The 124,123-nt window shown below is 36.6% G+C and overlaps 1 protein-coding gene across 11 annotated transcripts; it reads right to left on the bottom strand.

The window, feature by feature from the left end:
• Positions 1-15,246: 15,246 nt before the first annotated feature.
• Positions 15,247-101,673, bottom strand: MIA2 (MIA SH3 domain ER export factor 2). Of its 11 annotated transcripts, XM_080809094.1 has the most exons (30): positions 101,369-101,673; positions 98,781-98,914; positions 95,974-96,060; positions 91,752-92,979; positions 83,623-83,826; positions 83,416-83,516; positions 81,173-81,229; positions 74,522-74,647; positions 72,617-72,638; positions 72,433-72,521; positions 64,812-64,883; positions 61,115-61,225; positions 60,033-60,104; positions 59,066-59,170; positions 54,442-54,564; positions 52,283-52,388; positions 49,810-49,856; positions 48,945-49,035; positions 46,702-46,840; positions 42,562-42,663; positions 41,526-41,586; positions 40,973-41,008; positions 36,927-36,994; positions 35,053-35,135; positions 33,258-33,386; positions 29,503-29,661; positions 21,382-21,504; positions 17,986-18,044; positions 16,928-17,162; positions 15,247-15,859 (listed from the first exon to the last, which is right to left on the bottom strand). In XM_080809094.1, the coding sequence occupies exons 1-30, from the start codon at positions 101,481-101,483 to the stop codon at positions 15,693-15,695; spliced, it is 4,251 nt and encodes a 1,416-aa protein (XP_080665220.1). In that variant the 5' UTR covers positions 101,484-101,673; the 3' UTR covers positions 15,247-15,692. The 11 variants fall into 11 exon arrangements, with proteins under 11 accessions (XP_080665220.1, XP_080665223.1, XP_080665228.1 ...); XM_080809097.1 differs by lacking the exon at positions 81,173-81,229; XM_080809098.1 differs by lacking the exon at positions 33,258-33,386 and having other exon boundaries at positions 15,254-15,859.
• Positions 101,674-124,123: the final 22,450 nt, after the last annotated feature.

Here is a 124,123-nt window from a genome sequence, read left to right as displayed (position 1 = left end):
GTTTATATGTATTTTACAAATGGTTTTACCATCTTATATTAAAATGACCTTTTGACAGGTGTGCACTGTTTTGTCTCCAGTGAGCACATACCATGAGGATTTTATATGTACATCAGTAGTGTGAATCCACTGGCACAGTGTGTGTAAATGCCAGATGTGGTGAGATTTTATCTTATAAATGTGATCAGATAAAATAAATCCTGACAGAAACTGTAAGGAAACCAGCTGAATGTTTGACCTGATGACTGATGTTGTATGGTTTATGTTAAATGTATATTCTTTTAATCAATGAATAAAGCATTAAAAAGTGACCATTGTAATATATTTTATTGTATACAAAGCATGAAAACTTTTAGTGTTAAACTGTAATAATCCTTTATAATCTTGTTAGCTTCTATTTTAGTCTGGTGCAGCAAAGCTTAAATTTGGGAATATTTCATAAAAAGTCCTAGGTTAGGGGCACCTGGGTGGTACAGTCAGTTAAGCATCTGACTCTTGATTTCGGCTGAGGTCATAATCTCACGGTCATGGGATCGAACCCCGAGTTGGGCTCCATGCTCGGTAGGGAGTCAGCTTGAGATTCTCTCTCCCTCTCCCTATGCCCCTCCTCCCCCTGTTCACTCACTTTCTCTCTCTCTCAAATAAATAATTTTTTTTCAAAAAAGTCTCAGTTTAAATAGTTTGAAGGGTTTTAATTTTTTTTAGCTAACTTTGGCAAAATACAAGCTTAAAAGCAATAGACTGGTTATCACAAAACTCAAGTGTATTACGCATTTAGAACATTATTGATATAGTAAAACATAATTTATAGGCTATAAGAACTTTCTACAATTCCTATACTGGATGCAAAAATACTTTAGTATGCCAGTATTAAATAGTTCATAAACTCCTATACTGCTTTAGTTTGGCTTTGTAATCTCTATTCTTGGTTGTTGAGACAAACAGCTATCAGTTATAAGATAGAAAATGGCTCTTTTCCTTCATCTGTCTTTCCCTAATCATTGCAGACACTGACTCTTCTTCCAGATACTGCCTCCTCACCTTGGAATAATCTGGTATTCATAAGCTTCCTTGTTTCCTAGGCATATCTAACTCTTTTGGGTGAATCAACATGTTTATTATGTAAAATACAAAAATAGTACCCAAAATTTATGAAAAAAGAAAGCCTATTAATATATGTGAATAGTATACAAATGGCGGTTGGTATAGTAAAGCACTAAACTGGGAGGCTCAGCATCTGTTACACTCTAAGCTCTGACTCTAATGCTACAGAGCTTTAGCATTAGAGTCATCTGTAAAATGAGGGATTGGACTTGATTATCTAAAACTCTACTTTAGATTCAGTTTCCTCATCTGTAAAATGAGGGATTGGACTTGATTATCTAAAACTCTGATTCTTCCCTAAAAGTTTTAAGGCCTAACAGCTCAGAGACATACATAAGATCATCTTTGAAGAAATGTATTAAATAAAACATTTTCAAAACATAGCTCACTAAACTATATGAGATTTACATAGCTAAAACTGCTTTCCCATTTCCCCCACCACCCTAGGAATAAAGAAGATAGGGAGTCAGTGGGGTGGGTCTTGGGAAGGACAGACAGTGTGCTTATGGCTAAACACAGATTCAGAAACTAACTTGGTAGGGCCTTACGGCATGCATCAGATGGGATCTTTATGAAGCCAGTAACATAAAGTGATCCTAATGGAGTAACACACAAGCAGGGATGAATAATACACAACCATCAAACTACATCATCTATATCAAGGCTTCCCAACCTTTTCCATCCCCTGACATACACCGAAAAAATTGTACAGCACACTGGTATAAACTGGAAAAAAACTGTGCAGGGAGAAAGATCATTGTTTTGTTTATTACATAATTGATGAGACAAAATGCAGAGAATTGGGGGAAATACTAAATTTATATAGAACTTCCAAATAAAATCTTGTCAGTTTTAACTGATAACCTCCTCAAATTTTTAACATTGCCACCAATGAGAAACACGCCACAAATAGGTGATAATTTTTAAATTTTTTCACAGCCATTCAAAAATTTATGCTGCTAAAATTATACTTAAGAAGTCTTAAAAAAAAAAAAAGTTTAACAGCTCTAGAGCCGCCTGGGTGGTTTTTGTTGGTAAAGTGTCTGACTTCAGCTCAGGTCATGATATCAGGGTCCTGGGATCAAGTCCCATGTCGGGCTCCCTGCTCAGTGGGGAGCCTGCTTCTCCCTCTGCATCTGTCTCTCCCTTTGCTTGTGCTCTTTTTTTTAAGTCTTAAAAAAAAGGTAACATCTCTGAACAAAATGGTAAATGTAATGTTGAGATTTCTTATAATGTGAATTAATTTCAAATTCAAGTGATTTTTCATTAAGGTATTTCAAAATCATGATGAAGCTCCCACACATAACCCTGCTGCTAGTTTACCCACCACTCAGAACACACATCAGTCACCAACAGACAAAAATACCTGATTTCTGTGAAAGTAGTTAGAAGCCTACAGGGTGCCCTCCTCCTGCCCCTCAGGTCCAAGCACCTCAGAGCCAACCAGCTACATCTGGAGATTCACACCTGGGCTTTCTACCTGCTCCTTGGACACCTGGGACATACTTCTCTAACAGCTTCATAGACATTCCTTGCCTGTGATGGACAATGGAGTGTCTGCCTCTCACAGGTGAGTAGTGAGTGCCCATAGATGCTGTGTGTGTGCAAGGCACAGGGTCAGACCAGGGTCAGACCAGTGTCCACTCTATCTGTGCTCCAAGAAGAAAATGAAAGCATCAGGAGGCACCCAGCCAGGGCTCCTAGCCACCCCAGATTTTATTTGTTGGAGAGAAAGAGAGCATAAGCAGAGGGAGCAGCAGGTAGAGGGAGAGGGAGAAGTGGACTCCCCGCTCACCAGATGCGGGACTCCATCCCAGGACCCTGGGATCATGACCTGAGCCAAAGGCAGATGCTTAACCAATAGAGCCACCCAGGTATCCCTGTAATTTTTTTATTTTAGAAAGTTGTGTTCCAATTTTTTCCTCCTACGTTTAGTTTTTATTCATGATAAATATGTAACTGATCAAAGATATGTCATTGGTCATACCCTGCATCAACAGGAAAATACATTATCTTCAGAACATCTGTATACTCTAATGGAACATTTAATATATTTTAGAAAGGTTTTCACAAAAGTTGGTTAAAAGAAGTCTGTGTTTAAAAGAATGGACTTTAGGGGTGCCTGGGTGGCCCACCCATTTGAGGGTCCAACTCTTAGTTTCAGCTCAGGTCATTATCTCAGGGTATTGAGATTGAGCCCCGCATCAGGCTCCACTTTCAATGCAGAGTCTGCTTGAGATTCTCTCCCTCCCTCTTCCTCTGCCCCTCCCCACCATGCTCTCTCTCTCTCTCTCAAATAAAAATAAAAAAGAATGAGCTTTAATCAGAAACATCCACTTCAGTGAAATTTTCTGAGAAAACACTAAATAAATTAGCTAGGACATACTATGATTGGCATGTGCTAAATTGTGTCCCAACCATTATTTTAATCATTTCACTAGAAAGTACTCTATTTAATCCTCACAGCAACTGTGTAGTACGTATCACCCCCATTTCACATATGAGGAAATGGAGGCACAGAAAGATTAAGAATCTTGTCTAAGATCATAAAACTAGTCAATGGCAGAGCAAAATTTAAACCTAGGTGAAGGGACCCCAATATTATACAACTCCTACCACTCTTAAATACTACAACTATACTATTATTTGACAGATAATGCAGTTTTCAACTTAGTTTTTCAAATATATAGACATCGAATTTTAAAGTCCATACTCTCCATGTATCAGTATTCTTGCTATATTTCTTGAATTGCGTTTACTGCTCTTGGTATATTTCAGCAAGTGTGTGTGTATCACCAATTCTGTTGAATCACAAAGCAACAGAATAATTCATGCAGGAGGTATAGGATAATTTATGTCTAGCACATACAAAGTGTGTGGTGTGTATGTGTGAAAAGACATTGAAAATGTAAATGCACTATGTAGTCTGTGTATAATTTTTATTTCACTCTTCTTTTTAAATAGAATAATTGTACAGTTAATATACAGTTAGCCTTCCTACTAACAAGAGACAGGTAAGATCACTACAAAATTAAAGCATTCACTACCTTGTAATTCTAATTATTTGTGGAAGCTAAGAACTTTACTTACCTGGGAATATGAATATATATATATTCACATATATATATATATATAAATATACACACACACACATGTTATCTTAGCTATCTATGTTTGTGAATCAAAAAAGGTAGGAAATTTTTTAAAGGCTAGTTGTAGGTTTTTTGTTTACATGTTATTAGTTGCAGACTCAATCATGTTTTCTACTGAATTAGTAAAATCAACAGACTATTTTGATATCTTACAGTTGAAGGGATCATCAAATTAACAGACCCAAATTTTTCTAATTTCTTCAGATTAATGTTGTTAAAATGTCCATACTACCCAGTGATCTACAGACCCAATGCAATTCCTAATCAAAATTCCAATGACATTTTCCATAGAAATAGAAAAAAAATCCTAAAATTTCTATGGAACCACAAAAGACTCCAAATGGCCAAAGGGAACTTGAGAAAGAACAAAGCTGGAAGCATCACACTTCCTGACTTCAAACTATTTTACCAAGCTATAGTAATCAAATTAGTATAGTATTGGCATACAAATAAACAACATATTCCAATGGAATAGAGAACCCAGAAATAAACAAATTCATATATGGCCTATTAATTTTCCTCAAAAGTACCAAGAATATACAGTGGAGAAAGGACAGTCTCTTCAACAAATGGTGCTGGGAAAACTGGATGTTACCATGCAAATGAGGAAAACTGGGCCTCTATCTTGTACCATAGATAAAAATCAACTCGAAAATGGACTAACAACTTGAACATAATACACTTGAAATTATAAAACTCCTACAAGAAAACAAAGTGGGGTAAGTTCCTTGACACCGGTCCTGCAGTATTTTAGATTTGACACCAAAGCAAAGGCAACAAAAGTAAAAATAAACAAGAAAAACTACATCAGACTAAAAAGCTTGTGCACAACAAAGGAAACCATTAACAAAATGAAAAGACAACTTAAGGAATGAGAGAAAATATTTGCAAACCAGCAATCTAATAAGGGGTTAATATTCAAAATATATAAGGAACTCATACAACTCACTAGCAGAAAAACAAATAACCCAATTAAAAAATGGGCAGAAGATCTGCATAGACATTTCTCCAAAGAAGACATGTAAGTGGCTAATAGATAAATGAAAAGATCCTCAACATCACTAATCATCAGGGAAATGCAAATCAAAACCACAATGAGATATTACCTCACATCTGTTATCCATTATCAAAAAATAGGTAACAAATGCTGGTGAAGATACAGGTAATAGGGAACTTTGTACACTGCTGGTGGGAATGTAAACTGGTAGAATCACTATGGAAAAATAACATAGAAGTTCCTCAAAATATTAAAAGCAGAACTGCTATATGATCTAGCAACCCCACATCAAGAGTTTGTTTTTCTAATGACTTTTCCATTTCTAGACATTTTATTTGATTCTCTACAATTACATCTTGGCCCTTTTTATACTCTTCTTTCTTTGTAAAGGCTTTTATTCATTCTTTTCTCTCTCATGTTATTTTGAAATATACCATAAAATCACATTCAGATTATTCTTTTGCTCATTTATTTGGATTGCTAATTTTCCTGTTGTGTCTATTGGTTTTCCCTCAGGGGCACACGCATTTTTTATTGTGAGCTCAATTTGGGTAGAAAGTACAGGCCTGCACAAGTCACGGACAGTGGAAGTAACCCTACAGTGCGGCTTTTGTCAAGTCTTCTGAAGATTTTATATGCAGTCTGTAGTGCTCCTTTAAGAGTCCTAGCTTTTGTAGGAGTCTCTATACCCAATTAGACATTGAAACATTAGTCCTTAGGATTTATATCCGGTCCACTCTATCAGTGCAAGCCTTTCTCAGGTTTTAAAATCCCATTCTCCCCCTCCCCCTGCCGCCACACACACAGATATTTCCCCTTTCTATACTCTAAGATCTCTCTTCCTAACTAAACACACCCTCAAATCATTTAATATTTACTAAGCTGATAACTGCCTACAGGCACATTTAGTGAATGACATCCAGAACAGAACAAAGTTATCCAAAAACTGCTTAGTCTAATTTGGATACTGGATGTCTTTTATATAAATCCTCAATTTATTCTAGTAACCTCATCATAATATTATGCTGCATACATACATGCTACATTCACTTAAAATTGATGGATCCTTGACATAGGAACTAATGTCAAGACAATTTCTGACATCTAAAGATGTTTCACATTTATCCTGCATGAATTTTAGTTTTTTTACATTTTTCACACAAAGGTGAGTCAGTACTATACAGCAAGTTAGAAACCTTAAAAATAAAAACAAAGATAAACAAACAAACAAACAAAAACCCCTAGCTTTCTAAGAAAAGAGGGGTAAGACTGTTCTTGTGTGTGACAGACCCTATTATTTCTGCCTATCCAGCAATCCATACAGAATACTTTTTTTTTTTAAGATTTTATTTATTTGACAGAGATCACAAGTAGGCAGAGAGGCAGGCAGAGAGAGAGAGGAAGGGAAGCAGGCTCCCCACTGAGCAGAGAGCCCGATGTGGGACTCGATCCCAGGACCCTGAGATCGTGACCTGAGCCGAAGGCAGAGGATTTAACCCACTGAGCCACCCAGGCGCCCCCATACAGAATACTTCTAATAGAAAATTTATTCCTTGTAATTCAGATGGAAATTATCCCACCCAAACACAGGCCAAGAGCTCCTGATCCTATGCTCCAGCCACAATGGACTGGTTTGGAAATTGGATTTACTCTAAGCCAGAAAAGTAAGAGCCATCTGTAGGAATCTTGCTGGAAATTTGAAAATAAGGGCTCTTTCCCTTTCTAAGATTTTAAACACTAAATATACCACCCATGTAAATCTAAGATGCCGCAACTACATGGACAGATAATATATCTGGGAATGAAACTGACAGAGAAAAATGGAGCTAAGAGATTAGAAGAGAAAGACCACGTTTTGATCATATAATTAAAGCCACTGGATATAACTCTGAAATTCCTAGTTACACAAACCAGTATTATTCCACTGATTTTCTCAAACTGGGTTCAGCTGCTTTTCTGTCTTGCAAGCAAGAAACATAATACAATGTAGTAAGCTTAACTGCTCTTTATAGACAGTTATCAAAGAGTTCCCACATTCCACACACACACACAAAAATCCCTTTTGTAGCACTTCTATCAAATTTTTTACAGTAGCTACTACCTGGGGGGAAAAATAGATTAGTTTGCAAAGGTTATAAGGCTAGATGCTTTTTTAAATAGATACATGGTAAACCATGTACCATACCCATAGAAGCAGAATAATTATCAACTATACTCACAAAATTCTTTTGTAGCATCTCCCCATGTCTATGAATTGTCTGGCTTTAAAAAAGAAGTCTATTTTGTTTTCAACTAACCTGCTTCCAAAGAATGTGATTTCCTTTCCTCTTAATAACCTTCTGTCCCCGGTCCCAAATTCTGGCCCCAGAATATATTTTAGGAATATAGCCCTAAAAAATTACCCTAAATCTAGAGGGGGAATGTGTATGTACAAAGCTATACTATCATACATAATTCTTTAAAAATTCTAAAAAAAATAAATATGTAAGAACAGCTTAAGCATTCAGCAAGAAAAGAACAATCAGGTAAATTATATTCACAAAAGGGAAGGTAAAATCATGAAAAATGAAGTTTACAGGGGCACCTGGGTGGCTCAGTCAAGTAGCATCTGACTCTTGGTTTTGGCGCAGGTCATGATCTCAGAGTCATGAGATCGAGCCCCACATTAGGCTCCACACTGGGTGTGGAGCCTGCTTAATATTCTCTCTCCACCTCTCCCTTGGCCCCTCCCTACCCTCTCTCAAAAAAAAAAAAAAAAAGTTTCTATCATTTATATTAGGAGATTACACTTAATATAAAATTAAAGACACACATAATTACACTAATACAAAAGATATGCGAAGGATAAAAAGCCTAAAGGAAGCACAACCTAAATGCAAAAAGTGATTTATGTTTCTATGGTGACCCTGGATTTTCTTCAGCTTTTGAGATTTTCTAACTTTTCTTATAGGACCGTGTATTATTTCTATTTAAAAAAATCAGAATACCAGGGGCGCCTGGGTGGCTCAGTGGGTTAAAGCCTCTGCCTTTGGCTCAGGTCATGATCCCAGGGTCCTGGGATCGAGCCCCGCATGGGGCTCTCTGCTCAGCGGGGAGCCTGCTTCCCTTCCTCTCTCTCTGCCTGCCTCTCTGCCTACTTGTGATCTCTGTCTGTCAAATAAATAAATTTAAAAAAAAAAAAATCAGAATACCAAAGTGGAGGGAAAAGTTATCCAACCAAGACCAAGAAGTATTCTTTCTTGAAATATCCAAGCCTACTGCCTATCAGTCCAAAATAATGCTCAGGTCATAATCTTGAAGACTGCCCTCCTCCTTTAACTACCCTTTCAAGTGGTGACAACAGCAATAACAGAAAACTTCAGCTTCCAGGTGGCAGACTAAGCAGATGCTGGCCACCTGCCCCCAAGGCCCCACTGAGATAAACATAAAGAAGAGCCAAGAGAAGTAAACCCCATAAGGCTGAAAAGAATAAAAAAGGACATCGACAAATGAAGTTTCAAAATTTTCTGGGGGACAGAAGAACAGACTGGATTAGGTTGGAGGATAAAAGAAGTCGAGAAAGCTATGGCCTACAATCTGTTTTAGGAACTGGGAGTCAGCAGGCCTGGTAACAGTCTGAAACTTGGCTCAGAGCCACTTAGTATATCGTGTACAGAACTGAGGTGTGAGTGTGAAAATAGGGAGACTACTTGAAGAACTGTAAGCAGAACAGCTCAAAGTTGGTGCCATCATTCCCCTGCCACAACCCCAAGCACAAGGCAGTGAGACTGGTTCTGCCTCCAGCTAAAATACTGGAGAGATATTCCCTAAAGAAATTAAACTGTTTGGAAAAAGCAAAACTCCTAGCGTGAATGGTGGTATCCTAGATGAAGCCCTTCTCATTCTGGCATCGGCAAGGCCGACACCCAATCAGCCGGCATCCTACGGGTCATCCTAAGACAAAGCCTGTCAGTCACAGATTCTGTCTCAGTCCCCACCCTCCATCTCTCACCACCTGCGCGCGCCCCCCCAACACACACACACACACACATACACACACACACACCCCTATCTCCCAGGAAGAAACCAAACAAGAAAACTATCCTTGTTACACAGAAAAAGGTATAAGCTAGAATCAGCTAACCAATTCATCTTCATTAAACATGAACAACTCAAGGTTGACCAAACATGTAAGGAAAGAAAGCCCAAGTTAATAATTATTAATCCTAGAGAAAACAGGTAGTTCAGAAAAACACTTTTAGAAACCACTAATTGGCTATGGAGAAATTAAAAATATTAGATCTTTACAAAAAAGAATAGGATCTATGAAAAAAGAATAAAATACAATAAAAAATCCTCTCAAAGATTAATGACTGCTGAAAACAAAAACATTAAAGTGTCAGTTAATTGTTTGCCTTCGGCTCAGGTCACGATCCCAGAGTACTGGGATCGTGTCTTGCATTGGGCTCCCTGCTCAGTGGGAATTCTGCTTCTCCCTCTGCCTGCTGTTTCCCCTGCTTGTGCTCCCACACACACTCTCTCTCTCTTGCTCTCTGACAAATAAGTAAGTAAAATCTTAAAAAAATACGAAAGAAAAAGTCGATAAGGAATTTACCAAAGATTAAAAAAAAAAAAAAAATTCCCAGAGTTTAGGACGCCATAGTTTAAGCGCCTAATACGATATGGTACCCCAGTCATATCCCACCTTCAAGAGAGAGGATGCTGATCAGGGAAATACAAATCAAAACCACAATGAGATACAACCTCACACCAGTCAGAATGGCTAAAATTAAGTAAGGAAATGACAGATGCTGGCGAGGATGCGGAGAAAGGGGAACGCTCCTACACTGCTGGTGGGAATGCAAGCTGGTGCAACCACTCTGGAAAACAGCATGGAGGCTCCTCAAAAAGTTGAAAATAGAGCTACCCTACGACCCAGCAATTGCACTACTGGGTATTTACCCTAAAGAGACAAATGTAGTGATCCGAAGGGGCACATGCACCCGAATGTTTATAGCAGCAATGTCCACAATAGCCAAACTAGGGAGAGAACCTAGATGTCCATCAACAGATGAATGGATAAAGAAGATGTGATATAGGGGTGCCTGGGTGGCTCAGTGGGTTAAAGCCTCTGCCATCGGCTCAGGACATGATCCCAGGGTCCTGGGATTGAGCCCCACATCAGGCTCTCTGCTCAGCGGGAAGCCTGCTTCTCTTCCTCTCTCTCTCTCTGCCTGCCTCTCTGCCTACTTGTGATCTCTGTCTGTCAAATAAATAAATCAAATCTTTAAAAAAAAAAAACTTAAGGGACGCCTGAGTGGCTCAGTTGGTTAAGCAGCTGCCTTCGGCTCAGGTCATGATCCCAGTGTCCTGAGATTGAGTCCCACATCAGGCTCCTTGCTTGGCGGGGAGCCTGCTTCTCCCTCTGCCTCTGCCTGTGCTTGCTCTCTCTCTCTCTGACAAATAAATAAATAAAATCTTTAAAAAAAAAAAAACTTTAAAAAAAAGATGCGATATATATATATATGTGTGTGTGTATATATATATGTGTGTGTGTGTGTGTGTATATATATATATACATATATATATATATGTATATATATATATAAAATGGAATTCTATGCAGCCATCAAAAGAAATGAAATTTTGCCATTTGCGACGATGTGGATGGAACCAGAGAGTATTATGCTGAGGGAAACAGTCAATCAGAGAAAGACAATTATCAAATGATCTCCCTGATATGAGGAATTTGAGAGGCAACGTGGGGGGTTTGGAAAAAATGAAACAAGACTGGTTGGGAGGGAGACAAACCATAAGAGACTCTTAATGTCACAAAACAAACTGAGGGTTGCCGGGGGTAGGTGGGTAGGGATAGGGTGGCTGGGTTATGGACATTGGGGAGGGTATGTGCTATGGCAAGTGCTGTGAAGTAAGTCTGACGATTCACAGACCTGTACCTCTGGGGCTAATAATACATTATATGTTTATAAAAAATTAAAAACTTAAAAAAAGAGAGAGAGAGAGAGGATGCCGAGTATAGTCAGCTGCCAGCCTCTAGCTGCTGCACCTTTAGCATTCATGCCAAGTCCAGGTTCTCCCTGGGGGTGCTCCCAGCCAAGGACAGAACATGGAAGGGTACTAGAGCAGAGCCGTTCCCACCCAACGAGAGACTCCTCTCACAGGCAATCTCTGCCCCGGGGAATGCCATGGCTCCAGCTCAGGCTTTCCTGGAGCTGTACCGTAATCAGAGGCTCTGCCTACCCAACTCTTCCTTCCTTCCCTCCCTCCTATTCACAGATGTCAATCTGTACCTCAGTCTGAAGATTCTCTCTACTTACTTTCGAACTCTCTCCCCTTAATCCTTCATAGGTGTTCTCCCTTAATAAATCTCTTCAATATCTACTTCCATCTTGGAATCTGCTTCTTAGAGGACCTGGACTAACCAAAAATGAATGAAAAAGTCTCACATGTAGCTACATCTAAATACGATTTTTAGAACACCAATGATAAAAGAAAAAAGCCCTAAAAATTTTTATAGGAAAAAATCAGGTTACCAACAAAGAGAACAGAATCAAATTCCCCTCAGACATCTCATCAGCAACAATAGATATTAAAAAACAATATATTGGGGGCACCTGGGTGGCTCAGTGGGTTAAAGCCTCTGCCTTCAGCTCAGGTCATGATCCCAGGGTCCTGGGATCAAGCCCCACATTGGGCTCTCTGCTCATCCGCAAGCCTGCTTCCTCCTCTCTCTCTGCCTGCCTCTTTGCCTACTTGTGATCTCTGTCTGTCAAATAAATAAATAAAATCTTTAAAAAAACAATACATTGGCATTAATTAATTGTATTAAATTGATATTAAAAGCACAACGTATTCAAAATTCTGACCTAGAATTTCATACCCATATAAACTAATACCAAAAAAGGGCATGGGGATGCCTGGGTGGCTCAGCTGGTTAAGTGTCCAACTCTTAAACTCAGCTCAGGTCTTGATCTCGCAGTTGTAAATTCAAGCCCCACACTGGGCTCCATGCTCGGCATGAGACCACTTTAAATCAAGGGGGTGGGAGAGTAAAGGATTGGGATTTTAGGCATGGGGAGGATTCAGATTTTACATTCCCTAAATCCTTAAGGAAATAACTTGAGAGTGAACACCAGTAAAACAAGACTTGAATTTAAAAAAACAAAAACAAAAAAACCCCAGCAAGATAGAAGCTCTATGAAACAACAGAGTAATCCCAAGAAATCAGCAAAAGTGCAGGCTCTGTTCATTGGGCTAGAAACCAGCCAGTCAGTTTGCAACGGGAATACAAAGGACTCCAAGACTAAAGTGTTTAAAAGAAAAAATAAATAACAATATATCCAATAGAAAAGACATGAAGATTTTTTTCTTTTTAGGTAAGACATGATAATGGCAAATAATATTGGGGGGGAGAGAAGTCACATTAGAAAAGTGGGAGGGAGAACTGTATACTTGGCCTAAGTATAAAGTTAAGCAAAATGTGTTATTATTTTAGGCTATTAGTGGTAGGGGAAAGAGAGTGAGCTTAAAAAAAAAAAGATCATTGATGGATCTTGATATTTAAGAATATTCTCTTTAGGGGCATCTGGATGGCTCAGTTGGTTAAGTGTCTACCTTCAGCTCAGATCATGATCCCGGGCTCCTGGGATAGAGACCCAGGTCAGACTCCCTGCTCAGTTGGGAGTCACTTCTCCCTCTGCCCCTCCCCCTGCTCATGCTCTCTCACTCCCTTTCTCTCTCTCAAATAAATTTTAAAAATCTTTAAAAAAAAAAAATCTCTTTAGAGTGATGCAGAAATTATGATACTGGGATTCACAGAGAAGGATATGTAAATTTACTATATAATTTGGCTTGATAGCAAAAATATTTAAATAACAATAACAGTACAAATGCGCCTTATTGATTTTGAACTTTAGTTCAACTATGGACCAAGTATAGAAGATAGTTACACTTGTAGGCATAATATTATTATTAGCAACCTTGAAAACATGATGTATAGCCAAGAGAAAATAGGATTTTGGCCAGAGTAGGGGAAGAGGGGACAGGAATAAGGGCGGAAAATTTTTTTTAAGATTTTTTTTTTTTTTTTTTTTTTTTTTTTGGTCAGAGAGAAAGAGAGGTGGGCAGAGGGAGAAACAGGCTCCCTGCTGAGCAAGGAGCCTGATGCAAGACTCAATCCCAGGATGCTGGGATCATGATCTGAGCCGAAGGCAGACACTTAACCAACTGAGACACCCAGACTTCCCAAGGAAAAAATATCAACAAAGGTTTAAATATATAAAAATTACAAAGATAACAAGAGCAAACATAACGTGGTTAAGTATCAAACATGAGGAAAGGAAAATGAGGATGGCAATAGTGTGTGTTAAGTCCTAATTTTTCATCTCAAAGAATCAACACACAAACTGATAAATTTAATCAATCAAGTTGATAAATCAAGGATTAGAGGTATAAGCATACCTTCTAAAATTCTAAAATCTTATCAGAATTAAAGAAAAAGAGTTAAAAGAGAAACTAACTAGAAAGCATCACTGGAAATAAATAAATGTACAAAATTTGTTATTCATCCTAAAATGCTATGATTTGATTTATTCCCACTTGGTTATAGTTCTTTATTAAAAAAAAAATTTTGTAAGCTAAGTATGTTCATTTACTCTGGAATCCCAAAGTATTTCAAACTATTCAGCCCATATCAAGTCTTTCTGTCTTCTGCTGTGCTCTCATTGACTGTTATCCTTGCTTCCTCTCTGATTCTGGCTTCTCACTTTATTACCGCTCTCTCTGAGGTTCAATTTGCCTTCACCACTCTCCTGTCTTCTGTCTTAAGTCAAAACAGGTCTCCTTCATCCTGGGGCAAAGAAAAGTTTCACTTGACTGGAATACTCTCCATCACTGTTCTGTTTCTCTTCTTTCACTTTCCAAATTTCCAACTTTAAAAAAGCAATCTATTTCCCCTAAAACCTGGCTTCTAAACACTAAGTATAATGATGATTTTACAGTTCGCAATCTACATAGTACCTTATCCAAGCAATTCACTTCATGAAGTCCTTCTGTTCAACCTTCTCTCCTAAGGCGAGGTAAGACTGGAGAAGGAGTAAGAATACGTCACAAGAAGTGTTCCAGAGAACATCTGCAGAAATGCTGGCAGGAAGCATTCCAGTTACAGTGCATGACTGCTTTGTTCAAGAATGTTTCATCTTCTGTCTTTTGGCACAGAGGACAAATTCCAAGTAAACAACTAAAAACAACCAACTTCTCAACAGACGTATTCTAAGACTTATTAGTTACACTTAATTATCTTTCCTTTCATAATCATATTAATGTGTGAGAAGACTAATAATAATAGAATACAAGCCTGAGGAAACAGACAAAGGTGGTTAAGGAAACGTTCTAAAGATATTGAGTCCAAATACAATATTCCTATAGCAAATTTCAACATTCCCCACTAAAAACAGTAAATATCTTGCAAATTAAGAGAAAAGCAAGCCAGATAGAAAACTGTCCAAAAGCTAGTGAATGAACTAAGAAGATCCAAACTCTGAAAAATTACCATTTAGACAATATCCTAGTTTTCTTTAAAATATAAATCAATTAAAATATAATCAATATTGACTTTTAAGAGTGTATTAATTTGGGATGCCTGGATGGCTCAGTTGGTTAAATAGCTGCCTTCAGCTCAGGTCATGATCCCAGCTTCCTGGGATGGAGTCCCACATCAGGCTCCTTGCTCAGCAGAGAGCCTGCTTCTCCCTCTGCCTCTGCCTGCCACTCTGCCTGTGCTCACTCTCTCTCTCTCTCTGACAAATAAATAAATAAAATCTTTAAAAAAAAAAAAAAGAAGAGTGTATTAATTTGTTGCTTTTGGCCATTCATGTCTACTTGCAAGAAAGAGAGCACAACCTTGGTAAGATAATCAAATGGGAAAAATCCATATAAAGCATTAGTTTTGAGCCTCAAAGCTATTGAGAAAAGTAAAAAACTAACTAATGGAGTCATATTTATGGAAAACTAGCTGATTTTATTATTATTATCAATACCAAACAAGCCTTTAAATCAATTAAAATTTATTTAATTAAGCATAAAGTTACCTTCACATTTGTCTACAACCATAGTAAATACAGTTCTTGGCAAAAAGTCCTTTTGAGTTTAAAACATCCCCAACTGCAAGATGACATATATAAAACTCCCATTGTTTATGTGATAGTGGATTTGTTAATCAAATTAAAATAATTATACTATCTAGAATAAAATAAAATGGAAATAATTTACTCATAAGATTCATATTTAAATCATCTTTATTTACAAAATACTATCCTGAGAGTTTTAATTCCATTAAGCTCTATGTGAGCAAAAGTATAATAGGTTAAGTAACAGCCGTTACTTAAACTGAAAATAAGAGAGAAGTCAAAATTACTTTTGAAGAGAGATCAAAAATATGGTTAAGTTTCTTGCTGTGGTGCTGGATGTTCAGTAGTAGGCTCATTTGAAGGTGGAGTCAACCCTGATGGGAACTCACTTCTACTTTCAGCATGTGGGGGTGTGGGAAAAAATCCAGCTCTTGGGGGAAGATAATGAGGAAAAGCTCTCGGTGGATAGACATTTCTCACTGTTCAAAGAGATTGGTAAAAGACATTTTTTAACTTTAAGTACCTGTACTTCAGTTGTATTAAATGATTAGCTTATAACTTACAATACCTATCTTTATATTCAAAAATTGACCCCAGAGTAATTACTTGATCTAACAAATGAATTTTTACAACATTGAGTAAAGGCATACTCTCTTCAATTGCACATGATTGAAGGGAACATCATTAACTTCAGCCACAATTTTTGTCCTATGAAAACCTAACATCTTAACACTTTTCAAAACTTATTATTCCAAAATACATAATAAAGCTTGATTAAAAATTTTCATGTCATATAATTTTCACCAGACTTAAAATTCTGACTAGTAATTTCCAATTCTAATTTCATACTATCCTAAAACATTTACAGTTAAAAGACTATCTTGAATTTCGCCCAAATTCATCTTAATTCACCTTAAACCTTAAAATAGAGGAGAAATGAGAGAAGAAATACCATGTCAGGCATATACTAGCCTTCTGCCTAGTGTTTGGTTTAACTATTTATTCTATAGAAACCTAGAGTTCTAAATGGCAATGTATAGATATAAAAGCAAAAAACTGTTTTTTTTCTTATGTAAGCCTATGAAAGAATTTCAATAAATTCAACAATTAGTCTAAACATGATGAACATATTTTAGGTTTTAAATAAGTAGGACTGCATAGGAACTACTTATGAAAAAAACTTTTAAAAATAATTTAGCCAGTAATTTTAATGCTAAAATATAAGCTGTAATTATTTTTACTAATTGATGCAGTAACCACTTTCTAATCAAATAAGATACGAATAATTTTAGTCTTAATTTAAGACTGTTGCAAAAAACCAATGATTTTTCCGATTACTGAAATACAGAAATAATTCCATATCATTAGGATGAATCATGTGGAAGCCTCATTACAGTCTACAAATGACTGGCTGCCTTTCCAATTTGGAAAAGTAATGGTATACTCACAGTGAGAAAAACTTACTATATGAGTAAGAAGCAGAATTATATCTTTGATTTACTCTATAAAACACACACTAAGTTTAAAAAAAAAAAAAAAAAACGTACTTGCAAATGGAGGTGGCAGTGGGCCAGCAAAATCCCTTGGTGGAAAATAATCTCGAGGAGCTCCATACATGCTTCCTGGAGAAGGTGGAGGAAAAGGAGGACCTCTTCTCATGAACGGACCCCTTGGATCCATTGGAAATAATGGAGCCCCGAATGGAGCAAGAGGTGAAGGAAGAAAGCCAGGGCCCGTTGCTTCACTTTTGGCGGGGAGAGATGAATCAGGCACATTTAAATTCTGTAACAAATCGACATACAGTGGTCACTAAAAAAACAGCAAAATTTGCAATAATCTTCCTGAAAAATCTTAGGTTTAGAAGAAAGAAGTCTATAATAATCTTAATAGTTTCTTCTGAAAGATTCTGTGTTCCACATCAGATGGATTTTTGCGATCACAAATATTAACTGAAAAGAAAGTAATACTCTGGCTAAAGATAAAACACAAGAGTAGTCCAAGAGTACCAAAACATATATTCTTTTATCAAGTACATACTGAAAAACAGATGTTTATGTTTGTATTTTTTTTTAAAGATTTTATTTATTTATTTGAGAGAGAGAAGGTGAGAGAGAACATGAGAGGGGAGAAGGTCAGAGGGAGAAGCAGACTCCCCGTGGAGCAGGGAGCCCAAATCGGGACTTGATTCCAGGACTCCAAGATCATGACCTGAGCCCAAGGCAGTTGCTTAACCAACTGAGCCACCCAGGCGCCCTATGCTTGTATTTTCAACATACAAAAAGTGACCAAAAGCAAAAATTATAAAGGTATTAACAAAAAAATACTTTAAAATATTCAAATAAAAATTGAAGGGGGAAATCCAAATTCCTGTTTAACTTTAGTAAACTAACTCAAGCCTTTAGTCTATAAGTTGTACTGTATCACCATAGTGTAAAATCCAGAAAAGAAACAGCTATAATGCTATATAGGGAGTATATATATTTGTCAAAATGGGAGAAGCAGCTTTATATCAAGAACTAGATAGCCAGCTAAATTTCTCTTCTAATAAACCAAGAGTCTGGAAAGCTCCTGAACACATGGATAAAATTCCACTTTCAATACTCACACCAAGGTCGTCTTTGTTATCATTTCTACTGGATTCCATTTCTGAAGACATTGGCCCATCTAAACATAAAAATTAAACCATGAAAAATACATGACTGATCACCCCATTCCTACCATATCTCCCAATCACAAGGGATTGTTGATATTTTCTCATTCTCCCATTAGTACACAAACCAGCCCGATACCAGCATCCTGCATTGGGGCCACAGGAACAGCTTTAGGTCACTGGAAACTGTGGCACAATCAAAGTTCTGCAAAGGCAGGTGGCAGGAATTCTGTGGCTTGTTCCTAGGCAACCCTGATGCAAGCGCATCATTAGGAGACTTCTGGAAAGTGGCATCCCTCTCCCTTTTCCTTCTTTCCTTCCTTTCTTTTTGCCCTCCCTCCATTCTTCCTTCCTTTTCCTCTTTCCTTCCTACTTTCCTAATTCTTCCATCAGGTAACATAGACTAGCATTTGAATTTAGCTACTGTTCAAAATAAATGTTCCTGGACTTTGTTTTCACCAAGAACTGCCCAGTCCATGAGAAGGTAAATTCAAACAACCCTCTCTCTGACCACAACACTTATCCTCGCCTAGCCTTCTCATTTAGTTATTCTCACTACACCTGTTCCTGTCACTGAAGCTTCCAGTCCTCTGGTCTCCCTCCATTTTCTTCAGTTTCCTCCTCTCTTCATTTCCACCCCTAATCAACTAGACTTCTAAGTCCATCACTTCATCCAATCATCGATGTCCTTACCCAGTTGGCAATATTACGACATGTATGTGACAATATTCTAGCTCTATATTAATCCAACTCTCCACTTCCACTCTACCTATACCTGCAACTCAGCACCTCTGCAGGTGAAACAAATCACAGATTTTTGTAGACAGAGCCCAGTCCAAGCGAATGGATTTCCAGCCATACTTGCAGCTGCTCAATGACTAATCGTTCTGCATCTTCCAAACCACATTTCTCCTGAGCAATTTTAAATCTCCATTCTCTTCAAACCTACTACACCAGTCACTTAGAAACTCCCTTAACTTTCTGTAATCAAACAAATAAATGTATCAGCAACCAAATTCCTATGATTTTTCCTCCTCTTATCATGGAGAAGGCTCCTTCTAGACGATCTATGACCCTGGTTCTGTGCTCTGAATCTCTCCCCTTCCTCTCTGTTGCCTCCCTCTTCCTTTTCTGCTGGACCCATTCTATCAGCAAGTCTCTTCCAACTACTACTTAAAAATGAGACAGAAAAAGAAAATTCCCCTACAGCTACCCCTCTCTTCTGTAATCAATACTTGTTCTATATATATTGTTCGGAATTCCTCTCATTTTGTCCTCATTTTACTGCAATCTATTTGCAACATCCACTACTCCACCGAAATTATTTTCCCCAACATCAAAAAAAAATCTTTTTTTGCTAAACTAAAAGACACTTTTAGTCCTTATTTTATTTCTCTCAATTATTGACCACTCTCTCTCTCTAAATCCTCTCAGCCTTCAATTTTTGTGATGGTACCCTTCTCTCTCTATGTTCCCTTGCTAGCCACTCCTTCACTACCTCTGTCTATCCTTAAATGATGGTCTCCATGGAGTTCCACCTAAGCCCCATTCTCCTTTCATTCTCCCTTTGAGAAATCCCATCCACTCCTACACATTTAATTTGATGTATACCAACTAATGACTTCCAGATGTGTGATTCAGATTGTTATTTCCCCTACTAGGACTTCAAAGCTTGAACTGCCTCTTTGAATATTCATGCAGGTTTATCACAGGTGCTGCTAATTTTGTACGTTCAAAATGTAACTTATAATCTTTCCTGTCAAATTTGCTCCTGTTCCTTGTTCTTTGTCTCAGAACGATGAATGGCCCAGATGCCATAGCCAGGAATCTAGGCATCAGCCAAGACTCCTTCTTCCCCCACACTCCCACATGCTTTCAATCCTAAATCCTCCCAATTCTTTTTTCTCTATGTCTGCTTACATCTATGTATCCCTATCCCCTCTGCTAAATCACTACCCTCTTATTGACGCAGATTTCTGTCAGACTCCTACAAAGTTACCGTGCCTCCAATCTTAACTGCTCCCTCCAATCTATTCACCATAATGCAACCACAGTAATTTCTCTAAAATGCAGATCTGATTATTTCTATAATGTGTTCCCATGACCCTGTGAACAAGGTCCAAGTTTTGAACAGGTTTGCAAAGCCCTGAGAACTCTATGTACTGCTTAACCTTTTCACTACTTGTTTCAATACTCCCTGACTCACACTCCATGTTGCAGCCATAATTTATTAGGACTTTGTAAGTCTTAATCTTTAAAGATGCTATTCTCTTCTTCTAGAACATTATTGCCTGACGGATATATAAGAAAGATATATGTATTTCTTTCTCCACATTTAATTATTAGCTTCTTATAGGCAGAAACTATACCTTATTATAATTATATTCTCTGCCATGTCACGTAGGACGCCTTCTAAACAGTAGACACTTAAAAATTATCTAATTGGATAATTAGATACCAACAACAAAAAAGGACATGTAAGAAATGTTAAATAGCATTAGTTTAAAAATAGACAATCAATCACATATACACTGTCACTCCATAAAGTCTGAATTAATGGGGGAAAACAATGTCAAAATCCAAAATCCAAAGTTTAGAAAGAAATTATTTAATTAAAACTAATTATAATTAATCTAGGCCATAAATCTCCTTCTCTGCTTACTATTCAAAAAAGACCCCTTTTCTAAAATAATAAATATTTCAGCCAGATAATGCCTAACCCCCCTTGCAATATATACCCTGTCCTGAAGAAACCTTTTACCAATAAATTTATTTTAAGTTTCTATTTGCTTTTAATCTTTTTAATGTTACACTCTTCTGACTAATACACTGGATATATATATTTCCCAATTTTAGAGGGTTGCTGTGGTGGTTTAAGGAAAAGAGTGCCTGACAAATAGTAGGTTGCTCAATAAATGTTAGTTAAATCTATCTTCATATATAATGTCTAAATAAGGTACTTGATTAAAGCAATAACAAAGCAAATTATTTTTCTTGTGGATTTTCACATGTCCATTCACACTAGCTTAACTTCCCTGATTACCAAGTAGGATAGATGTAAGTGGACTGGGAAAATTTTAAAAATTAATCTTGGAATAGAGTAAAATCGGGCATCATAGCTAAATATAGTAAACCCATTACAATAATGCCCAAATCAACCATTAACACATATGCACATGCCATGGATACATACAATATAACAAGAAACATAAAACTAGAAAGTTTCAGGAAAGATTTTGGCATCAAGAGCTACCAAAGATGTCCAGTTATTAGTCCTTTTTTTCAGCTTCCAATTCTTTCATGTGCCACCATTATTAAAAAAATATACACGTACATGGAAGTATTTCTTACCCACTTTATCCAAAGACGGCATATTAACACTTCTGAGTTCTGCTGGCCCAGATAGTCTGCCAGAATTAGAATAAAATCTGTCTTGCCTTTGTGGAGGAAGAGCTGGATCAGGATATGGTTGGCCTAGAAAACAAGTTTGTAAAATATTTTCATTAGTATAAAAATAAATCAAGTTTATTTAAGTTTAATAGACAGAGTATAGACATTTCTCTTGCTTCCTAAAAAACTGAACCATATTCTTGGTAGACAATAGTAAATAATTTGAGGAAATAGTAAAGAAAGAAAAAAAGGAATATGTTGTAAGTGTATCAGGAAATTTAGCAAAACAGACACTGATAAAAGAAATAGTTAACAAAGCAGATATCATTCGGAGGTCATCAATGATCAAATTTTCAGTAACTTCAGTATTTTGGCAGTTAGCACCCCTCCAAAACTAAAGGGGAAGATCTTTCGTGCAACAGATGAACAGAAGGTTCACAATGCTCGGATTAAGGACAACTGGATAGACACAAATCTGGGCACAGACTATGACTCAGGTGCTTCTGCAACCACCCTTCATTGTCCCCAGGGGTCACTTACAATGACAAAATTGTCATTCCTGGGTACTTGTAGAACTCATCATTCTTGAAAAAAATAAAGGTAGTCTATCTCATCTTTGACAGGTGATGGCAGATTTTGACAGATTAGTTATGCATATGCTCAACTCCAAAAATAAGAGGAAAGTCAAAGCGGGTGAACTGTGTGGCTCTTTCTTATCCATAGAAATATGGAAAAACCGCTGCAAACTGCTTTCCATGACCGTCCTAAGCAGTGGTTCATAATGTGAACGCCACACAATGTTGGATATGTCATTCCTCATCTGACTCAGCCAGATGGGACCTTACTGACACACCTCTCCCACACAAAGCCAAGGAAACCACTCAGCATCAACCAGAGTTAATGGAAAGAATTATATTTAATGAGCTCCCAAGGGCCCAGGGATGTGAATCAGGAAAGAAAGATCTGGGTGGATAGCCTCAGGCTCATTTCCTCCCTCTTTCAGAATCTTAGCAAAAAACTGTCTCAATGGGTCTGAATTATTAGCCCAATTAAAGGAAGACCAATACCAATGACTGAGATCTAAACTAAGTTTTCCCTTTCTACTTCAAACATGGGATTAATTAAATGGCAGAGCTGGGCAAGTGGATAAAACGGGGAAGCCTGAAAACTTCCCAACTCTTTCCTAAGCAAGTCTCAAGATACCATACTATATCATTATTTTGCTTCTAAAATACATCCCCACAATATCAGCAACCTCAGAAATACAAAATCAAAAAGAAATAAAAAATTTTGCTACAAGCTTGCTATTTTATAAATCATATACCCATGGTGCCCTCCACTGGCCAAAATAATTTATTCCTGAAATCTACCAGGGCTTAATGTATACATGGCACTACTGATAAAAAGTTGATTTTGATACAGTCCACACTTTATACTCTAATAGTGACAGAAATAAATACAATGTGGCCAATGCCTTACTAAAGAGGTATACAAATTATGAGTGGTGGCCTACTAAATTCTGACTGGAGGAATCAGAAATCGTGGTGTTATGGAGGACGTAAAGCTCGCCCTGAGAGAAAAGGAAGGATGAACAAGTAAACAAGGGTATTCTGGTCAAACTCAGATACACACACCACATATGATGTAACAAGATAAAGCTATGTGGAAGGCACAGGACCAATGAGACTGAAATACAGAAAATAAAGACAAATGGTTCCTTGTTTGCTTGCTTTCATACCTTTGTTTTCTACCATCCTTATAAGAGAAGACATGATTAAAAAGAAAGAATGGAAAAGATCGGGGGGAAAAAATGAATAAAGGCTGCAAATAAGTATACACAGCATTCTGAGGCAGTTTCATAAACTAAGAATTAGAATAAAACCCAAAATGCCTGGGTTAAACAAAAATATTCTTTATCTCTTTTCATTCCATAACAAATCTTGGACTGTAATAGTTCCCTGAGTACCTATTTTAATAATTCTGGATTCTATCACACAACAGAAACAAAAGAGAATTATAAAGATGGATAAAGAATTAGAATTTTTTAGGATTAATATGGGCTAATAATCAAGTACAATAAACATCTTCCTTCACAACATGGTAAAATAGTTAATTCTAATAATTAAGGAAGTTAAATGGAATGAAAAAGCAAAATTTCCAGAAAGTAGATGAAAGCAGCATGGATACAGATAGGTTAGGATTCTGCAATAAAGAGACCAATGGTATAGAAAGAATGCCTGAGATGGGACGCCTGGGTGGCTCAGTTGGTTAAGCAGCTGCCTTCGGCTCAGGTCATGATCCCAGCGTCCTGGGATCGAGTCCCACATCGGGCTCCTTGCTCGGCAGGGAGCCTGCTTCTCCCTCTGCCTCTGCCTGCCACTCTGTCTACTTGTGCTCACTCTCGCTCCTCTCTCTCTCTGACAAATAAATAAAAATAAAAAAATAAAAATAAATAAAAAAAAAGAAAGAATGCCTGAGAAACAGATGTATGCAAATATGGACATTTAATTTAAGATAAAGTGGTATTTCAAACTGATGAACCAATATATAGTATTGAAATAACTGTGTATTCAATGGGGGGAGGACTCCTCACACGAAACACTGAAACAGAAATAAAATCCAGATCTAAAACTTATAACAAAATTTTAAGTTCTTAGAAGAAAACAGAATATCATTTTGATCTAGGAACAGGTCTTAAACAAAACAAAAATTCTACTAAAAAGGGATTAACTTACCTATAACAAAACTTGAAACTTATATATAACAATAACATGCATAATAACAAATGGAGAAAATATCTGCAAAAGACAAGATTAATATCCAAAATATACTAAGAATTCTTATTGGGGCACCTGTGGCACATTCAGTTGAGCATCTGACTGTTGGTTTTGGCTCAGGTCGTGATCTCAGGGTCATGAGATGGAGCCCTGCATGGAGCTTGGCACTCAGAGTAGAATCTGCTTATCCCTCTCCCTCCCCCTCTGCCCCTCACGCCACATTCTCTCTCTCTCTCTCTAATAAATAAACAAAATCTTAAGAAAAAAAAGAATTCCTATTAAGCAAGAAATAAAATGGGTCAGGCAATTTACAGTAAATAAATATAGATAATATAAATTACCAATAAACAAGAAAAGATACTCAAGCTCATTAATCAAAGAACTATACATAAAAATAAGATAAAAATTTTACCTCATATCACCGGAGATAATTCAAAACAGTTTTACAACTGTTTTGTAGAAATCAAGTACTGTAGAAATAACTACTCTCAAATATTTCATGCACAGCCACTCTTGAGGACAATATGACAGTATCTATTAAACTAAAAAATATGCTTATCCTATTACTCAGCTATTTCACTTCTTGGATTCATATCTAAAGAACATATATGCGAGGGATGTTAACTTCAGCACTGTTAGTAATAGTGAAACACTGGAAATATCCTAAATGTTCAACAGAGGATAGTGGATAAATACATTATAGTATGTTTATATACAGAATTACTATATAGCAATTAAGGTAATAAACTTTATATTAAAATGGAAAGAACTCAAGAACATGATGCTGATTAAAAAACTTGATAAAAGAGAAAAGTTATATATATATTTATATATTTTTTTAAATTATATATGCATCTAAGTTTACACACACTGGCCTCATGAGTAGTCACCTCTGGGAAAGAAGGATGCTAACAGCCCCAGGAAAGGAAAGGAAATAGAATAGAGTTCAATTAATATATATAGTGTGCTACTTTTTTCCTTTTCTTGGTCAAAAGATAGAAATTTCCAGTTAGAAGATAAATAAGTACTAAGGATATAATATATGTTATGATGACTATTGCTAATGCTGCTGTAAGACACGTAGGAAAGCTGTTAAGAGAGATCCTAGAATTCTCATCAAAAGGAAAAAGTGTATTTTTTTTGGTACCTATATGAGATGATGGATGTTAACTAAACTTATTGTGGTAATAATTTCACAATATATATAAAGGCAAATCACTATGTTGTACACAAACTTAAACAGTGATGTTTACTGATAATAGTTCAATAAAACTGGAAAAACATTAAAAATTTAAAAGTAATGAAATAAATACCTGAAGGCTCTGAGCATTAAAAAATAGACAGATTTTGTAAAAGGGTGGGAACTTGGAAGAAGGTACCATTGTGGGGTGAGTTTTACATTTTTTATATATTAGCCTGAAGGCAGACCATAGTCAATCTGTAGCAGAAAGCAGTCAAACCTCATAGAAAATGCGGCTTGAAAAACCAAAGAAGAGAGTCCAGGAGAGCCAAAGAAGTGAACCTAAGATTCTGAGATTTTTGCCCCAAGTCAATGGCTAACCCCTGAACCACAAACGTATGAAGAAAGCTTAAAGCATTTTCAGCCAAGTCTAAAACAAAGCATTTTTAGCTAAGTCTAAAAACTGAACTGATATTTGGACTGCTGTCTAGAAAAGAAAAAATCTAAGTTTGAGTTTGATCAACTTAACATTTTATAAAACAAAACCTACGCTCTTCAGAGAAATACAGCAAAATCCAGAATCCCCATAATTACTAGGATACAAACCAAATTACTCTATATAACAAGAAAATGTGACCCAGTTTAATGGGAAAAAGACAACCAACAGAGGCCATCCTCAAGATGACCCTGATGTTAGAATAATCATACAAGGTCTTGGAGCACCTGGGCAGCTCAGTCAGTTAAGCACCCGACTCTTGATGTCAGCTCAGACCATGATCTCAGGGTTGTGAGGTCGAGCCCTGTCAGACCCTGCACTCAGCCAGGAGTCTGCTTGGGATTTTCTCTCTTTCTCACTCTCCCTCTGTTCCCACCACAACCCCACAGCCGTGGGCATTTCACTAATAATAAATAAATCTTTAAAAAAACAAAACCAACCAAACAAACAAAACAATTATACAAGGTCTTTAAAGCAGCTATTAAAAAACTATATTCAGGAGCACCTGCGTGGCTCTCTCAGTTAAATGTCCGACTCTTAGTTTCCACTCAGGTCATGATCTTGGGGTCCTGAGATCAAGCCCCGAGTCAGGCTCTCTGCCAATAAATCTTTTTTTAAAAAAACTATACTCAGGACACCTGGGTGGCTCAGTGGGTTAAAGCCTCTGCCTTCGTCTCAGGTCATGATCCCAGGGTCCTGGGATCGAGCCCCACATCGGGCTCTCTGCTTGGCAGGGAGACTGCCTCCCCCTCTCTCTCTGCCTGCCTCTCTGCCTACTTGTGATCTCTGTCTGTCAAATAAATAAATAAAATATTAAAAAAAAAAAACTATACTCAATGAGATTCAGAAAATACTCATAAATGAATAAAAAAAGAAGAAATCTCAGGAGAGATATCAAAAGTATAAAAAAGCGAAAATTCTAGAACTGAAAAATACAGTATCTAAAATAAAACTTTTACTGAATGGTCTTAATATTAATAGCAGAATGGAGATGATAGAGGGAAGAGTCAGTAAACTTAAAGACAAACCAAGAGAAACTATTCAACCAAAAGAATAAAAGAAAAACTGGAAACAAACTGAAAAGACTCAGGGATCTATGAAATAGTATCAAAAGGTCTAAAATTATAGATTTAAGGCAATTTTTAAAGGAAATGTAAAATATTTACTAATTTTATGAATGAGTAACAACAAAGTCATTACTGTCTGAACTCTAGTCTCTGCTATTTGCCTCGGTATTTTAACTTAAGACTGTCAGCTATTCTCTTCAAGAATTCAGTGTTCTTTCCAAATAATAAGGACAATAAATAAATGAGTGGGGGTGGGGGGGCAGATTATTGGTTTTTAAATATAGCTGCTCCTTAGAACCTCCAAGAGAGTTTTTTTAGACATACAGACCTTACCTCTGAAGTTCATGTTCAGAAGGCCTGATCTGAGGTGGGACCCAGATGTATCTGCGTTTTCCTTGAAGTTTCCTAAGTTATTTCTGAAGATAAGTCAACTTTGAGCTACTACACTAGATTTTAATGAAGAGCTATGCAGTGCATTTGACAGGGACTCTTGGTACTAATAGCTTATAGAGTCTCAAAGGAAAGTCCTCTATACAGATGTAGAGATATGATATCCACAGAAATCTTGTGACCAAGTCCTCTGAGAAAGGGACTGTGATTTATTATCTTTATTTTTATCACAGCAAAACTTTTTAATGAATATTAAAGGCATGAAAGATGTTCTATGCCACTCCCCTAAAAGATTCTTAAGTATGTATGTCCCCCTGAAAGATTCTTAAGTATGTACGTCACAGCAAATAGATTTTCAAATATTAAAAAAAATACTCAGCTTTGTCAGAATTATTTGGGTAGTCATTCAGTCAACGAGTATTTGCTGAGCAAATACTACATCCCTACCATGGTGCTCAGTGCTGAGGCTATAGCAGTGAAAAAAGTGACACAAATCTCTGTCTTAATGAAGCTGTATTTAGTGATCTCAAACAAAGCAAAACCACAGTATAGGCAGCCATCATTTCTTAGTACATACACATACTACTACAGCAAGGGTTGATTCCTGGAATTGAAGTTTTTTTCCTATAATACTCTTACTCACTCCAACTCCACTCCAACTCCTCAGGAAAGAATCAGAAATGGTATATTTTTTTAAAATATAACTAATGTATACAAAGAGGCATAGCTCACTACACATAACAGTGTGCCTGAAACACCACACCTAAATAAAATTTAGCTAACGAAGTAATTTTAAATACATTCCTTGGGAAAGTAAGAGCTATCAGAAAAGAGTTGCTACCCGCCTTCCTTTGGGATATTCTTCTGTGACTCTTCTGGCAAATATATTTATTTTAGCAGTAAATCTAAGACATTTTGTCCAATGAGAAAAGACAATCTTGGGGATCCCTCTTGTGTTCCCTCTTTCTTTGGGAGCTCTGTACTATAGTTCAATAAACTTCACTTTACCACCCACCAAAAAAAAAAAAAAAAAGAAAGAAAGAAAAGAAAAGACAATTTCAAGAAGGTGAATAGTATAATTGCAGAGAAGTGAAGGAATTTTTACATTTATGTTTATGATTGTATGCCAAAAAAAAAAAAAAAGAAAAAACCCCAAAACACAACATTCCCTAAAAGATATAAAACTAAATTCTTAGAAAGGCATGCTAAGATGATGATTGAGATTTTTTTCACTTTCCTAATCACACATTTCTCCATTGTTTAGATTTTAAGACTTATTTATTATTTATTTGAGAGACAGCGGGAAGGAGGAACAGACAAAAAGGAGAGTGAATCTTAAGCAGGCTTTGTGCTTAGGGTGGAGCCCAGTGAGGGGCTCAAACCCACAACCCTGAGATCATGACCTGAGCCCAAACCAAGAGTCTGAGGCTTAAACGACTGCACCACGCAGGCACCCCACAATTGTTTGGATTTTTTTTTTTTTTTAAAGATTTTATTTATTTATTTGACAGACAGAGATCACAAGTAGACAGAGAGGCAGGCAGAGAGAGGGAGGAGGAAGCAGGCTCTCCACAGAGCAGATAGCCCGATGTGGGGCTCGATCCCAGGACCCTGGGATCATGACCTGAGCCGAAGGCAGAGGCTTAACCCACTGAGCCACCCAGGCGCCCCCAATTGTTTGGATTTTTAAAATAAATATATATCCCTTCTATGAGCAATAAAAACAATAAAGATACTCCACAGGAGGGTTGGAGGGGAGCAAAGCAGATTTCTGTAACCTGAACAATTACCCCTAATTATCATGTTTGGAAGTTTATGTTACTATTGTTTTCTTTTTCTTTTTTTTTTTTTTAAAGATTTTATTTATTTATTTGACAGACAGAGATCACAAGTAGGCAGAGAGGCAGGCAGAGAGAGGAGGAAGCAGGCTCCCCGCTGAGCAGAGAGCCCGATGCGGGGCTCGATCCCAGGACCCTGGAATCATGACCCGAGCCGAAGGCAGAGGCTTTAACCCACTGAGCCACCCAGGCGCCCCTATGTTACTATTGTTTTCTAATATATATCGTGGTTTTTCTTAAGACAGGACATACATGTACTCCTCTTTTCTTCCATTCCTCTATGTTGCACAGACTGGTTGCCTTTCAAATATAAATAATTATACTCTTTCCATACCTGATGGTGGGATCATCATCCTACGATCCTGCTCCCATGGAGGTGAAAGGGATCCAGTGTCTGAAGGTGCTCTGCGAGCATCAGTTAATCTATCACAGCTTGAGTCTCCTCTTTCATTGGTATTCTGATGGTCCAGAGGATTCCCTGGGCCTCTTAAGCCTAATTAAAGAAAAAAAAAATTGTTTCGCCTAAAAAAGTATTATAAGACGTATCATCAAATGAAACCCAGGCAGCTTGTAAAAAGTGAGAAAAATCAGATTCCAACAAAGTTTCCCTAAGACACATTAGACTACAATTCTATCCTACCAAAGCCTAGGACAAAGTCTAGGACAATGAGGAAATAATAATTTTGCAATGTGTATAAACAAACAACTGTCTATTTAAGTCATTTAGAAATGTTACCACCATCATCATTTATACATAAAATCAATGGCTAAATTGCGAATTATAAATACACATAAAGTAAAATTGCAAAGTAGAGATTTCTATACCAGAATAGAATAAAATGGAATAAAATAATTATAAAATGAGGTTTTTGTTGCTTACACTAATACACCAATAGTCAAAAAGAGCATGATTCTTTTAAAGTTGTCATCCTAGACTCTACATACCTATTTCAATAATTCTACAACTACTCACAGTATTTTTTAGAACAACTCTTTTAGAAATGTACTCAGATTAAATTAAAAGCCACTCAAGAAACTGCATCTCAATGTTGAAACAGCACTCTACTTCTGTCCGAAAATGATTTTAACCAGTCTGATTACAAACTTTATACCCACCAGATAAATTTGGCTTTAAAGGGCTTTTAGCAATTTCTGAATATCAAATTCACCTTCAAAAAGAGCTCACAACTCTGAAGGCAAGTCTAAAACAAGAGTTTCAAAAACAACAGCACAGTTGGAATAAACACTTTGAACAAAGTAAAACTCATTTGGATAAGGAAATCAGCATGCTTACATTTATAAAAGATCATCACCATTATAAAGTTCCCTTCTTATGACCACAAAATGGAAAATACCTCAATTAATAACATATTCAATTAAAATGAAAAAAACAAATACACAATTTTTTAAACACTAAATAACAAAATATGTTAATACTTTACTTATCTATCACTGAGGCGAGAATAAGATCTTCCCAAAATTATATTGCCCAGAAAACAACAGCTTTTTCCTTTCAAGGAACAGCTTTTATTTAAATAACAACAACAACAACTTTTTAATAGAAATCTAAAATGTTTTCCACATTTCAGTACACCTTTAAGAGACTAAAACAAATTTGATGTTTTCTTGGTAACTTGTTCAAATCAGTATAAAAATCCTTTTATATATAAAAAAATAATCTTTTAAGATTTTTTTATCTACTCCCTTTGTATAGTCAAGAGGTAAACTTTTATATTCAGAAGGTCAACTATCTCTTTTCCTTATACTTGTATATTCTATTAATTTCCCTCAATCTTCCCTTCCAGCCTATTCATCCTTCTAATAAGTTCATTAGAAGAAAAAGGCTGGAAAAGCAGAAAATTAAATTGGTAGAAAATGTGCAAGAGTCAATTAGGCTGAGTTCATCTAGAGTGAAGCACAGATCTTTAAAGGAGACAAAGGCCTTCTTTTGATTGCTTCCTTTCAGAGGACCAAAGCATAGGCCAAATGACTACCAGGTGAAAAATTACAAACTTGAAAATGCTAAATGTTAAAATTTGCATTCAGACCAAAAGTTACATTAAGGTTACTCTAAAAAGAAATTATTTTCCTTACATTCCATCTTATTTGAACATGTATCTCACCCAAACTTTCAATTTTAAAAAGATAATAAAACAAAGGAAAAGGGCACTCGTCATTCTTCTTTGATGGGTCACAGGAAATTTACGTCAAAGCAACTCTTTTAAGACCTACTGATAACTTACCTAAAACTTCTGTAGCTTTTCTAAAAAAAGCAAAACACCCTTGCAAATAATCTAAACACATCATTTCTTGAAAGTAATTAAAAAGGAGAGGAAAGTAATTTAAATAGGAGAGGAGAAATCAAAGGTAATTTTCACTCTTATTCCAAATATTCAATTGACTACAAGCAATCCTTGACTTATGTTATTCAACTTCCAGTGATTCACATTTGCAGTTTAGCCAATTATACCTTTATTTCTAGGGCACTGTTTTTCAGACAGCTGGCTGCAACCCATTGTGGTGCATAAAATCAACTTACTCTTAAGCAGCAATTTTTTTAATGAAATGGAATAGAAATGAATAGAAAGTATCAGAAAGCATAAAAAACATGTAAATGGTTTCTATTACATTTATGTTGATGGGTAATAGAACATGACCTAAAATATATTACTTACTGTTCAAAGTAAAAAAAAAAAAATTAGGGGGAAAATGAATTCTAGGGCATTTATAGCACACATGTGAACTTCGAAGTTAGTCCCCTTCCTAAACTGCTTAAGGCAACGCTCTCCCAGGACTCCAAGTATCAGTCTGCAACTCACTCTTTCCATAGGAGTTTTCAGTTCAAAGCCAAGACAAGCAAAGCTTCTCTCTGAAATGTCTCCAGGCTGTGGGCCCAATCAGTAGTAGGACTGGGAGATAGGAGAGACCAGTGCTAAGTGTACCAAACTGAGGATGAGGAAAGATTTGTAAACAGGAGATGGGCAAAGGGAGAACATCCCATAACCATAAAGTAGAAAATTCATTTTCTCATTCTTTGAAGACAATCTCAAAGAAAGAGCTCCAAAAATATTTAAAATAATAGTAGGTTCAATTGGGAATTACAGCCTCCATGAGAGACTATTTTGATAAGTATTATCCATTTCAATATATGAGCTTTGGTAAGTTGGGTTTAGTTTGGTGTTTTGATTTAGTCAGATTCAATATGCTAAAAATCACTAATAAAAGGGGCAGAATGGCGGTCACAACACTGATGAAGAATGCTATCAGCTCTCATACAACACAGACGAGGCTAAAAACCTGAGACTTTTGATTTGGGAATAAACAGTATTTTCTAAATCTTTGCATTTTGCCACAATTCAAGGGAAAATTTTAAAGCAACCTGACAAAGTGAACAAAGTATGGTAAAAGATCAAAAGAGGAAAACTCCAGGTACATAGGTAACACAAGGGTGAGTGCTAAAGTAAATGCAGAAAGACCAAGAGCTAATGCATAGGTTTGAAATAGCTGCTGAGATTCTCAAAAACCCATACAGGTAGGTAACAAAGCAGACAATCTTGGGTCAGTTTCTCAAAGTATTAAGAAATCATTTAGGTCTTCTTTAAGACTCTCATCAAAACTTGGCCTACAAGATACTACTTCCGAACTACTTCACTCTAAAAAGAAGGTTCTTTCACTTTCTGATTTTCTACAATAAAAGATCATGATAATAAAGTAGAAAAAGAATTTGGAATTTCTACATTTTAATAATGTTTCATTAAAATACAATTTTATGCCAGCTTAGATTGTTATCATATTTTATGTGTTCTTTATAAAGTGCTATAATATACAGTTTTTAAGAAGCCAAATGATTTAAAGAGATACACATCAAGTGCTTGATCAAAACATAACCTATTATAATCCTGTTTCTAAGAGAAAAATATATTAAAATTATCTAATTTTAATCACAGAGCTCCTTTTCCAAACAAAAGTAACCCACAATAAGTGCAAGGAATGCCTGTATTTTCCCAAGGTTTATTTTAAAGATAAGTTGAGATGAAAATATAAAATAAGGAAGAAATCTAGAGTAATAAAGATGTTTAAACAATATACCTCTTCCTCCTCCCCCTGGAAGCAAAGGTGAGAGTCTGAGTGGACCCTCCAACAAAGTTGGAGGGGAGAGAAAAGCTCTCGTTTCAGATGAAGGTCGACCCAATGGTGAGGGACCATATGGGGAATGCTCTGGAATAATTAAAACAGCATATTTAAATTCATAGTTTCAATTAGCTACACTATAGATTAGAATTCCATTTCAACAATTTCCATCAGGTCACCCTATTGCCAATTTAAATTTAATGCACTTCTTGAATACGAACTATGCCTTGGGTTTTGCTAATATGGGACAGAATTAAATATGGAACCCTAGGTTTTTAAAGTCTGTGTACCAAATAGATACACTAGTCAAAAAAAAACATTATCCTCTTGGTAACTAATACACTTAAATAATCATACACTACTACGCAAAGGATAATGGTGATATTTGGTGATATTTTAGAGGTATAAGAGGATTTGGGGGCTATGAAGTTTGTTAGGTTTTGCTTTTAATGGCAGTATGCTTCCGGATATTTTGGCTGGTGAGGGTTGTACTATAGAAGGGCTCAGTTTAAATTAGAGCCAGATAGGCTATGTTGGGCCATGAATTATTTGAGTAAAGCTCAGATCTTGAAAAGTAGAAATGCAAAATCCTCTGAAACATCAGAAATTACTTCTGATTCATTGCCACTGAAAATTCAGATTACATTTATTCATCAAATAAATCACTTTATAAATTAAATAACCAAGAGCCCTATCATTTTACAAACTTCACCACTCCCAAGTAATGATTATGCTTCCAAAGATCAAAAGTCAAGAACATCAAAAAACAAGCTTAAGTACCACCAAAATAATACTTTTTAAATATATAAATGTTATTATTACAACAAAAGATCAAAGTATTATTTAATTTTTCTGAAACTTCTGCATTAGGTCCAGAAGAGAATTCCTTCTGTATAATTCCCACCACTCCAAACTTTATTACTATTTGAAATTAATAATAATCTGCTATTTTGTTAAATGTAAAAATAAACATTCATTTTAATGAAATTAGACTCTCAAAAGTGACTTTCATACCTTCAAAACAGTTATTAAAATGGGATTCCACCTATATAAAGATAGCTTTATTTTCACTGCCTTAGATACTTAATTCCCATTCAACCAAAAATTATTTTGAAAATTTTAAACTATTTGGAATAGTATGAGATCATTAAAAATGCTAAGTCTTTAATGAGTGGACAAAAATATTAAATACATCTTCCAAAGAACTGGTCCTCACTTGGAGGTAATTAAAGCAAAGAATGCTCAGATTGTTTTCCCACCTTAACTGACTCTTTTAAATAATTAAAAACAACTGTTCTAATTCTTATTTTTATAATTCAAGCAAATTCCAAAGATAGTGGATATATAAATAGTTACAACATTATTCCATTTAAGCACTCCTTATTCATTCTCCCCTAAAATAATTACAATTATTTATTATAATAAATAATTATATAATTATTATAAAATAATTATGATTACCTGACTATGTGCCAAGCACTTTGCTTTGCAAGGAGCTCAATGTACTAAATAGACATCATCTTACAAATGCCCACTGAGAAATGGAGGCAGCAATTATTTACATTTTTGCTAGGGAAACAAAACTCAGAAACCTGGGAGATTGTGCCAGAACTCAGATTAGAATCCTGGTTCCAAAATCTAAAATATTTATAAATAGTAGTATTAATGTATACTAATATAAAAGGTTATGTGCAATATATACATATATATATGTATTTTAAACAAGGGTTAAAAAAAAAAAAAAAAAGACTACCTCTGCCAAATGCTGTATTTGGAACATCAAGTGCATAAGGATCTTTTTCTAAAAGTTCAAATTTAAACTCTGTTTCAGTTAATCTGCAAATAAAGAACAAACATCTCTAAGTTACTCATCCAAGAAAAGCACCCACATTTCAAGAAAAATGCCACTACCAAGTACAAGGTACTTTTCACTACCTCAATATCTACATAGAAAAAACAGTTCTTTAAAATTATTCTGATGAGTAATATATGTAATTGTCAAATAACTATATTGTACACCTGAAACTAATAGAACACTGTGTGTTAACTACACTGGAATTAAAATTTAAAAAAGAAAACAAAAGGGGCGCCTGGGTGGCTCAGTGGGTTAAAGCCTCTGCCTTCAGCTCAAGTCATGATCCCGGGGTCCTGGGATTGAGCCCCGCATCAGGTTCTCTGCTTGGCAGGGAGCTTGGTTCCCCCTCTCTCTTTCTCTCTGCCTGTCTCTCTGCCTACTTGTGATCTCTGTCTGTCAAATAAATAAATATTTAAAAAAAAAAAAAAAAGAAACCAAAACAAACAAACAAACAAATATTCTGACCAAACACCTTTCTATAACCCCACTATTTATTCTGGGGTAACAGGCTTCTTTTTGCCTAATGATAGTGATGTTTTATTGAGTTTTGAAATCATTTTATTTTGTTCTGTTTTCAAAACTGAACTACAGTGGGGGCACCTTGGTGACTCAGTCCTTAAGCATCTGCCCTTGGAGACCTGAGCTGAATGACCAAGCCCCGCATTGCATGGGGGTGTGTGTGTGTGTCCATGCTCAGCGGGGGGGTGGGGGGGGAGGGGGGCCTGCTTCTTCTCTCCCACTCCTCCTGCTGTGTTCCCTCTCTCACTGCCTCTCTCTCTGCCAAGTAAATAAACAAAATCATTTTTAAAAAAAGAAAAAACTAGACTACAGTGAATACTATAATCCCAGAACCCAAATTTTAGAAATAGCAGGGCTTTCCAAGGTCAACCAGTTCAAATCTATCATTTTACAACCAAGGAAACTGAGCAAAAAGTTTACATGATTTATTCAAAATGAAAGTGCAAGGATTAAAACACAGGGCTCCCAGCTCTGAGTCACTTCTGCTTTCCACTATAATGTTACCCCTGATTCCAATCAGAACATAAAAAAGGAATCCAGTGAACTCATCCTACTCTTTCATTCCTAAGCCTTTTATCTGAAAAATGTGACATCTTAAAAGAATCGTATTTCTAGTTTTTGATCATCGGATCTGAAATAAAACATTTAATCATGTAGTTTTAATTTCAGAGTAGAAAAGACAAGCAAAGAGACTAAGCTAATACTGGATAATGTTAATAGTACACTCTGGCAAGAAATTTTAACACCTGGGAAGACTATTACAATCCTAGAAAAGTATTTTTTCTTCTCTTCGATTATACATTGTAAACTTTTATTCTCCCTTTCATTTTATTTGTAAGGCATTGTCATCCAATGAAAGAAAATCAGAGAATGAAACAATTAACATTTATTCTACCCATTCACCTACTAAAAGATGCCAGTACTTTGAAAATTACTACATCAGAAATTTGTCCTTTCTCTTTCCATTCCCTGTAAACGCCTTCTTCCTACTCTGATTTAAAAAAAAAGAATTTTTTTAAGTTATACTTTTTACAGAAGAACAAGTGAGCCGTTTACTTCTGTTAAAAAAACTTCTCTAAGACAAGTGTTTCAAACAAAAGAATCTAGTAACTCATAGTAAAACTAATAAATATTTCACCATCAGATATGCTGGATTCATGGATATTTATCCCTACAAAAGCATTATATAATACATAACAATTAAAAATAAAGTACTAACTAAAGCTTTAAAGTGTTCCCACAAAGATACTTACTTTTGTCTATTGTAAGCATTTTCTTTCCTCAAATCATTAAGAGCTCTTTCAGCATTCCGAGCTGCCAACTTAAAGAAAATAATATTTTTTATCTTTTTTTGAAAATACATCTTAAAACTAACACAAACAAATGTAAAATGAAAGATAAGTATTCATAAATATCATGATCACTTACATATCCATTTCAGAAAGTCAATGTAAAAATTTTTAATTTAGGGAATTTTTAAAAAGGGAATGAGTTTCCTATAACCAGAAGACATGAGTCTCAAGGCTGGAGTTTGATCATGTACTTGCCAATGAATGCTGTTATCTAGATGTGGAGTCAAGGATCAGCACCTTTGGTGCTGTAAAATCCAAATAATATGACAAAAGCAATGTAAGAGGACCAAAGCTTAGGGTGATGGGAATGGAGACTCAGAATCATTAGGCACATGTATGCTGGCTATAATATCAGAGACAGCTGTCTTTGGAGAGGAATCACTATCATTTAGTGAAACCATAAAGGTCTATAACAGTTTCACAGCATGCCTATAAAGGACATTTTTTTAAATGGCTGAATATAATCAAAGTGTGCAGCATGTCTGTTCAGCACATAGCACTATAAAAATCAATTCCTACAGTCTTACATTTGTTTAGTGAAATTTTTATGTAATAAAAGGTTAGAAAATCAGAGTATATATGTTACATAAAATAAATTTACACTTATAATAAATACCAAGAACATACAATATTCCTAAACAGTTTGTGGGCAAAGGTTAAACGTGTATGGAATACTGCATGTTTTCCAGTCATTCTGTGAACTCTCCAGTTAAGCAGCAGCAGTGTCTGGAACATCAGACCTGGCCAAACTAATGCAATCCACTTGGGCAAATGTATTTATCATGCAAAGGTAGGCAAATTAACTCAATTTATAACCATAACTTTTTATAAGTAAAAAGAGCTATCAAATGTATTCACTTAAAATTATGAACTACACATTAAAACTGACATTAACTGGCCAAAGAATAAAGTATGTTAAATATTCCTCTCTCACACACACACACACACACAAAATAAAGCTTAACCATATTTTACCATTATTACCAAAAACATTTCATGTATAAATCACTTTCTAACATATAAGCATATAATCAACTTCATACTAATAAAAAGAATATTACACCATAACAATTTTAGTTAATAAAATACCAATTCATTTAATAATGCAGAACCAAAGCCACTTCTAAATGTTTTCCACACATTTAGTATAACTATTTACTAGTTATAAATTTAATATAAGTTAATAAGTTAACAAGTCAAAAGTAAATTTTACTATGATTACAATGCTATCAATATGAAAGACATATCTACAAAAAATATAAATATAAATCTCTGATGCTAAATGATTACAGGTTTTTGAAAAGCTTACACTTCAAAGGTTAGGAAGAACTGTATTTCACTGAATGACCACACTGTATTCAGATATTAAATACTTAAAATACGCAAAAAAGCATCTATTAAGTGTAAGTATTAAGGGAAAAGAAACAGTCCCTATCTTAAGAAGTTTAAATCTGTGGTAAGGACAACTGTAAACGACTACAGTACTTGCCACAGAACACATAAAAGCCAAGTATTATGTGAGTTCAGAGGAAAAGATTAAATCTAATGAGATGGAACAAAGAAATGCTCAAAGGAAAAAGTAACATCTGAAATTGTGAAATTATTTGTAATAGTAAAAAAGTAGAAACAAAGGAAACATTTATCAAATGGGAAAGGTTTATATAGATACAAAATATTCATAGAAAAATATCTATAATATATTAAATAAAGCAGAATATAAAACAGTAATATATAGTATGTTTTCATTTTTTAAATCATACCTGTGATTTATGTCTAAATATATTTTTTTAGGTATAGAATAAATGAAAGTGATATTGCTGATTACTTCTTTGTACATCTTTTCTATATAGTCTGAACTTTTTATTCGTTAAGTATGCGTTATTTTTATAAAACCTAAAAAAAAAAAAAAGAGGGATGCCTGGGTGGTTCAGTTGGTTAAGCATCTGTCTTTCGGCTCAGGTCATGATCCCAGGCTCCTGGTATCCCAGGGGCCCTACATCGGTCTCCCTGCTCAGTGGAGAGTCTGCTTCTTCCTCTCCCACTGTCCCTCTCCCTGCTTATATGTGCACCCTTTCTCTTTCTCTCTCTCTCAAATAAATAAAATCTTTAAAAAAACAAAACAAACAAAAAAAAACACTGTAAGACATAAAGGACATTTTTTGCATTTTTTAAAGATATTATTTATTTGACAGAAAGAGCACAAGTGGGGGAGTGGCAGGCAGAGGAAGAGAGAGAAGTAGGCTCCCTGCTGAGCAGAGAGCCTGCCATGGGGTTTGATCCCAGGACCCTGGGATCATGACCTGAGCCAAAGGTAGATGCTTAACACCTAACCAACTGAGCACCCAGGTGCCCCTTTTTTGTATGTTTTAACATGAAGTCCATGTCATTATTTACTAAACAAGAAATGCAATGTACAATAACAGAAAAAGCTCAGACTTGGAATAAAAAAGGTCAAAATTTCAATCTCTACCCTTTACTCTTTGGTCATGTGACCTTGGGCTGTTTTCTCATCTGTAAAATTTTAATTATAATACCTATTTTACAGTTCTCATGTGGACTGAATGAGTTATATATGCAAAATGCCTTTAAGTATAGTGCTTAGAACATAAGACACTAAAGTTTTTCTCATCTTTTTTTTTTTTAATTCTTCTCATCTTAAAAAATTATCTGTTCTTAGTATTCAGAAAGTAACAGGGAGTGGTGAAAAAGACTAAATTCATCTCCCAAGCCCAGCTTAATTCAGTAACAAAACTTCACTTGAACCCTCAGTACAAAATCTGAGAAATGGGAAGAGCCTTGATATTCAACATGTCTAATTCAGAATCTATGCTAGAATCTCCACCCCAAGAAATATCCACATCTAAGAAATATCTCTCAAGTTACAGTGCAACAGTGTAGTAACAGTTAACATGTACTGAGTGCTTATTATGTGTCAGGAACCTGGCTAACAGCCTTACGTGAGTTATCTTACTTATTCATCATAATAACTCTATGAAATAGGTACTACTGATATCCTTAAGGGTAAGGAAACAAGAATGGTTGTTACAGGTGATGGAATCAGGATACCAACCATGACAGGCTGACTCCAGACTCCATGTGTTCACCCGCTGTGCAAACTGTCTCCCCTTGAAGACTCCTAGGGACATGCCCTACAAACGCCAGCTATTGTAATAGTTCTACATGTTAGACAGATCATTCCTATGGTTAGTAAAACCTGCATCCTTATCATTTCCTCACACAGTGCTCCTCTGGGAGCACCGACATGCCCTTTCTCACAATAATCTTTTTCTTGATGTGTATCAAGTAATTCAACACTGAGAATCAGATACCCAAATTGTATGACTTTTACGACTAGAAGAGGCTTTTAATATCACTTAGTTCAATCTGTTGTTTTCACAGATGAGTAAACAGGTCCAGTAATTTTAAGTAATTTGTCCACAAGTACTAGTGGCAATCCAGGGCCCTCAAACAATTAATCCATGAACATAACATCACCTCCCACAGACAGAAAATAAGATCCTTGCAAAGTAAAAGCAAAGAGGGAAAAATCAGATTTCTGTGAATAACTGTGTTATAACAAAGTATTTAGTTCATAAAGAACAAAATTTCAGGGGCGCCTCGGTGGCTCAGTTGTTAAGCATCTGCCTTTGGCTCAGGTCATGATCCCAGGGTCCTGGGATCGAGCCTCATATCGGGCTCCCTGCTCTGCGGGAAACCTGCTTCTCCCTCTCCCACTTCCCCTGCTGTATTCCCTCTCTCACTGTCTCTCTCTCTGTCAAATAAAGAAATTAAAAAAAAAAAAAAAAAGAACATAATTTCACTACCAGTAAAATTAAAAGAAACTGATTTTATTTAATACTAACTTAATTTGCAGAGTATAAGCGTACCTTTTAAACCGTTCATTTAAATTAGGAAAAAGAACGTGACAAAGAGAATTTGATACTTACCCAATTATCATGTGCTTTTTTCTCATAGGAAATAATCTGAAAAAGAAATTCATTAAAATACTACTGATTTTCTTAAATAAAAAATTTTGCATCTACCACTATGATTTAGTACACAACTCATAAAATCAAAAATAACTCAAGCATCTCTGAAAAGTAACATTTTTAAAGCAAATTTTCATATACACATGATTTATTACATTCTTAAAACAAAAACTGAATGAGTTTTTATCTAGTAAATTTGTTTTATGCAATAATCAACTATAATAAGTTACCAACTAAGAGATAATTAGCCCAAGTGAATATGAGAACCCAATGTGGGTATATGTTTATTCAATCCACATTCCCATAGAAGCAGGACACATGGCAATTTTAAACAAGGTCTCTTATTCCAGAAATTTGGCTCCCTATAAATGTCCCACAGACAGGCGCAAAACCTCAAGAGAGGTGTACAACTATCAAGTAACAATATTCCTGTATCAAAATAGAGATAAACAACTCAAACAATTCATAATTGTTTTAATTTACACACACGCGTGCGCGCGCACACACGTACCTGCCCTTGATAAGAATGAATGGTTCTCTCCAATTCTTCCTCAAGATCTTTGGCTCGCTTTCTATAAGGAATAATCATTCTACTATTAACATATACTAAGAAATGAGAAAATATACTACGTCTACTGAAAATATCAATTAAATCAATTAAAAATATCAATTAAAATATCAATTAAAAAAGTGCTTTGTTTAATATAAAAAATAACTCCAAAACTCCACACATCAATCACCTTTAAGACTTCTAAAGCAGTATATTTTTCTTGACATAATTTTAACATTAATTGTGCTTTAAGAGTACTATTACTTGGGTTTACCTAAACCAATGGTCATGCAAGAATTTATATGGTATATTGGTTTGTTTTTATTTTTATGCAGCATGACCTTGGAAGACTTATTCAGATATCTATAATCTTAACAGAATTCTAAGAAATTAGCTGTCTGTGTGAAGTAAAATGTTACTTACTACCTTTACACAACTAGTAAAATAATTTCTTCTTTTGGATAAAACCCAAGCTTATTCTTCTAACACAAAATGAAATATAAGAACTACCTGGGAAACTACTAAATCTTGCCCCTTATGTTCTCTAGGTTTTCTATTATTTCCATGGATCTAATGATGAGTGAACCAAGGAAAAAACTAGACATATAAACACTTCTTCAGACCTTTAGTTGTGGTTTACTCTTTTTGAGGCAGACTTCTCGAATTCCTTAATATTGTACACATTCTTCCCCATTTGAACCACAAAGACCCTGAAATTAATGGCTAATCATAAATTTATTCACATTAACATAAAATATGATTTCCCATGTTCAAGTACAACTAATGTGAGAGATTTAAAATCATACACACTGAAAGGAAAACATTTTTTTCCTTCTTATATTTTCTATATAATTGCATAATAGCAAGATATCCAAATGAAAAATCATCAGAAAAATGTTGGGTTTATTTTTTTTGGTTACTTTGTTACTTTTTCTGGTATTGGGTTTTTTGATACCCTCCCCACCTCAAAAAGAAAGGAGTAAAATATATTTGATACCTGTATGTCTCCAGCTCCTCAAATGCATGACTGATCTTTTCATCTGCTTTGGAAAGTTTCCCCTCTTTCTCCAATCTGTAATTTTCCTCTACTGTTAATTTCCTTAAAACAAAAATATCTTTTTTTACAGTATGTCATAAGATAATCAAATATATCTTTTTAACTATATGGCAACTGGTGCTTCCCATAAAGCAATTTGCATAATACCACTAAAAACATCACACGAAAGAAAAAAAGTACCTGTGTAAATATTCCGGGTGTGGAACTTAATATTATAAATGGAAATTATAAACCATCTTGTCTAATATAGTACTACTAATATAAAAGTTTTAAGAGTTTTCTGTAAGACTTTATCATAAAAATAAGACCAAAGGTAAATATTAGTAAAAACTATCTGACTATATATTATTTATCAAGACTTATCATATAATGCAACATACATTTATTAGACAAGAAGTCACCAAGTAATGAACTGTAAATCAATAATTTTTAAATTGGTTATTAAGTCGTTAACATAGTAATTGGGCTTCCAGGACAGTTCACACACACAAAACAAAAACAAAAACCACTTTTAAAGAATCCAAAGTGAATAAAAGTAGTAGTAATAGTTGTACTTACTACTCCTAGTTCTTTTAATAATAATAGCTAACTTAGTGAGCCATTAGTATGTGCAAGAAATTGTTCTTAGACTCTTACATATATTATTACCCTATATAATTATCACAATAGCTCTACAAGAAGAGAAAGGAAGCACAGAGAAACTAAGTAAGTGAACCTAGGCATAGAGCTAGCAAGTAGTGACTCCATTATACTGTATTACTCATGTTGTTTCACATGATATCATCAGTAACAATGGTCCTTCAAGAAATACTTATTGAACACCACAGGAAAACATATTTCACATCCTAAATGTGAATGTCTTCCCTTCTTCATGAACTTTGGGGAGGAACATGACAAACTACTGAAGAAATTCAACAGGGCAGGAATAAATGTTTTATATGCCACAAACTACATTACCAATTGCTAAGAAAGCACTCGCTAGGTCAATCCTTTCATAGCTGTTAGAATAAAATAAAAGTCATCCCTTCAGAAGAAGCATGAAAAGTATAATGGGCTTAGAGATGGAAGGAGGTGTGTTTTTACAGAATCTAAATTAAAAATGGTCAGAAATTCTCTAACACCTCTGCTGCTGAGAAGTAAAGTCTACGAACCTTCCCCTTGAATTTGGGTAGGCTCATTAATGATGGAAATTGCACTATAAAAGCTTGATGATTTGACAAAAAGCAATCACATCTTATTTCACATATTTAAAGCAACATATTGGGGTGTCTGGGTGGCTCAGTGGGTTAAATATTGATTATGGCTCAGGTCATGATCTCGAGCTTGTGAGATCGAGCCCCGCATCAGGCTCCACACTGGGCATGGGACCTGCTTAAGATTCTCTCTCTCCCTCTCCCTCTGCACACCCCTCTATGCTCATGTGCTCTCTCTCTCTCTCTCTCTAAAAATAAGTAAAATAAAAATCTGAAAAAAGATTCTCTTCCTCTCTGCCACTCACTCTCTAAAAATAATAATAATAATAATAATAATAATAATAAAGCAACATTATCAAGCTTCTGTATTACATTATTTTACTTCTCTCAAATATTAGACCTGGAAAAGTGCTAGCAATGTAATATTTCAATCACAGAAAACATCAATCTAGCATCTGGAAAATGACTGAAACTAAATCATACTGGTATGCAGGCAAAAAATTTAATTTAACATTTTACTAATACTATCAACTCTCTATATTCTACTCTAAAGAAAAAACAGTGGCACAATTCACTGAATTTGAGTAATGAATATTTTAAGTATAAAAATGGAATATAGAGTATTTGGGGAATTCAAAACATTTCAGATTAATGAATGAAATCACAATGTCAACAATACACACAGAGCCAGGATTCTACTCAGCTTCCCTCCCTTGCTCTGAATATCTACAGAGAACACCTTTCTCTTTGAAATTTTAAACATTACTCATTGAAATTCTATAGTCAACCAATCAATCAAATTTTAAAAATACACTCAAAAGTATTCCTTTACCTCAGATAATCCCATTTCTGTCCAAATTTTACTCACAGTATCTTTCATCCTAACCTAAAATGAAGGGTCATCCATTCCTAAATTCACTGATGGAAACCATGAGGTGTCCACTCTGTGGCTCTTCCATTTAGTCAAGTTTATTTCTCTTACATGTCCTGAGCAGTCCCGAGTGGCCCAAAGGTACATGATAAACAGCAAGTTTTTAATTTTTGAATAGACTCCAAAGAATGACTGAAGTACACAGCTTGGCAATAATAGAGCTTAACAAATCCCCCAGCATCCTGATGGCAATGTAATGTTGGTATTTTCTACCAACATTTCCAAATACATAAAACATTAAACATAAAACATAAAACATTTCCAAATACATAAAGAAGAATCTCATTCCCATTAGTTACATTCTATAACGTCACCACAAATCCTAAATTAGCAAATAACGAACCAGTGCTCTTAAGGGAATCAGAATTACGTTTCTGTATGCTCTAGTGATAGCATTTTCATTTACCAGTCAATATATAACCCTGTTTTATGTTTGTTGGTTTAAAGACACCTTATTTAACATCTGTTGTTAAATCTGACACTTGTACTTTCTCTGTAAGATATACCACAGCCTTTTTGCACTTAGGAACACTAAACTGCACTTCAGCAAAATAGTGGGGGGGGGGGGGCATTTTAAACCACTAAATCACCAATAAAAAGCACAATAATGTGGCACTATATATAATGCAAAAAGACAACCATTGACAAAATTAGAGCTGAAATACAAAAGCAGACTGGGAACGTGCACATTGGACAATTCAAATTGTTTGCCATTCTGTGCATGCCTAAGAATGACCACTACAGCTCCATGAGTACTGGTCTGGGGTTAAAAGTAAGTTTTCACAAGTAGGTAAATTTGCAAATATAGAAACTAAGAATGATGAGATCAACTGTAATAACTTTCATTAAAGGGGCTTGAAATTAAATTAATTAAATCAAATAACATTTTATTTACTTTTATGATGAAAAATATGTCTTATGGTGGTATTTGAAAATCTGGGCTCTCCAGATCAGTGTCTTAACAGTCTTCTGTGTATCTATGCATTTAGGCCATCAGTTGCCACATGCATAGAATCTTTCACTCTAATATATAAAGGTACTAAATATATTTATTCATATATTCAACAAATGTTTATTGAATAACTACCATGTGCCAGACAGAGTATTAGGCACCAAAAATACAGAAGAAAAGAGAATAAAGCAATTCTTTCATGGAGTTTACATTTAATGTTGGGAAGATTAAAAAAAAAAAAAGACAATCATTCATCAGAGGACTATAAGGGCTATAAAGAAAAATAAAGCAAGACAAGAGGATAGGGATTGCAGGTATTATCTTGGGGTAATCAGGGAAAGATTCTTTGAAGCAACAGTTGAACCTAGACCCAGATGAAATGAAGGATTTAACCTTATACAGGGTAATACCAGTTCAAGGCAGAAAGAACTAGTAGAAAAGGCCCTGAGGTACAGTTGTGCTTGGCACACTAAAGATTATTGAGAAGGCCAGTGTGGCTGGAAGGTAATGAAGGAAAAAGAAAATGAATAAGCTAAAATTAAAGGCATAACCAGGAAAAAAAAAAAAAATGTAGCCAAAGTTCAGATCTTCCAGAGTCTTGTAGGCCACAGGCTTTGGATTAAATTCTAAATGTCACATGAAGGCACTTGGGAGTTTGCAAACAAGACAGAGACAATACCCATAATTTATGTTTTAGAAGAGGCATGCCACTGCAAACAAATGTGTAGGAAGTTACGTGGAAAGAGACTACTCATAAGGCTACTGCAATAAACCAGGCACTAATGATGATGGTTTAGATGAGACTCATAGTAGGAAAGGTATGAAAAATGGTCAGATTCAGAAGAAAAAGTGTTTCAAGATCAAATAACGTCCTTAAAAATGAACTGATGAGATATTACCCAATCATAAATTGAGCACTTTGAGTATCACATAAGATGAATATGCACTATTTTTAAGCTATTTTACTTGCCAAACAGCGAACTTATCAATATAATTTTTATTACCTGTGAAGTGTCATTTCATTTTCTTGATATAATTCGGTCATCACTTTAAGTTTCTGCTGAAGCTTTTGATTCTCACTTTCAAATTGTGTATTTTCTGACTGTAAAGATGCTTGCTCAGTCTGGAGATTTTCAAGATATTCTATAAAAAATTTTTAAAAATCACGATTAAAGGAGTAAATATTTGAGAGGCATATTAACACTTCATAAAGATTAAAATTACCAAAAATAATAATTATTAGTAAATGAAATTCCTTCCACAGGAAATGTATATTTTGTTCACCTAAATGCTTTTTAGTATTTTAATTAAAGAACTAGAAAAACTGTTATAATTTTTTTTATTACTCCAAGATTTCCCCAAATCTTCAATATTCTAATTCCAGCATCTAATTTTCAGTTAGGGTGCCAAAAACCAATAAAATTCTCAAGAAGGTTATGGAGATGAGAGTTCTAGAGAGAAATATTTTAGTTCAATATTTCCTCTGGGCACCTTTCAGTTGGTTAAGTGAATGCCTTGGCTCAGGTCATGATCCCAGGATCCTGGGATTGAGTCCCCTGTCGACTCCCTGCTCAGCAGGGAGCCTGTTTCTTCCTCTGCTTGTTTTCCCCTGCTCACGCTTTGTGTGTGTGTGTGCATGCTCTCACTCACAAAAATAAATAAAATCTTTAAAAAAAAAAAAAATTTCCTGTGAAACTACTTCTACATGATGAACAATGCCTATTTTTATCTAGTAAAAAGTTTACAGGTTAATACTTAACTTCTGGTCAGCCCTCCTTTTAAGCAAAATTTAGAAATATGTTATAAGTCAGACCAGAAATTTCAATCTTCTGATAAGAAATGGTACAAAACCACCCTAGCTTGATTCAGATCAAGACTGGAGAGGAAAAATACCAGTTTTAGCTTGTTTCAAATGCTAACCCACCTAAAAGAATTATCTATAAAACAAAAATTAACAATTTTAAGTAATTATGAGTGCTAGATAATTAGCACATTGTTATTAAAAACCTCATTTATCTTTCAACTTCATAACTCCACCTCTGACCTCCTCTAAGATTGAGGTGCCATCTCCCAAAACATGTATATAAATCATCACCACAAATCTTTTTTTTTAAGTAGGTTCAACACCCAGTGTGGGGCTTGCACTCATGACTCTGTGATTAAGAGTCACATGGTCTACGGACTAAGCCAGGCAGGTGCCCCCACCACAAATCTTAATGTGAAATTAACTGCGTGTAAAGAGAGCAGTTTCAAAAGTCACCAAATCATACTAACAAGCATTAAAAGTTTAGCAATCATATGTAATAGCATTCTAATTACTCTAAAGGCATATAATTATTCACATCTATTAATCATATATATCAAAAGGAAAGTTTAAAGTCAATATGCTAACATTAAATGATTTTAATGTGCATATGTCTTTCCACAGAAATTTTTAAATCTACATCACAAGAAAACTGTTGACCTAGGCTTTAAGCCAATGCCAAGAACAGTTATTTAACAGATATTAATGTTGGATACCATCTCTGGTAAAACTTGGTCAAAGGGATGATCTTTTAAAAGTTAACAGTTTTGGGGCGCCTGGGTGGCTCAGTGGGTTAAAGCCTCTGCCTTCGGCTCGGGTCATGGTCTCAGGGTCCTGCTCAGCGGGGAGCCTGCTTCCTCCTCTCTTTCTGCCTGCCTCTCTGCCTACTGTGATCTGTCTCTCTGTCAAATAAATAGATAAAATTAAAAAAATAAAAAATAAAAAAATAAAAGTTAACAGTTTTAATTTGCTACTTTTTAACATCTAAAACCATATCACACATATAACACTGAAATTCAAGATAAGTGTGGTTCTACATTTTTTTAAATAATATCATTTTTTTTTTTTTAAGATTTTATTTATTTGACAGACAGAGATCACAAGCAGGCAGAGGCAAGTAGAGAGAGAGGAGAAAGCAGGCTCCCTGCCAAGCAGAGAGCCCGATGTGGGGCTTGATCCCAGGACCCTGAGATCATGACTTGAGCTGAAGGCAGAGGCTTTAACCCGCTGAGCCACCCAGGCACCCCAATATCATTATTTTTATTTCATATGAATATAGAGGAAACTGATAATCAGACTTTACCACCACAAGCAAAAAACTCAGTACTAATTTTCCACAAATCAGAAACAAAAGTAAAAGTTAAAAAAACAATCAAATTGGGCCTTTCTTTAATTGATTCAATTAACAGTACCATTCTGTATAAAAAGATATAGATAACCTACCTGTAAGCTCTTCTTTTGTCTTATCTACTTCAGATAATTGAATGTAAATTTGGTTTCTTTCTCCTTCTAGGGTTTTTAAAGAAGTATTTAACTTCAGAGAATGGAAGAGAGAAAAAAACAAAACATTAATCAGTTACACCAAAAAAGGAAAAACAAAAAATCTCAATATACCACCCCAACCTTTTGAAGTTCTTTTATCACTCTGATGAAATTGTCACCTAGAAAGCATTAACCAACAATGCAGCTTCCTTCTTGAAAAGTTAACAGTCATTAGTAGTTGTAAATGTCAGAACAGAGACAGAGAAGATCAATAACTGATCCTTAAAAAGTGGCTATTTTTACTATATTTACTTTCAACACAGAAGTTTTAATTAAAGCAACCTTTAAACTACATTACCAAGCCTTCACAAAGCTCAGTAAAGATCAAGATACCACTAGTACAATGGAAAAGAGAAGGGATAAACCAGAAGAAAGTGAACCTAGCATTTACTTCTCAAATTAGGATATGGGGCAACAGGAATATAGGAAAATACTGCTATCAGAGGAAGAAGAATGCTCAAAGATAGAAACATGAGAGAAAATACACTAAATATTTTTAATATATTCCTTATCCAAAAACATTAGTGTAGACTTTAAAAATCTATATTATGATACATTCTAAAAATTAACAATATGAATTTCCAAACTTATTATAGAAAAGAAAGAAGCAATTGATAAAGAAATCCTGATCACTTCTGAAAATTTAGATTGCTTCTATGGTGGTAACTATAAAATGGGCTTTTAAGATAATTACTAAGGACATACAGATTTAACCTAAGTTCTATTTCCTTCTCTATATTCTTTATATTTATGCAGTAATGCAAACCTTAGCAGCATGAACCAACGTCTTCAAAGCTCCTTTTGGTTGATTATCTATAGTAAAAAATTTAAAAAAACGCAATAAATTGGGGAAACAGTGACACTCCAAAACAGACATCCAAGTGATTTTATTAGCTCATGCAACTAGAGCCTTATAATCACCCTTCTTGCTACAATAAAGAATTTGATATAAGGCAGGATAGCCTTGGACATGCTCCCAAGAAGCTAAATAATAAGGCACTGAAAGTACCACAATTTCATTTAAAGAGGTTCTTCACTACTCACTCCAAGAACAAATTTATAATAAGAAGGTCTCGACTATTCTTGAAATCTTTTAGCATACAAAATATAAGTGGAATTATACTCCAAATTAAAAGGACATTAAACAAATTTGCATTTTCTCATTACAAAAGGAATTGCTTCTTGTAAGATAAAGCAGAATAAAACAAAGCACATGTATTCACTTTAGGAACATAGTTTTCTTTCAGTGCATTAATGGTATCACCAAAGAAATTTCTAAAAAAAAAAAAATCATACCTTCTGCTCCTTAATATGTATTAATTATGCAGAGGGTAGAGGGAGAAAAAAGAGACCAGACACAAAGGTCAGAAGACCTGGGAGAAACTAGTAAAAGAGAAACAAAATACTTCTGTACTCTTTTTGCAATTTGTACAATCTTGCAATTTCCACTTTGTTTGTTGACAGCAATGTCAACAAAAAATTCTTTTTTCAAGTCAAAGAACTGGTTTGAAAATACAGTGAGCAGCTATAGTGAACCTAACTCCTGCCTGAGTTTCCAGACTGTAACCAGCAGTGGTGATATCAATTTGTGATGGACAGGATTAAAGTACTGAGCCATCTAATTAAAACATACAAACAAAAACCAATATCCTAAGGTATTCATCTACATAACACTCATTTTTTAAACTACCCACCCATTCATCTGATTACCTGACATGACAGGGAAAAACAGGCACTGAAATTATTATGATGCAATGTGAAAATGTACAATATATAAAAAGAACATGGAGGAAAGAAGCTGTAAGTCTGTCTGAGGAGTTTAGAGATATATTTACTAAAAAGGCAGTATTCTAACCGAAGCTTAATAATAAGGAATGGCGAGAGAGGGACAGAGAGAGTATTAGTGATAGATGAAGAAGATGTGCCAAAGCAGAATTGTATGAAGAACATGGTACACACAAAGAACAAATAGTCCAGTTCAGAAATGGGCAGAAGACATAAACAGACACTTATCCAAGGAGACATCCAAATGGCCAACAGACACATGAAAAAATGCTCAATATCACTCAGCATCAGGGAAATACAAATCAAAACCACAATGAGATATACCACCTCATACTGGTCAGACAACTAAAATTAACAAGTCGGGAAATGACAGATGTTGGCAAGAATGCGGAGAAAGGGGAACCATCTTACACTGTTCTTAGGAATGCAAACTGGTGTAGCCACTCTGGAAAACAGTATGGAGGCTCTTCAAAAAGTTGAAAATAGAGCTACCCTATAACCCAGCAATTGCACTACTGGGTATTTACCCCAAAGATACAAATGTAGTGATCCAAACGGACACCTGCACCCCAAAGTTTATAGCAGCAATGTTCACAATAACCAAACTATGGAAAGAGCCCAGATGTCCAATGACAGATGAATGGATAAAGAAGATGTGGGGGGTGTGTGTATATATATGTGAATATTACACAGTCATCAAAAAAATGAAATCTTGCCATTTACAACAACATGGATGGAACTATGGGGTATATAATACACTAAGCAAAATAAGTCAGAGAATGACAATTATCATATGACCTCACTCGTGTGGAATTTAAGAAACAAAACAGAGGATCATAGGGGAAAAATAAAACAAGATGAAGTCAGAGGAAGACAAACCATAAGAGACTCTTTTTTTTTTTTTTTTTTTTTTTTTTTTTTTTTTTTTTTAAATTTTTTTTTTTTATTTGACAGAGAGAGGGATCACAAGTAGACAGAGAGGCAGGCAGAGAGAGAGAGGAGGAAGCAGGCTCCCTGCCGAGCAGAGAGCCCGACGCGGGGCTCGATCCCAGGACCCTGAGATCATGACCTGAGCCGAAGGCAGAGGCCTAACCCACTGAGCCACCCAGGCACCCCCATAAGAGACTCTTAATCATAGGAAACAAACTGAGGGTTGCTAGAAAGGAGGGGAGTGAAGGAATGGGGTATCTAGGTGGGGATGGACATTAGGAGGGCATGTGTTGTAACGAGCACTGGGTGTTATATAAAACTTATGAATCACTGAACTCTACCTCTGAAACTAATAATATATATTATGTTAATTGATTGAAATTAAAAAAAAAAACAAACCCTTGAAAGCCAAAAACAAAACAAAACAAAGACCATGATGCACACAGGGAACTAAAAGAAAATACAAGAGACTCATGATTTTTAGCAAAAGAGGATGAATCACAACTTGACACTCAATTTCATACCATTTTCTGATTCATTCATTTCCAAGTCCAAGTTATCATCATTTGTTATGTCTTCTCCCAGCACAGCAGTCCAATCTTTCATCTTTATCAGGCGCTCAGTCAGCGACTTGACGTTTAGTAAAAAAGGGAGAAAAGAGAAAGAGGGTAATGTCTTTTGCCTACTGATTTACAACTTCTGAATGTGCAGTCACAGTTTAAAAATCAATCTATATAGATAACAGTACATGAGCCGTTATTCACCAGCTGATATTAAGATATGTAAATACCCTCAAAAACTATAACATTTATTGACTATTAAACTCTACAAGTTATCATATGATCTCACTAATATGAGGAATTTGAGAAACAAGACAGAGGATTATATGGGAAGGGAAGGAAAAAAAAATAAGACCAAACCAGAGAGGGACACAAATCATAAAAAACTCAATCTCAGGAAACAAACTAAGGGTTGCTGAAGTGGAGAGGGGGCTGGGAGGATGGGATGACTGGGTGATGGACACTAGGGAGGGCATGTGCTATGGTGAGTGCTGTAAATTGTGTACGACTGATGAATCACAGACCTGTACCCCTGAAACAAATAATACATTATATGTTAATTTAAAAAAAACCTTACAAGTTAAAAACCAAACCTGTTTATTCCTACTTTTTAATAGTCTATTTTTGCTAAATACATCACATGACTATAAAGTAACAAAATATTTTCTTATAGGACATTCTTCACATGCCACAAATCAAAGTGGCCATTAAATGAGTAAATTTTGTGTGAGGTCAACCAAATCTGCAAGTGAGACACATGATATATAAAAAGATCACAGATTTTACAGATCTGATTTTTTCAAGTTAATGACTACCTAAAGAGTTCAACTGAAATAAAGAAAAAAATATATATAACAGAATCTGAATTGCTACATTACAGGCTTTCCAACAGTCCTTTTTGAATTTTCTCAAAGAAAGATTTTCTAGCATCATACATAATAAAATGACTGTACCATATATTTCTGTGGAAGGACCCACCTAAAAACCCATTCTGGTTTATAATTTCCACCCTCCAATCTCTTCCCCCTTGAGTGTTCCAGGCATAAATAACATGGCTTACAGCTTTGACTGAACTTGAGATTAGCATCTCATTCTTGTTTTGTTTAGGAAGAATCCCAAGTTCTTCAGTAGGGTAAGTTTAGGGAAAAAAATAAAACAATATACCAAATTATGCATACAACTCCTAAAGCTAGAATCTTCAAAACATTCTTAGTAACAACGTAAACAGCATAAATATATATGTCTCAAGATGGTAACCTCCACTTTACTGCATAGATTACAGAATGTTAGCTTTACATCTTATTACTTAATACTCACACCTGAGTATCTATTTGCAGCTTGAAAGCACAAGATTTAAAAGAGCAGGCAAGAAAAAGGGCTACAATGAGGCAAACAAGGAGTAGGAAAAGGTGAACAAATACTACATAATATCAATTATTATATTTCTACCAGAGTCAAGTTTCAATTAGACTTATTTTTTGAAAACTATTCATTCTCTGTGAAAGTACATACACTAGCTAATCTAGGTATTACAGATATCCAGCCAGTACATATAATTTCATCTGTCTAATTTCTAAAATTCTTTCCAATTTCTTCTTAATAGAATTAGATATTATTAATATCTAATATATGATATATATTATAAAAGATATAATACATATTATTACATAATATATAATATATGTTACAAATCTGTAAGTCTTCAAGGAGGATTTGGGAGCAAGAATGACAATACTGGTACAAATTAAAATGAATGGCACTGGGGCGCCTGGGTGGCTCAGTGGGTTAAGGCCTCTGCCTTTGGCTCAGGTCATGATCCCAGGGTCCTGGATGGAGCCCCACATCGGGCTCTCTGCTCAGCGGGGAGCCTGCTTCCTCCTCTCTCTCTTTGCCTGCCTCTCTCTGTCTACTTGTGATCTCTGTCAAATAAATAAATAAATAAATCTTTAAAAAATAATGAAATAAAATAAAATAAAATAAAATGAATGCCAAAGAAGTACACATGCTCAAATTTGACCAAATAATTATAAAAGTGAAAGCTGCTAAGACAAAATTTTCAAATTTCAAAATTAGTACAAAATTCCAGCTGACTCACAGTCACTAAAACCAGCAGGGCCACTTACCTTAATCTGATTTTCTTTATCACACAGAACTTGTTCTGCATCTACTTTGAAGTCTTCAAACGCTATTTTCTGTTTATTAAGTTGATTCACTTGTTCTTTCAATTCTTCAGCTTCTTGTAAAAACTAAAGTTCAAACCCCCCAAAAAAACAGCTCATTATTTTTCATATTTACGTGTAGAGGAATTTCTTTATATATTTAGATGTATCATTAATAGGTATTATGCAACACAATGTGTTGCTGAGAAGGGAAGTGGGGAAGAATGAGAGAAGGAAAGAAGGGAATAAAGGGCAGGCTCCTGATTTCAAAGAATTTTCAAGAAAGACAATGTAAAATAAGAAACATTTAAACACTGTTCAACTGATTTATATTTTAAATTTATAGCAAATATAAGCCTTTCTGAAACATACATATTTGTTAGATTTGGTCATTTCTTACCATCCCTTAAGTCCTATTTTTTTTTAAAAAATCATGCGCTGTTTTATAGTTAAGATAACTAAACTTCCAGAGATACCATTAATCTGGAAGAGATTAAATTCTGCAAAATCAATCTTTTTTACGTATATACTTTTATAGGAAGTACTTTTTGAACATGACACAAAAGGTAAGTATAGATATAAAACACAGATTTGACTATATAACACTTAAAAGCTTCACAAATCAAAAAGTAGCACAAAATCTAAAAACAAACAAGTAACTAGAAAGGAATTCTTATAACATATGCAACAATGATTAATAACCTTAACATGCAAAAAGATCTTAGAAGTCAATAAAATAGGAAAAAAATGAATGAGCAAGCAATTCACAAAAGAAATGGCCCATATAAATATGAAAGTCCAAATTTATTAAATCTTTAAAACTCAATTCTATCAAACAGTAATTATTGGATTTCTCTGTAAAACTAAGGCTTCATTAGCATATTTCTTAGTACAAGAAAACAACTTTTTCTACACATGTATAACAGAATTAAGAGGACACCAACAGACTAAAAACAAATGAGGATTGAAGACAAAATTTTGAATTTTTGATTAGGTGGACTCCAGTGAGTTACTAAAGAAATATCCATACCCTGGATGGCTCAGTTGGTTAGGTACCTGCCTTCAGCTCAACAGGGAGTCTATTTCTCCCTCACCATCCACTGCTCCCCCTGCTCATGCTCACTCTCTCTAGCTAACTCCCTCTCTCAAATAAATAAATCAATAATCTTAAAAAAAAATAAGAAAAAAGAAAGAAACTGCATACCCGGCATGCAATCTTAAGAAGTTAGAGAAGGAGTGTTATTAGAACATGACATCAGTGAATATAGAATAGTTTATTTCAAAAACGTTTGTGATTAAAAAGGAATTACATGAAAGCAGGTGGAAAGAGTAAAACAACCTAGGGTTGCCTGGGTGGCACAGTTAATTGAGCATCTGACTCTTGATTTCTGCTCAGGGCATGAACTCCGGGTTGTGGACCAAACCTTGTGTCAGGCTCCACACTCAACGTGGAGTCTGCTTAAGTTTCTCTCTTCCTCTCCCTCTGCCCCTCCCAACCCCTCTCTCTCTAATAAATAAATCTTTTAATAAAAAAAGAAAAAAAGAAGACAACCTAGATGAAATTTTTTCAAGCTAGAAAAGGCCAGTTTTTATTACAACAGAGCAATTTTAAATAAGGTTTACCACCATTTTCTCCTGAAATCTACTAAATTGAAAGTAAACCTACTAAAAGACTTAGGAAAAGGAAAAAAAGCAGCAGCATAAACCCACAAGGAAAAAGAAAATAGCAATGAGAAAAAAGTAATTCTAGAAGTAGAAAGTAGCAGGACATCTGGGTGGCCCAGCTGGTTGAGTGACTCTTGATTTTGGCTCCAGTCCTGATCTCAGGGTCTTGGGACTGAGTCCTACATCTCGCTCCCCACTGGGCTTGGAGCCTGCTTAAGATTTCTCCATCTTCCCTCTACCCCTCCCTCCAACTCACTCTCTCCGAAAAAAAAAATGTAGAAAGAGAATGAAGTATAGTAAAAGATTTAGCAGACCAGGGGTTCCTGGGTGGCTCAGTGGGTTAAGCCTCTCCCCTTGGCTCAGGTCATGATCTCAGGGTCCTGGGATCAAGGCCCCCATCGGGCTCTCTACTCAGCAGGTAGCCTGCCCCCTCTTACTCTGCCTACTTGTGATCTCTCTCTCTGTCAAATAAATAAGTAAAATAATAATAAAAAAAAAAAAGATTTAGCAGACCAGCAAAGCTGAAATCTACTCAGAAGATGGGAAAGTCCAAATGCAGGTTGATTTAACACAACACAAAATGCTCATAATTTGGGGGCACTAATACTAGAGGTATAAGTGGGACTGAAAAGAGAAGGACTGCCTGAAAGTATGTACAAAAAAAGTTAGAAAGTCCCTCGTGTTCTCCCTGCACATATATAAATATACACACATACACACACATTCTTACTCTCCATTCATCCCTCCCTCCCACTCTCATCTTTCACATGCATGCACACACGCACACACACATACTTACACATACATACACATCTGGCAAAAGCTTAGAAAGTTATTCTCCAGAGAGGCAGAATATGAAACTCTCAGACACATGCCCCAGGTGAAAGTGTGAGTAAAATATTGAAAACATACAAGTATTAAGTGAAAGATGACTTACTAAATAGTGACAAACCAACAACCCTTACCTCTCTAAGCTGCTCATCTCACTGTTGGCAAATGGGCTTCTACCTCTCAAAAAGGAATGAGGAGGTATCATCCCTATGGAAAATGGTCTTCAAATGCCAACAATTGGGGATCTTCCAATGAAACATCCTAGGCAGATTACCCTATAGAAGAGCCTCCCAATAACACACACAGAGCTTCCAATTAGACATGGAGAGTTTCACTATCAAATGAGGAGACTGCCGTGAATCACCTAATACTTGACTTTAAAAAGAAACTCTTAGATAAAAGACACAACCAACACAGAAACTAAAGGAAACAAGACAACTCAGGGAACTGAAAAACACTTCAAAAAGAAAAAATAAAATAAAATAAAATCAGCAAGATAAGAACATGGCTTGCATAAATTAAGAAGAGGCATAAGCAAAACAAAAAGAACACTTAAAAGTGAAAAATATAGAAGAATAAGTCAATAAAACTTCCATATAAACAAAGAAATCAAAGAGGACATCTTCAAATAATTATTGTATAATCATATAACAATCCCCCAAAAAAGCAAGAAGTAATTTCCCAGAACTCAGTCAAGAGCAAGAGTTTCTAAACTAAGAGTATCCAACAAATGTATGAAAAAACACCACACATCATCATGACATTTTGGAGAAACAGAAACAATGAAAGATACTAAAAGCTTCCAGGGAGGAAAAGAGCAGATCACAAAGAAAGATCTGGGAATCCAAATAGTATGTGAGTTCTCAAAAGCAGTACTGGAAAATGAACAGTGGATCAATAATGTCAAAATTTCAAGAAAAAAAAATATTTCAACTCAGAAGATATCCAACCAAAATGACAATGTTCTCAAGAAGATGTAAATTTTGGGGGCACGTGGGTGGCTCAGTGGATTAAAGCCTCTGCCTTCGGCTCACGTCATGATCCCAGGGTCCTGGGATCGAGCCCCACATCAGGCTCTCTGCTCAGCAGGGAGCCTGCTTCTCCCTCTCTCTCTGCCTGCCTCTCTGCCTACTTGTGATCTGTGTCTGTCAAATAAATAAATAAAATCTTAAAAAAAAGAAGATGTAAATTTTCAAAAAGTTAGCATCTACATCTCTTTCTCAAGAAGCTTATCAAGAGAATTAACCACAAAAGAGCATATCTTATATAGAGAAAATAAAAGATCCAACACAGAAGAAAGACAATGGGAGTGAAGTGAAATCTCGGGACAGCAGAAGCAGTAACAGACCTAGAGAACAAGTTCCTATCAAACCAGGAGGATGGAAGACCCCAGGAAGGATTGCTTCAAGAAAAAAAAAAAAAATCAGTATATTAACAAAGCACTTGAATGCATAAATAAGATATTCAGCATCTCCAGAAGACAGATATACAGACAAGTATATAGGAAACAAAACAATTACCCTAGAGCAAAGAAAATGTTGGGTAAAACAGAACATTTAGAGCACATCATGTGGCTCAGTTGTAACATTTTTTTAAAAAACTGCAAATAATGTAATCAATGAAAAATTTTCTCACGGAAAAATTCCACTGTATTGGAAGAATAGTGAGACAGGAAATATATTTGGGTGTGTGAGAGTATCTATATATATATATACAAAGAAGGAAAAGGTTAAAGCTAAATCTTCATTTGATCTACCACCAGAACTGCTTCTATCTTTAGGCCCCAGACCCATAGCTTCAATAATTCTCTTGCTTCCTTCAGTCCGGCTTTAAGGAGTTGGTACTAAATGCTGTTTGCTGTGATTATTAAAATTTGCCCTGGATTACTTTAACTACTGGAGGAACAAGGTGCCAGGAGTATACAATTTGCACCCTATATAAAAGAGACACCAAAGGATATACGGGAGGTAGTCCTGCTCTCCTGCTTCCCAGGAAAAGGCTAATCTTGCCCCTAGCATGGGTCAGTCATGAGTATGCCCAGAACATTTATAATTATATATTCACAGTTCAAAAGTCCCTATAGAGTACAAACCTGTTTCTGGCTTTCCTGAAGCTGGGAATTTTCACTCAAAGCATCTTTTAGAGCTATCTTAAGTCGTTCTTCATTCATTTGAAATACTCTGAAGGTTGTTTTGGCCTAAGTAAAACACAATACATTAAGCTTATAAGAATTTATGTATTTATTTTTTATTTTAATTTATTAATTAAATTTTAAATTTATTTAAATTTAAATTTATTTAAATTTAAAATTAATTTATTAATTTATTTAATACAATAGTTCTTTTTTACACATACTCCCTAAAACATGGAATTAAAGTAAAAAACACACCAATATTAATAGGAAAAGCAGTGTGGGGTAGCAGAAAAAAGGCCAGTCTAGAATCAGGGTCCAGACATGGCTCTGCCATGAACTTGTCATGTGGCCTTGGATAAAGGATTTAACCACTTACAATCTTTTATGTACTATGTAGCAAATTTTGTTAACTTTTTTTTATCTGCCTCTCTTTCTAGAATTTAAACTATATGAGAGCTTTCCTGTCTATTTTGTCTACTAAAATTAAGTGCCAAGCACCTTCCAACAATGACCACTACATAGCAAGAACTCAGTATCTGTCCAATAAAAAAATGAACCTTCCTGAAGTACTTTCTACAAGGGAACTATATCTAAGACCCCAATATCTCAAATTCTAGTATTACATCTTCTTCTTTAAACATAAAACAGTAAGGGGCACCTGGGTGGCTCAGTGGGTTAAAGCCTCTGCCTTCGGCTCAGGTCATGATCCCAGGGTCCTGGGATCAAGCCCCGCATCCGGCTCTCTGCTCAGCAGGGAGCCTGCTTCCTCCTTTCTCTCTCTCTCTGCCTGCCTCACTGCCTACTTGTGATCTCTGTCTGTCAAATAAATAATAAAAAATAAAATCTTTAAAAAAAAAAACACATAAAACAGTAAAATTAAAATGATTTTCAAAACCAACAGACCTTCTAGGCTAATTCAACTTACTTCAGCCACTTGTGATTTAAGAGAATTTGATTCATCTTCTAGGGACTGTATCTTTTTTGAAATATCCACCATCTGGAAAGACAACATCGATCAATAAATGAGTATTTATTTACTAAAATCTCTCCAGCTTCTAAGACACCACATACCTTAGCTATATTGTTAACCTAAATACATCTACTAAAAAAAAATGAGGACTCTAAGAAAACGTGTCAGCCATATGCTTAGAGATTTTATATGAAAGTTAGACAGCAATAATATTTCATCTCATCTTTAATATTTCATGATGTTTAAGCTATATAAGCTCAAGATTAAGTTCACTGACATATCTTACTAAATAATCACACCCATCTAGATCTTCCTTATAACAGATTTTAAAATAAATGACAAATAAAGCAAAGTTAAAATGTTCTCAAAATACCTTTTGAGTATAATAAAAATATCTACCATGTATGTGATTATTCAACTTTATTTATGTGAGCTACTGCATAGTGCATATAGAAAATCTCTCTAAAAATATGCAAGATACTTAACATGGTAATGGTAACCCCTAACATATAAAAAAAAAAGCTAGTGGATCTTGAAATTTTTACTTTCTACTTAACAGCTTTCTGTATTTTTTGGATTTTTTTAGAATGCATACAATACAATACCTTAACTGATACCTTTTTTTTTTTCTTTTTTTAAGTAGGCTCCATGCTCAGCACAGAGCCCAACACAAGGCTTGAACATATGACTCTGAGATCTCGACCAGAGCTGAGATCACGAGTCGGACACGGGGCGCCTTGGTGGCTCAGTGGGTTAAAGCCTCTGCCTTCGGCTCAGGTCGTGGTCTCAGGGTCCTGGGATTGAGTCCCACATCGGGCTCTCTGCTCAGCGGGGAACCTGCTTCCTCCTCTCTCTCTGCCTGCCTCTCTGATACTTGTAATCTCTGTCTATCAAATAAATAAATAAAATCTTAAAAAAAAAAAAAAAGAGTCGGACACTTAACTGAATGAGCCACCAGGAACCCCAATACCTATTAATTTTTTAAAATTCAGTAACCTTCCTTTTCCTACAGTCTCCTCATTTAACAAAAACCTTACCAATTCATCTTGTTCAGAATGTTGAGATTTCTCTTCTTCTAATTGGTTTTCCAGAAGAAGTATTTCATCCTCAAGTTCAGATTTAGTCTTGTTCAGAGTTTCATAGACCATCTAAAAAAGGAAGCCAACTTTATAAGACAAGAATAGGACTTCTGGGTTATGATAAACCAGACAAGTATAATCAAACACGTGTGTTATAAATCAAATAAATTTAGTTTACATATTTGTACATTTTTATACCATTTAAATAATAGCAATGCTAGCAGGGGTCAGCAAACTTTTTTCTACAAAAAGCCAGAGAGTAAATATTTTAGGCTTTTAGGCCATGTAGTCTCTGTCCCAATATGCCTATGTAGTAAGAATGCAAAGACATGTAAATGAATGAGCATGGCTGTGTTCCAATAAAATTTTATTTACAAAAACAGATGGAGAAACCAAACAATTTGGTTAAAAATGGGCAGAGGACCCAAATAGACATTTCTCCAAAGAAGACATACAAATGGCCAAGAGACACATGAAAAAATCCTCAACATCATTCATCAAGGAAATGCAATTCAAAACCACAATAAGATATCATCTCACACCTGTCAAAATAGCTAAAATCAAAAAGACAAGAGGGACGCCTGGGTGGCTCAGTTGGTTAAGTGGCTGCCTTTGGCTCAGGTCATGATCCCAGCATCCTGGGATCGAGTCCCACATCGGGCTCCTTGCTCATCGGGGAGCCTGCTTCTCCCTCTGCCACTCTGTCTGTCTGTGCACTCTCTCTCTCTCTCCCTCTGACAAATAAATAAATAAAATATTTTAAAAAAAAAAAAAGACAAGAGATAACAAGTGTTGGCAAGGATGTGGAGAAAAAGGAACTGTCATTCATTGTTGCTGGGAATATAAACTGGTACAGCCACTGTGGAAAGCAGTAGAAATACTATATGATTCAATGATTCCACTACTTCTTATTCAAAAAAAAAACAAACAAACACTAATCCAAAAAGATATATATATCTCTATGTTTATTGAAGCATTATTTACAATAGCAAAAATAGGGAAGAAACATAACTGTTCAACGATGGATGAATGGATAAAGAAGAGGTGGTATATATACACAATGGAATATTACATAGCCATAAAAAATGATGGTTGGTTGTTTTTTTTTGTTGTTGGGTTTTGTTTTTTTTTTGCCATTTGTGACAGTGTGGATGGACCTAGAGGGTATTTTGCTAAGTGAAACAAGTCAGACTGAGAAAGATAAATGTTAAATGATTGCACTCATATGTGTAATCTAAAAAAACAAAACAAATAAACAAAAAGCAGAATCAGACCTATAAATTTAGAGAATAAACTGATGGTTGCCACAGGAAAGACGGTGAGGGGGATGCGCAAAATGATGGGTGAGTGGGAGATCAGGCTTCCAATTAATGGAATGAATTAAGTCATGGGAATAAGAGATACAGCACAGGAAATACAGTCAATGAGACTGTAATAGCATTGTATGTTGACAGATGGTAGCTATACTTGTGGTGAGCATAGCATAAAGTATAGAGATGTTCAATCACTATGCTGTATACCTGAAACTAATCTAATGTTTGTATCAACTATAGTAAAAAACAAAGCAAATAAACAGGTGGAGAGCCCAGAATATAGTTTGCCAACCTCTGTTCTAGAGCATTATAAAGGAAAAAAATGAGAAATAAGTCTGATTCAGTAAGATTAAAGACATAATAAAAAATAAACTCAAAAAATAATCAAGACTGCTTCATAATAATGTTCTGCATTGAATTATTTTCTGGGACCTTTTTAATTTTAAAGATTTTATTTATTCATTTGACAGAGAGAACAGTGAGAGCAGGAACACAAGCAGAGGGAGTGGGAAAGGGAGAAGCAGGCTTCCTGCTGAGCAGGGAGTCCAACACAGGGCTTGATCCGAGGAACCTGGGATCATGACCTGACCCAAAGGCAGATGCTTAACAACTGAGCCACCCAGGCGCCCCTGGACCTTTTTCATTTTAAATGATTAGTTGCTGAATCATTCCAATTGGATTTTAAATACTGTAATAAACATACCTCTGATATTTGTGATCCTTCAACAAACTTGTTAAAAAAAAATAAACCAAAAGATTCAAAGAATTTAATAGAGACCAAAATAAAAAAAGAACAAGTACATACTATATTACAGTGGTTAAAAAACTTGTTTATATGTATTTCCCAACTTTGGTTGTTTGATTATTTGAATTCCCTGACTTGAATCAAAATTACTGTACTGTTTAGATTTTATCTACTGAGTCAACCATCAAATTTTAAAATTATGTCACATATAGTTTATATTATGTCTACCAAGCTTAAAAATAAACATCACAAGTTTTTTAAAATTATAAAAATTGGAGAAAAAGTTCTAAAATGTTCGTTTAAATTTTCCTGCTAGATAATGTAAATTCAATGCCTTAAGAATAAATTGGTGTGTTTTATTTTATCCACAATACTACCAAACTTGAATAAATGCCTTTTCTGTCCAGTTTTTGCTCTTCTGTTACTAGGCTAAATGCCTTCTGTGATTCTTTTTTTTTTTTTTAATCAAACTATTAAGTTACTGCTGGAAGAGAAGATAAAACAGAAGATCAGTAAATAAAACAATTTCAACAAGTTCTTGAGGATATTATTAGGTAACAAATGAAGAAAGAAAAGATTAAGAAATTTACTCCATTTGGAATTCAATTTATAACTTCCTTTGGGCTCTACGAGGAAATTTTGAGACATAATCTATAGCTTTTTTTTTTTAATTTCTATTTTAATTCCAGTTAGTTAACATCCAGTGTTATAATAATAGACTTTCTGATGGTTACAGACATCAGTGATTGATTAACAGCCAAGCTGGACTGTCTGAACACATATACCAAAAGTACAAAATCCATTGTTTTCTACTTTAGTATTAGTATGCTTCTGACAATACTTCCATCTTTAAATAATAACAAATAGCATTTACTTAATCTATTATAGCTTAGCTAAATGACAAATTTTTATTATTTTCCTTCTTATTACTAGCCAAATCATACCTGGCTCAAGAGAGCTGACTATAAGTTATCTCTTCCAAACCCTACATTCAGTGACATCATGTTGATACCTTTAAATTGGAAGTATTTACAAAATAAAACCAAGCAAATGCTACAAACAAGGACTCCTGCTTTTCAGAGAGCCAGCTATTAAACCTTTACCAGCACATCACTGCTTACAATATAAATCTTTGGTCTAATTCTAGTCAGCTCCTAATACAATGGGGATGAAGTAAAGGCACGTACTGCCACAATTTACATAATTTATTCCTGCCAACTATTCCTAAATTTATGAAAATGAATCTTTCTATTTTTTCCTTTCTAGAGCAATAGGAATCAAAAAAAGGAACGGTTACTTAATACAATTCATTCCCAAGAATGAAAAATAAAGAGCTTCTATAAGGCCCTAGGTTCCAGTAAACTGAATATGCCTCGCTCAAAACAAGTTAGCAAGCAAAGTTCAAATTTTTAAAAATATTTTATGTTACCTAATGTTCCATTTCCTATAATTAACTTTTTCTTTAAGTTTTAACATCTAGAAATGCTCTTTCATATTTCTTTTAAAATAATTTTGAGGAGATACATTTTCCTTAAAGTTTATGATATCTAGTAAAAATCTTAACCCCAGCTTTTATAATTATAGGTACTGTTTTTACCTCCAAATTTTGTGCTTCTGTTGACTCCTTCTCAAAACTGGCATCCTTTAAAGACGATTCTAAGCCTTCACACTGAAAGAAAGCAACACTGTAAGGAAAAACTCTACAAATTTTATTCTAAATTTATCTGGAGAGGTGTCTAAGATGCAGACAAAATCCACTTCCACGTGTATCCTTAATTTACTTTGATTTACTTAGCTTTAAGTTCTTCAGATATGAACACTATAATAGAGCCAGGGCAGCTAACATACCACAATACCCTAGCCTGAGTAACAAATGACAGAACTTCACCTTTAAGACTAAGAGAACTGTCCCAAGTCTGCCTATTCATTAAAGAGAAATTAATACAAACTGGTCATCAGAACTTTTCCCTTGTAATTCAAATCATAGAACAAATACACCAAGCAGGCAATATAAAATCTTTAAACATGCAAAACAAAGAATATGAAACATACAACGCTATAAGATTTGGCAAAATACACTTATTTCAATGCTTTTTTTTTTTTTTAAGTGATTAAATGGAAACCTAGGTTATTTGGAATACCCTTCTTGCCAGAACAAGAAGAGATGGACGGGGCACTTGGGTGGCTCAGCTGGTTAGGTGTCTGCCTTTGACTTAGGACATAATCCCAGGGTCCTAGGTTTGAACCCCACATCAGGCTCCCAGCTCAGTGGGAGGCCTGCTTCTTCCCCCTCTCACACTCCCCTTGCTTGTGTTCCCTCTCTTGCTGCCTCTCTGTGTCAAATAAATAAATAAAATCTAAAAAAAAAAAAAAGAAGAAGAAAAAGAGATGGACAAAAACACACAGAAAAATAGGATATGTCGGAAGGCTTCAGACAGCTATCCACAGAATGAGATAGAAGAGGGAATTCTTAGAGAAGCAAGCCTAGCATTTGACATTTCCTTCTCCCTGCCCAAAAGCAGAGGATGATAGGCCAAGAAACTGAGCAGAAACTAATACCAACCCACACTGGCTACCTTATAAGAAAGTCTAAACCAGAAAGAGAATGATCCCTGAAGTAAGGCCAAAGTTTCAAACATTTTAATCTGTAATCAAAGTAATCTATGATTTCTGATGTCTCAACCTAGCTGCCTATGAGAAGAAACAGTAAACCCTCAAGGAGAAAGATAACATCACTCACAGCTTCAAATTTTTCTCTTATATAACCTGGCACTGATGAACACAAGATCTGACTAAGAACCAAGAAAAAAAAATGAGCAGGAGAAACAGATTTTTGAAGAATACAAATAACAGGAGTTTTCAGTCAGGGGCACCTGGGTGGCACAGTCGGTTAAGCTCCCCTGCTCTTAAATACGGCTCAGGTCATGATCTTAGAGTTGTGAGATTGAGCTCTGCCTTGGGTTCTACATATAGCACAAAGTCTGCTTAAGATTCTCTCTCCCTCTCCCTCTGCCCCTCCCCACTATTCTCCCTCTCTCTCCCTCTCGAATAAATAAATTTAAAAAAATAAAAGAATTTTCAATAAGACATTAAAATAAGGGTTAATATGGGACGCCTGGGTGGCTCAGTCAGTTATGCAGCTGCCTTCAGCTCAGGTCATGATCCCAGGGTCCTGGGATTGAGTCCCACCTCCAGCTCCTTGCTCAACATGGAACCTGCTTCTCTCTCTCCCCCTGCTGCTCCCCCTGCTTGTGCTCTCTCTCTCTCTCTCTGACAAATAAATAAAATCTTAAAAAATGAAAAAAAAATTGCCAACTTAGCATTCAAAAAACTGAATTTATCAATAGTATACTCCACAAAACAAAAGATTAGGATGGGACACCTGGGTGGCTCAGTTGGTTAAGCCTCTGCCTTCAGTTCAAGTCATGACTGGGACCCAGCCCCATGTAGGGCTCCCTGCTCAGCAGGGCAATCTGCTTCTCCCACTTCCTCTCCTCTCCTCTCCCTCTGCCCCTGTTCTCTCTCTTACTCTCACTCACTCTCTCTCTCTCCTTTTTTTAAAAGGAAAGACTAGGGTATTCTTCAGAAGTAAGGAAAATCATCCCAGAAGGAAGCTGAAAATGAAGGAAAGAATAAATAGCAATGAAAATAATAAACATATGGGTAAATCCAAATAAATGGTCAAGATTTCAAATAGTAATAAAATGACTTGGAGGTTTAAACAAATATAAAATCAAAATACAGTGCAGTAGCACTTGCACAAAAAGGGACAGTGGAATTACAGTATTCCAAGATCTTTACATCATCCAGTAAGTAGTAACAGCATTCACTTATATTAGATTTTAGTAAGTTAAGGGTACATGTTGCAATTTCTAAGATAATCATTAAAAGACTATAAGATAATCCATAAGTAACAAACCCACTGATATAGAAAATACTGAAGTAATAAAAAATAAACTATTTTCATAAAAAAAATAAGAGAGGAGAGAAAAAAGAACATGGAATACGTGTCAAATAGAAATAGTTAAGATGATAGATTTAAGCCCTAATAAATTAGAAATTACATGGAATGCAAATGAAGTAATAGTCCATTAAACACAAAGATTTTTTAGACTAATTTAAAAAAGCAACATCCAACTGTACACTATCTCTAAAAGAGACAACAGAAAAATAAGTACATAAAAAGGTTAAAAGTAGACTAATGGGAAAAGATCTACCATGCAAATACTTACCAAATAGCTACACTAATATCAGACAAAATCAAAAATTCCTAAAGATAAAACAGGGGTATTTCATAATGATAAAAGGCTCAATCTAACTAGGAAGATAAAACAATTCCAAATCTGTATCCACCTAACATACCCTCAATATACACAAAATTGACAAAAAATTAAGAGAAAAACAAATGCATAATCATAATGGGAAACATACTTCGCTCAATAACCAATAGATAATATGAATTTTAAAAGTAACAAAAACTTAATTTTTATATTTATATACCAATAACTAGGGTAAATAAAAGTGGTATTACATCACAAGGGTAATGAACATATGTATTTCTGTCATACATGAAACACTTACCAAAATCAATCTTACACCAAGTCATAAATTAGGTCTCAACAAAGAACAAAGGACTGAAATCATAGACCATATACTCTGAATTAAATAGAATTAGGTAAAATTAAGCTAAAAATTAATTAAAAAGAAATTTTAAGAAATCTCTATTTATTAGGAAATTAATAAGTACCCTACCAAATAACTAGTGTTTCTAAGAAGAGAGAATTTCCTATTATTAGGAAATTAATAAGTACCCTACCAAATAACTAGTATTTCTAAGAAGAGAGAGTGTTTCTAACAAAAATTTTAAAATATTTTATACTGAATGATCAAGAAAGCATGACATACCCAAACCGATGATATGCTTTAATGAAAGCCAAAGTAAATTGTAGCTTTAATGCAGAAAGTGTAAAGGAAGTATAAAGTAAAACTCAATGATTTAAGTACACATCCCAAAAAATGAACAAAAAAGAGTAAAATAAAGCAAAGAAAAGTAGAAAAAAAATTAATAAAGAAATGAAATTAAAACAAAGTAAAAAGAATCAACAAAACCAAAAGATTGTTCTTGAAAGGCATTAAAAAGGGGCAACTGCGTGGCTCATTCAATTAAGCATCTGCCTTCAGCTCAGGTCATGATTCCTGGGTCCTGGGATAGAGCCTCATGTAGGTTTCCCTGCTCAGCAGGGAATCTGCTTCTCCCCTCTCTCTGTCCCTCCCCGGCTTGTGCACTTGTGCACACTGTCTTTCTCTCTCTCAAATAAATAAATAAAATCTCTAGGGCACCTGTGTGGCTCAGACAGTTAAGCCTCTGCCTTGGGCTCAGGTCATAATCCCAGAATCTTGGGATAGAGTCCCACATCAGGATCCCTGCTCAGCGGGGAGTCTGCTTCTCTGCCCCTCCCCTGACTGGTGCTTTCTCTCTTTCTTGCTCATTCTTTCCCTCTCTCTCAAATAAATAAATAAAATATTTAAATAAATAAATAAATGAAACATTTAAATAAATAAATAAAGGCACTAAAAACATTGATAAAACACTGCCAAGGCTGATAAAGGATAAAAAAGAGAGAGAAGTACAACCAACCAATTATCAGGAATAAAAAGGTAGATACCTCACTAAAGGTCCCATAAATGTTTAGAAAATAACAGGAGAATAAACACTACTCCAGCAATGATCAAATAAAAGATAAAATTTTAAAAACTCATTTGTAATAGCATCAAAAAGAATAAAATATGTAGGAATAAATTTAACCAAAAAAAATGGTAGGCCTTGTACTCTTTTTTGTTTAAGTTTTACTTTTAAGTAATCTCTACACTGAGTGTGGGGTTCGAACTTACAACACTGACATCACGAGTAGCATGTTCTACCAACTGACCAAGCCAAATGCCCCAAACCTTATACTCTAAAAACTACAAAACATTACTGAAATAGAGAAGACCCAAGTAAATGGAAAGACATCTCCTATTTATAGATCAGAGACTTAATATTGTTTAGACAGCAATACACCCCGAAATGATCTACAGATTCAACATAAGCCTTATCAAAATTGCAGCTAATCTGGGGTGCCTGCTTGGCTTAGTCAGTGGAGCACATGACTCTTGATCTCAGGGTCATGGGTTCAAGCCCCATGTTGGGTGCAGAGATCACCTAAAAGTAAACATTTTTTAAAAATTAAGATTTATTTATTTTGGTGGGGGGGAGGGAGAGCAGAGGGAGAAAGAGTCCCAAGCCAACTCTGAGCTCAGTGTGGAGTCCGATGCAGGGCTCGATCCTACAAACCTCAGATCACGACCTAAGCTGAAACCAAGAGTCAGACACTCAACCAACTATATCACCTAGGCATTCCAAAAATAAAATCTTTTTTTTTTTTAATTTTTATTTATTTATTTGACAGATAGAGATCACAAGTAGGGAGAGAGAGAGAGAGAGGAGGAAGCAGGCTCCCCGCTGAGCAGAGAGCCCGATGCAGGGCTCCATCCCAGGACCCTGATCTCATGACCCGAGCCGAAGGCAGAGGCCTTAACCCACTGAGCCACCCAGGCGCCCCCCAAAAATAAAATCTTGAAAAAAAAAAAAAGAATTCCAGTTAATCTGTTTGCAGAAATTTCAAGCTGATCCCAAAATTCACAGAAAATACAAAGGACCCAGAATAATCAAAATGATCTTGAAATAAAGGAACAAAGTTAAAGGATTTACATTTCCCATCAAAAAGCTAACACTGATCAAGACACTTTGGAACTGGCATAAAGACAAACATAACAGCTAAGTTGAGAATCCAAAAATGAACCTCACAATTACAGTCAACTGATTTTCAATAAAGGTGCCACAACAATTCAATGGGGGAAAGAACAAACCTTTCAACAAACATCACTAGGAAAAACTGGATATCCACATGCCAAAGAATGAAGTCGGACCCACCCTTACCTCACACAATTTATAAAAACTTAATTCAAAACAGATCAAAGACCTAAACATAAAATCTAATCCCATAAAACTTTTAAGAAGAAAATACAAGTGTAAATCTTTGGGAGCTTGTTTTAAGCAACCGTTTCTTAGATACGATACCAAAAGTGTAAACAACAACAAAAAAAAGTAGATAAACTGAGCATTATTAAAATTAAAAACCTTCAGAGGCGCTTAGGTGGCTCAATCAATTAAATGTCTTCCTTCAGCTCAGGTCATGATCTCAGGGTCCTGGGATAGAGCCCCATATCGACATCCCTGCTCAGTGGGAAGTCTTGTTTCTCCCTCTCCCTCTGCCACTCCCCACTACTAGTGCTCCCTGTCAAATAAATAAATAAAATCTTTTAAAAAGAAAATTAAGGGGCGCCTGAATGGCTCAGTCGTTAAGCGTCTGCCTTCGGCTCAGGTCATGATCCCAGGGTCCTGGGATCAAGCCCCACATTGGGCTCCCTGCTGGGCAGGAAGCCTGCTTCTTCCTCTTCCACTCCCCCTCTCTCACTGTGTCTCTCTCTGTCAAATGAATAAATAAAAATCTTTGGAAAAAAAAAAAGAAAGAAAATTAAAAACTTTAATGCCTCAAAGATACTACCAAGAAAGTGAGGAGAAAGCCCACAGAAATGAGAGAAAATACTGGCAAATCAGATATTTAGAAGCTCGTATCTATAATATACAAAGTTACAACTCAATAATAAAAAGACAAATAACCCAATTTAAAAATAGGCAAAGGAAGTGAGGAGAGATTTCTCAGGAGAAGATAAATAAATGGCCAATGGGCACATGAAAAGATAACTATTCAGGGCACCCGGGTGGCTCAGTTGTTAAACGTCTGCCTTCGGCTCAGGCCAGCTCAGGCCATGATTCCAGGATCCTGGGATCGCGCCCCGCATGGGGCTCCCTATTCAGCAGGAAGCCTGTTTCTCTCTCTCCCACTCCCCACTTCTTGTGTTCCCTTTCTCGCCATGTCACTCTCTGTCAAATAAATTAAAAAAATCTTTTTTAAAAATAAATACATAAATGAACTGTTTCCCCCAAAATATATAGCTCCAGAACCTCAGAAAGTGACTGTATTTGGAGACATGCCCTTTAAAGAGGTGGTTATATTAAAATGTCTTTTAAAAAGTCTTTATGGTGAGCCCTAATCTAATCAGACTGGTGTCCCTATTAGAAGAAGAAACACTGAGTGCCCGGGTGACTCAGTTTGTTAAGCCTCTAACTTCCGCGGAGGTCATGATCCCAGGGTCCTGGAATAAAACCCCACAATGGGCTCCCTGTTCAGTGGGGAGCATGCTTCTCCCTCTCCCTCTGCCTACTGCTCCCTCTGCTTGTGTTCTCTCTCTATGCATCAAATAAACACATAAAACTAAAAAAAAGGAGGAAATATAGATACACATAGACACACAAATAAACACCTGCACAGAGGTAAGACCACGTGAGATAAGGGCAAGAAGGTAATTACATGCAGGCTAAGGAGAGGAGCTCATAAGAAACCAAACCTGCCAACATTTTGATCTTAGACTATTAGCCTCCAGAACTGTGAAAAAATTAATTTCTGTTGGTAAGCCAGCTGGTCTGTGGTATTTTGTTACGGCAGTCCTAGCAAATTATACAAAGACTAAGTGAGAAAAGTAAAACAAAGTTTCTAAAAGTAGCACTAAAGAATATCTTTGTATCCTTGAGTAGTCAAAAATTCTTAAATAAGAAACAAAAAAGCAGTCATCATAAAGACAAGATGGATGAATTAGACTAGGTTAAAATTAAGAACTTCTGCTTACCGTTTGAAATAAAAAGGTAAACCACACAGTGGAGGAAAATATTTGCAGTACATATATCTGACAAAGGGTTCATGTTCAAATATAGAAAATATTCTACATATCGAAAAGGAAAAAGAGAGATGACACCTTCTCAAACATGAAAAAAAAAAAGCTAGAGCAGTCAACTTCACAAAAAGAATATTCAAAATGACCAATAAGCACATGAAAAAGTGCTTAACCTCATTATCAGGGAAATTGAAACCACAATGAGACACGATTATACACCTACCATGGTTAAAATTAATAAGATTGGTAATATGAAGAGCAACTGAACTCTCACACTTTACAAAGCATTAATAATCTTAAACTTAACATTGAAGTATCTGCACTGAAGAGTATTAAGTCCTCTAACTCTAACATGAATGTTAACATTTTCAAAAATATCTTACCTCTTTTTGAACAAGGCTAAATTTTTCAAGTAGTTTACATTTTTCATCAATTAATGTAGAAAGTTCTACGGAAAGCTTATTCTCTCTTCCTGAAAAGAAAGTTCATATCATCATCATATGTAAATTGTTTTAAGTTTCAAAATTATAAATAATGATGAGATCTAGAAGAGAAAAAAGAGCTTACCCACATAAAGCCGGCTTCTAACCTGAAACAAATTTTTAACAAAATTACATTAAAACAAATACATATTCAAGTAAATCTATTTAACCTCTACCAACTGAAAAATAACTGGTTTCTTATTGCCTTAGTATGAATATACATTATCTGAAAGTGTTCTTTTTCCAATAGGAAAAAATGTTACATATTAAAGTCTCTCTACAGAAGAATCACATTATTGATTAGCATATTAAAGGCTCTGAAATAACTCTACCTTTAAAACACCTGTTTCATTTCATTTATCCCACTGTTCATCAAATATATTTGGCCCTCAAACAATTTCAGGAAGCCCTTAGTACCATCTCCCCCACTGATAACACCCAAAATAACAGTTTGAGAAAATGTTACCATGGATTGAACTGAGTATAAAATCTTTTTCTTCTTTAACCTCTTTCTCTCTCAAAAAATGAAGGAAAAATCCCATTTGTAAAGATAAGCAGGCTTAGAGGACTTAAATCATCTACAGAAGATGTACAGGGATAAAATTTTTAAAAGTTTTTAAGTTTTAAAGTCAAAGTACAGTAGAATCAATATTGATATAGGACTAAAGTAGTGAACTGAATTATTGCATTGAGGACCTATCTCAAAAGGTAGTAAGAACCTATTAAAAAATTGAAAAACAAAAGTTAAGAGATATGGAAGGCAGAAGTAGAAAGGGCAGTATCTAAAAACACAGTCCCAAAAGGAGAAAAATAAAATGTAAAATGCAGACAGTATCTTCTAGGAATTTAAAAAAAAAAAAAAAAGAAAGACCTCATATTAAAAGATTCCAGAGAATTCTAAAACAGAAATAAGAAAAAACATTTAAGCCTAGACACATTATACTGAAATAAGAATATCAAATTAAGAGGCGCCTGGGTGGCTCAGTGGGTTAAGCCTTTGCCTTCGGCTCAGGTCATGGTCTCAGGGTCCTGGGATGGAGTCCCACATCAGGCTCTCTGCTCAGTGGGGAGCCTGCTTCCCTCTCTCTCTCTGCCTGCCTCTCTGCCTACTTGTAATCTCTCTCTCTGTCAAATAAATAAATAAAATCTTAAAAAAAAAAAAAGAAAGAATATTAAAAGATTCTAAAACCTTCCACAGAGAACAGATCACTTATGAGTAACAGTCACAATGACATTAGACTTTTCAATAAGTAACATTAGACATAAAAAGACAAGGAAGTAAGAGTTTAAAGTATTAAAAGGACAGAACTTTGGACCAAAAATGTTTATAATAAACAAATTATGACTCCAATGTGGGAGCTTAATTCAAATATCCTCAAGCACTCAAAATAAAGTCTCAGAAGGTTTGCCATAAAAAGATCTACACTAAAAACAACTCTGAAAGAAGTATTCAAATATGGGAAGAAGTAAATCTAGGCAACCCTGCAAGAATATGTCAATTAAGAGTAACCAAATATCTCGGTAATATTTTTGTTTTGTTGTAATATTTTGTTTGGCTCAGGTCTTGATACCAGAATCTTGGAACTGAGACCCATTTCGGGCTCCCTGCTCAGCAGAGCCTGCTTCTCCCTCTCCCTCTGTCCCTCCCCACCACCCACCCCACCCCACCACAACTCATAATCTCTCTGTCTCTCTTGCACTTGCTCTCAAATAAAAACTTTTTAAAAATAAATAAGCACAGATCAAAATAAATAGATAAAATATAAATGTAAGGTTTTAATATTAGTGTAGTATACTTCTACAAAGAAAGTCTTCAAAATTTTTACTTAAAAAAATTCCTCTGAACTCAAATTTTCTAATAGCCACAAATTAACATGAGAAATGCACTTAACAATAAGCTAACTACTTTCCTTAAAATAAAAAATATGTTTCTCATATTAACTGTTCAACCTTAAGACACATGAATATTCTCTTAGTATTGGTTACTTACCGACTGAAAACTTCTCCACAAAAACAAGAGAACAGCAAAAAATCCAAAAACACCTGCACATATCACCAATTCCCACGGAAAACCATAGGGATTTGGTCTCATATCTTCAGGCACTCCTGCCAAAACCTTCAAGACAAAAAAATTAACTTCTCAAAAATGCACATTTGATAAAAAGTATTGATTACAAACTGCTATACATGGAATGTGTTCCCCAAAATTCCTATGTTGCAACCTAATGCCCAGGGTAATGGTATTTGGAAGTGGGGCTTTGGGGAGGTGATCATGAGAGTAGAGCCTTCGTGCATGGGATTAGTGCCCTTATAAGAAGCCAGAGAGACTTCCCTTGACCTTTCCACCATGTGAGGTAATAATGAGAAGAATGAACCAGGAAGTATGTCCTCACCAGACACAGGATCTGCAGCGCCTTGATCTTGGCCTTCTCAGCCTCCAGAACTGAGAACAATGTTACTTGTTTAAGCCACCCAGTCTGTGGTGTTTTTATTATAGCAGCCCCCACAAACTAAGACACAAATAAGTACAAGTTTATCTGTAAACACTATTAATGCTCTTTTCATGAAATGGGCTGCCAGACTACCAAATAGAAGGTATCGCAGTATATTTTTCAGGCAATTTTCAATCACCAAGTGATGAAAAATAGCACTGGTAAAATGCAGTGACGTGCAAACTGATGTTCCACAGAGACACCTCAGAGCTTCTGAGAGTAAGAGGTCAAAAGAAAAGAAAGAATCTGAGGTCAGGTCCTCTAAACCTGATATCGACCAGTTTAGGTTTTATGTGTAGAGTATACTGGATTCCATTTATGATTTCCCCCACAGTGAAGGAAAAAAATAGATCTGCAGCTTAAGAAAAAAAAATTTTTGAAAACCACTGATGAAGCTTTGTGTTTGGAATCTGAGTATCTCTACCCTACTTCCATGGCTCCCTTCTCTTATCTGTCATGGGAATAATGCTGCTTCAACATGCAGGGCAGGAACTCAGTAAAGGTAACTATTTCTATTAATCCTCCTTCAAAGACCATGATCCTGTAACCATGGCCTTTCCACACAACTTCTCTCCCCAGCAGGTCTTTGGTACAAAACAGCTTAAGGCTTTTACAGTTCCTCCTACATTTCATCTTTCCCTGGGTCAGTTCATTACTCATCCTCACCCAATGGGGTTGTTCTTTTGTTACTAGGCCCCAGATACTACTCAATCACAGAAAAGAGAATGGTAGGGGAAAAAAAGAAAATGTCCTTTTAAGAAAAACCTGAAGTCTAATCAGGTTTGATTCTTTCCAGGGTTCAGCCCTTTTTAGGCCCTTTCTACCTAGAAAAACACCCTTTAACATCTACTCTTCTCTCCAAAGTCCGCTTTATAACTCTGATCCATATAAGTACTCCTTCCAAATTGCTATCTATAGTTCATTAACCTGCATGCCCAGTGGGGTACCTGCTTAAGATTCTCTAAGAAAGACAGAAAACATTTCCACGATACTGTTTCCTGTCCCCTCTGCAACCCCTGGGCCAAGTAACCCTGATCACGCCTGAACTCACCGTACGTAGCTTTTCCAGGACCAGCCCAAAGTACGACTGAGGGCCAGTCGGGCTCCTCCATGGCGCCAACGTCGCCTCAACTGGAGTGGCCGCAGCCAGGGCCTGGCGTAGCCACAATTGGTATAGAACACGGCGGCTCTGGGTCCGGAACCCAAACCTGCACCCGGCAACCGGAGCAGACCACTGCGGAGCCGGTTGCGGGGGGTTGCTGGAGGGAACCGCACCAACGAGCCTCAAGTGTCCAATGCTGCCCACCCGGAGAGCCTCGCCCCTAGTTATGCTCTACGTCCTGAAGATCCGAAGGTCCAAGCCCGTCTCGCAAGGAGCCCGCGACCTGCCCTCTCCTCGCGGTCCACCCCTCGATTTGGTTTCGGCCAGGCCGGAAATATGTACAAAATAAAATCATCTCTTGTTCCACAATATGCTTCTCTTCCTATAAACTCTACCTCTGTGAATGAATAAGCTGCCATAGCCAGAAACCTGGCAGTCATTCTGGACTCCTCCTCTCTCTCACCCTTCCCATCCAATCAACAAAATCCTACCCATTTTAGCTCTTAGCTACTAAATATTTCTCCCATTCAGTACCCTCTTCTTTATCCCTACTTGACTACTATGTCATCTCTCCCCTACGCCATTTCTAGTTTTGTTCTCCTTACATCTAACTCACATGACACCGTCAGGAAGCTACTTAAACCAAAAGTCTAACCACTGAAATTCTTCGAATGCTCTCCAGCACCTACATCAACTGGAATCTATTTATGTCTCCAACAAGCATCACTGCGCATCATTCCCTGAGCCTACTCTGTATTCGAGTAAAACACTTCTCTGCACACACAATGCTGTTTCCTGTCCCCTCTGCTTAAGCTATTCACTTAGCCTGGAAAGGCTTTCCTACACACTCAAGTGGATATAACCTCTCCCACCCCTCACTTTCCCTAGCACTTTCTGTGTATGATTTGGTAAGCAGTTCATCAGTTTCTACTTTGCACTATTTCTTTTTTCTTCTCTCCCTTAACAGACAGCATGACACCAGTGGCCCAAATTCAGTCCATTTAAATTCTCCACAGAACTGTCTCTCTCACACACGCAAACACACACACACACACACACACACACACACACAATCACTAGATGCACTTGGTTGAATGACTGAACACCACGACAACAATACTTTTAATTTCGGTAACAAAAAGCCAATCCTCATAACTGACCCAATATTTTAAAAGACTTGATTTTTAATGCAAATATTTTAAAGCACGGGCATATAAATACCCCTCAACGTGTCAACAAAGACACATAAACACTTAAGAGAGAAAAATCTATGCAACTTGTTACACAAATTGACCTTAAAAAAACTAAAAACATTTTGAACACTGGGAGTTCAGGATCTCCAGATTTTACCCTAGTACGACCTTTTTACATTAACAACACACAGAAAGATGCGAAGAAAAATGTCACTTAGGGTAAAGTATCTCGAAAGAGCATTCTTTATTACAAGAAAACACAGAATTACAATCCTAACCTCCCGTCCAGGTTTAGGTGTCCTTTCAAGACAACGAGAGGTTTCATCACTAAAAGGAATTCATTTCCGAGGATCAGTCCTCAAGTTTCTCACAGTCGAGAGAACCACGTGTCACTGACCCCTGTTCAAAGCGAATAACGTGACGGAAAAGCTATTCTTTTCAGGAATCCGAAAACATTTGACACACCTTTGCAAAATCCTGCTAGGCAAATGCTCTCCACATTCGGGATCTCCAAGTCCCTTTCCAACACACACACACACACACAGACACACACACAGACACAACAGCAGCCTACGAACCTGGCTATTGCTCGGACACACGCAGGAGCCCGACAGCAGGTGAGGGGACTGGCTTCAGGACCTCTAACCACCGCCACTAAGACCGCAAAGCCAAAGTCTGATGCTTCCTTCCCCAGGAGGTTCCTGCGACCCCTGGGCCAAGTAACCCTGATCACGCCTGAACTCACCGTACGTAGCTTTTCCAGGACCAGCCCAAAGTACGACTGAGGGCCAGTCCTGGGCTCCTCCATGGCGTCAACGTTGCCTCAACTGGAGTGGCCGCAGCCAGGGCCTGGCGTAGCCACAACAATTGGTATAGAACACGGCGGCTCTGGGTCCGGAACCCAAACCTGCACCCGGCAACCGGAGCAGACCACTGCGGAGCCGGTTGCGGGGGGTTGCTGGAGGGAACCGCACCAACGAGCCTCAAGTGTCCAATGCTGCCCACCCGGAGAGCCTCGCCCCTAGTTATGCTCTACGTCCTGAAGATCCGAAGGTCCAAGCCCGTCTCGCAAGGAGCCCGCGACCTGCCCTCTCCTCGCGGTCCACCCCTCGATTTGGTTTCGGCCAGGCCGCCGGGGGGGGAGGCGGGGACGCGAGGACGCGGTTAGTTTCCCCTCCCTCTTCGCGCGACGTGTCCTTGCCTCGCGCTCTTAAAGGGGCTGGCGCGGTACTTGGCCAAGCCAAGTACCGTTGGTAGTCGCGGGGCTCGAAGCAGAGACAGTGGGATTGGGCCTCAGGCTCTGCGCTGTGGTGTGGGCCGCACAGCCCGGAAGACTAGGGCAGTGGCTGAGGACCCCCTTATGTCAGGTGGCTGCGGTAGCGGTGAGGCTTTTCTTAGAGGCCCCTAGGCGTGGAGCCCCACGGCCAGGTCTTGTACTAGCCCCCAGGGTTTTCCCTCGCTGTCAGTCAAGAGCCTACCTGCGCCCGGGGCGCCTGGGTGGCTCAATGGGTTAAAGCCTCTGCCTTCGGCTCAGGTCATGATCTCAGGGTCCTGGAATCGAGCCCCGCATCCGGCTCTCTGCTCAGCAGGGAGCCTGCTTCCTCCTCTCTCTCTGCCTGCTTCTCTGCCTACTTGTGATCTCTGTCTGTCAAATGAATAAAAAAAATCTTTAAAAATAATAATAATAATAAACTTAAAAAAAAAAAAAAGAGAGAGCCTATCTGCACCCCCACTGGAAGCCCAGCGTACCCGGCGGACGCTCCCGGCCCAAGGGAACCGGCCGCCGCCTTCATTCCAGCCAGAAAATGGCCTGCAGGGCCCGTGCCTGTGCCAACCGCGTCCGGACTTCGGACTTTGGACAGGAAGGCGTCTCGAGACAGCTGTGGTTTGGGCACAGTTTAACCTCTCCCGCGCAGGAGAACATCGATCGCGTCTCCTCTGCCCAGAGGAGGATTGCAGGGGTTTACTCACTTCTACCTAAGTTACCTGGGCACTTGCTAGGCAGAACTGTCTTAAATTCCAGGAGCTCCTAGTTACCCAAACGCTAAAGTAAACCACTGTGGACTTTGAGCGATTCGTGTTCTCCTCCCAGAAGAGGAGCTAAAAGTAGCGCCTTACGGTCTAATTTTAGGACCCTATTCTTAGGTCTGTTGAATAAGGTATGGAGTGCTGGATTTGTTCATGGGAGACTTTTAGCTGACATAGGTGTAAAGGATAACCCGTAAGGCTTACTTGCCAGCAATAATTCTCAACAAACTCAGCCTGCTACAAGTCCTGGGTGAAGTAACAAAAGGAAGCAGATTCTTCTTCCTAAATAAATCACTCAAAAGAACTCAATAGTTGAACAAAATCTTAAATCCTTAGGAAATTTCCCAAACGTAAACTGTCAGCAACAGAACACTTGTCCCAAAAAGAATTTAAAAAAAGGTCCAGGTTCACAGCAATTGATTTTTAGGACCAAAATGGGGCCTTAGTTGTTTGGAACTCAAAGTGCACTCTTTTGCCACATCAGCCTGCGGAGTTTCCAGGAACTATCAGTATCAGAACGTAGCAGAAATTGCTTAATAATTCTCCATTTTTAAGGTATTACACAACCTTCCTATATGTTGGATAGTGTGTATTGAAATTATGTGAATAGCTTATTAAAGTCAAAACAGAAGCATAACTAAAATTTTATATTTAAAATTTCAGAGTCATAGAACAATGTATATCAATTAGAGCACTGTATCGATATAAAAATTCTTCAGTGTCTGAAGATTTTCAGAAAACTCTAGAATCATTTTCAACTTTCAGGACTTATTTATAACCTAAAACATTTTTTTTTAACCCTTCTGCCCACCCTAAGACAGTTTGTACCCTTTTCCAACTTTTCAATCATTACCATTCCAAATATAAAAACATAGATTAGGGACAAAATAATAAGTGAATTTTTTAAAAAATTTAAAAGATTCCCCCATAACAAAAAGCAGAAAATTTCAACTTAGTGCCAGATTCAAACCTAATTTCTCTTCTATACACTTAATAGTCATATAGAAACTTACCTCTTCCTCCAGATCGTTCAATTCCATTTTTTAAAAAGTTCATGTTAAAATATCTTAACGTGTAAATAAAGTTCTACTAAGCACCTCATATCCTTCAAAAAGATTTCAGATTCTCATACATCTGCTACACTCCTGTTTCCACACAGACTGTGATCCTGTTTTGACACTTGTGTGGTAAAGGGGAGCTGTAGGTGGAGTTGTGACTACCAACACAGAAGCCAATTTCATGGCCGTCAATCCTGATTAAATATGTTTTTTTTTCTAAAAAATAATACACATTATTATCCTCATAAAAATTGTAATTGAAAAGAGATATCCTGAATTTAATAACTGATAAAAATTAAAAGTTTTTAATTAAAATTAATTTTTAATTTTAATTTTTAATTTTTTAATTTTTTAATTCTTTAATGTTCGATAGTCTATTCATATAGAATACATGATTTTTACCACATAAAAGATATTCAAAGATTGTTCTCGAGTAGACATGGGATTTTGCTGTCTTATGTAGACCTGCTTTAAGGGAAATGGAGAGCAAATGTTTTCAGTGTTAGTGACAGCTACCAGGAAGCATCCAAGAACACTGGAAACATGCTAACAAGTAAACCTTGTCCACAACCCAGAAACTAATGTACATTAGGAAGGGCCCTGTTGCAAGTCTGTAGGTACTAGTTACACCCATTTAATTTAACAGGCAATGTCATGGGCTATAGAATCTAGTCCTTTGGAAGAAAACCAAACATGCTGAGCCACACTTTCATTCTCTGTACTAGTGATGTAAGAGTTGTTCTCAGAACATATTGAATCAGGAGTTACCTGCTGAACAAGAGCTGGGTAATTTCCTTTGTTAATTCCACATATAAATGAAGCATTCTAATTAAGAACAGATAAATGTTAGAACTCAAATAACTTCCTCAATTATAAAGTAGATAAGAAGTAGTATTAATTCCTATTACTTAAACAACTCAAAGAAAGTATGTTGTGTACAAAATCTAACTGAAATTACTAGCAAATAGAAACAATTACCTTAAACATTTACTCAGAAAAAAAAAAAGAAAACTTTTCACGTAAATTTAACTGGAAAATTGCTCAAATTTTCCATTTACTGCAGCTATTCAAAGCTATATTATGGGAGCTTAGTAGATGCACTAAGATTGTTAGAATGCTAGGTCTGGTAAGAATTCTTCAGAACATTTAGTCCAAACATCATGAACTTAAAGCCCTACAGACGCCATACAGGTGAAATAAATGCAGGGAAATGAAGAATTTGTGTCAATTCAATGCAAGTACTATTCCTTGAGCTTCTTATTGCCATCTGAAAATGGGAGACTATATATTACAGTCTTCTACTTTTTCAAGAGAACCCAGAAATTCAGACTTTTGTATCAACTCACCCTTTAAATGTTGGTAACTTGTTCTTAATTTTTTAAACAACACACAGGTCTGTTTTGACCAGTAGCCTGTCATCTAGTCTCAGCTTCTGATATTAGAGTTTTAAACCTGAGACTGCCCTCCAGAATAAGTAACTTCCCAAGGTCACAAGATAATTACCACAAATTTAAATTCTATATTCCCATGTCTAAAAAATTTCAACCAAAATGGTTAAAGTAAAATGTGTTTGACTATATTTACTGAGTCCACAAAAATAAACATACTTCATAGCCTTTATTAAATAAGCACTTTATATGAGAAGTGAGTATGGCATACTGGTTAATAAATTATTATTTTTTAATTTAGTATCTTCACTAGTATAATTTGTGGGGGAAGGGATGAGAGGGGAGGGATGTGTCAGTAGGACATACCAGTATAGAATTAATTCCATGAGGAGCTGAAAGTTTTATTACAACATTTTATAATCATCATTATTATTTGTTTTTCTTTTCTCTTATGATGAGCAGATTTCTAAGTAAAGTTTTTAATCAGTGTCTTTAAGACCAAATCATTCGGGGTAAATTAATCACTTCTCTGGGCTTATTTTACAAATAATATCAACTCTCTAGAAACTTAGCAAAGAAATAAAGTGAGGAGGAAGCCTCTGAAAGCAAAATGATACAGTTTTCACAGACTCTTATCACAGTCTCCACCATCTATCTGGTCACCCAGACTAGAAACCTGGTAAGTTATCCATACTTTTCCTATTTTCCTCTCCATCCACATTCAATCAATCATTAAATCCAATGAAATCTATCTACAAAAGATCTATCTAGTTTTTCCCTCCAATCATTTTAACAACCACCATCAGCTATTAGACCAAAGGTTAAAAAATGTGGCTAGTAGGCCAAACTTGATCCACAGAACATTTTTTCTGACCTGTATGGTATTTCTTTTTAATCTGAATATTTGCCAGCATTCAAAATCAAGAGATTTCACACAAAATATCCAAATTTCCAACTTCTCTTGAAATATCAAAAGATCTGAGGGCGCCTGAGTGGCTAAGTGGGTTAAAGCCTCTGCCTTCAGCTCAGGTCATAATCTCAGGGTCCTGGGATCGAGTCCCGCATCTGGCTCTCTGCTCAGCAGGGAGCCTGCTTCCTCCTCTCTCTCTCTGCCTGCTTCTCTGCCTACTTGTGATCTCTGTCTCTCAAATAAATAAATAAAATCTTTAAAAAAAGAAAGAAAGAAAGAAAAGAAATATCAAAAGATCTGGCCAAACCAGGCTAAAGGTAAAGAGTAGCTACATCCTTTGGAGAAAGCATACACAGTCTGTTGGTTACAATTCTCATCTTTACTTCATTCATTTGAGTTTATATACCTTGATTTAGACCTTCACCATTTATTTCCTAATCTAATGCAATAACTTCCTGACCAGGCCTGCATTTGGTCTTTACCTGTTTGCTGAAGATTCAACAAACTTAAGGAAAAGTTTAAAAAAAAATCCTTAACAATATCCATGCAACAAAACATTCATGTAAGAGAAATCTTACAGGTAAGATTTCATGGAAAGAGAAACATTATGTCACACTTGCATAGGGACAATTCTCTCAAACATCATTTTCAGCTACTGCTATATTTAGAAAAATAGATAAAATTATTGCAAAAGATTTACAATGTCAACTTACCCTTTCTGTAAGAATTATAATTGGTGAAAATGCAGAACTCATAAAATCACAAATGTCAATTTGAAATAAATATTTCAGAATCCAACACTCAGAAGCATCTTCTGTCAATTTATAAATAAAAATAAGTCAACACGTGATGTGAGGTAACTTTTGAATCTAATTTCTTCCTTAATTGCTGTATTAGAAAACAAATAACTTTTTTCTTACCTTCTTGAGAAGACAAAAAGTAATCAGTTGAAACCATTTGATTGTTTGGCAGGGTATTTTCCACAGATCTGTCTATTTCTGCCTGAGTAGATCCTTCAGTACCTAGTAATGTTTTTGATTTTTCATCATTATTTTTAGAAGATGGAGTTTTGAAAAGTACTTCTTTATGAATTCTCCTGGGTGATTCTATTTCAGAAGCCATATCTGCAAATAAAATTAGAAATGTTTGGGTTTTTCTTTTAAGATTTATTTATTTTAAAGGGAGAGAAAAAGAGCATGAGCATGCATTGGGGGAGGGGCAGAGGGAAAGAATCTTCAAGGAGACTCCCCACTGAGCGGGGAGCCCCACACAGGGCTCCACATGGGGCTCCATACAGGGCTTAATCCCACCACTCATGAGATCATGACCTGAGCTGAAACCAAGAGTAGGACACTCAACCAACTGAGCCACCCAAATACCCCTAGAGTTCCTTTAATACTTATTTTGTTGTGGGTTTTCCTTTTGTTTTTTAGGCAGACCATTCTTTGAATTTTTGTGGTCATTGTGACACTTTTTTTTTTAAATTTTATTTATTTATTTGACAGACAGAGATCACAAGTAGGCAGGGCAGAGAGGCAGGCAGAGAGAAAGGGGAAAGCAGGCTCCCCGCTGAACAGAGAGCCCGATGTGGGGCTCGATCCCAGGACCCTGGTATCATGACCTGAGCCGAAGGCGGAGGCTTTAACTCAACTGAGCCACCCAGGTGCCCTGTGACACTTCTTAATGGAAAGAATTCACTAAAATATAAACTGCAGCCTGCATTAGTTCCTACTGCTAATGTAATAAATAACCACACATTCAGTGACTTAAACAGTACAAATATATTCTCTTACAGTTCTGGAGATCAAAAGTCCCAAAATCAAGGTGTTGGCAAGGCTGTGTTCCTTCTGTAGGCTCTGGAGGATAATCTATTTTCTTGCCTTTTCTACCTTCTGGAGGCAACCTGCATCCCTTAGCTCATGGCCCCTTCTTTCATTTTCGAAGATAGCACTCTCCCTTACTCTGACCCTCCTTCCTTCCGCGTTTAGCAAACCTTGTGATTATACTGGGTCCATAGGATACTCTTTCCATCTCAGGATGCTTAATTTAATCATATCTTCAAGTCCTTTTGCCTTTTGTTCAGTAACATAGTCACAGGGTCTGGTAATTAAGACATGAACATCTTTGAACGGTCATTATTCAGCCTACCATAATGCCTTTTCTTTATCCTTTTACCAAGAAAGAATTTTTAAAACTATATACAATTCTATTCTCTACATCGTTGTCTTGTCCTAAAAACTATTTTTAAAAAAACTAACATAACTGTCAACAACTCTATTGTGATATATAGGCTTGTTACTAAGAGTAAGATACTAAATATCTCCTTTAGAATTTCCTTCCTCTTAGATACATTTATTACCTAAGGAAGTGTACTATTTAAATGGCATTGGAAAAATGTATATCCCTGCCATTCAAGAAAATTGGTAAGATATATTACTCTTACTTTATCTGTTAAAGAACCAGAAGTCAAAATGACCAATATTATTTATACTATCTACAGCCTACCTTTTTTTTTTATATACAAAAGGATTTATTTAAAAATCAGTAAGACACTACCACATCATGACCCTGTCACACGGACTTTTAACACAAGACTCGCTCTAAAATACTGAAGGGACATAAAACACAAATTAATTCAGAAGTATAACAATTAAGAAATAAAACAACGAAAGGAAATTTCTTTTAATGAGAACTCAGATCAAACTTCAGAGGGACTCAACATGATACTTCCATTTGGGGACTTGATATAAAAAATTGTTTGAACTGCTATGAGCAGGTGGCAAGAGCCACCTTCAAATGAATCTTCAGATTGGAAAATACTGTTTCACCACCTGTTGGGGATAAGTTGTAAATGGAATAATTTAGTATGGTCAGTAGCTACTTCAATGACCACTTCACCTGGATACTTTCCCATAATGACTCTGCTGATTGTTGTAATCACCATTTCCACAATAGTTGTTGTAACCACTGTAATCATATCCTACATAACCACCTATTCTATTTAATAAATAGAACAAACTGAGCCAGTTACGCAAAGAAACTTATAGCAATTATTTTGCAAGTTCTGCAGTCTACTCCACTGGATCGTGCATATCTAAAACACATATCTGCCAGTATGAACTATTAAGTATAAAAGCCATTATCACTCCAACCTTTTTTTAAGATCTTATCTATTTATTTTAAAGAGAGGGAGCATGCAAGCATGAGAGTGGGGAGGAGCAGGGGGCGGGGAAAGCAGACTCCTGGCTGAGTGCAAAGCCTGATAGGGGACTCAGTCCCAAGACACTGAGATCATGACCCAAGGCAAAGTCAGACACTTAACCCATTGAGCCACCCAGGCATCCCTTCTCTCAAACTTTAAATGAGATAGCTCCAAAGATGGAAGAAGCACCCACTACCAAAGAAACTGTATTAGCCATTTGCACATCAAGATACCCATAGGCTTAGGATATTTGACAAGTACCAATCAGATGTCTGGTATTGTACTTTTTCCACTCTCTTGTAGCTTTGTTAATTTCAAAGTCAATCTTTGGTCTCCCTTCACCCCATCTCTGGTATATTATTATATAGCATATCATATTATCCAGTAGATATATTAGAAGAAGCAATAAATAGAAGCTTTTTTTTTAAAGATTTTATTTATTTGAGAGAGAGAGTGAGTGAGAGAGAGCAAAAGCAGGGGAGGGACAATGGGGGAAGGAGGAGCAGGCTCCCCGTTGTGCAGAGAACCCAATGTGGGACTTAATCCCAGGACCCTGGGATCATGACCTGAGCCAAAGGCAGGCGCTTAACTGACTGAGCCACCCAGGCACCCCTAAACAGAAGCATTTCTTTATAAAGATTTTATTTTTATTTATTTATCTGATAGAGAAAGAGAGATCACAAGTAGGTAGAGAGGCAGGCAGAGAGAGAGGGGGAAGCAGGCTTCCTGCTGAGCAGAGAGCCCGATGTGGGGTTCAATCCCAGGACCTTGGAATAATGACCTGAGCTGAAGGCTGAGGCTTAACCCAACTGAGCCACCCAGGCGTCCCTAAATTTGAAGCTTTTTAAATCCTAAAATCAGATACATCTTTCATATCAACTGAAAATTCTGAATGGTTGAGAGCAATCCTTATTGGCTAGTAATTATAGGATGTCTTATATTTTAAAGTACATTATTTACTAATTTATTAGAATGTATTGTGTAAAACAAATACAGGTAATGTAAGTTCAAACTATATTCTTGACATCATTATTTAAGTTATTTTAGCAATTAAGCAAAGATTAACACATTAAAATAATGTTTTATATGTTTATGTTGGCTCAGTAGAGGGAAAATACAGATATTTTAAGTAGAATATAAAAGTAAAAAACTTCAAGATATTCTCATTCAACTGTTAGTAAAATACATGCTTCCATGAGTATACAGAGGTATTGCTTGTTTTCTCCTTCAGACCCAATAACAGCATAAAGTTGTGCTGAGAAATCAAATTAAAATCAATAGTAAATTGTATTTTGGATTTCATTCCTATGCTATGAATGAGTATGGCAAAGGCAAAATTACACACTTCCTTAATTTGGTGATCTCATGAAATTGACATCTTGCTTCAATAAGTGCCATAACTTTCTGAGAAGGAACTCAAGAAATTATAAATCTTATCACAGCTTTTTTTACAGAATTCATAAATCTATACTGGCAGAGAAAAAATTTTATATTATCCAATTGATAATATGATCATTAGGGAAAATATAAGTTTTATTTTGAATTTCAGTGTAACAAGGCTTATATTTATTTAAATAAATAAGTTTTGATATTTTATTCAAATATAATATTCCTGATTTTTCTGATTTTATGCTACATATCAAATATTTAAATGATTTATACCTTTAAATGACAATATACCTAAGTTCAAATTAGGAATGAAAATGCACATGCACATCAAGACAGTATGGCACTGGCACAAAAACAGACATATAGATCAATGGAACAGAATAGAGAGCCCAGAAATAGACCCTCAACTCTATGGTCAACTAATTTTCAACAAAGGAGGAAGGAATGTCCAATGGAAAAAAGATAGCCTCTTCAACAAATGGTGCTGGGAAAATTGGACAGCCACATGCAGAAAAATGAAGTTGGACTATTTCCTTACACCACACACGAAAATAGACTCAAAATGGATGAAGGACCTCAATGTGAGAAAGGAATCCATCAAAATCCTTGAGGAGAATGCAGGCAGCAACCTCTTTGACCTCAACCGCAGCAACTTCTTCCTAGGAACATCGCCAAAGGCACCAGAAGCAAGGGCAAAAATGAACTATTGGGAGTTCATCAAGATCAAAAGCTTTTGCACAGCAAAGGAAACAGTTAACAAAACCAAAAGACAACTGACAGAATGGGAGAAGATATTTGCAAACGACATATCAGATAAAGGGCTAGTATCCAAAATCTATCAAGAGTTTATCAAACTCAACACCCAGAGAACAAATAATCCAATCAAGAAATGGGCAGAGGACATGAACAGACATTTCTGCAAAGAAGACAACCAGATGGCCAACAGACACATGAAAAAGTGCTCCACATCACTCGGCATCAGGGAAATACAAATCAAAACCACCATGAGATACCACCTCACACCAGTCAGAATGGCTAAAATTAACAAGTCAAGAAATGACAGATGCTGGTGAGGATGTGGAGAGAGGGGAACCCTCCTACACTGTTGGTGGGAATGCAAGCTGGTGCAACCACTCTGGAAAACAGTGCGGAGGTTCCTCAAAAAACTGAAAATAGAGCTACCCTACGACCCAGCAATTGCACTCCTGGGTATATATCCTAAAGATACAAATGTGGTGCTCCGAAGGGGCACGTGCACCCGAATGTTTATAGCAGCAATGTCCACAATAGCTGAACTATGGAAAGAACCTAGATGTCCATCAACAGATGAATGGATAAAGAAGAGGTGGTATATATACACAATGGAATACTATGCAGCCATCAAAAGACATGAAATCTTGCCATTTGCGACGACGTGGATGGAACTAGAGGGTATTATGCTTAGCGAAATAAGTCAACTATCATATGATCTCTTTGATATGAGGAAGTGGAGATGCAATGTGGGGGGTTGAGGGGAGGTAGGAAAAGAAAAAATGAAAGAAGATGGGATCGGGAGGGAGACAAACCATAAAAGACTCAATCTCAAAAAACAGACTGAGGGTTGCTGGGGGGAGGGGGGACGGGAGAGGGTGGTGGGGATATGGACATTGGGGAGGGTATGGGCTATGATGAGTGCTGTGAAATGTGTAAACCTGGCGATTCACAGACCTGTACCCCTGGGGATAAAAATACATTATATGTTTATTAAAATAAATAAATTAAAAAAAAAAAAGAAAATGCACATGCACATCTTTTCGAGAACCCTCATTTTAAAAAGATTATCTGGGGCGCCTGGGTGGCTCAGTTGGTAGCCATCTGACTTGGGCTCAGGTCATGATCTGGGGATCCTGGGATCCAGCCCTGAGCTGGGATTCCTGCTCAGTGGGGAGTTTGCTCCTCCCACTCTCTCTGTCTCTCTCCTCTGCTTGTGCGCTCTCTCTCTCTCAAATAAATAAAATCCTAAAAAATAATAAAATAAAAATAAAAATAATTATCCTTCCCCAAAATTAATTGAAAAAAGTTTTAATTTGTTCCATGTCAAAATTTCCCACATTTGTATTGTTGGATCGTATATTCATTAGCATACCATATCTAAAAGTCATTTATTTTAAAACAATTCAATTTTCAAACATAGTTTAAACTGATCATTTGATTGAATTAACTAATCAGAGTTAAAGGGAAAAAAAAGTTTTAACAAGTCCTAGCCTGAAATAGAGTATTCAGGTAAACTGTGGGATTTACTTCTCAGTTACTTTTTAAGATAAGAGAAGGAAAGTATCAATGCAGTTCTGAAAAGCAATATTAAAGATTAGTAAGAGAATTATTCAGTGTCTAACTTTGCACTTTCAATTACAAATTTAACATAACTCCTGTAAAAAAAAAAAAAGCCTCTGTTTTGCACCTGTAAAAACAACAACAACAACAACAACAAAAACAAATTTAACATAACACTTTGATGCTGTCATTTATTTGGCATTGTTCAAAAGATGAAAGTCCCAAGTAAGCAAACTCGTATCAGTAATTTAATAATGCCACCGGTGGACATTAAAGTAAAAAATGAGCAATTGGGGGCCTGGGTGGCTCAGTTGGTTAAGTGTCTGCCTTTAGCTCAGGTCATGATCCCGGGGCCCTGGGATGGAGCCCCGCATCAGGCTCCCTGCTCAGCGGGGAGTCTGCTTCTCAGGCTCCCATCCCCCTGCTTGTGTTCCCTTTCCCGTCATCTCTCTGTGAAATAAATAAATAAAATCTTAAAAAAAAAAAAAAGATTTATATTAGATACAGATATGCCTTTCTTACAATTGTTTATAAACAGAATTTTAAGTCAAATAAAATAATGAAGAACTTTTCATATTTGACTGTATGTGGGAAACTCATTATTTAAATAAGTTCTATTGAAGTCCTTTTATAAAACAGTTATTAATATTTCAATATAAATAACTGTTCCCTGGGACGCCTGGGTGGCTCAGTTGGTTAAGTGGCTGCCTTTGGCTCAGGTCCTGATCCCAGCATCCTGGGATCAAGTCCCACATCAGACTCCTTGCTCGGCAGGGAGCCTGCTTCTCCCTCTGCCTCTGCCTGCCACTCTGTCTGCCTGTGCTCGCGCTCTGCCTCTCTCTCTAACAAATAAATAAAAAAAAAAATCTTAAAAAAAAAAAAAATGTTCCCTAATTGATCTGTTTTGTAAATACCTATGTCAGTATATTTGTTTTTCTGTAAATCTGGTCATCTTGGGTCTCAGACTTTCATAAATATTGATTTAAGATCAGTAATTCATTTTTCATGAACTTTTCTGAGTAAGGCAAATTTTCATTTGCTATTTCCTAAAAGAGTTGTTGAAATTATCTGAAAATTTTGGCTGTTGTAGCTCTTTTCCAACAGCCAAAAAATAGGGCCTGTGGCTTTATCTGAATTTTTTTTTAGTATTCCTTTTTAAAAACAAATTTTACATGACCCCAGGTTATTTTCTATTTAATTAATTTAGTTAATTAAATTTAATTAATACCATAGTATTTTGGAATAATATACTTTGTTTATATAGAATGACATATCTTTTTTAGAAACTTAAAGGAATTTCTTTTTTTTTCTTTTTTTTTTTTTTTAATTTATTTGTTTGACAGACAGAGATCACAAGTAGGCAGAGAGGCAGGCAGAGAGAGAGGAGGAAGCAGGCTCCCTGCTGAGCAGAGAGCCTGATGCGGGGCTTGATCCCAGGACCCTGGGATCATGACCTGAGCTGAAGGCAGAGGCTTTAACCCACTGAGCCACCCAGGTGCCCCAAGGAATTTCTGAATATTTTCACAAAAGTCCCTAAAAACTAGTTATAATTGCAAAATTGCCCTATTCTCATTTGATTATTCTGGAAGTTTTCATATTTAGAAATTCTCTTAGCATCACTAATGAAATAATAAATAAATTCTACTAAAGTGATATTCAGGCTGTCCTTGAGTTTCTATACATATGTTCTAAAATATTTTCATATATCTATATATCTATATTTTGAATCTTCTTTATTTCTGGACCTGATGTTGTTTTGCTTTATTTTAGTCTCACTTATTCTTCTTAATTTCTCTTATTTGCTTTTTCATAAATATTCTTTTAGAAACTAAAAACTATAGAACAAAATAACTTCCTCTTTAGCCTTTGGCATCATGTCTTTAATATTTTTAGTAATTAAAAAGCATCACAGGGGTGCCTGGGTGGTTCAGTGGGTCAAGCCTCTGCTTTCAGCTCAGGTCATGATCTCAGGGTCCTGGGATCAAGCCTCAAGGCTCCCTGCTCAGCAGAGCACCTGTATTCTCCCTTTCCCTCTGCTGCTTCCCTGCTTATGTGTGTGCTCTCTCTATCTCTGTCAAATAAATAAAATCTTTTATAAATAAATAAGTATATACATACATACAATTATAGATATTTTATACCAACCTGACTGACTGGATCTGCTTTTTAGCATCATAGCTTTCATATTATCTGTGTGATAATTTTCAGCTGAAAATTCTTCTGTTTCATCATTTTCAATTACATTATTTTCATCCTGTATCTGTTCGGAAAATGACAATTCTGTTTCCTTTGGAATGTCCTGGAAGTTCCAAGGGGTGTCAAAATTATATAAGAACTTTTTAAAATATGGTAAGGTATCAGAATCATCTATTTTCTCTGGGGCTCTTTCCTTGCTTACTTGATCTTCAGTTTCCATAATTTCTGTTGTTTTTATTTCTTGTTCCTTATCAGGGTCAAATTTGCTTGTTGGCAGGTGTTCATGTTTATCTCCTCCATATCCTTCTTCACTTTTTCCATCTTCTGATATAATTTCATCTTCATTGGTATATACAAAGCCTAGCATACCAAAACCAAAATCAAACCAACTTGGCTTGAGAATTGAGGTATCATTGGCAATGGTGTCTTCTTTTTCTGTTAATATTTCTGTGCATGGAACTGTGGGTTCTTCTTCAGATGATATGGAATTAGGAACATCTTGTAGTGGTGGATTGCTTTCTTTCGACAATAATTCAAGCCCTGTATCCTCGCCTCCAAAACCTAAATAACTTCTAAAACCACCCCCAAACCAACTAGTGGCTTCAGGACTGTTAATGTTCTCTGACTCAGAACCTAGTTCAGACTGTTTCTTTGGCACTAAATCAAATTCCAATTCAGGTTCTTGCTTTTGTTCTGTTTGGGGTTCATCATTATTTAATTCCTCTAGGTCATTCTCATCTTCTCCTGCTATTTTTCTACTTTGAAATGAACTTTCTTGTAGAGGTTCAATAACTGATTCAAAAGTCTTTCCTTCAGCTAGTTCCCTTCCAAATCCAAACCATCCTTTTACTTCAGCTGAGGATGGTGGGATGTGATCCACTTCTGGAACAGAATCCTCTTTCATATTTCCAGCTTCCATTCCTTCCCAGTCTTTTGATTCACTAGTACTTCTGATATCTTCAGGAGTTTCTGGGGATGGAAATTGATCTTCAAATAAAGTACTTTCAGAAGCTGAATAAAATTCAGATTCTGTCTGAAAATCACTTTCATACACACTAGACTTTTGGTCTTTATCTTCTTCATATAGATATATATTTTTGCCATCATCACTGTTTAATTCACTGTCTTCATTTTCAAATGTGTAGCTTACTCCAAGAAGACAAAGAAAATCAGATTCCTGTAAGAGAAAAACTGATTGACATACATAAAAATCCTTGTTTTTCCCTAAGTCACTTAAAATAGATGACTATGATTTTCCCAAGACCATACAACTAGCTCAACAGCACAACAAAAACTAAAATCAGATCTCCTAATCTCAATTATTTATATCACAACTGACTCAGGGTCAATTATATAAGTCTAAATGAAAAATCAAGGCTTTGAGTATATTCTGAAAATAAACTCTTGATGAAAAGGCCTACATGTCCACAAAATCTTGCTTCTCTTAAGAGTGTACTAACCAGACACACGCAGCTGTGTGGTGATTTGAGAGTGGAATTTCACAGCACATGGCCACAGCTCAGACAACCCAGAGACTCTAAAGCCTGAAGGCCTTGTTAAAAGTTGCAGTACAACATTTAGACTTCTTTTATTAAGATATGGTATATAGCCAATTGCGGTAAAGAATCTTCTTTTTCATCTCATAGAACAATTGGATCAGCAAGAAGAAAAACAGTGAAGTTAATATTTTTTTAAAATTTTACTTTAAGTAGGCTTCACACCCAATGCGGGGCTTGAACACATGACCTGGAGATCAAGAGTTGCATGCTCTACCGACCAAAGTTATTATTATTTTTTTCAAAGTTATTATATTTTAATCTGAAGGTATAAAACAGTGATATGTAGTTCTTTTTGGATATGATCATTATGAAATGAGAATAAAGTTCAGAATTTTTAAAGATTTTATTTATTTATTTGACAGACAAAGATCACAAGTAGGCAGAGAGGCAGGCAGAGAGGGAGAGAGGAGGAAGCAGGCTCCTCACTGAGCAGAGAGCCCAATGTGGGGCTTGATCCCAGGACCCTGAGATCATGACCTGAGCTGAAGGCAGCGGCTTCAACCCACTGAGCCACTCAGGCGCCCCAAAGTTCAGAATTTTTAAAAAGTGAACTTCAAAATTGAAATTTTACAATGTTTCAGGCACCGCAGTATAATATGTGATTGAGAACAGATTCTGGAGCCAACCATTTGGGTTTAAATCCTGACCCTGACATTCACCTCTGTGAACTTGGGTGAATTATATGACATTTTTATGTCTTATTCTCCTCATCTATAAAATGAGGATAATGACATATGGTATCTTATATATCTATCTTGTATGGGTGTTGTGTTGTGAGGATTAAATGAATGAAGTGCTTAGAATAGTAACTGTCTGTAGTAAACACTAGCCTCATCCAGCTCAAGTTACACCACCCCAGATGAGTCAGTAATGTAAGGGTAAAAAGGCCCAACACCTTGCCCTATTCAAGGCAACTCTTGAATTTCGGCCATCCCAGGTTCAGAGTTCCTTATGGAATCAACTGAGACCTTTGTAGCAACGGCATCACAGTTTAACTTCTCTGTCCAATCCTGCTTTTTCTTTTGATCACTCACAGGTGTTATTCCTAAGAGTACTCCCCAGTAAACTTCTTGGGTGCAAAGGTCCCCCTCAGAGTCTATTTATCAGGGAACTTGACTAAGAATGTAGGGCTTCTGTATGCTTCCTATGTGCTGTACACTGTGCTAGGTGCTGAAATTCTACAGTAAACAAAAGAAAAAAGTGAATTGTGGTAAGTGCTGTGGAGGAAATAAACAGGAATCTGTGATTAAGATGCAGAAATTCCACAAGAATCATCATGGATGGCCTCTCTGAGGCACTGATGTTTACATGGTGATAGAAAGGTTAAGAAGGAACTAGCTAAGTGAAGAACCTGGGGAAAGCATTTGAACCAGAAGGAGCAGCCTGTTTGGGTGTCTGGGGTGGGAAAGTGTTTATTTAGCATGTTCTAAGAACAGCCAATAAGCGAACGTGGCCAGGAGCATAGTAAGTGAGGAGAGAGCAGTGTCAGGGTCATTGGGAGGCAGGTGGAGGACAGGAGCAGATCGTGTAGAGCCAGGGTAAGGAGCTGGGGGCTTGATTCTAGGTTCATTGGAAAGCCATTCACAGGCTTTAAACTAAAGGAATGACAGCTGAAGTTCTGTTGTTTTGTTTGTTTGTTTTTGTTTTGGGGGATTTTTTTGTTTGGGTTTTGTTCTTATGAGATCCATTGCTATTTGGGAAATGAATTGGAAGAGGACAAAGGTAGAGTCAAGGAGATCAATATTGCAGGATTTTAATCAAGAGATGATGAGGCCTTGGATTAGGGCTATGGGGAGAGTGAAAATGACAAGAAGACGATGTATTCCAGATACATTTTGGAGATAAAACTGACAGGACCAGTAATTATACATTGAACTGACTATTAATCCCAGAATTTATGTTAAGAACCAGATAATAGACAGTTTGGTTGATTAGGCTGACTCACCTCATATTGACCTTATTTAAGTTAAGTGTCCTTAACCTGGAATCTGAATTAAATAGGCTAATCAAACTTACATATTAAAAAGTCACATTCTGATACTTTTTCTCATTATCAAGCCCAACATTATCAAACCCAACACTATCAAGCTCATTTAAAACTCAACAGAAAAAGAAATTGTACAGATATGAGATCTAGAGAGAGTGATGGAAAATAAATTTTGTCCCAGTAGGATAATAACACTAGTAATAATGTCTAATACTTTTATAGCACTTACTAAGTGCTGTTCTATATGCTTTACATATGTAAAGCATATAGAAGTATGAAGTAGCACTCTATTACAATCATCATCCTCATTTTACAGTTTAGAAAATTAAAGTATACAAGGCCATAGTCAGTCTTTGAACTCAGTCCAGACTCTACCCTGCTCTTAACCACTTTACTCTAACTACCTGTCTGTAAATTTTTCAGAAAGTAGTATGCCTGTCATCAACTTTGTCTTTGTCATTTTATTCACATACTCAAACTATTCCTAGATTAAGTTCTCAGACCAACTATTTTATATATTCACTACACAAGATAATTAACCAATGGATACTTTTACACTACAGAAAGCTGTTTTAGCCAAGAAATTATAAATTAAATTAACAACTGAAATGTCATTAATACTCACTTTAGTTGATATCTCAACTTCCTCAGATATGAACACCTCTTCAATCTGTACTGCATCTCTGGGAAAATATCCAAAGTCCTTTCCTTTCTACCAAAATGAAGAATAAAGATTAGCAAGGAGGAGTGATTGAAGATATAGTAACAATGGAGCCTAATTTTGCCCCACGTCCTTGGCTTTCATCTATCTCAAATCACAAACATTAATTGGCTTTCATTTGTCATCTAAAAGAAAGTGAGTGAAATCATATTCTTTTATTTAATTTTAAGTAATCTCTGTACCCAATGTGGAGTTCAAACTTAGAACCTCCAAGTTCAAGAGATGCACACTTTAGACCAACTAAGCTGGCCAGACACCCCTATTATTCAAAAGAATAGTACTAAATTGAGGGAACATAGAGCCAAGTTGTAAAAGACCACTTTTTCAAACTTCTGAAGGAAAACCGTCCCACACACCTATTTTGTTCCTTTTTATGTTTGTCAATGACCTTCCTTACCCAGATGGACCCTAGATTTACACTGTAAACCGGGGATATCAAAAGGCAAAGGAATGGTGGCAGTAGCCAAGCCAGACGGAGCTGTGACATATTCAACATTTTCAGCATGTCAAAATGAAGTAAGAGGTTTAAACACTGAAGGACTAAGATGGATTCGTACAGACAGCAGAAATCTATACATCCTCCTAGGAGGATTTGGTTCCATTCAACTTTTCTGCAGCTACCTTGATAATAGTGATCTTCTTAATCCAGTTCAAGTACATAGAAGATGTCCCCCAAGAGTGAAGGTTTCACCACTCCACTCTCAGTCCATTTCCTATCCGCGGCAAAGTTTAAAGGCCATGTTTTGGTCCCTAGATCCAGCACCACTACACCTCAACCGTGGTTCTTCCAGCTCTGTAGTTGCTGCAGCTATTTAGAAACTGATAGGCTGTGGGTGAACTCTGCAGTGCGGTTTCTCTCTCTTTTTTTTTTTTTAAAGGGAGAGAGACAATCTTTTTTTTTTTTTTTTTTAAGATTTTGTTTATTTATTTGACAGAGAGAGAGGTCACAAGTAGGCAGAGAGGCAGGCAGAGAGAGAGGGGGAAGCAGGCTCCCGGCCGAGCAGAGAGCCTGATGTGGGGCTCGATGCCAGGACGTTGAGATCACGACCCAAGCCGAAGGCAGAGGCTTAACCACTGAGCGACCCAGGTGCCCCTGCAGTGTGGTTTCTTGAAGAGCTTCCTGCCCTGACTAAAACACCTAATGTATGGAACTCAGTATGCTTGAAACTTTACCCTGGCTCCACACATTACATGCTGCTTTTGTGTGGAACTATCATTTTCACATACAGAAACCAAGAAAGAATGCTTTCTTTTCCTCTTGTGATACCTCTGGTGTCATTTATCTTACAGCTGCATTGGTTGCCTCTAATGTGTTCAGAGACATACACTGGCATGTGTAAGAGACCATAAGCAGTAAGGAATCTTTGGACCTGCAGAAGTCAAATAATTCTGGCCATTGACAGTCAAGGGTTGAGTCATATAGCTCCTCATGCTAAAAAGCATGATAGTTTCAAACAAAACCTGCTCCTTCTAATAGTGATCACAGAGGCTACACAACAGAAAAATCTGTTGCATGTTCAATATGGAAATGATGTATGCATCAGGTTGATCACACTTGTTTAGCATGGGAGTAAAATAGTTTATAGCATCTTTTTATTATAAAGCATAATGATACCATCAGAGATACACATATGTTTCCAACTGAAAACATGAATCATTAATTCTCCTGTTACATATTTAGAGAGATTACTCAGGCTTCTAGGAATTTCCATGTAATAGGACTTTGGGCCAAATAAAAGGCTCTCCCACTTGTTGTTGTTGTTGTTTTTCAAGAAAAATTCACACACATACCTTGATTCTCTAGGCTACTCATCTCTCTGAGGATCTCTTCAATAAGAACTCTATCCTTGGGGTGCCTGGGTGGCTCAGTCCATCTGCCTTTGGCTCAGGTCATGATCTCAGGGTCCTGGGATCAAGCCCCATGTTGGGCTCCTTGCTCCGCAGAGATTCTGTTTCTCCCTCTCCTTCTGTACCACCACCCCCACCCTGCCCATGCTCTCTCTCTCAAATAAAGAAATCTTTTAAAAAAAAAAAGTCCTTAATGTGCTCAGAAAGACATGTCTCTTAATCTGATTAACTAAAACATCCCAGTCTCTCTTAAACTTAGCCATTGGCAGCACCATGAGATCACTGGTGTTGCCTAGATATCCCATAATCTCCACCAGCACCTCTAAATTTTATTCACCAAGTAAATATAAAACTTAACTTCAAAAACTCTGCATGCTATGTAAAAATAATTTCAAGGCACTCTTAGTTCTCTATCCCAACCAGAATGCCTTCCCAAAATACTACTTTTGTATAAATTTTGGAACCAAGACTGAACATGACCATTTTTGTTTGTTTAAATATGTTAAGAGTGGGGTGCATGGGTGGCTCAGTTGGTTAAGCATCTGACTCTTGATTTGGACTCAGGTCATGATCTCAGGGTCCTGAAATGGAGCCCCATGTAGGGCTCCGCACCCAGCAGGGGAGTCTTCTTGAGGTTCTTTCCCTCTGCCCCTCCCCCGAATCATGCACATGCACTTGCTCTCTCTCTCAAATAAATAGATATATTTTTTTAAATATGTTAAGGGTTTTAAATATATATTACATATATACTATATATGTAAAGTGCTTTAAAAAGTATTAAAGTTCCTTTAGAAGTGAAAAGCAGATATTCTGTACAAGCTAGTCATTTATTCTACATTCAGTTTTTAAAACTAGATACTTACACTTCCTGCCCACAAATCTTCCCTTTCTCCTGCAAGTTTAACATAAACAGATATCTCTTCTCCCTTAGTGAAGTTCAGGTATCGGCAGTCAGGTCCTCTGTAATCTCTCATGGCTAAGACTCTGCTTATTAAAGCTATGTAAACATGTGAGAAAAACATACAATTTAAATTAAAGTGATATTTCTCCCCCTCCCATATTGCCCTCCTCCAGTCTATCCTATGTATTTCCAAATGCTAATTTCTTCATATCATTTATCACCTCAAAAACCTACATAGACTTCCCACTGTACACAGAATCAATTCTAAGCTCTTTGGCTTGGTATCTAAGGCTATCCATAACCTGATCCTCTTCCTTATTTAAAATGATTTCCTCTTATTCCTTTACAGTCAAGTTCATCTATCCATTGTCCCTGGAATATGTCATTATCATTCTTATTAGAAAGAAAAGGTAAAGCTAATTTGTTTTCTTCCTAGCACCTACTACAGTAGTCCCCCTTATCTGTGGGAGGTATGATCCAAGACACCTAGTGGTTGTCTGAAACCACACACAGTACTGAACCCTGTATATACTATGTTTTTTCCTATGTATACATACATATAATAAAGTTTAATTTCTAAATTAGGCACAGTAAGAGATTAACAACAATAATAGTAAAATTGAATTGTAACAATATAATAATATTGTAATTTATTGTAATAATTGTAATAATATAATATATTTATTATATAATTATATTATATAATATATAATTGTAATAATATAATAAAAGTTATGTGACCAATCTTTCTCAAAATGTATACTGTACTTACTCTTCTTAAAATGATGTGGGATGATAAAATGCCTCCCTAATGAGATGAAGTGAGGTACATGGGGTAAGCACTATGACATAGAGTTGGGCTACTACTAATCTTCTGGCTGCACATCAGAAGGATCATCTGCCTTTGGACGATGGTTGACCCCAGTTAACTAGAACCATGGAAAGTGACCCATGGATAAAGGGGACTTCTGTATATTCCAGGCATTATGATAACTCCTTCCTATCTTTATTTTATTAAAAGAGACCTATAAGGTCAATAATCTTCTATCAGTCCAACAAATGAGCCTTTAAATAGGTCTTAGAGAGCTGGTCACACACCTTATAAATGGTGGAGCCAGATTTGCACTGAGATTGTTATTTTCACTGCAATATGCCTTCCATATTCTGAGATTTTTCTTTCTGTTCTTTCCTAAGCCTAGAAACCCTTCAGTCTCTCTTTGTGATCAACTCATATCCTACTTCTTCTATGAGACATTCCAAACTAGTCCAGCCTGTTCTGCCCCTTTTCTGAACTTCAATATTACCTATTATCCTTATGTTATATGCTATTTACTTTTTCATGTTGACCTAATTCCTGGAGGTAAAGAAACTTATCTGACATTTCATTTTATTTCTCTTAGATAAACACTCTGACCCCTCTAGACTCAGCACATAATAGACCTTCAATAACTATAATCATAACTACATATACTAGATTTAGCCCTTCAATACATAAAGTAATATACATACCATATTACCTATTATAATTATACTAACATATGTAAAACATTTTTATTAAGTCATATGATTAAAGTTAAAATAACAATATAAATTACTATAAATTTGAATGTTCCCTTTCCATGTTTCATGTCTGGTCCTATGGAAATTAAAATGAGATTGTAAAGAGGGAAAGAAAGATTATTACTGTTATAAAACATCATCTAGTAAATATCTACATATCAAATTATATATCCAAATGATTAAGGAAAATGTTTACTCATAAAAAATTTACTTATAAATTATTACTTTTCTACTAATAATGTTTTACATTTTAATTTACATGTTGCAAGTCAGAAATAATTCTCACATACTGAAGAGATAGAACATATTTAAAACAATTATAATATATTGTGATACTAGTCATCTTGCACCCTAATGCTAATAACAGAAAATAACTTCTTAAGCAATAAAATGAAAATCAGTTTTTCTTTGTAGAAGATAGGAGAAGTTAATATTCAAGGATGTAAATAAAATTATGTATTCCTAACACTGATTTCATTATTTTTACATGATAAATGAACACAGAAATGATTGTTTGATAAGCTTAGATAATAAATCATGGTGATACAAAATAAATATATTTTTAGAAAACTCAAGAGAATCAGAAAGTTCTGACTGTGAAATAGAAACTAAAAAATATAAGAGCTTCATAAATAAAGAACTATCAAATGGCTTGAAATCTTTTTAATACAAATCAATACAAATCGATTTAGCTATCTTCAAAAATAGTAAAAGCACTGATTTGTTTTTGAGGCCCGGATTGATATCTTTATAATTTCTCTTGTATTTAAATATCAGACTGATCTTTGCCCCTTGATACATTTACATTAAAAATTATTATGAAATGCTTTGCTTCAAACATTTTTTATAGGGAACTATATTTTATAATTGCAAATACTGCTCAATGATATTAATGCTCACTTCCTCCATACATGTCCACGATAACATATTATGTCATTTCAGAACCTTAGTTTAAAAGGAAAAGAAGGAAAAAAAGAAAAGCAAACTTACTTTCACATTCCAAGTCACCACATTTTTTTAAATCTGCCAGCAGTTTTGTGCCCTCAAGACACTTTGTCAGAGAAATTACCAAAAGGAGAGTTCTGTGAACTCCAAACTCCGCCATACTAAAACAAGCAGGAATCCCAAACAAGGGTTAAGCCAATTGTTTAGCCCGTAACTATGCCAGCCAAAACAAGAGATACCCCACTCTGTCTACTAAATTTAAAAGAAAAAGGTTTTTCTAAATCCCTTGAAAATTACATTTTTCAACTGGCATTTAGGCTTAACTTGAGGGACAAACGCTCTCTATCCACAATCTGCAGTGTCAGGTATCCAGATAATACATAAGGGTTTAATAATTAACAGAGATTTTTAGTTGGACTCAGGGCTTATAAAGGTGACCCATGTAAAGCTGTCTCATTTAAAGGCAACTTGCTTTCCACAGAACGGTTCTTAAACAGGCCTCCATAAAAAGGGAGCTCATTTCTTTATGTTAAAGTCTTAGGTAGATCAGTCAATAAATACAAACTGAGTATTTCCTGCATATGAATACCAATATCAATGGAGAAAGTATATCGTTAGATGTAGAAGCAGTAATAATTTATACTAAAAGCATGACTTTGAAATATGATGAAAGTTGTTTTTTAAAAATCCCACTTTCATATTTTAAAAACTCTATGAAACTGAAACTTGTATTTAGTTAAGGATAATAGTTTAGGGTGCCTGAGTGGCTCAGTCGGTTAAGCGTCTGCCTTCTGCTCAGGTCATGATCCCAAGGTCCTGGGATTGAGCCCCACTTCAGGCTCCCTGAACAGTGGGGAGCCTGCTTCTCCCTCTCCCTGCTTCTCCCCTGCTTGTGCCCTCTCTCTCTTTAAATAGACTTAAAAAAAAAAAAAAAGATTAATAGTTCAAATGTGGTAAGCATGTTCCAGGTATTAAACAATTATGCGATTTAACTCTAACATCAACTGTCTAAGGTAAGTAGTGTTATCATCCCCTATTTTGCATGCGAGGAAACTGAGGTACTATTAAGCTAGCTAGATATTATCTAATGTTATAGCTGCTTAAAAGAGATCAAAGCCCTATATTGGGACTTTCGGCATTAAACACTTGATCTTTGTAGATTTGGGAAACCACAGTTGTCCTATTTCAACTTTGAGAAAGTATTTTTCTAACGCCTTGTTTGCTGTACCTCTTCCCTATATTTGGCCATGCCACAGTGTGCAACGCTTGCGGAATACAGCAGTTGTATGACACCGCACTCCCCCTAGTGCCTGACAGAAACAAAGCAAATATCCAGCACCTGAGCAAGTTAAAGTGAAGGACTTCTACTTTCAGGATCCTAACAACAACAACAAAACAGTGTGTTTGTTTGTTTGTTAGTTTTCCAAAAACAATAGTAAGAAGCCCCCTCTCTCAGATTAAAGATTTTTACATCTTTAGAAAAAATCTGATAGAGCATGAATTTGAGGATAATTTGGCTGGCAATCAGAACACTGTATAGTTGTTCATATGCACACGCAAAAAACTATAGTTTCTTGGGGCTCCTGGGTGGCTCAGTCAGTTAAGCATCTGCCTTCAGCTTGGGTCATGATCCCAGGGTCCTGGGATGGAGCCCATGTGGGGCTCCCTGCTCTGCTGGGAGCCTGCTTCTACCTCTCCTTCTGCCTCTCCTCACTGCTTGTGCTCTCTCTCTCTCAAATAAATAAATGAAATCTTAAAAAAAAAAAAAAGATTAGTTTCTTGAACACTTTTAAAAGTCTATAAACTATATTGTCAAAGACATTTAAAGTATTAACTCTTCACCTTCAAAATTTGGTGCAAAATTATTTGCATAACTTATAATATCAAGATATTTAATAATTAACTTCCTTTTTCCTTTTTGCATGCAATATTAAAGACATTACAATTAAATTCTGAACTAATTAATTCTTTTTTAAGATTTCTTTTTTTAAGCAATCTCTACACCCAACATGGGGCTCAAATTCACAACCCCAAGATCAAGACTCGCATGCTCTACCAACTGAGCCAGCCAGGTGCCCCAATTTTGTTTTAAGTTAAGAACCCAGCTAAATTTAAATTTGTTTATTGATTGGAAATTTGGGTCAAGAAAAACAGGAGAGGGCACCGGGTGGCTCATTTGATTAAGTGTCTGCCTTTGGCTCAGGTCATGATCCTCAGGTCCTGGAATGGAGTTCCACATCAGGCTACCTGTTGTTCAACAGGGAGCTTGCTTCTCCCTCTGCCCCTTCCCCACTGCTTGCTTTCTCTCTCTCTCTCTCCCTCTCTCTCATAAAAATAAATAAAATCTAAATTAAAGAAAAACAGGAGAAAAATTTTTGCCTAAGATACCAGCCCAGAGATTTTCTTCTACTAGAAATGTTCCCACTTTCTTTTTACTTAATGCACTCAGATTATCTCACTTTATTTTCAGACCATCACTTAAATATAATTTAACAAGATATCTGAAATGTGGTAGCATAATGTTAACCTTCTCTAATAGACCCAGATGAAGAGCTGGTACATGAAAAGTATAGAAACATTTGGTTTAAAGAAACCAATTTCACTATAAAGGCTGTCCTATTAAGCTAGCTAGATATTATCTAATTGCTGATGTATTTTGCAGGTCAAGTGTTGTGTCAATATTAAAATATACTGCTGTGGAGGAAGATTTCATAGTAACACTCAGTCAGGAATACTGATTTGGAAGAACTATGGCATTCTTTAGATCCCATACAGGAAGTAAGAGTACTTACTGCATAAAGCTAAAGAATGGATCATCAAAGACATACATGTTGGGGCGCCTGGGTGGCTCAGTGGGTTAAAGCCTCTGCCTTCGGCTCTGGTCATGATCTCAGAGTCCTGGGATCGAGCCCCGCATCGGGCTCTCTGCTCAGCGGAAAGCCTGCTTCCCCCTCTCTCTCTGCCTCTCTCTCTGCCTGCTTATGATCTCTCTCTGTCAAATAAATAAATAAAATCTTTAAAAAAAAAAAGACATACATGTTCAGTATCTTAGAGGTAATATCACAGAGCAACCTTTTCCATGACAATATGAAGACATAATCATGAATGCTGTACTTCTACTGCTTGATTGTGTTATTTCTGATACTATATAGTAGCATCTTTTCTCTTAGTATGTCAGATTTCCTAAAGTGGGAACATATTTCTTTCAACTAGCTGCCTGTTGCTCTGGAAATTTATAAGGCAGAGAAATTTGATCAGAAGTACATGGGATAAGCTGAACTAATTAAGCCAGGGAGGTTTTTACTAGGCAGGGGTACTAGAACAAAGCCTTTGAAAACAATTCCAATGGTAGACAGTGAGAGATAAAGCCCAAGAAAGATTTAGAATCAAACTGTTGTGGAGGACATAGAGATGGCCCCCCACATTTCCTCTTCAAGGTAAGACCTTCTGCTCAGCTTCAGGCAGTACAGGTAGCAGGTAGCCTCTGGCAGACACCCCTTCCTGTGTGATCTAGTGGATAAATGACAAGGGAGTACAAAGGTGGGGTCATTTGAGCCTTATGTGGGGCACTGACAGGCATTCCTCACTCCAAAGCTCCCTCTTGGGAAGTTTGTAGAGCCTGCACTGTGGTTTGACTTTATCCTTTACTTAATCCTGCTTTCTCCCCCTTCCTTTCACAAGTGGTGATCCTTTGAGCTCCAAATTTTCTCATCATCTACTTCTAGAGGACCCAGCCTCAGATCCAAAGACACAAAACAGGGAGATGGCAAAACATACATTTTGGGGCCATGATTTAGGCTTGTCACTCCATGGTTCATTGTACCTTTGTCGCTTTTGTGTTGCTGAAGGCCATGTTTTAATTCTGCCCGCTTTTTCTTATTCTGCCTGCTTTAGAGTCCTAACAGGAAAGAGATGAGTGTTCCATTTTGAGGGATGGCACTACTCTGTGCTTGAGGAAATTTTCTGGAAGCACTATTTGCTACGTGTGGAGAGGATTCAGGGAAACCAACAATAGATGTAACATCCCCAGGCATGAAAGCACAAGGAGCACTACCTGGAGAGAACTATAGGCAAGGCCTGCCCAACAGGAACTCAGAAAAACCTCACTCTTCAACTTTCTGAACTCCCAATGGTAACTTCCATTGACCAAACCCAGCCAGATGCCAGAGAATAAGGAAACCCCTTTGGAGCAGTGGACTGAGGAATGGATAGGGAGGAGCAAAAAGAGAATATCCCACACATGGTCATTATTCCTTTACTATGTGTTTTTGAGTAATAGTATACAACATTTTCAACATCCAAGATGTTAAGTGTGAGATATTTGCTGATCAGGGAATTGAATTGATTAGTCTCATCTATGCATAGGAAAATAATTTAGTATTTGTTGAGCACCAATTTTGTACCAGTAAGCTTAATATTTCACATACAAATGTCATCCTTTAGAGTGGATATTATTTATTAAATGCCCAGATGTATCAGACACTCTTCTAGAGATTGGAGACACACGAGTGAACAGGACAAAGTCCTTGATCTCTTGGACCTTGCATGCTAATGAAGGAAGACAGACAAGAACAAGCAAACAAATAAATGAACAAGATTAACTGCAGGTAGTGATAAGTAATTATGGAGAAAAGTGTCTACTTAGATAAAGTTGTCAGGGAAGTCATCTCTGGATAGTGACATTTGACTTAAGGTAGGGGAATAAGAAAGCAGAACATTTTGTACAGAGGGAAGAATTAGGGAGGAGGTCATATTTCATTGTCTGAAGCTTGACTACCAAAGATTTAAGGAAAAAAAAATGAAGGAGGCATATCAGATGCATTCCATTATGTAAGAGACAAGTCTTTAAGGTGGAAAATAAATTGGCAATACAATCAAGAAACAGAAAGGCAGGGGTGCCTGGGTGGCTCCGTGGTTAAGTGTCTGCCTTTGGCTCAGGTCATGATCCCAGTGCCCTGGGATTGAGCCCACATCGGGCTTCCTGCTCTGTGGGGAGCCTGCTTCTCCCTCTCCCACTCCCTCTGCTTGTGTTCCCTCTCTCACTGTGTCTCTCTCTGTCAAATAAATATATAAAATCTTAAAAAAAAAAAAAGACAACAAAAAGACAGGTGGAGAGTGGTAGGAGATGAGGTAGGAGACATAGAGGTCCAATCATGCAGGGACTTTGGGCTGTGGAAATAAGTGTAAGTTTTATCCTAAGTGCAATGGGAAGCCATAGGAGGTTTTAAGAAAGATAGTAACATTATTTGTGTTTTTATCGTATAATAATCATTATAATTTATAATCACTTTTTTCCTTTGCTATCTTCTACTTATTCTTCTAGTATCTTAAGCTAAATCACTTAATAAATAAATAGATGACTCAATAACTTTTTATTGAATGAACAAAAAATACATTCATGAATGAATCAATGAGTTGATTTACTTTCAAGAGCAAGATTCTTTATGCCTTGTGACTAAATGAAATTTTATCTTCAACTGTGCTGCTCAATTACCCTCTTTCTCTCATTTCAAAAAGAAAGTCAGGTAATCCTTTTGATTACATTTTCTTTTAAAAATCTGACAAAAGGAATTGGATCTCATATATATCTTTGTCATTGCATAGGTATTAGTAGCAGCAGTGTTAATATTCAGCAAGCAAAGTTTTAGAAAACCTTTGGATTCCCAAACATTGTAGGTAATGCTTGATAGGTTGCTATATAAATAAGTGAATGAGTAATAGTACAGACATATTTAGTATTCTGATTAATTTCTAGTCATCAATAGCTTAATCTCTTTTAAGAACGAATACGGGTCAATTTTACATACTCTTATGCCATCCCTTCCAAAATCATCCTCCTTCACTGTCTGCTGTCATCCTGTCCCCATTTATGTACCTTTCCTTCTTGCCTCTTTTGGTGTTCATGTCCCTAAGTACTTCATGCCCCCAAGCTTCTTTAAGAAAAAAATTAACTCACAAAAATATCAGTAACTTAATGTTTACACCTCCCCCAGATAACTAAATTTTAAAAAGAGTATATAGAATAAAATTTCTGCATGGAAATGAATAGATAATTTCTTTTTGCTTATTTATTTTATCCACTTCTTTAAAAGATGTATAGAATAATGGATCTACTACTCTCATTCTCCTTGTTTTATTTTGTTCTCTCCTCTTTCTTCCAGGTTCCCTGGGACATAGGAAAAAATGCCTTCTGTCAAAGGACTCATGCTAGGATCCGGCAAAATACTTAGCCTGTTGGAGGTTCAAAGTCTTTGCTCATAAAATGAGAGACTTGTGCTTAAGGACCTCCTCCACAAGTCCTTCCAGCTCACATATCACATCATTCTCTGAAACATCACTGACGACTGCAATCAGGACATCAAATTGGACTTGGTGAAACTTCTGTTAATGAGACCACACTGGATTTCTAAAACTTGATGACCACAGATTGAAAAAAAATAAATAAAGAAGGTGTAGGGATGCATCCCACTATGTTGGATAGAAGGGATTGGGATGTGAAAATACCATTAAATAGTAACATAAAATAAAATGTGCATTCATTCTTTTCTTTTCTTTAATGATAGCTTTTGAGTGTCTACTATGTACCAGATACTGTATGAGGAATGTGGAACACATGGGGGAATAAAGCAGATAGACAATGTCCTTGACCCCATAGAGTTTATAATCTACAGGAGCCAAGACAAACAAGACAACTAATTTCTAGAATATAAAAGAGATATTCAGGATTCATGACTAGGAATTGGTGATTAATTTGTTGTGAAGCAAGGGAGAAGGAAATGTCAAGGATGACTCTGTTTCCTAGTTGGACAACTGAGAGGGAATATGGTGGCACCACTAACTGAGACAGGAGCACAGGAGAGGAGCAGGATTGTAAGAGAGGTGGAGGAAGATCATGAGTTTGGTTTAGGACATGTTAAGTAAATGAAAGTAAAGCAATGCAAATTATTTCCAGAAAAAATTAAAATTTGACAGTTTTGAGAAATTTTCCATAAGCCTGTTTTCAAAATGCTTACTTAGGGGTACCTGGGTGGCTCAGTCAGTTAAGCATCTGCCTTCAGCTCAGGTCATGATCTCAGGGTCCTGGGCTCAAGCCCCACATTGGGCTCCCTGCTCATCCAGGAGTCTGCTTCTCTGTCTCCCTCTGCCCCTCTACCTGCTTGTGCTGCTCTCTCCCTTTGTCAAAGAAATAAATACAATCTTTTTAAAAAGGCTTACTTATTTTGAAGCAATTTCAAATCTTCAGAAAAGTTGTAAATATAGAATTCCTCTATATCCTTGACCCAGGCTCCCCCAATGTCAACACCTTATATACCCTTATATAAGCATATACAGTGATCAAACATAATAAATTAACATTAGTACAGTACGTTAACTAAACTACAGATTTTACTATGATATTCCTAGTTCTCTGACTAGTGTCCTTTTTCCGTTCAAAAATCAAATCCATGATACTACATTATATTTAGTTATCATTTCCCCTCAATCTTCTAGGACAATCTGTGACAGTCTCTTACTCTTTCCTTGCTTTTCATATATTGATGCTTTTTAATGTCCCTCAATTTGGATTTATCTGATGCTTCCTCTTGATTAGACTGAAGTTGTAGAGTCTGTGGGAAGAATATCAGAGTGGTGTACCCTTATCACAGCCTATCAGTGGGTATACATGATATCAATATGTCTAATTACTCATACTATTTATTTTGATTACTTGGTTAAGATTCGCCAGGTGTCTCCAGTGTAAAGTAACTGTTTTTCCTTTTCTGTATTCTATTCATTTGACAGGAGTTAAAAAGTACAGACCACTTTCAAGAGAGGGGAATCTAACTCCATCTCCTGGGGGGATGACTATCAAAGAACTCAACAGTAAGTTGTCCAACAGTAAGAAAACTGGCTCATTATCTATATTTACTTATTTGTTCAACCCTAGAATACATATAAAACAGTTTCAGATTGATAACCCAGACTCTGATAAACAAATTTACCAATCAGACTTAGATATAGTATGACTTTTGCCTTTAGCCTTACAGTAGCTAATCAAAACAATTTTTTATAAAGCCATTTAGGTCAGCTCCTTTCCTCCCCATCCCCATCAGTGAAGTTATGTCATTCATTCGTTTGTTTTTGGTTTTGTTTTTAAGATTTTATTTATTTGAGAAAGAGAGTGAGTGAGAGAGAGAGCACAAGCGGGGTGGGGGGGGGTAGGGAGCAAAGGGAGAGGGAGAAGCAAATTCCCCACTGAGCAGAGAGCCTGATGTGGGACTTCATCCCAAGACCCTAGGATCATGACCTGAGCTGAAGGCAGAAGCTTAACTGACTGAGCCACCCAGACACTCTATGTCATTCATTTGTAGTACAGCTAGATTTATTTGTCATAGCCTACATTCCATCTTGGGTGCTATTCAAGCTGATTTTTTTAAGGATTTTATTTATTTGTGAGGCAGGGTGAGAGGGAGAACGAGTTGGGGGAAGGGGTAGAGGGAGAGGGAAAAGAAGACTGTCCACTAAATGGGGAGCCCAATGCGGGACTTGATCCCAAGACCCTGGGATCATGACCTGAGCCTAAAGGAGCCGCTTAACCAACTGAGCCACCCAGGCGCCCTCAAGTTGAGTTTTTAAAAATTTGCATACAGTAAAATTAACTCTTTGTAGCATAGAGTTCATTAACTCTATGTAGCATAGAGTTCCTTTCATATAATGTATTATTTGCTTCAGGGATACAGGTCTGTGAATCATCAGTCTTACACAATTCACAGCACTCACCATAGCACATACCCCCATACCACAACCCCTAATTCTTTAGAAGAATAGAAAGATACTTAAAATATAAGATTACTGAAAGCAAAATAAATACATCTTTTGATTGTTGGAAGACAAAATTCCAATAAAGGTTACCTTTGAGTCTTTCTACCAGTTCAAAGTTGAAGGTGCTTAAACAAATAAATGTATCTTTTGTGACTTTTTTCATTAGGTAAATCACAAGGATTAGATAAATCACACAAATATGATACTGAGTGTGCAAAAAGAAATGCAAAATAAAAATCAATTATAACACTCATCAAATTTAATTAAAATACATTTGAAGGAGCACCTCGGTGGCTCAGTCATTAAGCAGCTGCCTTCAGCTCAGGTCATGATTCCAGGGTCCTGGGATTGAGCTACGCATCAGGCTCCCTGCTTGGCGGGAAGCCTGCTTCTCCCTCTGCCCACTCCCCTTGCTTGTATTTCCTCTCTCACTGTCTCTCTCTCTGTCCAATAAATAAAAAATAAAATCTTTTAAAAAATTAAAAAAATACATTTGGAAACATAATAATTAGTTTTTAAAATGTTGTTTCTCAAATATATAATTTTCATGACCCATTCTTGTCCCAATACACTGACAGGCAATTTTGTCTCCTTTTATTTAACTGTCCTCCAAATAAGCTTTATTCCTAATGAAGTGGTGGCAGAAAATGGCAATGAAAAAGGAAGAGAGAAATAACTGGAAGGTTAGGAAGGGCTTAGGTAAGGGCTGAATGAAGTGAGGTAGGTGCCCTGGGTTGTGAATACTGGTCTCTCCTCCATAGGCAGCCTCACAGAGCAGAAAGGATTAAGAGATAGAATGGATGCAGCAGGCTTGTCCTAGTTCAAGCACACATGTTTTTTCTTCTCCTCAGCCTATATCTATGGGATAACACTCAATGATTTACCACACACTAGCCTACTATTTAGTTTAAAAAACAACAAAAGTATACTATCTGACTAACCTCAGGAAAATGCATATGGTACCATTTTAATTCAGCAAACTCTATTAACAATGCACAGTTAATGATGACGACATTAAGAAATCATTTGAGAGGCTGTTTTCCAAGGCTTTGTACACAAACCAGAATTGATCCACTAAATTCATTCTAATTATACTACGAAATATATCCAGCCTTTTAGCTGCAGGAGTAACTATGACTTGAGCTCACCATAGCTTCATAGAAGACAATCCAATAACAAAGGTCCCAAACATTTTGTATTATTACCACCTTAGGAGATCATTTTACATTTCCTCAGGACACAATATTTTTAAACACTACCATTTATGATGTATATGAGTGTACATTTTTCATTAAAGCAAGATTTCACACAACAACCGTCTTAAGTATACATTTTCTCCACCAAAAAAATATTTGACTTGACATCAAATCAGTAAGATTTTTACCAACTCACAAAGTTTTTGTGGGGCAAGGTTGCTAGTTGAGACCCCAGAAAATGTGGCATGATGTCATCCCAGCCAGTGAGTCTAAGCTGACAACTCGTGATTTTTTTCCTGGGTCATGTGGGATATTATGTTTTGTTTATTTGTCTCCCACAATGTGATGATAGATGTTGGGAATTTATCTTCACAAGCCATACTGTTTTGGAAGCTTCTGGAAATATCTGAATATAGTTAGTGTTATGGTCAGTTTAGGAATGACAAATTCCCTTCCTCGTTATAAATTTTTCTCAAAGACTTATTTATTTTAGAGAGAAAGAGCAGGAGAGGGTACAGTATGGGGGAAGGGCAGAGGGAGAGAAAGAGAATCCTAGCAGACTGCTCAGAGATCATGACCTGAGCCAAAATCAAGAGTCCAACACTTAACCTAATCAACTGAGCCACTCAGGCGCCCCTCTAGTTATAAATTTTTAAAGCATGTTAATCATGTCCTTGCTCACTTCAACACAGCAGATCTTGATATCACTCAAGGAAATTCTAAAAAAAGTCTCCACTACTGTATTATCTTTACTGTTCTCGATAGTTTTTTCTTTTCTTTTTTTTTTAAAGATTTTATTTATTTATGTGACAGAGAGAGGGGCAGTGAGAGAGAGAACATGAGCAAGGGAAGTGGGAGAGGGAGAAGCAGGCTTCCCACTGAGCAGGAGCCCAGTGAGGGGGCTCTATCCCAGGGTCCTGGGATCATGACCTGAGCTGAAGACAGACGCTTAACAACTGAGCCACCCAGGTACCTCTCAATAATTTTTTCTTTCTCTTTTTCTTTCTTTCTTTCTTTTTTTTTTTTACACAAATTACCCTCTGGACTAAGCAGTATTCTCTAACCGAAGGGACATCAGGTATCAACTTAGTTAACCTCATTAACAATGAGAATAAGTGAGTAACTAATATTTGGATTTGAAACATATTATGAGATCCTGGAAGATAATTGCCAATACTTTTCAAGTGGCATGTTTCGTGGGGCACCTGGGTGGTTCAGTCAGTTGAGCAGGGTCATGGGATCCAGACCTACCTCATGCTGGGTGCTCAGTGGGGAGTCTGCTTGAAGACTCTCTCCCTCTACCCCTCCCGCATTCTTTAAACTTATATTAAAATGAATTTATATTTCTCAGCACATATGTAAACTGAAGGCAAAAAGAACCATCTTGGTAGTAATCTTAGGGGCAAGAGAAATTTGGTTGGGATTTAAGTTTCCTGCAAATAACCACAGAAGTAAAAATTCATATTATAACCACTGTATACTATGACTAAGCCTGACTCTGTTATAATAAACTTCTTTTTTTGTCCAAGATTTTTATTCGTTTATTTGAGAGAAAGAGTGTGCACAGAGGTAGAGGGAGAGAGAGAAGCAGAGAAGCTCTATGCTGAGCAGAGAGCAAGACCAGGAGCTCAATCCCAGATCCCAGGACCCGGGGATCATGACATGAGCTGAAATTAGACACAATCGCTGAGCAACCCAGGTGCCCCTGACTCTGTTATAACTCCTAATTTGTTTTCAAGATCTCATACCTATGGTATCTTACCTAAAGGCCTCAGTGCAGATATTTTGCATCTTTCAACATTAAAGTCCCTTGTGATTAGTTCTCTTGAACTTTAAAGCATGTACATTATTAGAAACAACACTATGGGAGACAATGACTTCACTAGTATAGCTCTGAGATGTATGATTCTGTGACTCAGCTGGACAGGACAAAGTGCAGAGATATCCTTCTGAACTCTTGGGAAAGTAATCACTCTACAAATGTCTTCTGTTTATCATTCTTCATGGTCTTTTCTTCCTCCTCTTATCCTCATCCCATTTCCCCCTTCAAAAATTACAACTTTGGCTTTGTCAAGTGCTGCAATCCTTGACATCAATCTAGGATTCTAAATCAAATGTCATTTCCCACTATAGTTGGATGATAAAAACATAGAAAAGGGTTTTTGTGGGGCACCTGGGTGGCTGTCAGTTAAGCATCTGACTCTTGGTTTTGGCTCAGGTCAAGATCTCATGGGTCCTGGAATAGAGCCCAGGTCTGGCTTCCAGCTCAGCCAGGGGTCCTCTTGAAGATTCTCTCCCCTGCCTCTTCCCTCACTTGTGCAGGTGGTGCTCTCTCTCTCAAATTAATAAATCTTAAAAAAGAAAAGTAAAGAAAAGGGGTTTTGTGTGTTTATAAAGCCTTTTTAAAAGAATAACCTCATTGGGTTGTTACAAGTATGAATACAATATAAACTTTAAACGCTTCAGTAATAATGTTGGTTTTGACCTGTAATTAAAATTCCTAACCCCTTTCCCAAGAGCTGACAAGATGATGGAAGTGGAGCAGCAGAAGCGCACCTTCTGCAAGTTCACCTATGGCAGCGCATTCCTTGACCAGCTGCTGGACAGTCCTAGGAGGTTGATGCAGCTGTACAGCATCCAGCAGCAGCAGAAGCGAAACTGGAGTTTGTGGAGGAAGCCACACTCACTGTGGAGTCCCTGTGCAAGACCAAAAAGGAAGCTCCACCCCCCATGGCATAGTCCCAATGTGCTCCTCTGGGTCATGATCATCATCCCCAAGATGGTGGGCAATGTGGGGGACATCTAAAATGGCAAGACCTTCAACCAGATGGAAATCAAGCCCAAGATGATTGGCCACTACCTGGGCAAGTTCTTCACCACCTACAAGCTTGTGAAGCACTGCAGGCCCGGCATCAGGGCCACCTACTCCTCCCGCTTCATCCCTCTCATGTAGCCTGTTCGGCCAATAAAGGCACAGACTTCTCTTAAAAAAAACTGATTACAAAATAAATAAGGAAAACAGTAACATCAAATAAACCAAAAGGATAAAGGAGCTTTGCCTTTATTCTTTGAGCTGCCAAAATATCTAGAAATACTTAAACAATGTGGCTACCCAGAAAGGTTTAGGAACAGAAGAAGTACTTTTTTATTTGGGGAAATACTAAAACACTGAAATCATGAATAGAAACAAAAGAAGTGCCACCTGTACTGTATTAGTTTGAAATTTATAAGTACCCATCACCCAGTAGATCACTAAACTATAACTTCACAGAATTATAACAAAATTTATCAAGCCCTTCTGATATGGCTTTATGAATTGTCACATCAGTCTCCAAGGACACATGAGGCATTTCCAAATTTTTGCATTAGTTATATTTCAAGAACTGTTCACCTGCTGGTTGATGGGCATATGTACTTTGCAAATTATGTGTAACTGGAAATCAACTTACCCATGGGATTTCCAGAATTAACTCCTAAAAAGTCAACATTAAATAGAACTATGTTAGGGTAGGCTATGATATGGCACGGCAACAAATAAATCACAAAACATCTCTTTGACTAAGAAAAGCAATGGCTTCTTTCTTACTCACAAAGTCAGTTATGCAACTTCATGTGGTGGCTTTATTCCAGGTAGTGCCTCAGGGATCCAGAACCCTTCCATTTCATGATTTTGTCATCTTGAGCATGTGCCCTCTGACATTAATGTAGAAGGGATAGAGAATGCGTGAATGATAATGCATGGGCTTTTATGGCCAGGTCTGGAAGTGTATCTCCATTGCCCAGTATCACTGGGCAGTACCTAATCACATGGCTACAAGCTAACTCCAAGGAAAGCTAAGATATGCACACCCAGGAGGAAGATATACTTGATGTCTAGGTAGTGTCTAGCTAGCTAGTTTCTACCACAAGAAACCTTGTAGTATGGTTTTGTGCAAACATTTATTATCCTGAACTAGGCCTATACAAAGATCTATAATGTTAATCTTTGCTTCTGTAATTTCAGCAATAACATGACTTCTTTAAACAAGCACTAAAATGTGATTTTGTTCAAATAGGTAAGTACTGAACAACTGTATGAGGTCATGTTCCCTGACAATATGTAGAATGTGACTGTTGTATCTTGCCTGAAGATGCTGAATCATATACTTTAACTCAGCGGAGTAGACATGAGACTGATACTGTTTTATGAAAGCTAGGAGTTCAAGAGGTCTAATGACTAAATAGAAAGTCACCTCCCAGCCCCACCTTGAAAGTAACTCAAAGGAGAGCTTGAGGACAGTCCAAGACTTCTCAAAAATTAATTTTGCACTTGTGTAACATACAGAATGACCCAGACATAATGTTCTAAATCAGCATTGTCCTATAGAAATAAACAGTGAGGGGCGCCTGGGTGGCTCAGTGGGTTAAAGCCTCTGCTTTCGGCTCAGGTCATGATCCCGGGGTCCTGGGATCGAGCCCCACATCGGGCTCTCTGCTCCGTGGAGAGCCTGCTTCCTCCTCTCTCTCCCTGCCTGCCTCTCTTGCCTACTTGTAATCTCTGTCAAATAAATAAATAAAATCTTAAAAAAAAAAAAAAAGAAATAAACAGTGAGCCACATGTGTAATATTCTAGTGGCAGGCATCTGAGTGGCTCAGTTGGTTAAGTATCTGCCTTAGGCTCGGGTCATGATCTTGTACTCCTCTCTCTGCTGCTCCCCGGCTTGTGTGCTTTCTCTCTCTCTCTTAAAAATAGACAGATAGGGGCGCCTGGGTGGCTCAGTGGGTTAAAGCCTCTGCCTTCAGCTCAGGTCATGATCCCAGGGTCCTGGGATCCAGCCCCGCATCGGGCTCTCTGCTCAGCAGGGAGCCTGCTTCCTCCTCTCTCTCTGCCTGCCTCTCCGCCTACTTGTAATCTCTGTCTGTCAAATAAATAAATAAATAATCTTATTAAAAAATTTAAAAATAAAAAAAATAGACAAATAAATAAAAATAAAGATTTTATTTATTTATTTGACCGAGAGAGGGAGCACAGACTGGGGGAGAGACAGAGGGAGAGAGAGAAGCAGGTTTCCCACTGAGCAGGAAGCCCAATGCGGGGCGAGATCCCAGGACCCTGAAGTCATGACCTGAGCTGAAGGCAGAAGGTTAACTGACTGAATCACCTCTGTGCCTCAGAGGAGCATTTTTTAAAAAGATTTTATTTTTAATCATGTGGGGCTCAAACTCACAACCCCAAGACCAAGACTCTCATGCTCTACCAGAGCCAGCCAGGCATCCCTCAAGGGAGAATTTTTTACTGTCCTGGCCTCCATTCTCATTTGGCTATTTTTTAAATGTGTACTAATTTTTAAATTTTATTTTCAATTGAAAATATGAATCAGAAGTTAAAATTCAAACTTGCAGAAACAAGAAAAACACTGAGGAAAACAACCTGAAATCCTAAAGAAATTTGTGATGGATATGATGGTGGTCTCTTAAGCTCCCCAGCTCAGCAAGCAAAGGGGTACCAAACAGGGTGGTTAATCATCATTAGGGTTTTCCAAAGAAATAGAACCAATGGAATGGACATCTACACACACACTATAAAAAACTGAATGAGGGGCGCCTGGGTGGCTCAGTGGGTTAAAGCCTCTGCCTTCGGCTCAGGTCATGATCCCAGGGTCTCTGCTCAGCAGGGAGCCTGCTTCCCTTCCTCTTTCTCTGCCTGCCTCTCTGCCTACTTGTGATCTCTGTCTGTCAAATAAATAAATAAAAATCTTTTTAAAAAAAAAATTCCATGAAAAGTCCCAAGATGGGCAGTTGGTAAGCTGGAGATCCAAAAGAGCCAATGGTGTAGTTTCAGTTCCAGTTTGTAAGTTAAAGATCAGGAGGCCCAATAGGGTTAAGTTTCAGTCCCCAAACCAGCAAGCTCCGAACTCAAAAGCCAATAATTCAGTTCAAGTCCAAAAGCTGAAAAAAACCCTACATCCCAGTTCAGAGCAGTCAGGCAAGAGGGGCAGCCTTTATGTTCTATTCAAGTCATCAACTAATTGGATGAGGGCTACCCACAATCTGCTCTACTCGGTCCACCAATTCAAATGTTAAATCTCATCCAAAAATACCCTCACAGACATACCCAGAATAATGTTCGACCAAATATCTGGGCACTTGTGGCTCAGTCAAGCTGAAACATAAAACTTACCATCACATAATCCAAAAAGCAGAGGATGAACTTGAATACTTATTTAATATCTAGATTTTTATTGTTGTGCAAATGAAAAGCATTTCATTCATCACCCATCCTAGTGTTTTTTGAGGTCCAAAACCCCACAAAAATCCAAAAGCTTTGATAAGTAAAAAGCTTGTAAAACCATCATTTGTACAGTGTCGCTTAAAAACAAATTTTTCAGAGAAAAAAAAAGGCATATAAGTGAACTCCTGTAAAGCATACTCCTTTCTTGATACATATCCAAATGAGTAAAGAGAGGAAAATGTCATTTTTTTATTAACAAAATTGTCACTTACTTTGACATTTTTTTAAAAAAGCCCATCTCGTATTACAAGCTCCAAATAATATTAGACCCATAAAAGATGTTTCACATCAAAATTTTAAAAGGGTGTCAGGAGCTAACAACAAATCCCTATTTTCTTGGCACAGTTAACTATTTCAGGTAACAAGTAAAAGAAATTCAGAAAGACCCTATAAATATCCCTCCAATTGGAAGGGATGTGTGCTGAAGGCATAAGCAGAATACGAGAAGGACAAGAAATTCTTTCAGAACATATTTGATAAGGGCAGCTCTAGAAATTTCATATAGGAAATGGCACTCTACTTGGAAGAAGATGGGGGATTTGTTTGAAATTATGTTTGTAGAAGATGCACAGTTTTTATTTAGATCACACATTCATTAGGGTGTCTAGAGAGTTTATGAGGATAAAGGTGTCTCCTGAGACAACTTTTGGCACCCCTGCTGTCATCTGTTTACAGATCTCAAAGAAGGCAGGCCAGAAAGATGAATCCTTTGACTGAGCAAGGACTTCTCTCTTAAAATTTTTTATGAAAATTTTGAAACAAACACAAAAGCATATGAATTCATGGGGCGCCTGGGTGGCTCAGTGGGTTAAAGCCTCTGCCTTCGGCTCACGTCATGATCCCAGTGTCCTGGGATCGAGCCCCACATCGGGCTCTCTGTTCAGCAGGGAGCCTGCTTCCTCCCTTCTCTCTGTCTGCCTACTTGTGATCTGTCTGTCAAATAAATAAATAAAATTAAAAAAAAAAAAAGCATATGAATTCATGTATAGAAGTTTCATGTATTCATCATTTAGCTTCAGCTCTGACCAGCTTTTTGCAATCTTATTATTACCTCTTTCCCCCACTCACACTGTTTTTTTTGGGAGGGCTAGCTATTAAAGTAAATCCCAAATATCATGTAATCTCACCCATAAATAACTCCGGTGATAGTAACAGATAAAGATGTAACTACAATGGCATCATCACTTAACAATTTTAACCCTTTAACAAACATTCCTTAACATTTTCCAATACTTAGACTGTATAATTTTTCTCAGTTGTTGCAAAAAAAAAAAAAACCCTTTTACAGTTGGTTTGTTTGAAGATTCAAAAAGATCCACATTCAGTTGATATTTATTTATCTTATAAGTCCTTGTAAGTATAAAATAGCTCCCTTTCCCTCCTCCTCTTTTAGAAAACGCAGGGTAAAGAATTCTTTCCCTTTATTCATCAATTCTCAGGGGCGCCTGGGTGGCTCAGTGGGTTGAGGCCTCTGCCTTCGGCTCGGGTCGTGGTCTCGGGGTCCTGGGATTGGGCCCTGCATTGGGCTCTCTGCTCCATAGGGAGCCTGCTTCCCCCCTTCCCTCTCTCTCCCTGCCTCTCTGCCTATTTGTGATCTCTGTAAAAAAAAAAAAAAAAAAAAAAATACACTTCACAAAACTCAGCATTGGTAAGGACGTGGAGAGAGAAGTACTCTTTTTTTTAAGATTTTATTTATGTATTTGACAGACAGAGATCACAAGCAGGCAGAGAGGCAGATAGAGAGGGAGGGGCAGGCTCCCTGCCGAGCAGAGAGCCAGATGTGGGGCTCAATCCCAGGGCCCTGAGATCATGACCTGAGCTAAAGGCAGAGGCACCCACTGAGCCACCCAGGTGCCCCAAGAGAAGTACTCTAATATACAGTTGGTAGAAGTATAAATTTGTATAATTTTCCAATATGCTTCATATGTTTCATTGACCCATCAATTTTACATATGTAAATTTATTTAAGGCCAGTTTCAAAAATGCCTCAGAATAAGTGAAGCTCATGTTAATTTTGGAAAAAAATTTAGTTATGCACTAAGATGGATTAATTTTTAACCACAAAATGACAGGCAAGCTGAGAAAAGTGCCTTTTTAAAAGACATTATAAAGTGATGGACCTTAAACATGCTCAAAAGACATGAGAAAACTTAATTAAAAACTTAAAAAGTTGATCCCGGGTGTTGGAGGAAGGGGAATGAGGAACATACAAGGGCTTTCATTGTATTTGTCACATTTTATTTCTTAAATTGGGTCATAAGTTCACAGGTATTTGCTATAATTCTGCCTATGTTTTTTATTTTTTATTATTATTTTTTAAGATTTTATTTATTTATTTGACAGACAGAGATCACAAGTAGGCAGAGAGGCAGGCAGAGAGGGAAGAGGAAGCAAGCTCCTTGCTGAGCAGAGAGCCCGATGAGGGGCTCTATCCCAGGACCCTGGGATCATGACCTGAGCCGAAGGCAGAGACTTTAACCCACTGAGCCACCCAGGCACCCCTGCCCATGTTTTTAAAATTATTATTATTTTTTTAAGTAAACGCTAACCCCAACATGGGACACAATCTCATGACCCCAAGATCCAGAGTTGCATGCTCTACCTACTACGCCAGCCAGGTGCCCTTTGGCTATTTTTTAAAAATATTAGCAGCATCATTACAAAGTAAAAAATGTCTTAACTGGATGAGAGACCACGATTAAGTGAACTGTTTGGATAAAATTACATAATGTACTGATTTACTCAATTATTTATTCATTTACCATGTTTAAATAGATGGTATCTGAGAAGACATGTTTATTTTTAAATTGAAGACATTTTTAACTATATATGAAACGTTTCGGAACTTGAAGTCAAACAGAAAAAATGTACAGCTGTAGCGAAACCTACTACAATAAAAACTTTAGGAGTAGTAGGTGTAAATGCAGGTGCTGTGCATTTGTTACACAAATATACCCAGCCTGAATGACATTCTCCAGGAATACCTCTCACCATAAGTAAGAATACACATATATCATTTGAGTTCCTTTATTTGGATTTTTTAAATTTAAAAAAAAATTTTTAAAGATTTATTTGAGAAAGAGAGTGCACTTGCATGTGAGTGGGGAGAGGAAGAGGAAGAGGGAGAATCTCAAAAAGTCTTCCCACTGAATATAGAGCCCATCGTAGGGCTCAATCCCATGACCCCAAGATCGGGACCCGAGTTGGACGCTCAACGGACTGAGCCACCCGGGTGCCTCTAATCGGATTTTTAAATGACTGATTATTTGTGTTTGCACATGTGCACCATATACATGCATATGTATGTATATATAAACAAAATTAAAAAACAGTAGTTACCTGTCTTGAAGACCTGAAACATTAAGTTGTTTCACTGAAGGGGAAAACATGATTCCATGACATGAATTAATAAAATAGTATATTTATCTGAAGAAATTATCCAGAATTAAGATACATAAAGATGTAAGATAGATTCAAAGATACTGAGGCAAGACTGATATCTAGGGGCACCTGGGTAGATCAGATGGTTAAGCGTCTGCCTTTGGCTTAGGTCATGATCTCAGGGTCCTGGCATCAAGGCCCACATCAGGCTCCCCACTCACTGAGAAGCCTGCTCCCCCTCTCTCCCTGCCTGCCTCTGCCTACTTGTAATCTCTCTCTGTCAAATAAATAAAATCTTAAAACAAAAAGAAAAAGAAAGTTTATTTATTTTTTTTTTCTAAAGATTTTATTTATTTATTTGACAGAGATCACAAGCAGGCAGAGAGGCAGGCAGAGAGAGAGAGGGAAGCAGGCTCCCTGATGATCAGGGAGTCCAATGCGGGACTCGATCCCAGGACCCTGAGATCATGACCTCAGCCGAAGGCAGAGGCTTAACCCACTGAGCCACCCAGGTGCCCAATAAAGTTTATTTTTTAAAAAAGACTGATATCTAACACATGTTTAAGTTGAAAACAAAGAGAAAAGACAGAATCAGATAGGCGTACTTAAAGAGATACTGGTTGGAGTGCCTGGGTGGCTCAGTCATTAAGCATCTGCCTTGGGCTAGGGTCATGATCTCAGGGTCCTGGGATCCAGCCCCAGGCCCAGCTCTCTGCTCAGCAGGAAGCCTGCTTCTCCCTCTCCCACTCTCGCTGCTTGTGTTCCCTCTCTCTCACTCTCTGTCAAATAAATAAAATCTTAAAAAAAAAAAAATACTGGTTAAGAATGTAACTCCATCAGGGCAGAGATTTTGTTTTTTGTTTGTTTGTTTTTAATACTGCATTGCTAAACCTAGATGATAGCCTGTTACACAGTAAATGGCTAATAAATATTTGTTGAAAAAAAATCTGTTGAATTGTATTGATTTCTACTAATATGTAAAGATAGTCACCTAGGCTAACCATCCCACTGAAAACATTCAAAATGCCTGGGTAAAATATAAAAAGAAAATCTTTAAAGCATTTATGAAAGCACAGGAAAACTATTGTCAAATGAGACGTAGAAGATGAGTTCTTCCAGGGACAAATACCAAATACCAAAGTACTCAAAGAACTGTTTGAGAAATGAACCAAAGGAAAATAAATGAGATCCAGAAAAATATCCCACAGGAGAAATAAGCATTTTATGCATGATAAAGTTGATGGTGTGGATTGTTGGATCAGAAGAGGAAGAAGCCACAGGCATAGCACTTTCCATTTTAACTTAAAAATCAGGTGGCTTGGGGCGCCTGAGTGGCTCAGTGGGTTAAAGCCTCTGCCTTCAGCTCAGGTCATGATCCCAGGGTCCTGGGATCGAGCCCCACCTCGGGCTCTCTGCTCCGTGGGGAGCCTGCTTCCTCCTCTCTCTCTGCCTTCCTCTCTGCCTACTTGTGATCTCTGTCTGTCAAATAAATGGATGAAATTAAAAAAAAAAAAAAACTTAAAAAAAATCAGGTGGCTTATATTTATATATACCACAAGGAATGTATACATTTGTTCGTCGAAACATGTGAACAAGTATATTGGTAGTAGCAGTGTTCATACTGGGGCTTCAAACTGTGTGGGAACCACACAAATGCCCATCAACAACAGAATGGATACATAGATTGTGGAATATGCACACAATGGAGTAATACACAGCAAAAAAACATAATTACAAGCCGCAAAATTAATGAACCTCACAAACCTAATGTCATACAAATATAAAAGAACCCATTTATATAAAACACAAAAAAAGCAATAACAACTATCCTGATTCCTAACAAAATGCCATGTTCATAGATTGGAAGACTCAGTGGGGTCAATCCCAAATTAATCTGTAGATTCAAAGCAATTCAAATAAAAATCCCAACTTTTTTTGTGTGTGTTCAAAGGCTGACTTTGAGACATACCAAAATGAAGATAGGCAAGAATAGTCAGGAGAGTCAAGTAAAGCAAGGTGGGAGAAATCTGTTCTACCTGATATTAAGACTTAATATGAAACTAAGGTATTAAGACAGTGGTATCAACTCAGGCATAGAACAGACCAGTGGAACAGAATAGAGAGCTTAGAAAGAGAACCATGAATACATGGATACTAGATAGAAGAAAATGATGGTACTGCAGAACTATGTGGAAGGCACAAACTTTTCAATAATTAAAGTTGGGCAATCCAACATTCATCTGGAAAAAAGAAATGAGACTTAACCCCCAATTTGCACCATAACACAAAAACCAATTCCAGGAAAATAATAAAGTTATTTGTGGAAAGTAAGGTAATAAAGTTCCTCAAAGATAAAATAGGAGACTATCTTCTTGATCTTGAAATGGGGAGAGGCATTTTATATAAGACGCATGAAGTATTAACCATAAAAATGTGTGGATAAACTGAACATCATAATCAAGAAATCTTCTTAATCAAAAAATACCATTTAAAAAGTGAAAAACCAAGCAACTAAGTAAAAGACATTTGCAGTGCATACATTCAACAGACTCATTTCCAGAATACAGAACTCTTAAAATCAAGAAGACAGTCCCCAGAGGATACCTAAAGGGTTTTTTTTTTAAAGGTTTTTTTTTTTAATGGAAAACATTAGTCATCTAGAAAATACACATACAAAAATACAAAACTTATGACCCAGCAATTACATTCTTAATTATATTGTCTATCCATGCATATGTTTGCCAAAAGACATGACTGTTCTATAACAGAATTATTTTTAATACCCTAAAATTGAAAACAATCTCGATATCCCCATACTGGTGATTGGTATCTACAGTGACATACAAAAATGACTCAGAAACATGTGAGCAAAAGAAGTTAAAATACAAAATACATTATGATTTCAGTTATGTAGAGTAAAAAATAGGAGATGAAAAAATAAACTATGGTGTTTAGGATGCATGAATCACTTTCAAAATCATGAAGGAAATCAGGTAACTTACTACCATAAAGTCCAGATAGTGTTGTTAGAAAATAAACTGAGATATATTAAAATTTTGAAATTTGAACAAACATTGATTTGGATCTGGGCAGCACTAAACTGTTAGAAGCTAGGGGAAAGGCTCTTATATTAAAAAATACTGTACTTAA

The sequence above is a fragment of the Martes martes genome (assembly GCF_963455335.1).
Source record: "Martes martes genome assembly, chromosome: 7".
NCBI classification, from domain to species: domain Eukaryota; kingdom Metazoa; phylum Chordata; class Mammalia; order Carnivora; family Mustelidae; genus Martes; species Martes martes.
This window is presented reverse-complemented; position numbering and strand designations above follow the sequence as displayed.

Excerpts from the sequence above, each read along its gene's own strand:
- MIA2 (XM_080809094.1), bottom strand. The coding sequence starts at position 101,483 with ATGGCGGAGTTTGGAGTTCACAGAACTCTCCTTTTGGTAATTTCTCTG. Across the intron at positions 72,639-74,521 it reads TGTGGAGAAGTTTTCAGTCG|GTTAGAAGCCGGCTTTATGT; the intron begins GTAAGTAACCAA and ends AATTTGTTTCAG. Across the intron at positions 64,884-72,432 it reads TTAGCCTTGTTCAAAAAGAG|TGTGAAGGCTTAGAATCGTC; the intron begins GTAAGATATTTT and ends GCTTTCTTTCAG.